Source organism: Peromyscus maniculatus, chromosome 16 (genome assembly GCF_049852395.1).
Source record: "Peromyscus maniculatus bairdii isolate BWxNUB_F1_BW_parent chromosome 16, HU_Pman_BW_mat_3.1, whole genome shotgun sequence".
In the NCBI taxonomy this organism is placed as follows: Eukaryota; Metazoa; Chordata; class Mammalia; order Rodentia; family Cricetidae; genus Peromyscus; species Peromyscus maniculatus.
The window spans coordinates 51,723,628-51,867,806 of record NC_134867.1 but is presented as its reverse complement, the minus strand read 5'-3'; the positions used below and the strand labels follow the sequence as shown (position 1 = coordinate 51,867,806).

General features: G+C 44.9%; 1 protein-coding gene and 1 non-coding gene across 2 annotated transcripts; both read right to left on the bottom strand.

Moving 5' to 3' along the window:
• Positions 1–25,295: 25,295 nt before the first annotated feature.
• Positions 25,296–121,095, bottom strand: Ppp1r14c (protein phosphatase 1 regulatory inhibitor subunit 14C). The gene is made up of 4 exons (XM_006978099.4): positions 120,487–121,095; positions 61,764–61,847; positions 59,956–59,988; positions 25,296–26,854 (listed from the first exon to the last, which is right to left on the bottom strand). Exons 1-4 carry the CDS (start codon positions 120,787–120,789, stop codon positions 26,780–26,782), a joined length of 495 nt encoding a protein of 164 aa, XP_006978161.1. The 5' UTR covers positions 120,790–121,095; the 3' UTR covers positions 25,296–26,779.
• Trnas-aga (transfer RNA serine (anticodon AGA)) lies at positions 103,521–103,593 on the bottom strand. The gene has a single exon. It is a non-coding gene; the product is annotated as a tRNA-Ser (tRNA).
• Positions 121,096–144,179: the final 23,084 nt, after the last annotated feature.

Genomic DNA, 144,179 nt, shown 5'->3' with positions numbered 1-144,179 from the left:
CAAGACCTGCCTGACTCTGCCTCCTCAGCACTGGGATTATACGTCTCTAGACCACCACACCCAGAATTGGCATGTGGGTTCTGGGGACCAAACTCAGGTCTGCCAACTGAGCCATTCTCCCCAACCCCAGGAGAGAGCATTTGAAATTAGGACTAATGCCCACAGATGCTGCCCTTCACGTTTGTGCGGGATAAGGGGCAGGCACTAGATAACGAAGGGAAGATAATGGAGAGGTGGAACAGAGACAGCGATGGTGTGGTGCGACTCCAGTGTACACGGGACACCTCAGAGAATGTTCTGGTGACACACCCCGTCTGCTCCGAGTCTTCCTCTCTTCTGTGCCTCTTCCTCTGCCCTATGGTTGCTTCATAGCCTTTTCCCTACAACTGAAGGTGTGATCCTCATGGGTAGTTTTTGATTAATGAAAGAGCCAATCAATCAATCAATCAATCAATCAATCAATCAATCCAGGGGGAAGGTCAAAGGGGAGCAGGGCACTGAGATTCACATAATTCAAAACGTGCTCCCGTTGTCCTGATGGGGTCTGGAGCTACTCTCTCAATGGCTTCGCCTTCAGCTTGCAGCCCTATCCATTCCCTCCACTGTGCTTTTGGGGTTTTTAAAAGCTTGACCTGATGGGGAGGAACTAAAAAAGTCGAGGTTGGAAAACACAAAAATTATTACACCATGAACCTATCTGCTAGTCTTTTCTTCAACTACCAGATTTGGGGAGAAAGTATCTTCCGTCCACTGACTATTGAGTGAGCTGAGGGTACAACACCCTTGTACACGTACATTTTTAATTAAACTCAAGCAACCGCCGTTGGCTGACATCACTCCACAAGCCGTAGAGGGCTGGAGAGCTGCTAGAGCCTCTAGCACTATTCTGTTCCTGGACCCCGACTCACAGGACTTTCTCTCCGCCCTTTCTTCCTTTCAGAGTTAACTTCCTTCAGCCCGGCTGTGTTTCCTTGGTACTTCTGACTTGTCAATGGTCAAAAGAGCAAAGCACAGGGCAACACAGTTCGGCAAGAGGAAAATACATGGGGGATGCTCAGAGCCCAGGGTGCCCTTCCCCATCAGCCCAGTAGGTTCAGGTCAGGCTGTGCTGACCAGTGTGGTGGAAAGAGCCACAAAGCTCCTTTGTTACACAGTGCTTTTACTCGTGGGGACTCGGGCAGCTCCAGGTCAGGGGATGAAAGGATTTGCCCCCAGAGGGGCCTTTTTTTCTGTTTTTCTAATAAAGGGCTGCCTATGCTTTGATGCTTTCTTACAGTGACTGTGGGAGATATGTGGGAGCCTCAGATGCAGGCCCATGTGGTCTTCCGACAGTGGAATCGGCCAGTAGACCTCCTTGCCCTCACAAACAACGTGTCAGGCTGACCCAGACCTGCTGGGAGTCCCACAAGGACAGTGATACCTCTCTCTAATACTCCATCTTCCAGAAGGAGAGCAGCAGCAGATGAGACAGACAAGCTGGGTCCGTCCTTCTCCATTGGGAGAGTCAGGAGTGGCCATATGCCAACTCCCAGGTACTTAACCAAAAATGTCAAAATGTGCGTGAGGGGAACCTGTGGAAAAGCATGACCTTCATCCACATACTCTTCTGAGAACAAAAAGCCTGTATGGACTCAATGTACTCCCTCAGACCGGCCTCCCCCAAGATGCTAAGCAACATTATTGTCTGAAGGAGGTTCAAGGCCTTTCCACAATCTTCCAGCCATGAAAGTCTGAATGAGCAATTGACTAAGGACGTGGATTCATCGGACACAATGGTGGCAGGACCACCAGTAAAATAGTCTTCAATTCAACCGCTGACAGTTTTGTTAAGTTAGCTATATGAAAAAAATGAGCTTTCCAGGGATTTGGGAGATGGTGTGGCAGGCGAGGAAGCTTGCTGACAATTCTGATGGCTTGAATTTGATCTGCAAGATCTACATGGTGGAAGGAGAGAACCAACTGTATGTTTTCCTCTGACCTCCCAAGCACTTACACACACACACACACACACACACACACACACACACACACACACACACCTCAGCATAAATAAAATATAATACAAAACATCCTTCGAAATTGCAGTGACACTGAGCACAGACTAGAGTGAGGAAGAGGGGACGTGCTCAGACTTTTCTAGGTGAATATGTCATGCCATTTATGTTCAAAACTGAAAAGCAGTAAGAATTGTCTCTTGCCAATCCTCAGTACTGATTTTTCAGGTCATATACGGAACACAGGAGTATTCAGACTTCTGTTCATTACAGAAGACATTCGCCACAGACACTACCACGGCTCTTTAATCTACTCCATTCTTCTTCTAGGTCCCTCATTATTTTGTAAATTGAATATCACAGCCACTTGCAGCTGAAATTTCCTGTGTGGTTGAGAATAACCATCCAAACTCACTCATCTGTATAGAGTGGAACCAGGAGCTGAGTTAGTGGAGAGGGAGACGTGGCTCATAGGTGGGTTTGTAGCCCACAGATTTGATTGAGCTTTTGGTCTTTAAATTCAGCTGGGGTGATGTATTTCTGGAACCAATGTTGACAGTGGCTGCTTCCTGATCCTTGGAGTATTGATGAGGGTGGGACCCTCTACTCTTCAGTTGGTACAGGGGCTTGCTGGTTGCTTAGATCCATGAATCTCCTGTCTATCACCCCGCTGGGAAAGCAACCCTACCTCTCCTTCTACTGGTCTTCAAAAAAATTAAATAATTTTTGGAACAAAATGGGCTTTGCTGGACTTTGTAATAATAGTATGTGACCCATAATATTTGCTTTACAATGTTTAACCCATTCAATCAACATCATTCATTTATCTGAATGTTTCCAGGACAGAAACTTAATCTATTCTCAGACTGAACAAATATTGCAGATCTCTGCATTTTCCTCTATAGAGTAATGTATTGACCAACCAAAAAACCTGTCACAGCCAACCTGCCTTTTACGAATGAGAACAACCATCCAACTAGTCCTAGGAGACAATGCTGAATGAAGCTATCTGCCTGTATTTGGGACTTGTGAGGCCTTGCTTTTTACCCAGACCCTCTTCTTGCATACCTGTCAGGTCCTCCAGGAATCTTCTTAGACATCGCTTACACATCTCAATGTTCCCAAATCAGGACTCGGGTACTCTGGGAAGGCTTCTGAAATCCAAGGTTCTGGGCATTCCTTTAGCACATTCTGATGACTGCCACCTCCATAGCAGAAGAACATAGAGCTGTCTGGGTGCTAATGGTGATGTCTGGCTTATCCCCACAGGCATATTTAGGCCTCATCCATGGCAACCTCCAAATTCCCAACATGCCACCTCTCACACAGTACCCAACAATCCCTGTGGAGTTCTCACAGCCACCGTAAGAATATATTGTTCCTCGATTTCCCTGTGATAGGAAAAACCAAATGAGGGCAAAATCTGATTACAGAACCTAAATCCAGAATGAAACATCTTAGCCCAGGTCAGCCTCCAGTGGGGTCAGAATCATTCTGTGGTCCTTCTTCCTTCAGGACAAGGTCCTGGCTGCTTTACATCAAGATGAAGCCATTCCTGACCAACCCATCACTGGGTTCCTTCTCTTCCCTGTTCTTCCCTGCGGGATCCAAAGCTGCAAAACTCACCTGGCCATTCTCCAGCCTTCAATCCTCTATTTGGCCACCCTCCACCCCTGCATCCTCACTGTTCTGTGTGTCGGTCAGTCTTTCCATAGCTTTCTGCCCTGCTTACTGTGTGTCCCCTGCCAGGTGCTGAGGGCACACCAATAAACAGGAAGGCCTGGTGCTGGTACCCAGAGCATAGGGTCCAGTAAGGCAGGGAAGGGATGTGATTACAAAGGCACTGGGAAGATTCTGTGATGGCCAGTGTAGGGGAATAAGAACAGGGTGTGTCAAGCGTGACTAAGTCAGAGGTTCTCCAGAGAAACAGAACCAATAATGTGTCTGTGTGCACACATACAAAGGGAACCAATAATGTGTCTATGTACACACATACAAAGGGAACCAATAATGTGTCTGTGTACACACAAAGAGAACCAATAATGTATCTGTGTGCACATATACAAAGAGACATATTATAAGGAACTGGTCCATGCATTGATGAAGGTGGTCAAGTCCCATAATCTGCAGGGCGAGAAGGTAACTGGGCACCAGAAAGAACAAGTGTTTTACTTCCAGTACAAGGACAGGATATAGCTGAGGCCCCTGTGTGGAAGTCCTCAGAAATAAAATAAAATAAAAAATAAAGAGGGCTTCTCTCTTACTCCCAGGTCAGTCCGCTTTTTGTTCCATTCTGGTCCTCAGCTGTTTGGAGGAGGCCCATCAATAATAATAATAAAAATAATTGACCAAATATCTGGGGATCCTGGGGCCCAGTAAAGTCTACACATTATTAACTACCAAGGGTATCAGAGAGACACCTTGATAAAACCCCAGTCCTGTAAATACTTCATGAGCATCTTGTATTCTCAGGATTCTACTCAGCATCTTTCTCACTGTCATATGGCCCTCATCACAGTTCATATCTGGTCATGTGAAGCCATAATTCCCTTTGGTGTTATGTTATCTTCCATTAGACTAGTCACCTGATGTCTGGGGTGGCTATGCTTGGTTGTCAATTGAACTACATCTGGAATTAACTGAAACCCAAGCTGATGGGTACATATATGAGAAATTTTTCTTATTGGATCATTTGCAATGGGAAGACACCCTAAATCTGGATCATTTGAGGTGGTATGATGCACCTCTAATCTGGACCACACTTTCTGGTGGCAGTATATATAAAGGGCATGGAAAAAGGAAGCTCTTACTCTTTGTCTGCTTGCCCTCGGACTCTTACTGACAAGTTCATGCCTTCACTGATATTAGAGCCTACTTCTTTGGGATTCCGGCATATACCAAAGACCAGCTGAGATACCCAGTCTCATGAACAGAGCAACCATTGGTATCTTAGGATTTCTATTGGAAGACAGACTTCGTTGGAATAATTGAGCCACCGTCTTTAAGCCATTCTCTCTATATATTTAGAATACATGTATCTATCATTTCTGTTTCTCTAGAGAGCCCTGTTGACTAATGCAATATCTTTACAGAGCTCTTAGGACCATCCTGTAGGTAGGGTCAGACCAACTGGGTCCATTGCCAGCTCTCCCACTTTCAGCTGGACATTAGAGGGGCTTTCTTAATGACCTTGAGGATCACTTTGCTGTATAAAAGCAAAGTCGTAGTATCTCCTAACCTCATAGGAATGTCACCAGGATTAGAGTCAAGCTCAGTGCTGGGCTGGCTTCTTGTCCATCTGTCTTAGTTAGGGTTTCTATTGCTGTGTAGAGACACCATGACCATGGCAACTCTTACAAAGGAAAACATTTGATTGGGGGTGACTTACAGTTTCAGAAGTTTAGTTCATTACCATCATGGAGGGAAGCATGGTGGCATGCAGGCTAACATGGTACTGGAGAGGTACCTGAGAGTTCAATGCCTGGATTTTCAGGCAGCAGAAAGAACAATCGCACTTCCTCCAGCAAGGCCACACCTCACAATAGTGTCACTCCCTATGGACCCATGGGGGCCATTTTTATTCAAACCACCACACCATCCTCAGCTAACAGTGGCACTCCAGACTCCACACTCTTTCATGCAACACAGGCTCTAGATTGATCCATAGGCCACCTCCAAGACTCTCCATTTCTTTTCTGCCATCAACAAAACATATCTGTGTCCAGAAGTGACTGGGAACTCATTCTTCCAGAACCTGTGAGCACTACAGAGTTCCCTGTGAATGGCTTTATGGAAAGGGAAAGTGTTTGATCACGCCTGCAGGAAGAGGATGACAGGATGGGCAGCGGTCTGTAGAAGCAGTAGTGACCCAGAACATCTGGGGAACACTGCCAACAGCACTCAGCACTTGTTTTCAGCGACCCATCTAGTCTGGCTCCTTCTTCAGCTAACGGCAAGAGTGACTTCAGTCAGGCAATTGCTTCTTGGCAAATCATTTTCAAACAGAGGAGACCCAGGGACTATTAATTATCCACCAGTTAATTTCAGCTTCAGAGAGAGACAAGAAAACTCCCAACAGGGTCAGTCTTCTATTTTTCCACGCCCACGGATGTTTCTGGGTCATGGGAGGTGTGGAACACATTCATATCTCAGAGACGCACAGTCCTGAAGGGCTTTATTGTTCTCCAACCATGATCTTCTGCTGAGGTATGGAACAAATTTCAGGACGGGAGCTCATCTCCATCACCTCTGCGTCTCAGTTACAGCACCTGCTTGAGACAGGAACAGCCAGCTGCCCGTGTTACTTCAGGGTAATAGCACACAGACAGACACCTATATGGAACAGGTCATGCTCATGATGATGTGGGGGAGGTATGCTGCACCACACAGGTTCAGAGCAGCAGCTGCCAAGGCAGGCAATAATCCGGAAGACCTTGCAGAACCCAACCTCCTCTCAACACGGAAACCAATGTGGAGTGCGGCAAACAATGTCTCACTGTAGTGACATTCTTTGTAACGTATTTTGTCATTGTATCGCTTCCTTCTCTTGTCACTATGACCAAGCACCTGACAGGAAGCAATTTAAAGGCAAAAGGATGCATTCTGACTCATCGTTTGAAGGATACAGTCCATCATGGCAGGGAAGGCGTGGAGGTATGTAGGTCTGTGGTACCTGCATAAGACAGCTTGTTTACATCTCCGGGTCATGAAGCAGAGAGCTCAGACCAGAACTAGGGGTGGGCTATAAACTATATGGCCTACTTCCCAGCAACCCACTTCCTTCAGCTGGGCCCTGCCTCCTAAATGCTTCACAAGCTTCCAAAACAGCACCACCAGCCAGGGACCAAGTGTCCAAATATACGTAACTGGGACGGACAGTTTGCATTCAAGTCATGACATGTATCAGCTCAATTTCTTGACCTGTCTCTGGTCTAAAGTTCACAGTATGTCAGTCCCACTGTTTGGAGTTCATCAGAACTTTTGATTTCTAATTTTCATTCCAACCTCTCGCCCTGCACCTTTGTAAACGCGAGCACTACTGATGAAGTGAATGTTTATTGTAAAACACACACACACACACACACACATACAGATGTTGTAATACAGCCATTAATGTTAACAGAACCACACACAATCCCCATGCAACTGCCTAGGGCAGAACCGCAGTGTATTAATTACTTTTCTGTTGTGATAACACACCATGATAAAAAGCAACTTATAAATGAAAGAGTTCATTTGGGCTTACACTTCCAGAGGGTTAGAGTTCATGATGGTGGGGCAAAGGCAAGCTGAGGGCTAACATCCGGAGCCACAAGTCTGAAACTGAGAGAACAAACTAGAATTAGGTGAGGATTTTTACTCTGTAATCCAGAGATACTTTCTCCTGCCAGGCTATCCCTCCCAAGCCTTTCCAAACAATGCCACCAACTAGGGACCCAGTATTCAAATGCCTGAAACCATGGGGGGGGGCATCTTATTCAAACCGCCATAGTGTGGCTGGAAGTCTAAAACCATTACTCATCAACGAAAGGGTACTGGCCTGGGGCCAGAGCATAAGCGCAGCTTAGAATTCAGTGGGCCCAGTGTGAAAGCTAAAAGATGCCGAAGTTCTACCCCAGCACCTGCGACTATGACCTTATGTGGAAACACTGGCTTCAGATGATCAGTAGAGTGGGTGCCAAACTGACATGACTAGTGTTCTCCTAAGAAGGAATTGGGTGATAGACAGGGAAGAGCACCATCCATAAGCTAGGGAGCACTAACATGCTGCCCAGATTTGAGGGAGCACCATGGCTCTTCTGAAGGAGCTGACCCAGAAACACCATGGTCTTAGCCTCTGACTTTCTAAACTTCGAGACTACAAGTTTCCATTGTTTCAGCCATCAGGCAGGTGGACTTCTTTAAGGCCCAAACCACTCGAGACTGTTGTAACTGGGATTCTGTCCCCTATGGCAATCTCCTCAGTCAGTTGAATGTTATTCTACAATGTGCATAATTCATTTTGATCATCTCAGAATCTAGGGTATTTGGGGGAAGAGGCATCTGCAGGAGGGCAGACTTCCCTCAAGGGATGAAGGGGAGGATCCATAAGAAAGCACTGAGGATGTGTGGGGAAAACAGAAATAGTATCTAGAATTTTTATGTACTAACAATCACACACCTTTACTCAGTTAATGTAACATGGTAGACACAATTGTCATCTTCACATTGAATGATGAAAACGGAGCACAGGGAAGTTTGGTTGCTTGCTGTCTTAGTTAGGGTTCCTATTGCTGTGAAGAGACACTATGACCACGACAACTCTTATAAAGGAAAACATTCAATGGAGGTGGCTGCTTACAGAGGTGTAGTCATTATCATCATGGCAGGAAACATGGTGGTATGCAGGTAGCTGAGAGTTCTTACATCTTGATCTGTAGGCAATAGAAGGAGACTTTAGCCATACTGGGTGTAGCTTGAGCATATGAGACCCCAAATCCCACCCCCACAGTGAAACACATCCTCCAACAAGGCCATGCTTCCTAATAGTGCCACTCCCTATGGGCCAAGCATTTCAACACAAGAGTCTATGGGGGCAGACTTGCCCAACACAATAAAAATGAAAATGAACATGCTACAGTTTGAGCCTAGACCACCAAATGGCTGGAAGAGCCCAGAAATGCCTGGTTTTATAAGTTATGGCTAATTTGGTGATCATCATCTGCGAAGTGATGAAGAAGATTTATATGACTCTATATAGAGTTACTATGACTGACCATAGCCAGGCATTGTGCTGAGCATGGAGGAACCACAGCAAAGAGATTAACTTTGCTCTTCAGGCTGGCTTTGCTCACTCTGTTGAAGGCTGTAAGAATAAAAATGGAAACTTCCCAGAGAAAAAAAATTGCTTTCCCTAGACACTGAAATTTCTGCCCAGGTCCCCAGAACTTGCCATCTCTCACCATCCCATAAGCCAAATTCATAAAATAATAAATTGTGTGTTTATGTCCGTATACCTACACACAGACACACATATGTGTGTTTACACGGATACAAGTATGCATTAACATGCAAATGTGCTTGTGTGTATGGTATGAGTGTGTTTTTCCACATGTGCGTGTAATTGTCTATGTCCTGCTAATTACTTCTTTAGAGACTGCTGACGTAATCAATATTTGGTTGAAAAGAGACCACAGATTTGAGTGTGGAAGACTTTCGCATGTTAGCTCTAGGCTCTTCAGAAAGTTCTGGAAGGGGTTCCGATCAGAACTTCCAATGAGTGCATCAGTCAACCCTCATCAGAGAAGCTTCTTGCAGTAGATGGTGATCCGCACAGAGACCCTCCACTGGTCAACTTCCAGAGACCGAGAGAGTTTGGAGTGCTCAGCCCTGAATGGGATGTCTGTATCACACCCCTCCCCTCAAGGCTCAGGGGTGAAGGCAAAAGAGGAGGCCAGAGGATTGTAAAGGTCTGAGGTGGTGGATCACTTCAAGGATACAGTGTTTTTTATCCACCACAGGGTTGATGCACATGTGAATTCACAGAGACTGTGGCAGCACACAGAAGACAAAATCCCAACACACAAGAGATGTGGACAGGAAGTCCCACTTCTCAAAAGGAAGCTAGTCACAACTGATAGCTCCTGGGAGAGGGAAATTTGTTTTTGTTTTTTGTTTGTTTGTTTGTTTTTCCCCAATGGAATGACCCTAGGATATCAATCATATTGATATGCTCAGGAACAGAAAGCCAACACAATTTGAACTCCATGTTTTGTTTTGTTTTTCTTTTCTCTTCCTTTCTTTTTTTTAGAGGTAAATAGCATCAAGCTGGGTAGGTAGGTGAGGAGGATTTGGGAGGAGCTGTGGGGTGAGGGAGAATATGATCAAAATATACTGTTTGAAATTTTCAAAAGAATACATAAAAACACTATTTAAAAATAAAGTTCTGGAGGGCCTGAACCCTGCTTCAGACACTATAATTTTAAATCCCCACATATAAATTGACAGCGGAAGCATTTTTAAATGGTAATTTTTTTTAACCTCATCTTCATGGAGTCAATGTGAACAGCAGGTGGCCGAGGTCAAAATACTTTTTAAACAGTTTTAAAATGTCATTCTAATGTCAGCTATTAAATGCTGAGGGTGTACTTCTTACAGATAATAGCAACCATTTCTTTGTTAACTCGGGGTTTATAAAATTGGTCTTCAAGTATGACAGTGAAGAGTTGATACTCAGTTTCAGATGGAGAGAATGCATACCGTGCTGGGCTCAGGGTCCCCATGAGTGGGTTCAGGAGGTCAACAAGAAATACATTGCCCTTCTGAACTGCCACTGCCCCAGACAAAGACTATGGAAGGCAGTCCGCTGCATGGAGACAAAAAGAGACAAGGAACTTCCCGTGTGTCCTGCAGTCTCCAGAGGAGAAGATGTGTGACCAGGCATGAGCAGTGTGGCTACTCCTCAGCTTTGTGAATTAAATTAATGTTCCCATACACCTGTGTCTGGGCCTGAGTCAAAACATTGTCTGAGAAGGTCACCCTGCCACAGGGGTAAGAGAGGCATGGAGGGCCATGGGGATGAGAGAGTCATGGAAGGATGCCTCTGACCTACTCAGGCCTCAGAGGTGCTCACACTAAGGAGGGGCAGTGTCAGCTGGGAGCAGCTGCATCTACCTGGTGCCTCCTTGTTTATAAGCAGACATGGGAAAGGAGGTGTGGTGCTTTGAATGAGAATGGCCCCCCAAAGGCCCATGTATTTGAAAGTTTGGTCCCCTGTTAGTGGAACTGTTTGGGAAGGATTAGGAGGTGTGGCCTTGTTGAAGGAGGTTTGTCACCAAAATGGACTTTGAGGTTTAAAAGCCCATGCTATTCCTGGGTACAGCATGCATGCCAGTACCCAGCTCACTTTCCCCACAACTTCATAGTCCAGGACCAAACCCAGGGAACGGTGTTACCCATAGCAATTAGCTCGTCCCACCTTGATCAATAATCAAGACACCCCGCCCCCTGCAGGCCAGCCCCATCTAGGTAATCCCTCATTTCATCCTAGTCACTGTATAGTGAGTGTCCATCATACCTAGATCATTTTATATGCCATCCTGCTCCACCAACAGACTCATGATTAGGAAATCCCATGACAATGAAGAAATGCTATGGCACAAAGATGAAATGATGCAATATACAGGCTACATGGCAGGGCAGGGGAATCAGATCATCAAAAAGGACAGCGACGTGACAGATTTTGTGCCTATTATCATCTCAGGACACTTGACACTGATCGTGATTTTAGAAACATAAAGAGCACCAGTGCAGACACTCCAAGAGCAGGGGCAGACCATCTTGCCAAAGGCTGGGTCTGCAGTCGGCTTCTCAGGTGTGATTCTTGAGCTGAAATGGCTTTTTGTATCTTTACATGTCTGTGAAGACGAGGGAGGGGCAGTGATGGAGCCCACACGTGACTTGCCAAGAAGAAACCACATATGACCTAGCTATTAGTAAAAAATGTGTTCTGGAGCATCTGGAGTCTCCCTGTAGGGACTGTCACTCTCAGAGATGCTTATGGGGAGATCTGAGGCAAACTGGGCCCGGAGGTCTGTATTTTCAACAATGCCCTCGGGGTCCCAGGATTGGGCAGTTTGAGAAGTACTGGCCAAAGCAGACTGTCATTTCTGTGAGCACATAGGAGCCTAGGAGTGTTGTGGGATTTCACTCCAATGATCTTAGAGTATCTGGCCCAATAGAGGTGTTTTTTTTTTTTTGTTTTTTTTTTGTTTTTTTTTTTTTCTTAGTATGTGTCTGCTTAAAACCTGAGGAGAGGGCTCGAAACCAGATGGCTGGTTCCACTCAACACCCCCCTCCCAGGCGCAGAAAGGAGGATGACAACGGCTGTTTACTTTGTTCTGTAACATGAGTCTATTTCTCCCCATTTTATATCTTAATAAATCCTTGATACCCTTTAACAGACTCTCATGGATTCATTTAACATAGAAGACCATCAGAGCAGTGTGCTGAATCACTGAAAGTCTGGGCTTGTGAGAACTTCCAAGCAGGAAGGAGATGGCATGTCCTTTAGAGTCAATGGGGAGGTCCTAATTACGGACACCAAATCTCCCTGCAGAAAAAGCATGCTGCAGATACATCATTGAAGTCTGATAATGTGGGAGGAAATTCTTATTATATACATGTGGAACCTGCACAAATCAAAATACAAGCATAGAAAAAAGCAAATAGCCACACGAAGGTAGTAGTTACCTCTGTGGAAGGACAGGAAAGAGCCAGGGAGGAGTCCATAGACGACTTCCATTTTATCCTTAATGTTCCATTTCCTAGTGTAACGTCAGGCGGACATAGTAGGGTCATGTTACTCAGAAGACTCCAGACAGAGACAGCTTGATGGAGAGGGTTTGGTTTGGCTCACAGTTCAGGACAGTACAGTCCTCACAGGGCCGGAAGTCTGGTGGAGTCCACGATGATGAATGTGAAGCCGGGACTCCTCGGATCTCATTAGATTAGTAAGCAGAGAGGTTGGGCTAGCACCAGAATCTGGCTATACCATGAGGCCCACCTCTAGTGACCTACTTCCTCTGGCCAGGCCCCACCTCCTAAAGATGCTACAACTCACCAAATCAGAACTACCAACTCATGCTTTCAAACACATGAAGCTGTGTGGGACATTTCATATTCAAACTGAAATAAGCCGGGCGGTGGTGGTGCACGCCTTTAATCCCAGCACTCGGGAGGCAGAGGCAGGCGGATCTCTGAGAGTTCGAGGCCAGCCTGGGCTACAAAGTAAGTTCCAGGAAAGGCGCAAAGCTACACAAAGAAACCCTGTCTCAAAAAAAAAAAAAAAAAAACCAACAACAACAACAACAAAAAAAAAACCCCAAAAAACAAAAACAACTCCCTAGGGCTTTTCTATATCCAGAAATATTTTAGGCAGGCCTTTAAGTAGCCACTGCTGGGGTGACGGCTCCGTCGGTAACCGCTTGCTGAGAAAGCATAAGGACCTGCAGTCAATCCCCAGCACACATGAAAAGGCCGAGTATGGCTGCTCACTTGTAGTCCCAGCACTCAGGTGAACGAGATAGGCACGATCCTTGCCTAGTGGATGATTTCTAGGTCAATGAGAGCTCTTGTCGCCAAAAAAAAAAAAAAAAAAAAAGAAAGGACAGCTTCCTGAGGAACGGCACCTGAGTTTGTCCATGGCTTCTACATGTGTACACACACACACCACTGCAAAATGATGGCTATTTTTAATTTCAGAAAACCTAACTTCGGGGTTTTCTTATATTGGCCACGGGAAAGGTGCTCTAATTCCTGGTGCCATTTAAGTGGTTATTGAAGGGCAAAATCTTTTTAAGAATCCACTGACTTTTTCCAGTCCCTTTGAGGGGCAAAGCCCACAAAGAGATCCTTCCCCTAGGAGGCCTTTTGTGTTTCAGTTCTTCTAGCTGAAGGATGAAACTCTTCCAGAAGCTTCTCTCCAGAAGCAGCATGTATGGTTTGGATCTTAAAATGCCTTCCAACAGCCGTTTATTAAAGGCTTGGTCTCCATCCTGTGGCACCCCTGGGAGGGGGTGGGGGGAGACTCTCCAGGAGGTGAGGCCCAATGAAAGGAAGTTAAATCATGGGGAGATGTTGAATACCTGCTCTCTCTCTCTCTCTCTCTCTCTCTCTCTCTCTCTCTCTCTCTCTCTCTCTCTCTCTCTCTCTCTCCTCCCCCTCACTCCCCTCTCCCCTCTCTTCCCTGCCCCACCAAGAACAAGTTTTCCCACACTATGCACTCTTGCTTCCAGGAACAGGCCCAAAGCTACCCCCGAGTCAAGTGACTCACCCCCAAAATCTTTGAGCCCAAACAAGTCATTCCTTGTTTTTCAGCCGACTTTCCTTAAAATGACAGAAAGCTGATTAACATCTTTACTGAAATGTCCTGGACAGACAAAGGTATGGCCGTGCTGGGCAGAGTGTAGCAATTTAAAGACAGAGGGCAGCCCTCAGCAGGGCTCTCAAAAAAAAAAAAAAAGAAAAAAGAAAAATGCATCAGGGAAAAGAGTGAATGTGACCTAAGACAACAGAGAAACTGCCTAAAGGATGCTTCCAGGGACAGTCAAACGGATTATAGCTACAGAGAATGGACAGAGCTGTAAGTAAAGCCTGAGGCCAGGGGGAAGGATGCTGCTAATTGGAGTATGTGATTGCAAAGGTGAGACCACAGCAGGGAGCCGCAGAGGGACCATGGCAGGTTTAATTAAAGACGATTATCTGTAACCTTGTCCTTGATCTAAAACCGTGGCCCCCAGAAATGCCTGTGAGACCCGAGCTGGTTAGATTGATCTCCTGTTCTTTGAGTGTAGACAGGGTGTGCTGTGTTCCCACCTCTGCTTTTTCCAGTTGTGATTTAGGATTCCTGTTCTCTAACTGCCTCCGCCCTGGCTAAACACGACACTGAGATGGAGGAATAAGATGAACATATTACAATATTGAAAAGGATGAAGTGATGCACACAGACAATATATATATATATATATATATATATATATATATATATATATATAACTATATAACTATATATATATATATATATATAGTCCTTAAAAGTTGATTTGGGTTTCCTTCCAGGTCATCCAAATCTCCAACTATGGAGTTTAGGAGCTAGAGAGTTGAAGGGTAAGGTCCCTGATCCTGGGGGGCAGGTGCTCCACACTGCTTCTCAGGAGGTCGTTCATAGCCTGGCAGAAGTAACGTGAGATGTCAGCCTCACTGGGGTCCCCGGGCTTAATGCCTGTTGCTAAGCAGCATCAGCTAAGTGATGGACACACAGCCTGGAGAAGAGGAGAAAACAAAGGCTTTAGAACAGTGGCAACCGCTTTCAAAGTTGAAAATGAGTGAGACTATTCTATGTGTACATGCAGGCTCTTCCACCCACAGAACAGTAGTAAAGTGCTTTTTGTATGCATAAATATATATACACACACTTCTATATAAATATATACGCTTACATAGGCAGGCCCTGACTTATGACAGAACAGTGTCTGATTTTCCCAGGTTTGTTTTTTTTTTTTGTTTTTTGTTTTTTTTTTTTACTTTTTGTGGTGAGCATTCAGTAGCCATCAGACTTTGAATTTAGAATTCCCCCCCCCAGGCTAGCAGCATGTGGTCCAACCTTCATTCCCCGTTGGACAGAAGCCCCAGCTAGCGGCTAGTCAGTAACGCAGTCGTGAGGAGGAACCATGCTCCAGTGTCTCAGGAGATGGGCGGCCAGCACTTTCTAAGCTCCAACGTTGTAAGCTCACCACAAGCTACACATGGTTTAGCAGAATTAGCTACATACCTCGGTCATCAGTCTTGGGATCAAAGCTCTGTCGCCGGCTGATTGTATGAGCTCAGAACATGGGTGGCTGTCTGCATCTGTGGGTTCTATTCTCACAGACCCAACTAACTGTGGGGTCAGAAGGGCTTTCTAAAAATTGGTTTCTAAGATGTATATGGATAGCTATCTTTGACATCATTCCTTAAACAATAATACTTTATAATAAATAATTCTACAGCATTTCCATTGTTAGTGACCTTAATTACTGAGAGATGATCTGACAAGAGCTTGGGAGGATGGATGCAGGTTGTGTGAAAATCCTGCTGCTTCATTTGCTAGACTTGAGTGTATTGGGTTTTGTTGTTCTGGGAGGGTTCTTGGAGGCGAGGCCTCAAGGATGGCAAGAGATGAGCATGGCTTTCGTATCTATGTGAGTGAGAATAACAACAGCAGGTCTTTGACTACAGGATTCTGTGGACCAGGCACCCAAGTTCACAGTAGCTGGTACTGTGAGTACTCTGTAGCAGGCAGCTGGGCGTCACTTGCTTGCTTTGGTGATGGCAGGTATTTTATGCTGGTGGGGTTGTCAGAGCTAAGATAAAAGAGGGACCAAGCCTTTACCCTGGAATGTTCTATGAGTGCTTCAGATCATCTGGATAAAATAAATACGTTAGCCCCCTTGGCCAGTGTCACTGGTGGAGGTACGCTCAGCCCAGCCGCTAAATCTTCAAAGCATCTTCATGGATAGTCTCGCCATGTCTCAGTGGGCATCCTCACCGTCTGTGGATCAGGGGAAGGACTCTGGTGAGCAAGGCCTCTGGTTACTTCTGCTCCTCAGGGCTCACCGGAAGTATTTAACGTGAGCACAGGCAAATGGGGCCAGATGCACCTACAGTCCTTGCTGACCACTGTTAGCGTGGGCAGGAGAGTCTCACACGTGAGTCAATAGCACCGCCCATTAGCTCTGTGACTTTTGGCAAAGGTGTCATATTTTCAAATTTTGCTGTTTATGAGATCCTCTCCTGAAATTTCCTGCTCCCTCTTAGTCACAGCTGAAGCTGAGTCTACACAATTCTCTCCTGGTGGGCATGACTTGCTCCCCATTCTCACTATAAATAAAGAACCATACATGTATTTGCACACACCTTAGGCGTATTTGTGGAAGTGGAACTTGTGGGTTGGATGGTATTCACACATAAGATGTTTTTAAAGATTTATTTGTATTATTTTTAGATACATGCATATGTGTGAGGATGTGCTTGTGAGGTCAGGTGCCCATCAGAAGAAGGCAGCATCCAATCCCCTGAAGCTGCAGCTACCGGAGGCTGTGAGCCCCTTCTATGAGGTGCTAGGGATCGAGCCCAGGTCCTCTGCAAGAACAACATGCCGAGCCATCTCTCCAGCCCCTGCATGTTCTGTTTCATAGCTATTTCCAAATTGCTTTCCAAAATTATGTCCCATTAGTAGCACCCCCCCATCAGCACCCCTCCCCTGATCCATCAGTTCCCCTCCCCTGCTCCATCAGCACCCCTCCCCTGCTCCATCAGCACCCCTCCCCTGCTCCATCAGCACCCCTCCCCTGCTCCATCAGTACCCCTCCCCTGTTCCATCAGTACCCCTCCCCTGATCCATCAGTACCCCTCCCCTGATCCATCAGTACCCCTCCCCTGCTCCATCAGCACCCCTCCCCCGCTCCATCAGCACCCCTCCCCTGCTCCATCAGTGGGCAGCACGGTCCTGAATGTAGGCATGGTATTGCTCACACTATAAGGCTGTAGAATGGCTTACTCTGTAAACTGCCTAATGATATCCAAGTGACAGTTGTAATGTCTCCCCTCCCCTTCCCTATTCTCTACGAGTCTCTCACAGGCCTCACATCCAGACATCTCCCTCAATAAGAAACTTGACAGAAGCAGAAGTGATGGATGCTGAAGCCTCACAGCAGGAGTCCGTGACTGTGCCCTAGATAGAGAGGAAATGCTGATTATGTGACCACAGAAGTGGATGTGGTGGGGGCAGTGAGGCAACCAGGCCTCCCTTCGGCCTCCGAAACCTCTTCCTGGCAGGTGCCTGTTAGCTCCACTCTGACTAGTAACTGATGCTTGTTGCCTGTGGATTCTCTCTTCTAAGATCTGTGGCATTAGAGCTTGGCCTCAGAACCACAAACCGAAATGTGGTAGTGGGGGAAGACACCGGCTATGGCCGGGTTATCTTGAAAAGCCAAAGCACCGAGGAGTGGGCAGGCTCCACCCATTTCCTTACAGGGACTTCCGTGTGATACACTACGGTCCTTTAAAAGCTTCCGTGAAGCCTTGGTGAGCAGACTACGAGAACTTCAACTTCGGGCAGCTCAATATGAGCATCTAGCCAGCCAGTTACAACTCACCCTTTCCACTCTACAGCAAACACTACTTTCCCAATTACCAATGAATGACCCCAACGGCTTTCCAGTAGTGCTCTGTCAATGGAAAAAAACATTTGCCTCTTGGTCACGAAGTGAGTACCCATGGGAGGTTGGATCAGTGGTCATGAGTTTAAAACCCCTTGGTTTCTGTCTGGCTTTCCCTGGATAATGCTCACTGAGTGAGTATTGTCTGATTTTTGTTCTTGGCAACAAAATGAGGATATCAGCTCTTACATGTTTTCTGCCTTCGGGCTCTGGTGTTCATTAGAAATGTGGCTTTGTCTTGTTCACCCCACTGTGAGTTATTCTTGATTACTGGTGATGGACAGCTGAGTACACACTTAAGCCAGGGTGGTTTCTGTTCCTAGCATTGAATATATGATAGGCTTTCTCCAGATAAAAACCACAAATTAAGAAGCAGTGTCTTAAATTAAATGAAAGTCTCGATAAAGCATCAGTGCAAATAGAGCAATTAAGAGTGTACCCTGGAAGGTATGCAGTGTTTTATGGAATTAAAATTCCCAGCAAGGTATAATGCAATGGCTTTACAGGGCCACAAAACAAAAGGATACATGAAAATGGGCTTCGTCAGGACACAGCACTGTTACTATTCTCCTCCTCAATTATTTTTCCAGGGACAAGGTCACAATATGTAGACTTTTCCTGTGTCTGTCACTCTGTATTGTACACTGTTGTTCGTGTTGTTGTCATCTTAATTTGCTTGTTTGATGAGCTAGACAGGACGCTGGGCAGGGGAAGGGCATGGCAGGGGGGCAGAGGGCTCACTGCTGAAACCGACATGAAAGGGGAATCTCCACCGGAGAACCTGTGGGGAGAAGGTATCCAGGAAAATGGGAGACTCAGTACTCACCCTGGTAGGAGCCCTGACATGCCTTTCAAAGCCTGGTGGATGGGGAGCCTGGCCAGGCCTTCCTTTGGGCAGCATCCCAGAGTGAGGCTGTGAGCACAGAAGGAATGTAACAAAGTGGAGCATCTCAGGATGGGGAAGGAAGAAAGGAAGAGACTGAGGGAGGGAGGGAAGGAGGAAGGGAGGGAGGAAGGAAGAAAGGAAGGAAGGAAGGAAGGAAGGAAGGAAGGAAGGAAGGAAGGAAGGAAGGAAGGAAGGAAGGAAGGAAGGAGAGCAGGAAATCCAATCAAGTTGAGGTCTGGGCCTTGGAACAGGCCTCAGAACTCCACACCAGGTGTTACCGAGATAATGGGCCTGGATCTCAGTTTCCGGTATGGATCTGGGCTCCAAGGTTCTTCGCATGCATTAGCTGTGGATATTCTCAGCATATGAAGGCAGTGTGTGTCCCTCCTCCCCAGACATTCACACACCTCTGAAGGCTTTGTTGCTTTTCTTTTGGCTCACAATCTCTGCTGTTTTCTCTCCCTCCTTCTCTCGTTCCCTCCCTCCCTCCCTCTTCCCTTTCTCCCTCCCCCTCCCTTTTCTTTTCTATGACTATAATGTATTTTTCTCACAGTTTCAGTTGCTCGAGGACCCTATAGATCTACACGAATTATATCTTTAAAAACTTCTACTGACAGCTTTTAATTCTCTTGAAATATGTTAAGCTCTTTAAAATTGGGGCTAAGTGGATTAAAGTATTTTTTAAAGATTTATCTTAAAAAAGAATCTTCCAGTGAAATGACATGGCTGAACTGAGTTTTCAGCTCTAAAGGAAACACATGCTTGGAACAGAAATTAAGATTCAAGGGAGAAAAAAAAATCTGTTTGAAGGGTTTCTTCTAATGTCATTTACAAAGCGAGGCAATTGGCTAAGTCTTTGGGACAGTCTTGGGTGAAGAGACAAACAGATAGTACAGATTGTGCATGTTGGTCACTGCATTCAGATTACAGCCTTGGTGGTCGAGACACTGTCCATAGTGTCTAGATGATGAAGAGTCCTGCCTGCCATTTGTCAGAGAGCTATCCGCAGGGACGTTTGAGTGCTAGCACTCTTCTAAAAACTGTGCTGGGCACCAAAGGGACAATTTGCCGCTACAAACCCACAGGAAAAAACAAACAGTAAGTCGCTTACCTGCCAGCAAAGTGTGACCAAGAAGGTGTCGGTTTGCCTACCATAACCAGTCACTTAGGGACCCCACAAGGATGGATCTGGTGGCACCAGGTTTTTTTCCCCTTAGCTCATCTCTAATTGGGTTTTAATAACCCTTTGGTGAACTGTGATGCAGCAAATGAATTCAGCTCACTAATGTCTTCCTGGGTTTACCTTTTCACAAACAGCAAGTGGAGACAAACTATTTATACTAATTGGGCACGTGTGCTTTTATAAATATGTGCTACCTATACAACCTGACAGGGTTCCTTCGGAACGATATGTCCAAACATGCCTCGAGCACACACCCATCGACTCCAAACCACATCGGTCTTGCCAACCTCTGTTCTTCCTGATTGACCTTTTCAGTTTCTACACGTGTGAGGAGCTTGTGGTCTCACCTTCCTGTGCCTGGTTTGCGTCGGTATAACGTAAAACATCATCCATTTCCATCCGTTTTGCTGCAAATGGCAAGATCTCATTGCTCCTCCTGGCTAACGGATACTCCTGTTGCTTGGTGGTGGACCTAGGCTATTCGTATCTTAGCCATTGTGAGTAGTGCTGACCAGTGCCTTTCGATACAGTGAGTCAGCTGGATCATAAGGTAAATAAATTTTTAGCTTTTTTTTTTATTTTAAAGAGAAAGATTCATAGCAAAACTGCTCCATGCTGTCTTCCCTAACTATTTGAAAGACTCAGCTTGCTCTAAATTCATAAGATGCAGGGCCTGCCTCCCTTCCACCAGGCAGCGTTCCTTTCAAGTTGTCTAGAAGGAAGGGTGTAACATGGCTTCCGTGAAAGTAAGTCCTGGCCACAGAACAACCATTCCCAGGTGTGAAGCCCCTGTAAAGAAAAAAGCCTGACTTTATGTAGTTAAAAAGATTAACAAAGAGTCTAAATACAGGAAAATTTCATTATAAGATCAATATACCCTAACTAGCAAGGCTGAGGCAAGGGGATTGTAAATTTAAGGCTAGGCCGGGCGGTGGTGGCGCACGCCTTTAATCCCAGCACTCGGGAGGCAGAGCCAGGCGGATCTCTGTGAGTTCGAGGCCAGCCTGGGCTACCAAGTGAGCTCCAGGAAAGGCGCAAAGCTACGCAGAGAAACCCTGTCTCGAAAAAACAAAACAAAACAAAACAAAAAAAAAAAAAATTTAAGGCTAGCTTGGACTACACAGTGAGACTCTGTCAAAAGAAAAAAAAGAAAGAAAGAAAAGAAAAAAGAACGGGAGGGAGAGAGGGAAAGAGAGAAAGGGGGAAAGAGAAAGATACAAGTGGCTTTGCAGAGCACAGAAGGCCGACCAGGGTCGGGCTTGAGGAGCGTCTGAGCGCTCGCCCTCCCATGAGCTCAGGAGTCAACTTGCCACTGTTTATGGATGTTTACAGAAGACTAATAAACCTCCTCAAGAAGGAAATTTATTACTCAGCAATTAGCAGCAGCAGCAGCATGTGCGTGTGCCTGTGCATGCATGCGTGTGCGTGTGCGTGTGTGTGTGTGTGTGTGTGTGTGTGCGTGTGTGTGTGTGTGTGTGTGTGTGTGTGTGTGTGTGTGTGTGTTGATTTTTTTAGTGTGAAATTTTTAGAAGTGCTATAACTGTGTTACTTGTGATGAGTTACAATCCAGGACAAAATCCTCTGAACGTAGGAAACCCAAACCTTTTATAACAGGCAGTAGGTACACACTTTGCTCTCGAGGGCGGCAACTCTAACTTCCAAGGCTGTTTGCCGCACTCCAAATGTTCTTGAAGAGGTAGGCCAGCCAGAACGGAGGTGAACTCTGCTGGGACAAGAGGGACCCCTGTGGAACTGTATCCTGACATCTGCACGGGGGAATTAAAAACAAGTATATAAATGAGATTGGGTCTTCGCAGCAACTCTGTTGAAAGCAAACCGGTCTTTCCTGCTTGCCAGGACCATCCACTTCTAGAATCTACTGGAACAAGATGAAGCCAAAGAAAGTTGACCAACCAACTTTATTTACTACTTCCCCAAGGAGCCTGAACATGACGAGAACATGTCCCAGAGTCAAACCTAGCCTTGTTTCCAAAGTTGAACCAGTACCAGAAAAGCAGGTTTTGAGGGCCTTATCTGCAACTCTTTTGAGACATCTGGTTTGGTGTGCTGTGGTGTGCTGTGCTGGTGTGGTGTGAGAAGATAGAGTGAAGGGAGATGGAAAGCAACAGGTTTTATAAAGCAATTCATCCCTAGGCAAAAAAACACACCAGAAACAAGAGAGAACCAGTGAGATCTATCAGAGCATCACCATGGTTCTTCAAGGAGAAGCGTCCGTTATGTTCTTGAGGCTGGGGTGAAAGGGAGCTCGAAGGGCCTGGGCAGCTGGGTCTCTGAGGCTGAGAAAATGCTCTATTTTTTTTTTTTTTTAACAAGCAATTTGTAAACACACAGGAAGTTACTCTCCAAACTCCCAAGGAAATGGAGCTAGTTTTCAACAATAACTCTACAGCCTTACTTAGGATAAAAGGAATTCAAGTAAAATAAGTAAATAAATAAAACTAGGGGAAAATACTGATATACTTGTGTCCAATATGAAAGTGGCTTCCAGAAGGCTCTAGCTGTTTTAAGTATGCTTGTTTTCAGAAAGACCACAGACGAGAGCTCCTGCTCCCCACAGCATTTCTTTCTGCACCTTCCTACATTTGACAGCACCATTAAAAGGTCATGAGCCTTGCACCCAAAGACAAGAGTCAAAGAAAGACAGGGAGGTAGGGAAGCACCCCCCAAAATCGACAGATTCCAGGGCAGATATCAAGATGGAGTCCCGATGATAGTAGACCCAGATGTAAAATTATGACCCACAGCCCTGGAACCCATTGCTAAACTGGAATCACATGGACAGAGGCTCATGTTCTCAGCCATTGAGCTTTCTTGGAAAGATCTGGAAGTAAACATACTTCCGCTACTATTGCTAAGCTTATTTTTTCAGCCTTTCAAGGAAACTTTGGGAGGTAAGTAAAAAGGCAATATCTTATGTGTTCCAAACACCTTCCCCTCAGCTGGGTTTTCTTGTCTTCCCAGCAAATGGCTATGTGGCTACTCCACGCTCGGCTGATAGGCCAAGTCCAGGGACTTCGTGTTGGGTCAAGGGGTGAGGGAAGGAGTGTAAGAATTCTGAAACAGAGGGGCAGCACCAGGGTCAGGATGCTGAGCAGGGGACCTCCTGTCCTTGTGTGTGAGAAAGAGCTCAGGTGGTTAAAATCTCTCCATCATCCAAGCCTGCATCCCAACACCACAGCTCAGACATCTGGATCAGCTGCAGCTCTTCGATCTCACTCCTATGAGTGGTACTGACAGTGATGTCCACAAGAGGCAGAAAGTCCAGCCGTCATGAGCCATAGGGAATAGTGGAGTTAAGCTGGCTGTAAGACAAACTGCTAAACAGTCTTATTAATGAAAAACCCGGAACCAGATATTGGGGTGAATTCTGAAAGATCAGAGAATCAGAGCAAGCCGCAGCCATCCTCACCTCGACAACTCCTCATCCGATCCTGTTTCCACGAATCCTCAGACTGAAAGCCTCTGAGTTCTCACCCTGAAGAGATCTCAGCTGAACTGCTGCTAAAAACCTAAAAGCTTAAAAGCCTCTAGTTCCTGGTCCTCACATCGTATATTCCTTTCTGCTTCCTGCCATCACTTCCTGGGATTAAAGGTGTGTGTCTTTCTCAAGAAAAGACATGAGATCTCAAGTGCTGGGATTAAAGGTGTGTGTCACCATTCTTGGCTATTTCCTGTGTGGCCTTGAACTCACAGCTTTCCGGATGGATCTCAGTCTCCAGAATGCTAGGATTAAGGGTGTGTGTGCCACCACTGTCTGGCCTCTATGTCTAATCTAGTGGCTGCTCTGTTCTCTAACCCCAGGTAAGTTTTATTAGGGTACACAATATATTGGGGGACATAATATGTCACCAGAGCTGGCTCCTGTTTGAGTCTGAGCCCTAGGGTCTAATTATCACCTTAGGTAGGCTGCCAAATGTCCTGAGTTTATTTTCTCAAATATACAATGATGATGATAGGGCTTGCTTCATGAGATTAAAGCCAGAATTAAATAAGGCACAAAGGTGTTTAGCTCAGTAATAATGCTTATACATGGAAGCACATCATAAAGTTTAATTTACATTTCCCAGTGTTCCGTGGAACCGGAAGTTGAAGTCATCCTGCAGTGACATGCACCTGTGTGATGAAGAGCCAGCATGTCCAGGTGCCAACTGCCTCCTGCAGTAATTGCATAAATTATGGAGACCGACCTCAAGCCAGCACACTGTATCAATCAGCTAGTGGGGCCCGCTGTGGGGACCTGGAAAAGCGAGCCCTGTGGACTTAGGGAATGTAATGGGTCAGAGCTGACTGAGGTCTATGCTTTTCTAAAGTTCCTCAAGTAATTCAAATATCCGCTCCGATCCCCGAACCACCACCCTAGCTGAGGAGAGACGTGTTCAGGAAGAATCTTTAACACTTTGCTGACTTCTTTGATAAGCCAGGCATAGGACTGGATGCTGAGTTACGTTCTATTCCCCAGAACGACAATCCCAGGGCCTCACCCAAGAGATTCACATGTGGGCAAGCAGTCATAACATTGCAGATGTGTGCTGTGATGGACCACATGCCAAGCTCTGGGTGAACACCTTGGAGGACTGGGGAAATCTGTTCCAGTCCTCTCAACAGAGCCTGCTGGTGGAGAGGATGTTCTAGGCTGAGGCAAAAATATTTTACAAACCCCTGATGAGAAAACTACATGGGAGATTCTAGAAACCCCAAGGATTCCACGGCACTGAACAGAACCAAACACTGAAGCAAGGAGGCAAGGGCCAGTTCCTCTGAAGGTGTGATGAGGGGTCAGTTTTTAAGAAAAGAGTGAAGTGATTGGATCATTCTAACTACTGAGTAGAAACAGCAGAAAGAGATAAGACTAGACACGGAAAAGCCATTTCTAATATGGCTGCGACAATCTAAGGGGGCTCAAGAGGGACAGACTTAAAAGGTATTAGGTAAGCATCTAGCAGGATCACCCAGGAAATCTGGGGGTGCCATTGAGCTAGGGTGAGAAGGAAGGTCAGCGTGTGCACAGGTTGGATGGGAGACTTTGGGAGGAAACTGGACTCCTGCTTCATCTGCTGCACATAACTTGGGCTGGTCAAGCCTGGTAGAAATCTTGCACATATCACATTTTCTTGACTCCTAATGTGCATGACATTCTGTTAATAACTGGAATGCTTTATTAATTTTAAATCCTTATAGGTTTCTCTCAGATGGGAAAAGAGGAGTTTTAATGAAATGAATCGGGCACAGCCCGGGGGAGCCCTGGGACAGGAGCCAGCAGGGCTGAGCACACATTGCTAGTCTTGTTTCTTTCTCAGGCCAGGAATATGGTGGGTTCTCAGCTGAAGACACCAAGAAGAATGTCAGGATTAAATGCTTGCACATATTTGGAAAATGAGAGGTTAGATCTATGGGCATTTGGCACCTTTATCTTCAGAGAACACAGCAAAGTGAACACTACCTTGTATATTCTACAGTCATACACACAGACAAGCTTGTAAGCAGCTCCCTTTATTTGAGTAAATAGCTTGTAAATAAACCATTGGTAAACATTACAAAATTAAATACATTTTCAAAAGCTTGCCAGTATACGGAAAATTCACAAACATAGTTCTTTTAAAAAATAAAATATGTTCAAAGCACCCTTGATATAAAATGCCTGATCCCTGTCTTCAGACAGGGCCACCTGGAGACTTCTTACAGCAGGCAGGGTTTCCAGGGGGAGGCAGCAGGGGCTTCCTGGAAGGAAGGAAGGGTTTCCACTTACTTTTCACCCTGCCTACATCCCATATGGATTTTAATTCTTTTCTAAAGAGCTGGTATATCACTGAGTGGTTAGGGTAGGCACTCAGGCCTAGCTCCCACCATGGACATCAAGGTCACAGTTAGGACCATGAACCACTGAGAAAAACCAGAGATGAAGCCACACATCTAAACCAACAAGAGCTGTGAGGGGCCTTCCCATCTCTACATTTTCTCAAAACTCAGTTTACACCTCTGGACTGAGGGTACCCAGGCACAGAAAGGGCCAGAATCTAACCTCTAAGAAGGAAGAGGCTCAATCTGCTGGTTTCCCTTTGACCTGCTTTCATGGACAGAGATAATACATAGTATTGTGTGGAAAGCAGAGAATCCGCTGCTACACAGGGCGTCCTTTCTCTGTTGCAAAACTCTCCTCAGGAAGTGTGGGCATTTCTTTAGAAATCAGGTTGGTTCTTGAAATTAAGAGTTCATAAAACTTTAAAAGACCACAATGAGGCAATAAGAACATGACCTGGCGAAGCATCTCAACCAATGAAATAAAGAAAGTCCATAAATTAAGCCCTTGACCAGCTCAGCATGTGTATCGTATGGCTCATTGGAATAATGGACACACCTAATTCTTTCACTTTGGCGCAGAAAGTGGATACTGGAGGTGGACCACATTTGTATGAAGAATGCCTGGAGGCATCTTGAAAACACATGTTCTGTGACCTCTTCGAACACGACAAGCACAGGTTTGTTCCATCAACATGAGATAAAGCTCACATTTCTATTTTTAACTTAGTGTTTGTAGATATATACAAGCATGAGATATTTTTGACATCTTAGTCAAATGTATAACTTAAAAGATGTCTTACCAAACTCACCATAGAAAGCCATCTTCCCTGTACAGTAAGATCCTAATTTCGGCTGAGTCCTTACAGAAAACACTGACTGGCCTCACCCATCCTTGAGGATACATCTGTTTTGACAGTCCTTGCTTGGGCTACAGTCCAAGTTGTGATAGCTTTGCCATTAAAATATTACAGTAACGAAAACTCTTTAAAAATAACAAAAGAAGGAACACTTTTGAATAAATGTCTAACCCCCCATACACACACACACCAAAAAATGTTGTTTGTAAAAGACAACTATGGTTATTTAATAAAAGTATTCATGAAGTCCAAATCCCAGGTCACTTTCTTCATCTCCAAGAGAATTCTACCCTGTTCCAAAATTATATGCTCTTCTTCTGCGGAGGGCTCAGCTTCCTCATGCCTCTTATCCGGGACAGCAGCTCTCTGATAAATTCCTAAAAGACATCAAGGAAGTTAATACAAAGAGACCACGTTATTAAAACCTGTGCCTAGGGTCACTGATGTCAGCTGCAGTGAATGAATCTGCTCAGAGGGGTTAAAACTCCAATGTAAAATAACAAAGGAAGTTTTAGGAAACTGGAAGGTTTTCAAATTTCACAGCACAACCTTTTTGATCTATTCTCTATAGAGAATAAGCTAGGTGATGTCACTGACAGACATCACCCATACGAATTCTACAGGAATGTGTGACTTCTAAGTTTAGCAATGTGTATGCACATACCTGGACATCTTGTGATCCCTACTGTGTAGGGCCAGGTTAAGGCTTAAGATTCTATCCTTTCCAACTGGGTTGCAGACGTCTCTAGACTGCAGCTGGATCAGCAAAGCTGGGCCACTGGGTCTCATAGCTGAACATCCATTTACCCAGGGGATTTAGTCACAGGCTGCTGAGCCCACCCACCTCAGGGCATCTGGCTTAGTACATGAATATGGAAAGTGACAGGGTGCCTTTTTGGCAAGTTCCACAATGAGACTGATGCTGCTGAAAACCAGTCTCTCCAGCTGCTTAAACTGTAGATAGTGACCTCACGTGGGTGAGGTCATGCAACCAAGACTAGCAATCATGGAATATTTGTCAACAGTGCAAGGTTTTTGCGCACATACAACACCCAGGATTAATGCAGAGTCATGTGTGGAATAAATCCAAGGCATTCCTAGTGGCAACTGATGCATTTAATGTTTTCACTACCCATCCCAAGTTTTCTGACATTATACAAACATAATGGTTTAATTATGGGAAAAAGGACTTTTGATAATTTCTGCTGTCCATCATAGAAATATCAAATTAGTATATCCTTGTACTGTATCCTGTTGGAAGCTTTGAACTTTAAAAAATTGCTGCTTGGGTTGCTTACTTGAGTTGATATCTCTCTCTCTCTCTCTCTCTCTCTCTCTCTCTCTCTATATATATATATATATATATATATATATATATATATATATATATTCGTACAGAATTTCCAGAATTTTTTTTCCAGAATTTCCAGAATTTCCAGTAAGTAAATATACTTCTGCTATTTTGTACTAAATATTTCTGTGAAGTGTCTTGTGTTTTCAGTATTGATCATATCGGTGGTTCTCAACCTGTGGGCCATGACCCCTCCAAGGGTAGAATGACCCTTTCACAGGGGCTATCAGAAAACACAGATTATTTATATTATAATTCATAACAGTAGCAAAATTACAGTTATGAAAATAATGTTGTGGTTGGGGTCACCACAACATGAGGAACTGTCTTAAAGAATCCCAGTGTTAGGAAGGTTGAGAGCCACTGGGTCATATCAGCCAACTCTGGAAAAAAAAAATACTGAAATGCTCCACCCTCTGAAGTTTCAAAGAGTCAATCATGTTTATCTCTTTATGTAAAAATAAATAAGTACATTGTTAGAATAAAAATTGTTTTTGTTTTAATAAATGACAAAACTATATGTGTAACAAAGAATTATTTTAAAATGAATTTCTTTATAATTTATAAATGTCCCTATAATTTATTGTGAGGGTTTTGTTTTTATTTCCTGATTTAAATACCTATATGCCGGAGTTGTATAACTTTTTCTAAGGCAAATACATTGTGTGCATGTATGAAGTTATCAAAGAATAAATACAAACATTATACTAATTACAGAGAAATTCTTGTGTGAAAAGGTACTGCTGATAAAGTTCTAGAAGCCCTGCTCTAGAGCATACCAAGAATCTTTGCGTTTTTTTTTTCTGTAAACCATACAAACAAATATAACTGAAATCGCATTTGCTGTTAGAGTTCAGTACCTACACACACATACCTCCATTTAAACTCACAGAATAAATTCCTGCCATGCATACTCTTCTGTCCCCTGTTCTAGTCTAAATTTATTCACACAGAAATGCTGGGGAGACTCACTGAAATGGTTTCTTGATCTCTAGTCACTGCTTCCATGACTGACATGTGCAGAGTTGGGATGAAACCCAGGTCTTTGTGCATATTAGGCAAGTACTCCACGGAGTTATACCCCCAGTCCTAGTGACTTCCTGTGGACCAGAACCAAAGACTGAGCATCGACCTGCAATTCCTATCTTGTACTATTAGGAAGCTATCATTTCGCCTTGTGTTGTTTTTTTTTTTTTGTTGTTGTTGTTGTTTTTGTTGTTTTTTGTTTTTCGAGACAGGGTTTCTCTGTGTAGCTTTGCACCTTTCCTGGAGCTCACTTGGTAGCCCAGGCTGGCCTCGAACTCACAGAGATCCGCCTGGCTCTGCCTCCCGAGTGCTGGGATTAAAGGTGTGCGCCACCACCGCCCGGCTCGCCTTGTGTTTTTTAATGCTCAGCTTCCATTAAAGTAGCATGTATTAAGTAATAATTGCTTCCTTTTCCTATTTTGTATTTGTAAACACTAAGTCGATAGCCAGCTGGATTTTCTGGCCAGTGAGGAAAAATAGAATTAAGAGTTATACCAGGGCCATCGCAGAACAGACATAGATAAACTAATCTTACAGAAGTATCATGGTTTAATTATGTGGAGACTTTCCAAAAACTGGCCCTCTGGCAGTCTTTCCCTGACAGCTACACCCTGCAGTCATTAATACCCAGGCTCTGTGAGAGGGCCCTGCACTGTTCTCTGCCCCAACCCATAATAAGCTTTAACATGTGATACTTTGCGTACCACCACCAAAATCTGATTTTTAATAGTCTTTGCTAGTATAAAACTAATATGTGCTTTTGCTTAAGTGTTTGGAAAACACAAACCAACAACGGTTTGTATTATAGAATTAATCACACTTAACAGATTTGCTGCCAGGAACATTGATTTTAGCTACTTAGATCACACTGTGTGATCCTTGTTGTCTACTTGACATTATGTCAAGCTTTCCCTCACTACATGAAAATCTTCCTAAAAGCAAATGTTCATGGCGACACAGTCCTTTTATGGGAAGTATCACTACTAAATTCCCCAGCACTAGATTCTCGGATGCTTCTGGCTTTTCCAAATTATAAACAATGGTACGACTGAAATCTGTATGCTTCAATGATTGTCCTCAGTCTGGTCCCACGAGCTGGCCAGAGAACTCACATATTTAATTCCCACCGTCCCAAACAGGGTACAGCAGAGGAGTAAGATGGAAGCCCTATTTTTAATTTTCCATATACACCTATCTAATTTAAAGAATGTTCAGGATGAAATAGCATCACTTTTTCCCATTTATAATTAAATTTTCATTTTGAAAAGCGAAGTTTCTCATTGCCACTTGACACAGTGATCTAAGCAGACGATTGCATTTGGCACATTCAGTTTTCGTCTCATTGTTTTGAGACTGCTATGCAAATAATCGTCATGTATATGAATGTTATGCAAATGAGGGGCAGGGGTCAAGTACTCCACTATGCATTTCCTCTTCTGATAAAACCCAAGGTCAGAATCACAAACCCCGTCACTTATTTCATGAATAACTCTGGTCATTTTCTACTGTTTTAATGAGATTTCCACAAAGTGAAGATAAAAATCACGAGGAAAAGCACATCCTAAACTGAAGGCCTTTTCCCCTAAGACAAAAGTGACTTTATAATTTAAATCAAATTCAAATTCCACAAAATAATGTAGGTGAATCTCAGAGATTAAAATGTTTCAATAATATAATTTGTGTTTATAATTAATTAACTGTGTGTGTGTGTAGGTGTGTGCTATACCATGGCAAACCAATGTAGGCCAGAGGGACAGCCTTGGGCCATGGTTCTTTCCTTCCACTAAGGGGTCCCAGAGATCAAACCCAGATAGTCAATCTGAGCGTCAAGTGCCTTTATCCTCTGAACCATCTTGCTGACTCCTCATTTTGATTTTATAGAAACATGGCTTTAGTATGCTTAATATACTGAATATACTGTCTAATCTTGGTGGTCAGTATGGCTACATCTGGAATCAACTAAAACCCAAGTTGCTGGGCAACAACTCTGAGGGATTTTTTTAAATCAGATTGTGTGAGGTGGGAAGACCCACCCTAAATCTGAGCTACACTTTCTAGTGCAGGCCCCATAAAAGACCATGGGAGAAGGAAACCTTTGCTTTTTGCCTGCTTGCCTTCACTCTTGCTGGTAAGCTCATCTCCCCTCTTGCTGCAGCAGGAATTCAATACAACTTCCTCAGTAATCCAATGTAGACCGAAAACCATTAGCTCTCCAGGAACCCTCTGGGACTCCAGCACTGGATAGGGACTGCTGAGACATCCAGCCTTGTTGACTGAACAGTTACTGAATTCTCTGGCCATCCCATTGGGACAGCCACCCTTTCACTAACCAGACTGTATCCTGTAGGTCATTCTAATAACACTCCTTTTTAATATGCATGCTATCAGTTCTGTTCCTTAAGAGAACCCTGACCAATACAAATGTATACATGCCTGTTTAAATTATTCATTAAATTTGCACATTTGGCTGCTCAGTTGAGTATGTGAAAAGCAACAAGACCAATATGTATTCCCCATACAGAAATGTGACCGTGGCAGTTGCCCAGAAGAATTCAGTTTATTTTTCAGATGATTCTCCAGGAAGACTCAATGATTTCTAATCAAGAATACCTTGATGGCTCTAGGTCTGTATCTCAATTGTACTTTCAGCCAGTGACAACATATTCCATTTATCTCCAAAATTCGGCCTTGGACTGAAGATACAGATTTAGTCGGGGATGGGGAGGTGGGGGGTTGGGGGTGGGGGGATGTTGTCCTTTTTCGGAAGTGACCTCTGAACTGAAACCTGAATTAATTGGTGTGGTAGTCTGAAATAAAATGGCTCCCAAAGGGAGTGGCACTATTAGGAGGTGTGGCCTTGTTGGAGGAAGTGTGTCACTGTGGAGGCAGGGCCTTGAGGTCTCATATATTCTTAAGCCATACCCAGTGATTCAGACCATTCCCTGTTGCCTGTGAGTCAAGACGTAAGAACTCTCATCTCCTTCTCTAGCACCATGTCTGCCTGCATGCTGCCTTGCTTCCCACCATGATGATAATGGACTAAACCTCTGAACCGTAATTGAACCACCACAGTTAAATATTTTTCTGTATAAGAGTTGCCATGGTCATGTGTCTCTTCACAGCAGTAGAAACCCTAACTAAGAAAATCAGCCAGCTTAGAGGAGGCTTGGAGAGGCTTGTTAACAGTACAAGCTCAGAGACCTTAGACTTCAAATGAATAAGGCAGGAGATGGGTGTCCCCAGCACAGAATGCCAGAATGAGTAGGTAGGAAAATACTGGGGGTCACAGGGACAGACTGACAGGGTCTATTAAGCCACATGGCAGAGATTTGTCTTTGCCATGGAAAGCCACGGGAAGCCTTGATGCATAGAGCACTGTGATTTGATTTAGGTTTCTAAAATAGCCTTTTGGAAGCTGTGTAATGAATGGCTTTTGAAGACATGAATGGAAGGAAGGCGCATCAGTTTGGATTTATGGCAGGGAACCAGGCAATCAATGCCACTGTGGACACTGATGGAAACAAGAGTATACATTTTGCACGCATTTCAGAGGCAGAGCCACCAGACCTTCCAGCTAGACGGAACATGGCTGGAGGATGTGGAGGGGGGAAGAGGCAGAGAGAAAGCCACACCATTCCTCAGCAAAAAAGGCAACTCTAGTGGCTGGGATGAGGACAGCGGAGCGACAGTAGCAGGTTTGCAGTGAGATGACAGACAAGATAAATGTGATGACTGTGGCCCTCCCTAGCATCCATCCCTATCCGTGGCCTTCAACGTCAATACAAAGCAAATGGCTTTTATTGAGCCATGGAGACAAGAGACTAAAGCAAAGTTTCATGGAAGAAGTGCAACCTTTGCCATCCCATTTTGAACAGACCCAGGTCAAGACCAGCTAATAGGTTCACACAGAGGGTTTGTGAACAAAATAACTTAGACTCACACTATTCAGTACTGTGGCCACTGAGTGCACGCGGCCATTGAAATTAGTTATAATAAGTAAAATGTAAAATCCTTTTTGTTAGTCACCCTGGCCACATTTTAGGCAACCCATACTCATATGGGTACCAGACAACGCAATGTAGTCAGCTAGGTAATATTTACATTATACCAGAAAATTCTATGGGTCAGTGCAGAGGATGACGCCTTAAGATGCAGGGCAGGATGAGGAAACCTTGGGGGTGAGGGTGAGCACAGGTAGGCAGACAGAAGAACAAAGCTGCAGGCTGTGGGCTAAATGAGGACGGGTGGAAGACAGGGGACCACAGTGGTAGGAAGGGGAAGCAGACAGAAAGTGGTCAAGGAGCCCAGAGAAGAATATGTTTCTAGAAGGCAGAAGTGCTAGTAAAGTCCTATGCTAAAATAATAATAATAGTAGTAGTAATAATAATAATAAAATTAAATTAAACCAATAAAAATGTTGGGTAAATGAAAGACAGAGACAGAGACAAATGCTGTGGGATGTCTTCCTGTACGCTGTGAAGATGTGTTGCTCTCATTGGTTGATAAATAAAGCTGTTTGGCCAATGACAAGGTGGAATAAAGTTGGGCAGGACATTTGAACTGAAGACGGAGATGAAGAAGGGTGGAGTCATGGCAGATGCTGTAAGCCGCCACCAGGAGAAGCAAGATGTGAGAGGACAGGTAATGCCATGAAGCCACGTGGCAAAACATAGATTAATAGGAATGGGTTGAGTTCAGTTGAAAGAGTTAGTTAGTAATGAGCCTAAGCCATAGGCCATATAGTTGGTAATCAAGCCTCTGAGTGATTATTTTATAAGTGGCTGCAGGACTATGGGTGGAAGAGATTCATTTGGAGAAACTTCTGGCTGCAAACAAAGCCTCTGGGTTGGATAAGGAAGGGTCAATGTGTCCTGGAACAGAGAAACTTTAACATAATGGTTAGAAAAGGAGCTCCATCCCTAAGAGGTCTCCAGGGATTTCTTTAAAAATAGAAAACAACAAAACAAAAACAAATAAAACAAAACAAAACAAAATCCAATCCAGCTTTACTAAGGTTTAACCAACAAGCTACAAGCTAAATAAATTAAGGTGTACAACTACCACAAGCATGCTATCTAGTCCAGAGGTTTTCACTCAACCTGTGGGTCATGACCCCTTTGGCAAACCTCTGTCTCCAAAACACATTTGCATTACAATTCATAATAGTAGCAAAATTATAATTATGAAGCAGCAACAAAAATAATTTTATGGTTGGGGTCACCACAACATGAGGAACTTTATTAAGAGGTTACAGTATTAGGAAGGTTGAGAATCGCTGCTCTAGACAATCAATGTAACAGACATACCCAGCTTCAGAAATTTCTTCTCTAGAATTCCTCCCTTCTGTCATCCCCAGGGAAACACAGCTTTGTTTTCTGACTATATGTTAGTTTTCATTTGCTAGAATATCATAGGAGTGGAATCCTAACACTGTATTGTAGTGATATATTATGCAGCCCAATAAAACTTATCTGGGGATCAGAGGACAGAGCCAGCCACTAGATTAGACACAGGGGCCAGGCAGTGGTGGCACACACCTTTAATCATATCACTAGGTAGACAGAGATCTGTCTGGATCTCTGTGAGTTCAAGGCCACACTGGGAACAGAGTCAGGCATGGTGGCACACACCTTTAATCCCAGAACTTGAGATCTCACGTCTTTGCTTGCCTTTAATCCCATGAAGTGATGTCTAGGCAGAGAAAAGTATATAATGTATGAGGAAACAGTAACTCACTCTCTTGAGGCTGAGAATTTCATAGAGGTAAGAACATGGGTGGCTTGTTCTGTTTCTCTGATCTTTCAGCTTTTACCCCAATATTTGGTTCTGTTTTTTTTTTATTAACAAGACCTTTTCAGATTTGTATTGCACTGTATACTCTTTAACTTCTTTCAGTCAGCCTATTTTGAGATCTAGCTATATTGTGGTGTATTTTAAGAGTTCCTTCCTTTTGATTGCCAAGCAGTATTCCATTTCATAGATGTACCACAACTGGTTTATCCATTCACCCACTGATGAAAATCTATGTTGTTTCTGGCATTAGACTGTTATAAATAAGATTGCTTAAAACATGTATATAAGTCTTTGAATGAAATATGCTTCCACTTCTTTGGCATAAGTTAGGTATGGAAGCGCTACTATTTATTTATCTTTATAACAATAGCACACTGTCTCTGCAAATACAAAAACTGTAAGTCCTGGTGATATTAGGTAATATCATTCTGCCAATTTTGATGACTTTTCTCCAAATGGTTTTGGTCATTATAGGTCCTATGAATTCCCTTAAGAATTTTAGAATAAACTTACAAATTTATACTCAGCTCACACTGTTCCAGAAAGTCCCAGCTTCTCCACTCCCACAGTTTTTTTCTAATAGCATGCCAGTCTATGCCACACACTCATGTTTTGTTTCCTACAACACCATGGCTCTCTTGTTCTGCCACCATGAAGCTTAAAAGAACCCACACCCACCACTTAGTGTGACTCTACGTAGAGGATGACACCCCATTTCCATGCCTCTGTCAACTTCTACAACCGCACAGAGATTTCATTTTGTGGCTTCACACTGGACACCCAGGGGCACCTTTGTTCCTGTTTCCCAGGCAGGCGTGAAACACAGAGACTTCCCATTAACGTTCATCACATTTAATTCCCAAACGGATGCATCACCATTACTTTGCAATTTGGAAGATTAACAACAAAAATCAGGGAGGAAAAAAAGAGTATGTATGTTTATTTTCTATGCCTGGGTGACAGTGGGTGGAATGTGTGGTCTCCTGCTTTCCCAAGGGAGTGATGCTGGCTTTTGAAGGGTGACCGCTGTGTCCAAATACTTGCTAATCTGGGGCATCTGTGACCACAGGGGTCTGGGTTCTGCTGTCCCCTTACTGTCGGACACAGCTCTCCCTACTTCTTAACTCATTTCTTGTTTTTTTAAAAAGGCAAACAAACAATAGCTACATTAAAACATAGGTCCTTCTACCTGGTTTCTGGCACACCTTCTCTACTAATCAATTCTTTCAAGGCTGCATCCATCCATCCAGGGACTAGATGAGATAAGCTTAGAGAAAATTGTAATAGGTATTAATTAATTGATTTAATTTTGATTTTTTTGTTTTGTTTTTTTTGAGGCGGGGTCTTTTTTATCAAACTTACCGTGTAGCTGAGGATGACCTTGAACTTGGGACCCTCCTGCTTGCTTTCACATCCCTAGTGCTGAGATGATAGCACACCCAGTTTCTGTGGTATTTGGGATTAAACCCAGGACTTCGTGCATGCTAGACAAGTCCTCAGCCAACTGAGCCACAACTTCAGACTGACTTAAGACATGCTCTAGCAGGGACATTTCATGATATTTATTCCCCTCTAGGCATGGCTTGAAGAGCACTTTGAGACAATGGGCTTTCATTTTCATACAGTTCAAAATATCTTCTCATTTCCCTCTTATTTGGGGTGTGAGTTATTTAGAAATGTGCCCTTTGGTTCCCCTCTGTTGGAGGGCTTTTCAAGGTCTTTCCACTACCGACTTATAACTAACCCCACTGTTGCCGAGGAATATATTTATATGACTTGAATCGCTGCCGGTGTAAAATTTGCTTTATGGTTCAGAACATTTCTATACTGGCTGGTGTTCTGTGCACCTTTTTATTTAAAAACACAGGCTGCTTCCAAGGCCGGCAATTTACCACTGCCTTTATATGGCTTCCTCTCTCCTCTAAGCCCCATGCATTGAACGAGCTGAGAGAAAGGATGCATGGAAGTTGATTCCCACTGCAAGCCGCAGGATTCCCACAGGAAAGTGAAAAGCCATTCAAGGCAAAGCCCTACCCACAAAGGACGTGACTTTTGCAATACTCAAAGGGGGCAAGGCATTCTTTTGGGGACTTTCATTCCCTGGTAGCATGGATGAGTGATGATGGATGAGATGTTTCCTGGTGGGTGTGGAATCTGTACTAGGACCTGGCCCTGGGTGGGCTGGACACAAGAAAGAAGAAAACTAACAGTGATTGGTATTCTACTCCAGTACAAGTTACCCATCTGAAGTCATAAGGCAAATATTTGAATGCAGGACTGTTAATGCCATCTGAATTGGATAAATAAAGTGGGCTGTGTGGTAGATTCTGTCCTAAGTACTGAGCTATACAGTAGAAGTGCCTGGAAATCCTGTATTCCAGGGGCTCCTAGGCCAGCTGGGGAGGAAGATACAGAAATAGGTCCATCAAACAAGACATGAGGCACAGTGCTCAGTGTGTCAGAGGGACAGCTCATGCCAGCCAGCCCCTGGATCTTCTCCTTGGACTCTCTCTGGTGACAGGGACAAAGAGGGTCACGGTCCCAAGAGTTCCTGAAAGAGGAGATGCTTGGTGAGTTTAAAGGTTACAGAATCAAGAACGACTACTCTTGGGGCATGGTGGTGCAAGCCTTTGACCTCAGCACTTGGGAGACAGAGGGAGGTGGAGTTGTATGAATTCCACAAGAGCCTGGTCTACATAATGAGTTCCAGTCAGCCAGGCTACAATGTGAGACCCTGTTTCAAAATATTAAAAAAAAAAAAAAAAAAAAGAGGCAAGAAAGAGTAGAAAAACGGAGGAGGGAGGAGAGAGGGAGACGGGAGGGAAGGAGACATTGCTTTGGACTAAGATTTTGTTCTCTGCCCACTCCCCGCTTCTTTCTCTAAGAAACTTGTATTATCCAGTCAGTGGTGGCGCATGCCTTTAATCCCAGCACTCAGGAGGCAGAGGCAAGCGGATCTCTGTGAGTGTGAGGCCAGCCTGGGCTACAGAGTGAGTTCCTGTACAAGCTCCACAGCTACACAGAGAAACCCTGTCTTGAAAAACCAAAAAAAGAAAGAAAGAAACTTGTACTAGCAAGCCATCTCCGGGTAGTTTTTAAGATCTGGCCATTCTGGTTTCCTAGCCATTGAAAGACTGTTTAGGTTAACTGACACAATTTTTATAAAGGCAAACAAACATTTTCTCTGAGCCCCATTTCAAGATGAACTGTGTGTTTTATTTCTAGCTGCTTCAGCAGGTTTTGCTCAAACGTTCCCAAAGTACCACCTAAGAGATGCCTGGCACCACCTCAGAATCACCCTCCAGCTGTTCCCTGTGTAGACGGGCCAACTGGAGAGGGCGGGCGGGCAAACTACAGCTGACAGAGACACCTTTTTGCTGCTTTTAACGAAGTGGGAGCCTGAGGTGCTGAAGGTTGGAAAGTGAGTTGAGGCCTAAGAAGCAGAGAACAGAAGATAAAGACTCCTAGCTGTGTACCGGGGGCCCTTTGAAGTAAATGCCTTGGAAAGCCATAGTGGGTTTATTCTAGAAGAAAGGAGTTTCTCTGTACACACTCAGCAATAAATGGCGCAACTGCATGGCCAGGGGAGGTGATTCTGATCCGGGAATCGCTGGGTTCAAAGGTTGTGCACTCTTGTGTAGCTGAGTCCCCTCCAGCTTGGAACATCCCCTCTTGAAGGGACCAGAGGACCCCGTGTATACTACCGAGTTCCAGAAGAAGTCCCCACATTCCCAAGATCCGAGATTATATAGGTGGTGACGGTAGCTGGAGAGGGAAGACATGCCCACCAGCCAGCTGCCTCTGAGCTATGCTGGGCACTCCAGGTTGCAGCTCTCCTGGGTGGTCACTGTTAAGGGGGATTTCAATGACACAGTTTCCTTTGAGTCCTGTAAGCAACCTGATAAAGTCACAGCTTCCCTGTGCTGGGTGTGGGAGACTTTGCTTTGCTGTTCCTGGTGCCCTATTTGGGGTGAATAGACATTTGTTTGTCACCCCAGGAGAAGTCACACGACAAACACTCAGTGTCCCTCTCCTGTAAGTGGGAGAGATGTTGGTGGAACTGCCCTCGAGTTCACTGGAAGGGATTAGCAAATTCACATGTGAAATGTGCTTAGGAGAAGCCAGATCATAGCTAAGTGCTGTGCAAATGCTCACCCTTGTCATGGTTTGGCTAGGAAGGAAGTGTTCCCCCGAAGGTTCTTATGTCGAAAGCATGTGCCCAGCCAGTGGGACTATTTTGGGAGGTGCTAGAGACTTTAGGAGGTGGAGTCTCACTGCAAGAATTACTCATAGGGTATCTTGTTCTTGGTACCCTCCTTCCCTGGTAGTCATAACATGCAGGAGTTTCTCTGCAACACACTCCTACTGCTAGAATGGTGTATCAAGAAGGGCACAAGGCTCAGTGCTTGGGGACGGAGGCCTCTAAAAATATGAGTAAATAAACCACCATGCCCTGAGGTCCAGGTAATACCACCATCTTGATCAACACTTCTATACCAGACTATGTCCAGTCTGCTCTGGTTTTAATGAGTCCTACTAAATTCATCTTGAATTTTAATGACTATTATTATAACAGTATTAAGAGAAATGGCCCAGAAGAGGTGAGTGGGCTGTGAGGTTCTCAGAGTGGAATAATGACATCATCCTAAGAGTGGATTAGTTATCCTATAAGTGGATTACTCATCCTGAGTTATCCCGAGAATGGGCTGTCGTAAAAGAGAGGCTGACCCCCACCCCCTCGCCTCCATCCTTCTCCTGTGCTCTCTTATTCTTCTGAGCTGTATCGACACAGCAAAGAGACCCTGAGTCCTACTTGAGGCAAGCCCGTGCTCTTAGATGGCCCACTCTTGAGACATCAGGACTACATTTGCTTTCTTAAGTATTCTGACGAAACAGCATCGTATGGACCATGCTACAGTCTATACAAATTCCCACAGAGGGCATGTTACACTAAGAAAATGCTGCTCGTCTCCCCACAGCCCTGAGTGTAAGGATTGTGATGAAGGTAAATAAATATATGATGGCACCCAAGAGGGACCCAGGATAGAACACATGCACAAGGGCTTTTTCCTAGCAATCCACAAGTGACCACGGCTGAGGAAATAAATGTTCCTCTCAGTAGACACAGAAGCTGCCCTTGTGAGAAGACCCACACTAGCCTCTCTCAGCACCTCCAAACAGAAGGCCATCGTTCCTCAGGCTCCTGCTTTTTTCCCTCTCCTATAATCTGAAGGACAGTGACTAATAATCAGCCACTCCAAGCCACTTGGGTTAAGTAACTTTCCCTCTCGAGGGGTTATAAGTGAGTGTGTTTGCGAGTTTTCATGGGGAGCTTGAAGTGAATGTGGAAACATTCCTCAGAAGCATTTCTCAACAGCCACCACCCCACTACAATCCACACCACACACAGACATAGGCATGTGTCACAGACATGTGTCACATGCATGCACTTACACATACACCGCCCCTTCCCCCCACAGCTGCACCATCACCACCACCATTTCCCACCTCCAGCTCTTCCTTTTGAATCTTAGCCTGGGAATGCCACACTATGCCAGACTGCCTTCTTTTAAAACAACCAAAAAACTTTTCATCTCCAGTGAACACTTTTCTAAATGACCTTTGGGCCCACCTGCCTTTCCCGCCCAGTGCTAGTGACTGCCTTTGTATCTAAGAATGCCTCACATTTAGTCTTTATTTACTTTAGTTTGGTGTGTGCGCTTTGCTTGGCATCATACCACGTTCCTCTGGCACTCAGCACCCGCCTAAGGTTCAGATTCGGATCCCAACTCACTGGGCACCTTCCAGGTCAATGCTTCTTGAACTGTGTGCTACAGTCCCTTGTGAGGGTCACTTCAATGAATGTGGGCCTTGTGAAAGGTGAGTAACATTAAAAACGTTTCTGAGCTCACAGTGACCAAAACTTAATGAACTGTCAACACGTAATGAAGCCGAGGGATTCCTGGCAGTGTTTGCCTGTGTTTTATACCACTACTCCACCAGACCTTGGTTATGACCAGCCTTGGTTATGACCAAAAAACATTCACATTTTGCACTGTGCATATAGGTGTTCTCACACCACACAATGCCAACAAATGCTCCCTGAAGCACCTTGGCATATACATATATATATATATATATATATATATATATATATATATATATACATATACATATACATATATAAAATCTTGAGATAGGGTATTCCCAGGTAGCCTTGGTGGGCTTCTTGGCTCAGATTTGAGGCTGCTTTCTGTTATGAACTTCACTGGTTTCACTGCACACAGGGGTTTGCTCCTGGAGAACACAATGGTTTAATTATGGAAAACAAAGACTTTTCATGTTTCCCCTACTGTCGTTCTTCAGGGTGAAAGCATCAGATGAATCTTCGGATTGGGTTGTGTTAGACAAAAGGCACGTGGATCTCATTCATATGCAAATTCCTCGAATCATTTACAAATGCTAAGTTATATGTGTAATGATTATTTTAAAATAAATTTCTGACTTATTATTAGTAAGTCATATTAATAATGGGTGTGTAAAAATGTCTCAGGTTAAAGGGGTTACAAGTAGAAAAAGCTTAAGAATTTTCTGGTCCTCGTGCCAGGCTCACCAGGCATTTCATTTACTGTCTGATTTAATCAGTACCAATGTCTTAGAAAACAGGATGTCAATTTAGAGCACCATATCTTAACCTGTGGGTCTCAACCACTGGGGAGGTCAAAAGACCCTTTCGCAGAGATTGCATATCAAATATCCTGCGTATCAGATATTTATATTACCATTGACAACAGTAGCAAAATTACAGTTATGAAGTAGCTATGAAATAATTTTATGGTTGGGGGTCACCACAGCATGAGGAACTGTATTGAAGGGTGGCAGCATTAGGAAGGTTGAGAGGCACAGCTCTAGAGGCTTTCCTGAGGTCAGGTAGCTACTGAGTCATCAGACCAGGATTCAAATGCTGTGCTGATATAAAGGAGCCTGGAATCACCACCTGGTGGTTGGCTGGGGTAACCCTGTCTCTGTGCCAGGATGCATAGGATGAGAAATTCCTTTTATTAAGCCACCAAGTTAGATGATTTCAGTCTACTTACAAGCAAAACTACTTAAAATACACATGCCACAAAGAGCAGTCTGTTCACTTTCAGGTGTGGCAGAAAAAGGCTGAGAGATATGCAAAATATGCTGTCCCCAGGGAGACTCTGCATTTTATGCTCAGAATATGAACCTGTCTTCCAGGTTTGCCCATTGCCTCTTCCCAGCAGCAGGCAGCCCAAAGTGGGTCCTATGTGTGGGGAAACGTGGTGTCCTACAGAAAGGCATTACAGAACAGCGGGGGTTAGGCACAGCATGGGATAATACAGCAAGACGTCAAATTAGATCAAATTATAGCAAGATATCAAGTTAGATCTCTACCTCACAATCTACAGGTAGATGAACTGAAGGGGGTTTTGAATGCTTGGTTAAAGTTAATACATAAAAAGTTAATGCTTAAATGAAATTCAATAAGACTGTGTTTAAAACAGTCAAGGCAGTAAACAATTTTATTTAAAAATATTTTATATTTATTATTTTTAATCGTGTATGGCGGAGTGTGGGCATGTGAGTACAGGTGTCCATGGAGGCCAGATCCCCTTAAGCTGGAGTTACAGGCAGTTGTGTGCTGCCCTGCATGGATGCTGAGAACTGAACTCAGGGTCCTCGGCAAGAGCAGGAAATGTACTTAATCACTGGGCCATCTCTACAGCCTCATAAACAACTTCTTAAACAAACTAAAAAAATTAATCATAAAAGATGTCATTGATGAACTTGACATTAAAACTTAAAATTTCTGTAGATGAAAGGCATTACAAGTTGAAATAAACCCTAATCTGAATTGTCTTCCTGGATTTTCACATATATAAAGAATTCTTTGAAAATCGATAACAAAAATGCCAACACTTAAAAGAAACACAGACAACAAGAACTTCAAAATGGAAATTTCTAAAGAAACACACACAAATGCACACACATGCAATGCTAATTAAGCACCCCCCCTCCACACACACACACATACACAAAAGCTCAGTCTTAATAGCTAGCAATCATGAAAGATCTACTGAAACAATGAGATCTCATCAGATTGGCAAAATCTTAAAAGTTTAATAATTTCAAGTATTGAAATAATGAGGGTGAAGGAAATCCTCACACTTATTGGTGTGGACCACGGAGCCAGCTCAGCCACCAAGAGGAAGGCCAGCTCCTCTTATATTCCTTGAAGACATTCTTGTACACTAGCCAATAGGTCAATAGTAATATTACTGCTTTCAATAATTAAAGGCTGAACACAACACATGCAATTACCAGTAGAAGAGTGGCTAACTACAGTCGTGGCAGACAGAGAAAAGTGACTTTGGAAGCTTTCCTCTGACCTCCCCATGAACACGGGGTACACACATAGGCACACAGAGTCAATAAATGAGAAAAAGAATGCCATACACGGCCGGCCCGATGTCTTGGCAGATAAAAGCATTTTGCTGAGCAAGGCTGTGGCCCGAGTTTGAGCCCCAGAATCTCCACGTAGAAAAGCTGGATACAGTGGTGTTAATCTGTGGTCCTGGCACTCTCTCAGTGAAATGAGAGGCAAAGACAGGAGAAATAGCCAGACGCTTGCAGGCTAGCCGGTTGAAAACATGCAACATGTCAGAAGCAAGAGAAACCTTGCCTCAACAAGGTGGAGGGAGAGAACCAACTCCTGAAAACTTGTCCTCTGACTTCCACATGAGTGTCCTGGCACACATGTGTACCCCCCCAATAATAACAAATAGAAATATTTTTGAAAAGTTTTATATATATATATATATATATATATATGTTTTATATATATACATATATATATATATAGAGAGAATATGTTATATAGTAAAAGAAGATAAAGAAGAATGAACAAATTATACAACCCATTGTTTTAATAATTAATACAATTCCTAAAACCATTGTTAGTCAAAATAAGCAAGGTTAAAAAAAAAGAGAGAACTTGCAATATTATTATAAACTGAAAAAGAACACAAATGATCTATGTGTATCCTTGCCACCCCCGTGTGGTCACAACAGCCTGGTTCCCCTTTGCTGTTTGGTCAAGACAAGATATTAGGAAAAGCCCAGCAAAGATAGGCAAAGAATTACTTGCAGGAATGAGTGAATGCATACAGTCATGACATAGAAGTAAACCAAGGAGAGTATGAGGAGCTAGAGACATGGCTCTGCAGTTAGGAGTGCTTATTGCTATTGCAGAGGACCCAGGCTTGGCTCCCAGCACCCACATGTCAGTTCACAACTGCCTCTGTGTAACTCCATTTCCAGGGAATCTGCCACCCTCTTCTGGCCTCCATAGGTACCAGGCATGCATGTGGTACACAGACACACAAGCAAGCAAAACACACACACACACACACACACACACACACACACACACACACACACACACACACACACACCGAAAATACATAGATTTTTTGGGAGGGGGTGGGCAGCACTAATGTCTTTGATATCCATTAGGGAAAAAGCCATTGTCCCAAGGAACTCTGAAGGCTCCCAGGGGTATTTCTTTAAGCTTAGATAAGTAATGAGTCTGGGAGGGTAAGGAAAGAGCGGAACTCAGGGTGTTCTTTCTATAATGAGAGAAAAAAGGGAGGGAAGAGTAGAGAAGAAGACAGGATGGTAGAGGAGATGAAGGGAGGGGAGGAGAGGGGAGAGGAGGGTATGACATGATAGGGCAGGGATGGGGAATCAACACAGCCATGGAAAGCCTAGCTTTCCCAGGAGCTTGGAAAGTTAACTCCCAAAGCATGAAGTCACCAGCTCTCTAGATGCTGAAAATGAAGTCAAGGCAGGTTCTGAGGGACCCTGGCAGCAGCCCTGAGAACAGAAGGCTCTTTCTAGCTCCAGCGTTTGTACCATGTCTACGCTGAGACCTTATTCCCCGGATCCCTTCTGGGCCCTTTGGCTATCATCAGCCGCCCCCACTCCCACATACACGCTTGCCCCAGCCTGTGCCAGAGGCAGCAGATGGACACATGCTTTGTAATTATCACCATAGCCAGGTGTCCGGGGGCCTTCCCTGGTCATTCAAAGTAATTAATCTGTTTCACTCATCGGTGACAGCATGCTGCTTCGAAGAAGATGGGTCCCTGGAATATAGGAAAATAACAAATCTCTGCTCTGTAGATAAAACTACACTTAGGTCATCCTTTCCAGCATTCTGAGCCACTTAGAAAGAAGATGAATAGATACGAAACAGTAACTCTTTAATTAGAGGTATTTCCCAATATAAGGACTCTAAAAAGTCACTCCCCGGAGAATGGTGTCACCAGCCACAGTGGCTGTGCCAGGGAGGCAAGCTCTAACAAAGTGTACCTGGAGGAACAATGGATGTTCAACCTGTTTTTCTAGAAAATGCTACCTACTCCTGAAGCAGACTGAAGGACCGAGAGTAGAGATGGAGAACAGAGGAGAATTCTTAAGGGTGAGATGCACAGGGGGTACCCATCCTGCCCACGTCCACATGGCTCTGTGCCCTCCCCGCTCTGCTCCAAGAATAGTCCCTGCCCTAAAACTGCATACTGGCAGGAGCCACCCGCCCCTGGCCCAGGCTCACTGCCGACTTACTGGAAGTCTAAAGGATTCCTTGGGGCTCTGTTAGTTTGCCATTGTTTGCTTTGCTCTGTTTGTTTTGTGAGCCACGGTCTTGCTATGTAGCTCAGGCTATACTTAAATTCAGCCATCTCCTGCCTTAGTCTCTCAATCTCACTGGGATTCCAGGTGTTCACCACGGTTGGCTTCAAGTACAAGTTTGTACTAATGAGCTTTTCGTCAACTGGGTGGAAACTAGAGTTGTCTGGAAAGTTAGAACCTCAACGGAAAAATGTTTCCATCAGATTGTTCCATAGGTAAGACCTTGGGTCTTGACAAATGGTTGACGTGGTCATACTGGTTTTGGTCATGATGTTTATCACAACCACAGAAAATTAACTAAAACATTAGCTGAGTTAAGAATCAGGCAAAGTGCAAACAGGGTGGAGGGCAGAAGAACTTCCCAGTTCACTAAAGTTTAGGTGAGTGAGAAGAATGGGAAGCTGGGTCGCGCCTCTTTGGACAGGTGATGGCAACACCAGGAAACTGTTCAAAGTAACAAAACCTTGTCATAGAGAACCAGCTAGACATTATCAAAAAATCGCTTCAAAAGTTTACTACCTTGACCATGTGAGTTGCCCAGGATACCAGGCAGGAGACAGCGAATCGCCATGGAAGAACCCTGATGTCCTCAGCCCAGGGGATGCTGGGATATGCTCCCAACCATCACAGCCCTGCAGCAAGCTCCCTTCCTTCCTTACTCATCACTGAAACAATGAGTATTCACTTCCTCTGGGGGCCAGGGGAGGATGATTATTCTATCCCCATGCTGGCAGGCATGCCAGAATTGATCGATCCTACTTTTCATTATCTAAAAAGAGGCTTAAGGAATCTGCTCCAGGTAAGATCTGTGGCGGCTGCTATCACAGTGGCTTCTGCCAACCTAAACTCCCGAAGGCCTTAACCACACTTCTGATGCCCCCCCTCCCCTTAACTTGAAGCCACAGACACCACGTTATCTACTTGATTTCTGGACTATCTGCCTTGAGAACTTAATTCATTTTGCTGTGAGTGCAGTCCCCTTAATCTCAGAGATTCAACCACTGCTCCTGGATGATTTTTTTTTTAACCCCAAGTCCACCTGTGTTTGCATGCAGCAAACGAGCTCACTGGTACTCCACATTTTCAACCTTAGGATGTGTAACTCTTTCTTCGCTGACTAGTGGGGTGCTTGGAATCTTTGCATTCACAATTCAAGCAACACGAAGTAAATCCGCAGAAATATTCTAGCCATGGAAAGAGATCGACAGGACAGAAAAAAAAAAGGAAATTATAATCTCCCACTTTCTAATTACTAAAGAGACTAAAGTAATTTCACCACAGGAATGTTTACCATGTCTCAATATTTGATCAGGTGGTCTGTAAAACAAACAGGCACTTATTTGGGGTCCCAGAACTGCAATTTAGGAAGCACAGATTCCCATGGAAACCAGAATGTGGCGCCTTAGGGAGGGTTAGAGATTCCTTTCAGGGTAAAAATGAAGGGGTGTAAGTGGCTTACACGGGCTGCTTATCCAGGACAATGATCAGAGGATAAGTCTGCTTCTGCAGCTCAGGGTCCAGTACAAATCCTATAGGGCCATACCACTGTTCTAAGAAAGGGTTCAGTGTACACAATCCTCAGGATTTTTCCTCTCCTAAGATGGCTCTCTTCTGATGTGTCAACAACTCCAGACTAATCACCATGGCACGGGAGGTAGTCTAGGTCACAAAATGAAGTCAGTGTTGTAACTTTATGTCGTGGCTCCAAATACCTCTTTTCTTTTTATCGTGAACCTCTTTGCCAAAGATACAGAAATCTCAAATGCCACGTGTTCAATAGTCTTTGATTCCTATTTCTTTGTGTCCATGTAATTCTAAACACAGAGAGAAGTGGGGCTGTGTTTAAGGTAAGAGTGATCATCTTGAATTTACTAATAAGAAGTGGCTGCAAAATCACCACCAATCACTAGAAAATGTCACCCGGGCCCAGCGCTCTTTACAGGCTGTGCTTTAGGGGTGGAGACACGGCTCAGTGGTAGAGTGCTAGCCTCACACTAGCAAGGTCCCCAGTTCCACTCCCAGCACAAAGAAAATAAAGTCTGTGTTTTATAAAAATAACGTGAGCTGGGGGTGGCCCGTATCCCAAAGCAAGATGTGGGTGGCTCTTCCCGTGAAGACATCTGCTCCTTCCTTTTGCTACTGTTGTTATCATAGTCATGGTCGTCATCCTCATCCTCATCATCACCACCATCATCACCCGTCACTTCTCTGTGCTCACCTGGTGTCTTAGTACGGGTTTCTATTGTTGTGAAGAGACACCATGACCACAGCAATTCTTATAAAGGAAAACACTTAATTGGGGGCTGGCTTACAGGTTCATAGATTTAATCCATCAGCATCATGGCCGGGAGCATGGTGGCATGCAGGCAGACGTGGTGCTGGAGAAGGAGCTGCTCCATGTTGACAGGCGGGCAAGAGGAAACAGACTGTGATAGTGGTGTGGCTTGAGCATGTGTGAGACCTCAAAGCCCACCCCTACAGTGACACACTTCCTCCAACAAGGTCATAGCTACTGTGACAAGGCCACACCTCCTAATAGGGCCCCTCCCTTTGGGGGGGCATTTTCTTTTAAACCACCACACCTGGGATCTAAGAATATGTGGCAAAGGATAGTTCTGCCCTCTGCCCTTGCCTCCTGAAAGGTCACCTTCCTTATATGTCTTCCTCAATAGTCTTTTTATTTACTTTGGGCCAAAATGGTCTAATAAGGTGATTTCTTTCTTTTTTCTTTTCTTTTCTTTTTTTTTTTTTTGTGACAGGGTTTTTCTGTGTAGTTTTGGTGCCTGTCCTGGATCTCGCTCTGTAGACCAGGCTGGCTTCGAACTCACAGAGATCCGCCAGGCTCTGCCTCCCAAGTGCTGAGATTAAAGTGTGCACCACCGCCACCACCACCACTGCCCAGGTAATAAGGTGATTTCAAGTGGGGATTTGGGTCCCAGAGTCTCACCTGGGGACCGAGGTCAGCTATGTGGGTGGTCAATCATGTCAATATATTCCATCCCCCAGACAAACTCTGGACACCAACGCTCAGAAAGGCCTCTCATGTTGCTTCTCTGCGCATGTTGTCACGCACCACTGATGAGAAAATGAACTGTTCCACTGGGGGCAGAGAACTAGAAGAGAAGCAGTATGTCCAGAATGTTCCAGACTTGACTCCCTGTATCTCTTCCCTTCTGTGAGTTTAATCTGTTGTCTTGACCAGATGAATCAGAACAATTAAATATAACAGATCTCAGTGATTCTGTGGTCTCCTCTAGTGAATCAATCCACAAACCCAAAGCTGGCCCGAATCACCCCTAAACCTGCAACTGGTTTTGCAGTGAGGACAGTCTTGTGAACAGTTCTCTAACTTTGTAGAGTGCTGAATCTTTACTAAACAGGAAATAAACACAGGCTTGTGTCCCATGACTCCATGTCAGGGAACACTTCTGGGTTGGTTTTTTTTTCTTCCATAAGGTCAATCTTAATGGGCTTTCTAGATATCCCAGCAGGGAGCTGATGTTCACTTTGTAGGAGCACAGAGAAAAGCAGCGAGGAGGTGAGAAGGCATGGTGTTTGTTTTAAATGCAGTCCAAATGCCAGCACACACTGGGGAGGGAGGCCTGCATACAGAGTAGGAGGGATCTGGGGACGCACAACACTTGCCTCGCAAGCTTGAGACCTAGGTTCAATCCCCAGCATCACACAAGCCCAGCATGGTGCATCCATATAACCCTAGCACTCTGCAGGTGGAAGAGGGAGAATCAGAACTTCAAGGTCATGCTCAGCAATGTAGTGACTTGAAGGCTAGCCTGGGCTATATAAAAATCTCAGAACAAAACACCACAAAAGGCTTGGAATGAAAATGTGCAGTTAACAGTTAGGGGACTCAGGGACGGAGATCCTTTAGGCTACCTAATAAAGCCTCATGTGTATCTCACTACTAAGCCAACCCTTTAGGATTCACTGCCCTGTTATGCTACAGTGCTTCTGGACTGCCACATCAATGGCTACAGCACTGAATGTAGTTCCGTACCACAATAGCTTGTCTTTGAACATGTCCAGTTCTGTCTCTATTCAAAAACATCTTTCTGAGAGTGGCAGCTTTTCTTTTCTTTTTTTATTAAATTCTTTTTAAAATTTTATTTATTTATTTATTTATTTTAGGTATGAATGCTCTGTCTGCATGTATGCCTGAATGCCAGAAGAGGGTATCAGATCCCATTATAGATGGTTATGAGCCACCATGTAGTTGCTGGGAATTGAACTCAAGACCTTTGGAAGAGCAGTCCATGTTCTTAACCACTGAGTCATCTCTCCAGCTCGTGTGGCAGCCTTTCTTTCTTTCTTTCTTTCTTTCTTTCTTTCTTTCTTTCTTTCTTTCTTTCTTTCTTTCTTTCTTCCTTCCTTCCTTCCTTCCTTCCTTCCTTCCTTCCTTCCTTCCTTCCTTCCTTCCTTCCTTCCTTTCTTTCTTTCTTTCTTTCTTTCTTTCTTTCTTTCTTTCTTGTCTTTTTGGTAAACCCATGCTTATGGTGACTTTGTCTTTCAGTAGCATCATTTTATTAACTAGGAATAGACAAGAAGTTATCAGGGCATCTTTTTGAGGGGTGTGGAGTGATACCCTTTGAAGGGCAAGTTTCCAACGCATTAGTCTCTTATTTAACAAAGCTCTGTCCCTCTTGCACCCCAAGACTGATGTCTCTTTAGAAGTCTCATAGGGAGCTAGATGGGGAGGGCCTAACAGGGGCAGAACACAGGGTTTCCTGCCTGAGAACTCAGAGCGGTTAAGCTGAGCAGTGAGTGTGGCTGCCCCTGCCCCCTCCCCGTGTTGGAGCTGTTCCTCTAAGCCACACCCTGGCAACCACTTTGGTTTCCGTAAACATTTGTTGAGCAAATGAATAGCAAGGTTGTGGTAAAGCAATAGCTGTGCCTCTTCTAGACACCCACACAGCTTCTCTGTGCTGTCAATACTCTGTTCAATCCTCTCCACCCTAGCCTGCTCAAGGAAGACTGCACAGGTCAGTCCACATCAGCATAATCTAGATAACAACTTACAAGACAGATTAACAGGATGCTGCACAGACAGCGTTCTGACACACGCAGGATGAGCTAACCATGGCCACCACCCAAGCCCCTCAGAAAAGCGGCATGCACCAGGCTTGAACAAGGAGAGTCTGCCTTCTTAACTGCCAGCAAGAAGAGAACAACAGGGCAGGCTGTCTCTCAGAAAATACCAGTCAGTTTCTGTTTATAAACCACAGCATGCTTACCACGGCCCAGCCCTGACATTTCGCTGACCCCACAGATGACTAGAACCTGGAAATGCTTCTCACCACCACTGCCTTTCAGGCTGAATCATCCCCATCCCCGGGGACCTCCGGCTGCATGGCAGCTGACAGGCTTTGATTGTTCAAAGGTGAGCTTGTAGTACAGCCACTGGGAGAGCCAAGGGCACCAAGGCACTGAAAGGAAAGCCTGGTGTTTATACCGTGAGCAGCCAGCGGGGCATCTTTGCTAGAAGTGAACGCTTCTCAGAACGGCCCACCCTTGGCCTTGCTGAGCCCTGCAGTCCAGGTGTGTGTGGGGGCGGAACGACCCCTCCTGCATGTACAAACACATCCTCTGTGCATTACCCCAATATAACGGAGGCACACTTATGTGATCCTAGGATTTGAAACTCACACAAAACAGTGAGAATTAAGGAAAGAGGCTCGACTTGGCTTGATAGTAGCTGCCCAAACCTTCCCTTGGTCCCAGCAACTCCAGCAGGCATACTGACTCCTCAACCCCGAGTAACCCAAAACAGAATCACCCCTGTCCTACTGTGTAACGCTGTGTAACAATGTCCTCCTTCCTTGCTTACTTAAACCAGACCTGTTTTTATATCAACTACATCCCAGATGACATTTACTCATGGGGAAAAACTCAAAACAACACTCTCTGTTTTTTAAATCTCTCTCTCCTCCTCCCTCTCTCTCCCTCCCTCCCTCCCTCCCTCCTTCCCTCCTTCCCTCCCTCCCTCCCTCCCTCCCTCCCTCCCTCCCTCCCTCCCAGTCTCTCGGTGCATTTCTATGTGTGAATATGGCCACAGCTGTGCCATGACACACGTGTAAAGATCACAAAGCAACCTTGTGCCAGCCTTCACCCTCTCCCTTTAAAACACGGACCTTACCATCCACTCACTATACAGTGAGCTGGCCCCAGTTACATTATGAGTTTGGGTGTGCTAAGTCAGGAAAGGTATGTACGTCAAGAGGCCATAGTTTGGATAGAAATCAAAGTGAAGAAATGCAAGTCTTTTCAGTAGTCTGTGGCATACAGAGGAGGAAACCACAGCTGAAAAGATATGACAGAGGGTGACATGCCCAAAGCAATACACTTCTGAGAAATTAGTAGATTTGAAAATCATTTTTTTTTTTGACATTACCAACTGAAGAATGTAATGAGTGAATTGGGACAATTTGCATGCTTGCATGTAAGTGGGATGTTACTTTATATAGATTCAAATTCAGCAAGCGGGTTATAGCCCTCTGGTGCACTAAGCTTTAAGACCTTATGGGTTTTTATACTCTAACCTGTCCACAGACAAGCTTGGGACCTTTGGCAGCCTTTCTACGTATCAGATTCCTTAACTGGTAACAGTAGAGTCCATCTCCTAGCTATGTTGTCAAGATGAAATATGCCTTCCTGCTTCCAGTCCGATATTGAGAGGCATCCACACAGCCACTCCTTCCTACAAAGAAGTGAAAAGCCAGCAGTCGAGTGGAAGATCAGCAACCCCTTTTTAGGTCTGTAAGAGAGGCAAGGCCATAGGAAAACCAACAGCATGAACAGAGAGACTAGTGGGTGTATCTAGAGTTTTCCTGCCTTACCCACAGTCAGGACAAATCTTTGTCACCTGCCAGTCCCACAGCCGCTCAGACCCAACCAAGTAAACACAGAGACTTACATTGCTTACAAACTGTATGGCCGTGGCAGGCTTCTTGCTAACTGTTCTTAGATCTTAAATTAATCCATTTCTATAAATCTATACCTTGCCATGTGGATTGTGGCTTACCGGCGTCTTCACATGCTTCTTGTCATGGTGGCGGCTGGCAGTGTCTCTCTGCCTCAGCCTTCTGCTTCCCAGAAGTGGGCAAATATACAGAATTACAACTTGGAGTAGAAAACTACAGGCAGCAGTCTCTGTGGGAATCAACGCCCAGGGAGGAGACCCAACCACAAATGACAAGTTATTGGAGAGATAAAAAACCCAAGAGGGACTCGGGTCTGGGTGTGCCATCATTTTGTGAATTCTGCCAAGCCCTCACATTGAACATCAGAGGAAAATCCTTTGTGTTTCTAGAATCAAAGGAAAAAAAACCCAACTCTAGCTGACTCTATATATTTGGGAGTGAGGGGTTGGAAGGCTAGAGCAAGGTGCAGTAGGGGGCTAATGTGGAGACTAAGAGGACCTGGTGAACTCTACAATCTAGGGACAAGAGCTCACCAAAAGTCTGAGACTGTGTCTATAGGCTGCAGAAGGCTTTCCCTCCGCAGCCAGACCTATATTCCCAATGACAACTTATAGCAGTCTCTTGTACCCAACTCATCAAGAAAAAAAATACAAGACAACAAAAAGGTCCAAGGCCACAATTTAAAGAAACAGCAACCATCATAATCAGATTCTGATATGACAGGAAACTTCACAGACTAAGAATCTAGAACAATTATGGTCCCGTACCAAAGGCTCTGGGTTAGGCAGACAGCGCACAAAGAAAGTAATAAAATACAGGGAGGAAGTCCCGGTGATGAAAAACACGCTCACAGAAATGTAGGCCACCTTTGGTGGCTCAAGAGTAGATTGGACACAGTTAAGGAAAGAATCCCTAAGCTTGAGGTTCTAGCAATAAAAACAAGACAACAGGCCTGATGGTTGGTGCCAGTTGTCAACTTGGTAGGATCTAGAATCATCAAGGAGACAAGTCTATGAGCACACCGGTGAGGGACTCTCTAGGTTAGGTTAGCCTCAGGACATGCTTGCGGGAGATTATCTTGGATTAAGTGTGGTGTGAAGGCTTTCCCACTGTGGGTGGTTCTATGCCCTGGGTAGGGTCCTGGAACATACAAAAACAGAGAGGGAGATCTGAGCACTGACAGTCACCTTGCTCTCTGCTTTTGATATGGGTGTGACATAACCAGCCTCTTCCAGCTCCTGCTGTCTCGACGTCCCCTCCATAATGGACTGCATCTCGAATTGTGAACCAAGATAAACCCTTCTGGTCTGAATTTGTTTTGGTCAGGGTATTTTATCACAGCAATAGGGTTTGAAGAAACTAAGACAGGGAGGGATTCCAAGTCTATTGGTGAGAAGACGCACTGTCGTCAAAATGTCCTTTCTTCCCGACTTGACCTACAGACTGAATGCAATCCCACTCAGAACTCCCCGTAAGTCCAATATTTGTGGTTATTGCTAGCTGATTCCAAAGTGCAGGGCCACATGACTGACAGCAGTTATCACAACATCAATAGAAGAATGCCACTAGACAACTGATGCTATCTACCTTCAAGGCTTACTATAAGGCACAAGTAATTGAGACTGTGTGGTATTGTGAAAAGAAGAAAAACCCATCTATGGCACAGAATAGATAGCCCAGAAATAGACCCATAGAAATATAGTCAACTAATCTTTGATAACGGATCCAAAGCAATAGAGTGAAACAAGAATAAACTTTTCAACAAAGGGTGCTGAGACAACTGGACATGCACATTCAAGATAAAAGCAAATAATGTAGACACAACTTTTCTCTCTCTTCAAATATTAACTCAGATAAACCAAGCATAGGCCTAAAGTGTAAAACAAGAGCACTCCTCTAAGATATCTCGGGGCGGGGGGGGGGTGCGGGGGGACGACAACAATGGTTATCCATGGTGATGAGTGTTAGCATCAACAAAGGCAAAATCCATGATAAGCTGGGCTTCCTTAAAATAAACCATTCTTGTCTGTAAAAGACACTGTAAAGAGAATGGAAAGAGAAGCCACAGAGTGGGATAAAAGACCTTCAAACAACATACCAGTTAGTAGTAAAAGCCTGGAGGCCAAACTCATCAATCTGCTTCCTACTCTTCCCCCTTTGTGTATGATACACAGCTATTCTGCCATCAATCTATATCGCCAGTCACAAAAAATTTTTAAAAAGTCAATGACAGGAGCTGGAGAGACAGCTCCGTGGTTCAGAGCACTCGCTGCTCTTACAGGAGACCTGGGTTTGGTTTCCATCACTGCACATGGTGGCTCACAGCTCCCTGGAACTCCATTTCCAGGGACTCTAATGTCCTATTTAAAACTCTGTAGGCGCAGCATGCTTGTGACACACTTAAACACACTTATACACATAGACAACATATTCATGCACATAAAATAAAAGCAAAGTAAATACATCTTTAAGTTCAACAACAGCAAACACAACAACAACAACAACAACAACAAAAAAAAAAAACCCCAGTTTAAATAAAATGAACCAGAGACCTCACTAGATATTTCTCCTCCAAGGAAATACATCAGTAACAAATGAATATACAAATAGGTGCTCTAGATTACATGTCCTGGGGAAATTTAGATTAAAACAATGAAACATCACTACACACACCTCTCAGAATGGCTGAAAATCCAGAGCACCAACAACACCAAATGTTGGGGAGGATTTGGTACAGGAGGAACATTCATTCCTGATGAGAATGAAAAACCATCTAGCTACCTTGAAAGGGTCTGATAGTTTCCCACAAACTCAAATATAGTCTTAAGATACAATACAGCAATCACGTTCCTTGGAATTTACCTACCCCAAAGACATAGAAACTTATCATTACAAAATGTGCACAAGAAATTCAGAACAGCATTGTTAACACTTGAAGGCAAAGAAGACGTCCTTCAATAGGTGAGCAGAATGTTGAGACCAGGGGTTATCATCTAAAACTAAAAGTGAGCAAGCTACCAAGCCATGGAAAGACACGGAGGAGACTGAAATGGATGGGTAAGAAGCAGCCAGTCTGTTGAGGGAGACATTGTAAGACTCTACCTGGATGACAAGTTGAGAAAACTATGGAGATAGTAAAGAAAGCAGTGTTGGGTTCCAGGAAGGAGGAAGGGATGGGGAGGCAGAATGCAGGGTAGTGGAGCTATTCTGTAAGACACTGTGATGATGAACACAGGCCAAAAACTCCTCAAAACTCACAGTAGGGAGAACAAGTGTGAACCAAGGTGTAGACTATGGACTTGGGTGATTACCATGTGTCAATGCACATTCACAAATGTGCCACTCTGGTGGTGATGTTGATAAAGGAGGAGGTTCAGGGTGTAGGCAGGAAATCTTTATATCCTTTGATCTATTACACTGTGAATCTAAACTGCTCTGAAAAATCTAAGTCTTGGGTTGGGGATTTAGCTTGCTAGGCAAGCGCAAGGCCCTGGGTTCGGTCCTCACCTCTGGAAAAAAAAAATCTAAGTCTAGGTAAAATAGTAAGCCATGAATGATTTAATAAATGTTTAAATTATTCATAAAGAAATAGTCAATACATGAGATGTGATTAGATTGATGCCCAGTTTATTAATCAATTAGCTATTCTTGTTGTTACAGCTATTAAAAGTATCACTGCAAGTAAGCCTTACTAAAATGCAGGGGGACAGTTACGGTACTTCCATTTACAGGAGCCTCTATGACATGAGGAAATGGAAGCTCAGAGAGGTTGAGAGCATGACATAAGCTTACCCAGCACTAGCTGGTTCTACCCTGAAGACTCAACTCAAAACCCACTCTTCTTTTCCCCACTCATCCTCTCTCAGCAGCAAGAGGCTGTACACAAATCTATCTCCATCAGCAAAGACGCCTTGTTTACAATTCAGACTTCCAAGTGACATGATTGGATATCAAGTAACTTTGATCAAATCCAGCACCTCCAGAGATGGCTGCTTTAAAAGAGGAGGGGGTGCTTAAATTATTCAGCGTCTAGTCCAGATTGGATAACACCCTTTTAAGGTATGAATCTCTTGCTCAGGCATGGCACTTATAAGGACCGGCAGGATGGGATGACAGGGCTCAAGACCCAGTGTGAGACCTCAGGGTTAAGTTCTGGCTCCCTGGCTGACTGCTCTGGTACTGTAGACAAATTACCCAAACCCTCTGTACTCTAACTGATGGCTGTGCAGATTAAACATGACAGTGTAGGTTGATACACGGTGAGCTACTTAACTCTGAAAAAATAGAAGCCAGTAAGTAGCTTCTCTCATAGTCCAGGTGTTACAAACTGTGGCATATGAGCATACACTAAAAGGCAAAGCCCTCCACCTTTCTCAGAGTGAATGAACAGAATCCCTCACTCGGCACCATTTCTATTCCTCGAAACCGTGAGCTAAAAAAAGAATCCAGGGATGTTCGCTTGCGAGCTCTAGCTCATTTCCCTCCTTTCGGAGTAGTCAAAGGCTGCATTTTTTTTCATCTTCTAAGCCTCCATATCAAGAGCAGGGGTTGAGGCAAAGGAGATAACTCAGTTGGCAAAGTGCTTGCTATGGAGGAGCATGAGGAGCCACACCAAAAGGCGGAGGGAAGAATGAGTTTTGTTGCAGGAACAGGACCCTCCACGTTCATTTATATGCACAGCTGTGAACCACTGTAGGATTTTGATCTCTAGACACAGCAAAAAAGCAGGGGACACAAAGAGGGTTGTTTGGGGGTGTTGTTGATGGGGCTGATCAAAATAAAATCTGCCAGTCCGTGCCTTCTCATTTAAATAGCTATCCAGCTAAGAGGGGAACAGAACAAAAAGAGAGTGAGGGCCTGAGAAGGGACATCCTGCACCTACCAATCCCGTTCTTCTCAGCAGCAACCAGTACCTCTCCACACTGCAGGTTACCCATCTGCATGACACTTTTTACCTCAGCACTGGGACTAGAACCCACGGCCCTGCACATGCCACACTGAGCTACGTGTCCAGTCCTCATTTCTTTTCTCAGCTACATCGCTAGCAGCCTTGTCTAACCTGCCAGCTTTAAACTCTACACCGAATATCAAATTCTTGTAATTCATATTCATTCCCCAACACTCTGTAGAGAAGCTCTATTCCCCAAGCAGCTATGGAGGGAGGTTCTCCTGCTTCCTCCTGCTTCCAGAAAACCTGAAGTCAAGATGGCAACCTTTCAGCAGGTAGTATTAGACCAACCAATTTGACAAAACTTGAATCTCCCTGGGGTTGGAAAAGACACCCAAGTAATCGTGTACCACTTAAAGTGGGGGATCCATTCTCAGGAAAGTGTGAGATTTGTGTTGTATAAACACTGTATTCATGGCAACAATAGTGACGGCTCTCTATAATGTAATTTTAAGGGACCAACATTACCAACATTATTATGCCCCTCACGATTATATTGACCTTCTCTCATTCCACATCAAACAGCATGAAAAGTCTGACTGGCAGCCTGCTCACCCCATAGTAAGACCCATTAATAAGCAGAATTAAAACTAAGACACCCGATTAAAATCCTCACAGGAAAAGGGGGGAAGGGTGAGAGTGAAGCACTGGGCATTTGGAAAACATCACCTGACAGACAAACACAGTGGGGTGTCCACAGAGGCAGCAGCAGGGGCCAGACTAAGTCAAAGGCCAGGGAGTTATCAACTCCAGGAAAGACAAAGACGAAGACACACACACACACACACACACACACACACACACCACACAGACACACACCACACACACACACACATAGACACACACACACAGACACACTCACGCACATATAGACATGCACAAAGACACACACACACAAACACACACACATACTCACACAGACACACAGACATACTCACACACACAGACACACACACTCACACACATACACACACACTCACACACATACAGACACACACACACATACACACACACTCACACACATACACACACACTCACACACATACTCACAGACACACACATACACATACACACACACACTCACACACATACACACACACACTCACATACATACTCACACACACACAGACACACTCACACACACATAGACACACAGAGACATATACATGCATGTACCCACATGCATATACGCATACACACACATGTACACAGAAACACACATAGACACACACGCATATACACACACAGACACACACACACACACACACACACACACACACACACACACACACACACGTATACGCAGGCACGAACACAGGCACAAAAGGAGCCATGGTCCCGGCGTACTGTCGGATTAGTAGTGAAAACACTTGTTTAAGTAATTACATTGCAGACTTCAACTATTGATCTAATAAAATTCTGCTGTATAACTTTATTGAGGGGATGAATGGAAAGGAATTATGTCAATAGTAAGAGAACTATCATTTTCTCCCTCAAGTCAATAAATGACAAATGAAAGCAAGAAATACATATTTAGAAGTATAACAGTAAATGGAAGGAACTAGACGAATGTGTTGTGTATGAATGTAGAATATCTGCCTCTAGAGAGACAAGGGGCGGGGATGAGGGGAGTCAACCTTTGCTTTCTCAGCGTTACAATATTTGGAGGTTTTCAAAAGTAGGAATGTGTGTTATATTCACCAAAAGTACACTTTTAATAGACAAAATCAAACTTTTAAATTTCCAGAGGATGTGATCAAAACTGGAGACTTTAAATAGTTAGCTCAAACTGATCTCTATCCTTAAACTAAATGATCACAAAACACCTCAGACTCAAATGTACACACCCCTAAAAACACAATTTCTCCATAACTTACTACTTCAAAAATCAAAAGGGTTACAAACACCGCTTTGATGTAAAATGACCCAAGCACCCGATGGGTCTTCTAATTTCTCTGATCTACCATAAGAACAAATTGAAAGTGTTTGGTTGGGGGAGGCTAATCATTTTATAACTGATCAAATCCTTAATATCTATCCTATTTTTGCTTTTAATCATTTAGATTCTACATCAAATACTTTGGTCTAATCAGCAATATCCATTGTTTTTTATGTCAATGTATATCACTTGAGAAATAACCAGACAAAGCATAACATTTTTTTTCTCCTAATAAAGGTAATTTACGGGTGTGCTTTTGCCTGCATGTATGTATGTATACTGTGTACATGCCTAGTACCCACAGGTGTTAGAACAGGGCACTGGATCCCTTAGAACTGGAGTTGCAGATGACTGTGAGCTGCCATGTAGCTGCAGGGAACTGAACCCAGGTCCTCTGGAAAAGCAGCCAGTGCTCTTAACTGCTGAGCCATCTCTCCAGCCCTGGTTTTAAGCATTTTTTTTTTAAATGCTTACCCATTAAAGTCATAAGCTATGTTCCCCTCTATAATGACTCTGCACCGCCTCACAATTTTCTGTGAAGGGAAGATTTTCTCTAACATCTAAGCACACCCTGTTCCATTAATATCTTCCTGAACTGAGCAGGTTTAGGCTGAGACATAATGAAGCTAGCACTGTGAGAACACAGGCATTCATGGGTGGGAACTGGTAATTTGTATTCACTTCTTATAGCTTAGCTTTCAAAACAGACAAATTGATTTGACAAAAAAAAACGATTCTAACACAGCACTTAGGTAGAGTAAATTGCTTACCTCTGTTGGTTTATAGCAGTCTACGAGAGCTTCCTGGAATTAAATACACGGAAAGTCAGTTTTTATTTTTAAATCTATCATCTGCAAAGTGAAATCAAAAGTCATTTCTTCTTAATTTATCTTAAATTGTGTGCATGGGTATGTCTATGGAGTATGTACCCATGAGTGCAGTATCCATGAAGACCACAGAAGATGTTGGACATCCATGGAGCTGGAGTTACAGGTGGTGGTGAGCCACTGGACATGGGAGCTGGGAACTGAATTCTAGTCCTCTGGGAGAGCGGCAAATGCTGTTAATGGCCGAACCTTCTCTCCAGCCTCCTCATCTCATCTTTATTATTTTACAACGCTCTGTCAAGACTTTCTATTGACTACCCACAGTCACATTTTATTTCAGTACCACTTGGTCAGCTAAGATATAAAAATATCATTCATATACAGTCATGTTTTGTCCTTGGTGTGGGTGCATATGTACATATATACTGCATAGAGTTTTTGATTTACAAAAGACTTATTTTTTGGGGGGGGATATCACATTTTTGAAAATCAAATATAACCCTCACTAGATTATAAATGTCTCACTGAGCAGAGCTTGCTTTAAAGGATGTTTTTTTTTTTTTTTAACTTCTTTCTGCGCGCGCGTGTGCGCGCGCGCGCACACACACACACACACACACACACACACACACACACACACACCCTTCCCTTTGGACTCCCTACCTGGTTAATATTAAACTGGACATACTTAAAAGCTGAGACCCTGCCTATGCAAGATGGTGGCAACCACTGGGGACACGGGGAGAGGGCTCTGGCCATGATTCAGCCATTGATGGTCTTAGGTTCTGTCCTCACTCATCTGGGAAGCAAGCAGGAAAGGGGGACCAGAGGCCAGCTAAAAAAAAAAGCCCCTTTCAAGTTCTTAGCCTATTTTGTATGTCATTCTATTTTTTCTGGAATGGATGTCTACTTTATCTTTTTAAAAAACTATTGTCTCCAAATGAAATCTACACACAAGGAATAATCACTGGAACAGAGGCTGCCCGCCACTCCCAGGGCACTAGTAATTATGATCACATTAATCACATCAATGAAGTAAAATGTGCACTTTGACTGGCTCCAGTCACCACAGGCCCCTGGGGACAGCCAACAGCCACTAACAGTAATTACCAATGGACGTTAAGAACAATGGCAGGTCACAGGTTAATTAGTTTTAGAAACTGCCCAGTGCAGATTGAGAAGTGGTAGACCTGGCCTCCCACGGGAAGAGCTGTGGTTTATTGCTTTCTGCTAAGGAACACGAGGCACTTCCATCCCCACTGTTCCGGGGAAACACAATCAGGTGAGCACCTAATAAAAAGATACTTTACTAAACAGAATTGCATTCCAAGCCATCGAATTCTAAAAATGGTTTTCATGAATGATTTAATCCACAGATGCAAGAGCAGAGCCCAGGGCTTGGATATTTATTTCCCCGATCTGGCGCAGTCTCTTTCCTCCTCACCTGCCTGCATGGCACTTCTACCTTCCCTGGAGATTGGCTTTCCAAGGTAGAGCCAACTCTCTCTCCCAAGAGAATACGCCTCCTCGGGAGTACTGCCCCGGAAGGTCCCTGGAAAACTGTCTGCTGTCAACAGCTGGTTTGTTATCAGACATGCAGTAGAAGGTGAAGAGCCAGCACCAATGCTCTTTCTTTGTCGTGCAAAACGCCATTGTTCAAATGCAGGGGACTGTGTCCCCACCAGGTTTTGGAACCCAAGTAGACCCAAACATCCATGATCAGAAAATTCTATATACTGAAAGCTCTTCACCTGTAGTTTTGAAGCCCGTTCTTCCTCGCTGTCAGCATCAAGAAGATCATCGATGTCGATTTCAACATCTGGCATTTCTTCTTCCTGGTGGGAGCAAACGGGAGGGCTTTAGTTCAGGGAGAAACTCTGTAGTACACACCGAGGAAGGACTCCATCATCCAACCAGAAGGGGTGATGGGTAGAAGGGGAAAACAGGAGTAGAGGAGCGGCTGGGGTGGAGAAGGGGGATGAAGAAAAGGAGGTGGAAACAAAGGGTGGGAAAGGAAGGGAAGGGAGAAAAAAGAGGAGGAACAAAGGAGCACTTGGCGTCACATTCTGCTCCTAGCAGTAAATCACACCTATGAGTGGAACATAGACTGGCAGAGCACAGGGAAGGTGAGAATTACAGCTTCTGATCGACCACACCAGTCTTTATTGTGGGCCCCCGCTCCCCTCCCAGCTCCCTACCTCTCCTCCCAGCTCCCCACCTCCCCTCCCAGCTGTAGAAAACCCAATGCCACCACAGGCTTTTTGTTCAGAAGCTTCACCTAGTCAGGTACTGATTCACCAAGGATGTATAATCCCAGGTCCAAAAGGGTTCTGAGAAAGGTGCTCTTCCCACAAGAGAACACCTCATTCCCTCCGGACAAGTTCAGGCCCAGGAAGCGTGGAGCCCTGGACATTGTTGGTAGCCTCTTGCTGCCATGAGAGGGGCCAAGTTTAGGACAAGGTTGACACAGAGTGGGGAGAGCTGGGAAGACCAAGACAGTGACAGCAGGATAGTCTCTTTTAAAATAATAATAATAATAATAATAATAATAATAATAATAATAATAATAATAATAAGACAAGAAGGGTGGGCCTGGGAGGAGAGGGGAGTAAAGATGATTAAGGTATGTTGTAGGAAATTCTCTAAGAAATAATAAAAATATTTTTAAAGCAGTTTCTAGGTAAAACCACTAAGCCACCAGGCCAAAGCATGTCTGAGCAGATGCCTTATATCGTTCAAGCCGATTTGAGCTGAGCAATCGCAGACATCCAGTCCAGAAAAGGGGGTGGGAAGGGTGAGAGCCTTCACTGGTTTGGAAGCGGAGTATCCAGCACTCGGTGACCTCTGTTCCCTGGCCCCTATTCTGCCACTTGAGCCTTCCCTTTGCTTTCAGAGTAACACATTCCGACGTGAAAATAAGGCAGGCTGCGACCTACACCTAACTGCCTCCTCCTGCGCAAGCGCAATCGCCTGCTGCCTGACTGTTCAGCCACTGCAGTGAGAGCTGAAGGGAGTCAGCGGTGGCTGAAGAGAAAGCCACACATGCGCACAGCTGGGGTCACCTGGCCTTGGCTGCTCCGTGTAAATAAACTACCTGGTCTTGACTTCCAGGCCAGGCTCACATTCTGAACCTCGCCAACAATCTGATTCTGTATTCATCTGAAGTCATGGCAAAAAGGAACACTGGCAGGGGGAGATATGGGGCGACCAGGGGGCCCTAAACAGATGAGCAGATGTGTAGACAGATTCTCCACAAGGAAAAGACCAATGAGGAGGCAAACACCAACAGCGACACTCCACTGGCTTGCAAAACATCTGGAGGAATACAGCGGGGTGTGTGTGTGTGTGTGTGTGTGTGTGTGTGTGTGTGTGTGTGTGTGCGTGCGCGCGCGCTCATGCAGGATGCTATGGGAGGCCATGGGCTGGTGATTCATCCATAGGTGGCGCCAAGCAGGGCATTTACCCCTTAGGCATCCGCAGGCCAATGGATGAATGAGCCCTTATGATGAGCCCCAGTATGTATGTCTCCAAAAGTGAAGCTGGAGAATTCAGCTCCACCCTCTGCTCACCCACAGCCCATCACAGCTTCCATTGGTACCTTGTAAGGCAAGAACACCTTTGCAGGTCTCAGCTGGCCCCATTCAAGGAAAGCTATGCAAAATAGACCCCCAAGTTTCCATCTAAGCCGCAGGTGATGCTGCTTCCCTTGTATCTTGTCCCGCTCCTCCCTAGAATAGATCTCCAGGTTCAGTATTTATCCCCTGCAGACATCGAACATTTATGTCATGGCTTTGTGAAATCCAGCAGAGGTACCTGGTATAGACCCTGCTCAAGAAATGGGAGCCGTGGGCAGCTTGGGGTCTTCTGTTGTAGGAGACAAGGGCACGGTCAATAATGACTACCCCCTCAGAACAGTACAGCAGCAGGGTGGTCCCCCCCCAAAAAAAAGAATCACAGGAATAGCTTTGATGCTGAGCCAAGCTTTATCAAACCAGCTTAGACTTGAGTGATGCTGTTTGCTCCAGGCAAGGCCACCTCAGCCAGATGTCCTCTCATTAAGAGTGCACAGGGCTGTGACTTTCTGTTAGCTACTGTGCTTAACCCATTTCCCTAGTCCTGGAGAGCTAGGTTGTCTAATGTGGTCACCACGAGTGGTATTTAAATTCCTCACAATGGGAGCCAGACATGGATTATGTTTCTCATTCACACCAACCACATTTCAAGTGCTCAAGTGTGCATGCCTTCTGTACTAGATTTAGAACATTTCATCATTACAAAGTGTCCCGAGGGGCAACATGACCATGGAGCCTCTAGCCCTCTGGACCAGAGTCAGGAAACAAAGTTTCAATCTTAAGAAGCCTTATATCAAATGAGATTAAGAGGTGCGGAGGAAATACTGAGTTTTAAGGTCACTCCCAGGTCACTCCTGAGAACGGAGATCACGTGGTTGGAAAACTCGGAGCTCCTTTGTAAGAGACAATGCTGACACATGGTAAGGACTGACTGAGTAATAACCATAGGCACCTCAGGTAGTCACAGAGTCTCTGTCTGACCACATGCCTCAGAGGCCTGGGGCAGCCAAGCACACAGAACAGAAACTTTCAAAGGCTGGTGATTCTACATGCATGGAGGTTCTTCTTGGCTCTGGACTCTGGTTGTTGATCCTAGAACAATGTCAGACCCACTTATGCACAGGGCAGCAAAGACTCCCGTAGTCTACAGTAGCCTACCCAGAGTTTGGCTGCCTTTGGGTATTTGCCGCATATTAAAGCTGTGTCCACACAGAAGCTCTGCTGTCAGGAAGTGAAGCAATGGCCTTTGGAGTGTTAGAGAATATTATGAGCCCTGCCTCCACGTTTCTTAGGCAAGAAGTCTACTGGTACTGTGACCCTAGCCAATGTCCTGGGAGAGAAGTGATTCTGAGAGATACCTGTGTTCTCCCTTCAGCTATCAGGATATCACTTTTTTATTCTCAAATGTAAAATTGGTGCATTTAACAGACATTCAAGAGTAAAAACTGAACCTGGATCTCCAAAGGAAATATACCAAAGGCTTCCACTCACCACCTATCAGAGGACCACAGAACAAAACCCCAAATGGATGGTTTGGTTTTGGGGGTTTCTGTGGGTATATTCCACCACCCACAAAAACCCCAAAGATGCCTCTCTTTTAAAAATTAGACATCTTTAAAATATCCCGTATACTTTCTCAGTTTAGACTCCAATAAAAACAATCTCTGTAACAGAGAAAGGAGGCCACTTGGGGCCCAGATCCTTTCCCCAGAGTGAAAAACAAACAAAAGACCACTTAGCCTGTCCAAGAGTTAAACTTAAGTACGTTCCAGCCTTTGTCAGCTGGTTTTCCATAAACTGGAGGATGGCGAGTCACAGAGTGGGTGAGAATTAGCTGCCCCCACCTCCCCCAAGTGGGCCAAACTGTAATCCTTAACATAAAAAACAAACGAATAGCTCAGTTTTTAAAAACTCGCCAGGAAGTAGGAGTGGGAGAAATGAACTTGGACAGTCACAAGCAGAAGTCCCCTTGCTGAGAACATGGCCACTGAAGGCCCCTGAGCAAGGGCGGGAAAGGACCAAAGAAAGAGCTGGGTCAGTAAGAGGCCCAGGCTGACGGGGAAGTTGGGAGGCTGTGTGGACAGGGCTATTCTCATGCAGGTGTGAGGCAACTGGACTGGAATGGGAGTCCTCAAGAACGGAAGAAAGAATCAAAAAGTGTGAACACCAGGGAAGGAGAACAGAGGGAAGTCAGGGATGAACTGGATGCTGGAGAAGGAAGAAGGGAAGAGCAGACCCAGGTTCTGAGCTGTTCTAGAGATGTTCTAGAAAAAGAGGTCAATAACAGGGGCACTGGGGCCATCAAGACTTTCACAACCTCCCTAGCAGCTGTGAGGTCAGTATGACCAGCCTCCCCCCAGCCTTGAAGCAGAAACAGGATACCCACTGTGCAATGCTCAGGGCCACACTGTAGTACTGAGTGACAACATGTGGTCCTGATAGGCAGCCACAGTAGCCAGGAGCTCAACACAGGCTCTGACATCAGTATACAGTGATGCACCTGAGGCAGACGATGGAGTCAAGCCCACCTGTAGTAATGACATATGCATTCACATACATACCACCTTGGACACTCATGAGTGTATATCTACACCACCATACTACATACACGTATCCCATGCACCACCATGAATACTGTTCCACACTACCACACACCACACTATGTATACTTTCTTTCACACGCACTCTCACATACACGCATATTTGCACGCCAACTACCTTGACTACAGTCTCACTGCCAGACACCACACCACACCATGTATATTCTCTCTCTCCCTCTCCTCTCCTGACAGTTCCCTTTCCTCCCCCCTACTCCCCCTCCCATATATACATATTTCTAACTAGCCAGAAGGTGCACATTGAACTCTACGAGTGGTCAAGTAAGCTGTTACAAAATGCAAACGCCACCTTGCCCCAGAAGTGCGAGGCCAGCAGGAATGCTCAAGCTAAATCTAAATGTGAAAAAAGATGATGGTTTTGAGCTCTACACAACACGGTGGTTTTCAGCAGTTTCCACCCCAAAGCAGGTACAGCAGGACACAGTGGCAGGAAGTACTATGCACGCTGTGGCATCTCCAGAGAAACAGGGGAGCAGTGGGCGGGGGGAGGGGGGAGCCAGGAAGCTGGTAAACCCAGCTATTATGGGCTGTCCACACATTCATGAGAAAACCAGCCAACTAGCTGATGTCTCGCCTTTGTATGAGCCTATGTGGAGCAGGGGTGATTGACACCGGAGATACAAGATAAGAACAGAACCCTTAGGGTTATGTGAGCTCTCTATGAAAACATTTATACTTCATGTTTTCCTTCTAATAACAATCCCCCAAACTTCCTGTAAACAAGCAAATTCTTGGAATGATCACCTATGACCATGCCATGCTTGGCCGACTGCATTTACACATTGCACCAAACGGGATTTACATTGGTTGCCATGAACTAATGAGACAAAGGTCAGAGGGTGGTCTCAATATATATAAATTCAGCAATAGGAATAACTCGTTCTCACCGAGTGATGCTAGGAGTTATCATCCAAACAACACTGAGCCACAGCCGGCTACTGAAAAAATGTAGTCAGCCATCACAGTATGTAAATGGTGTACATTAAGATGGTTGTGCTTATGTTTAATTTGCCATTCTGGTATAATTTCATAATTGGAAGAACCATAAGCATCAGGAGTTTATATCTGTTTTAAGTGATACATATGTACATGATATTATAATATTAAATATTTAAATTAGCAAGCTGCAAGAAATCATTCCCACAGAACAAAATATCAGAACATTGGGAGTTAAAGGCAGACCTCAGAGGCTTGCAAGAGGAAGCAGGTTGCACACATTAGGTTAGAGAACCAAGGCCAGCAGGCTTCCCAACAGAATCCCTGAGTGCTTGAAGCCAGGAGCAAGCCTGTTCTGTGTAGCTGTAACACCAAGTCTTAAGCTAGAAGATTTACAAAGAAAAGAGATTTATTCAGCTCAATATTCTGGAAGTTCAAGAGCATGACATCAGCATCTGAGGGCATCATAGTGGCATCACACAGTAGGATACATGCAAGAAGTCGGATGAGAGGCAGGAAGAGAGGTGAGGGAGGGGCCAGGGTCACTCCTTAATGACAGGCAACTCATTTTGAAACTGACCCATGCCTGTGAGACCCCGCCCACTCCGCTCTGTGATGCCGACACTGACCTCTTCCTAAGGGCAGAGTCCCCATCATCTAAAAACCTTCCCCCTCTTAAAGATTCTACCAGTTCAACACCACCACCCTGGGGACCAGGCTCGGAGCGCATGAGCCTTCAGAAGAAACCACATCCAAAGCAGAGCAAGCAGGGACTCTAGAGTCTCAAGGAGAGATGGTTTCTAACTTTGATGCCTATCTCCTCCCCAGTCAGTCAAGAGTGACAGAAAAAACCACAGGCATTTTGACAGTCGGGTCTTATATCTCAACATTTTCACCTCCTGCATGGAAAGAAGCACTCTGGAGAAGCAAAGACCTCAACTGAGGAAGGAGACTCCTGGAGTGCTAGTTGACGTAGCTCAGAGGGGGCAAAATAAAACCATGACTGAGGGGGGCACAAGCAGGCAGGGGCTTAAAGAGTCACAGCTGAGCCAGCAGTGTGTCTGGGAGCCTAACTACCAACACACACCATACACACACACACACACACCACACACGCGCGCCTGACCACAGATGACTCTACCGTAAAAGGATGTTTCACATTCTATTCCTAGGAATTATTGTTCTGGTCTCTCACGGCAGCAAGGCTTAGCACACCCTTGTCGCACAGCCCCATCACTTATGTTCTTTTCTGAGGCACTCCGGCAGAACAAGTGATAACTGCTGCAGATGGGAGCAGGGCCACCGCACGTGCCATCCCAACCCCCGAACATTCTGTCGCCCTCGCTTCCGGCTGGAGGAAACACACAGGATACAACGGACGGAGAGTGGCGTTATTTTACAAACACCTTGGAATGTGTTTGAATCTTTGACAGCTCACAGGCTCCCTTCAGCACTTCCAGTTTTCTTGACAAAGGTCTTGTGACACACCGGCATGTCGCGGCAGCCCAAATCTCAGGGCTGTCTCAACACAGCAACAGCATCAATCAAACAAACACTGCCTGCTAGACGGAAGATTGACACGCCTGGTGATGTTAGATTATTCTAGAACAGTGGTTCTCAACCCCATGGGTTGCGACCCCTCGGGAGTCGAATAACCATTTCACAGAGGTTGAATATCAGATATCCTGCATATCAGATGTTTAAATTACAATTGATTCATAACAGTAGCAAAAATAAAGTTGTGAAGTAGCAACAAAAATAATTTGATGGTTAGGGAGTCACCACAACATGAGCAATTATATTAAAAGGTTGCAGTATTAGGAAGGCTGAGAACCACTGTTCTAGAAGAAGGCACGACTACAGTTAGGATCTCAGGACTGCAGGAGAGTCCAGACAGTGCCTTATCCCTTGCCAGGGACAAGAAATGACCCACCGGCAAGCATGCTTGTTCCTTAGGGGAAGAGAGATGATGAGCACATTGGTGCAGGGTGGGTATCTTTACCCAAGATGCATGGGACCACAGATGATCAGCTGTTAGGTTTTGGAGTATCAGCAAAGACTGTAAGGTTGACCATCCCTAATCTGAAAACCTAATGTCCAAAACTCCCTGTTTTCAAAAAACATTTTATTTGACTTATGATCACTGTATATGGGGGTGTGTACATGTGCATGCACACACACATGTGTGAGTATGCCATGATGGGTATGTGAAAGTCAGAGGACAACTTGTGAGAGTCGGTTCTCTCCTTCCCCCGTGTGGATTTGGGGGATGGAACTTAGGTCCTCTGGTCTGAGTGACAAGGGACTGGCACACTGTATTAGTGACACATCTGTTGCTGGGACTAAAACAATAAATCCAAGGCCACTCGATGGGAGAGTTCATTTCAGTTACTGATTCCAGAGGGTAGGAGTCCATCATGGCCGGGAGCCGTGGCAGCAAGTGGCCGATGTGGTAATGGGAGCAAGAAGCTCAGGACTCACGGCTTCTTGATTAGGAAGCAGTGAGCGAACAGTGATTGGTTCCAGGATTAAGCTTTCAAAGCTCACCTCCAGTGACCCACTTCCTCCTAAACCTCTCCGAACAGCACCACCAACTCAGGATCAAGTGTTCAAATAGCTGAGCCTATGGGGGACATTCTTCCTCAAACCATGACACACCTGTGAGACAGATGCTCGGACGTGCTACATCCGAGCCCCCTCAAGCCAATGCTTTTTGAGTGTTATCACGACACTCAGAAGTTACGGATTTGGGAGTATTTTTGATGGCAGTATTTCAGATGAGGGCTCCTCAGACTGCCTAACATATAGTGTGGTAAGCGGTGACAAGCATTTCAGGAGGAAAAAAGTCTCGGAAGGGGAGAAGGAAGGAGAGCGTCGGGGTTGGGGTGTTAACAGGGTAGTGTTCCATGAGACATATTTCATTAAAAAACCTCGAGAGGAAAGAGAGACAGTCACTGTTTGGGGGAAGAACAGGCCCCAAGCTGTAGCTAAAGAGCTGCGGGTGGCAGGGGCATGGGGTCCCCGGTGGTGCTAAGGCCAGTGAGGAGGGGGCCACCTGCTGAGAACCACAGGACCCTGTAAAGCATCTAGCATGTGCCAGAAGCAGGAACCACGGCTGTTGGGTCTGCGCTGAGGGATGGCATGACCCGGTTTACCTTTCAAAGTTTTCGCCCCTGCTGCTTGCTGAAGAATGGGCTTTGGGGGAGGGAGAACATACGCAGAGACCACTTACACAGTCCCAGAAATAACTGATAAAAAAACAAAACCAAAAACACGGGCTCAGAGCAGAGCAATCACGTGACACGTACTCTGCTCTTACGACTAGGCTCTTATGTGGGTCACTGCCGATCCAAATTTCACAGCTAATGTGCCTGTCTGCCGGAGACTGAAGTGGGTGAAGGTAGAAGTCTTTAAACGGAGCCGAATATCCAGTGGGCAGTGACCAAAGAGAGCAGCAGACTGTGAGATGGCCCCGCTGATCAAGGGGTGAGAAGGGGTGAGAGAGGGCACTGGATGAGGGGACGCCTACTCTTAGAAGGCAACAGGACCACTCAACATCGCCTGAGCAGCGAGCAACCAAGCTAAGCAGAGGTCCCTAGACTGCCACCACTGACCATGTAGCTTTTGCTCCCCTACCCACCAGGTAGGTGGCTCTTCCTCCTCAGACCTAAACAGGCATCACTGCATCCCACGAGCTCCATCTTCCACCCTCAGAACTCTCCTTACCCTGTAGCAATTCATTTTAAAAACATATCTGAAGAACTCCTTAGAGTCTCCAAACATGACTCAATAAAATCCTTCAAAAGGTTCCAAGAGGGCTGGGGAGACAACTCAGTTGGCAGAGCACTTGCCTTGCAAGCGTGAGGACATGAGTTCAAGTCCCAGGACCCTCATTAAAAAAAAAACAAGGCCGGGCGTTGGTGGCACACGCCTTTAATCCCAGCACTCGGGAGGCAGAGCCAGGCGGATCTCTGTGAGTTCGAGGCCAGCCTGGGCTACCAAGTGAGCTCCAGGAAAGGCGCAAAGCTACACAGAGAAACCCTGTCTCAAAAAAACCAAAAAAAAAAAAAAAACAAAAAAAAAAAAAAAAAAAAAAAAAAAAAACAAAAAAACAAAAAAAAAAAAAAAAAACCTAAGTATGGGTATACATGCTTATAATCCCAGCAGAGTGCCAAGTAGATACCTGAGCTTCTCCTGCCAGACTAACTGACTTGGAAAATTCCAAGCCAATGAGACGCTGTCTCCATTGTCACAGAAACTCTAGATGGAAGACACCTGAGGAATGACAGCTGAGGGTGTCCTCTGGTCTACACACACACACACACACACACACACACACACACACACTCACACACTCATACACACACACACACACACTCACACACTCATACACACACACACTCACATACTCATACACACATACACTCACACTCACACACTCATACACACACACACTCACACACTCATACACACACACTCACACACTCATACACACACACTCACACACTCATACACACACACACACTCACACTCATACACTCACACTCACACACTCATACACACACACTCATACACACACACTCACACTCACACACTCATACACACACACACACACACACTCACACACACACACTCATACAATGCAGAATCAGGCAAAGGTGATGGATACACTCATCTGTGGTCTCAAATGTCTCTTGATGTCCCTTCCTTATGGAGTACAGGAAAGTCAGAGAGCCTGGGTGACAAAGTTCAGAATGGGAGTCAAAGAGCCTGAACCTCACTTTCCTGCATCTGCTCTGGCTGCCCTGCTGCTCAGCAGTGAGACTGAGGTCAGAGCCAGGTGGTGAGGGTAAGAAGAGAGATCGGCCTGTGGAGTCTGTGGGTGCTGGGGCAAGGTGGCTCTATCTCCCTCTATTTCCCACCCTGTCACCCAGGGCTACTGTCTGAGTCTCAGGGCCCGATGAAAAATGGCCATGATCAGACCCAGGCATGTGGGGCAAGCCTACTACATAGCAATGGGACCAGAGTGGACAGGAAGTGATCGTCATATACAATCAGCCAATTCCTCTTTCAAACTTATATATCAATTCTTAATGTGAACGTCTCTTCCGGGGAATTTTTCATTGCTGATGTCTGAGAAAGCACAAATGAAGGCCTAACACACTATGAATCTGCTCAAAACCACAAGGATTAAAAAGGGGAGAAAAGAAAAGAGAAAAGGTAAGCAAAAATCCCAAGTCGCAGTGCCAGGAAAAGAGCCAGCATTGTCCAGAAAGGAACTTCCACTCAGTGCTGAGAGAAACCAGGGCCACAGCTGATAGACAGCATCCTGGCCACACTTCAAAACAGATAAGGGTCCCAGTGAAAATAGCCAGGGAGGCCAAGCCCAGCACAGAAAGCCTGGAGCAGGGTACTGTGAGCACAATCTAGAGGTTGCAGCTGGGTCATGACATTTCCACAGTACCCAGCCTGCATGGTGGTTGAGGCCTGGGGCAGGGCCTGAGAGAGACTCGGACTCCATGCTGGCAAGCCTGAGCTGTTCTGCTGGAACTTGTTGGAAAGTTCCTTTCTTCACTTCCCTCACAGCACGGAGAGGAGAGGATCTCCCATTGGGCATACCAGGGTCAGAGGGTAGGTACATTTTGCCCACCTGCCTTTGGGCAAATTCCAGTCTTAGAGGGGCCAGTCATAAAACAAGCCAGTTACTACCAGAGCTTGCCTATGAAGGAGCAGACCGAAGGGCAGGCTCCTTTGTAAACAATTAATGTTTATGTAAAATTATGTATGTATGTATGTATGTAATGTTTATGTAAAATTAATCCTTTATGTTTCCTGGATGTGTTCTGTGTAGGCAGAGTGACTATTCATAGGACCTTGCCTAGACCCTCCTCTTCCTAACCCACCATGTAGCTCTCCACGATGACCGGCTGCTCTATGCCCCAAGTGTCCCTGGATCTGCACTTTTTATCAGTGAGTTTACCGCCTCCTGGCTAAGCTACTGTGGGACACTTCGAGCTGGCTTCCAAGCATACCTTCTCACCCTCATTCAACACCCCACTTGTTACTGTCTCTTGGAGCATGCTCACCTGGGCTTCCACAGGCTAAGTTGCCGGGGACCAGCCTCAGCAGTTTTGGGGGTCCAAAGGAAGGGATACCTGGAAGACGCAGTAACAACTCACAGACAGTGCTCCTGCAAGCTGACAGGTCACTTCGGGCTTCTGCAGTTGCAAACACCAAGCCCCATGACTGGTGGGCCACAATGACCTCAGACAAGAAATCTGTCCCTGCAAGTCAGCAACTTTTGTCCCTCTTATCCCAACAATTCCAAAGAAGACCTGATCCAATTTTTTAGAGCTTCCATGAAAGGAAACTCACCTTTCCTGGCAGCTCTTTTCAATCTAGGAACCCAATAAAACTTGCAGCAATCACTTCAACCATTGCCACATTGTCTCCACACTCCTCCAGAAGGAATTAAAATATCTCGATTAAAGTTGCCAGCAGAGATTGGAGAAAAGGGGACCCGAGATTGTGGACTATCAACCCTCCGTGTGTAGCTAGAGTTTTCTGGCCCCACGTTGGGCGCCAGATATAGATGTAACCAACCGTCTTATTAAATAAGAAACACAGAAACAATGCAAAAGAGAAAGCCGAGAGGTCAGAGCTCAGAGCTAAAATCTCACCCTTCCGCCTGCGGTGTCCCAGCTTCCCGAATGAGGCTTCTTCTTCCTGTCTGTTCGTCTATTTAAAGTATTTTGTTCTGCCTTCTCATTGGTTGTAAACCCAAACACGTGACTGCCTCGTCACTGTCTGAATGTACAGCCCCCTAGGTCTTAAAGGCATATGTCTCAAATGCTGGCTATATCCCTGAACACACAGATATCTATGGGATTAAAGGCGTGTGCCACCACCGCCACACTCTTGCTATGGCTCTAATAGCTCTGACCCCCAGGCAACTTTATTTATTAACATACAATCAAAATCACATTTCAGTACAATTAGATTACCACCACACTCCGTGCATTCCCATCCGGATCTTCTGCTTAGCATGCCTCTAGAGGGTCAAGGCAGAAATGCCTACATGTCCCAAGGTCATGCTTTATAGCATGCACATGTCATGTTCTCCTCCGTATAATCACTTCTTGTAATGCAGGTCTTTTTCTTCTATCTGATCTTCATGTTCTGTGTTCCTAGATCAATGGTGATTTCTGTGATACAGGAAAGGAGTGAAATAAATTTCACGGGACATTATACAGAGATGATCACCCAGGCTGGGGTTAAGGCAGTTATGCAGGTCATGGGGAAAAAAAAAAACCCTGCAGCCCAGGGAAGCTTTCCAGGCTTGTATAAACTGTACAGGTGCACTTTGTCTGTAGACCTGGGGAGCAAGCACAGGGTTCAGTAAAGACTGCAAGGAGGGGAAGAGGGTAACTCTTCCTGGAGGCACATAATGAATGTCCTGACACTGTGAGGGGTAGCTAAGACAGTTGCCAGTGTCTGGGAGCTAAAATCAAGTCCATTTAAGACTGGAAGTCTTGGAAACATATGTAGTTATATTTGAATATCTAGTAGTAAATTATTTTTTGGTTTCCTATAAAAGTACTATGTCAAGTAGTTTCAACTATGTCGCTGAAACAAATAATAAATGGTGGTACATGCCTTTAATCCCAGTGCTCGGGAGGCAGAGGCAGGTGGATCTCTGAGTTCGAGTCCAGCCTGGTCTACAGAGTGTTCTGGGATAGTAAAGGCTACACAGAGAAATCCTGTCTTGGGAAACCAGTAGTAATAATAATGATAAATAAATAAATTCAAAATAATTGCAAAGTTTTCCTAGAGCAGTGGCTCTCAATTTCTACTGCTGTGACCCTTTAACACAGTTCCTCATGTTGCAGTGACCCCCAACCATAAAATTACTTTAGTTGCTACTTCATAACTGCCATTTTGTTGCTGTTATGAATCATAATGTAAATATCTGTGTTTTTCTGATGGTTTTAGGCAACCCCTGTGAAAGGGTCCTCTGACACTCCCCCCCAGGTCTTGCCGCCCACAGATTGAAAACTGATGACCTAAAGATTAAGTGAGAAGTCACAAAAGTAAACTTGTGGGATGACTCATCCCTAACAGGCTTGAGGGCCAACCGGCCCAAACAAATAAAAAAGATACTTTCTGAGAGCCAGCCTGGGTCTGCCTAAGGGCCTTAGCAACAGCAGCTGAGACATGAGCTGGAGATGACCTGGACCAATGAGAGACAGCCATGTCACACCAGCAGATGCACATTCATTAGATCTTCCCCCAGGGTGGGGAGGAGGGTATATAAGGCTTGCCTCTTCCTGAATAAACTGAGCTTGTTGTTTTGACACTTCTCCCAGAGTCTGTGTCGTTGACTCTGGGCCTTGGTCCCCTCCCCCAAAGGGAACAACAGCAAGGACCCTGCTATATAAACAAAGTGTGAAAAAAAAAATCCAACCCAGGTCTAAAATAAAGTATTGGAAATGAATCAAGATTTGTGATAGTCTGAATGTAATTGGTCCCTATAAGCTCACAGGGAGTGGCACTCTTAGGAGGTGTGGCTTTGTTGGAGTAGGTGTGGCCTTGTTGGAGGAAGTATGTCACTGTGGGGATGGATTTTGAGGTCTCATAGATGCTCAAGACATACCCAGTGTTTCAGTTCACTTTCTGTTACCTGTAGAGTGAGATGTAGGACTCTTAGCCTGCATGTAGCCATGATGATAATGGACTAAACCTCTGGACTGTAAACCACACCAATTAAATGTTTTCCTTTATATGAATTGCTGAGTTGTCATGGTGTCTCTCCACAGCAATAGAAACCCTAAGACAAGGTCCCATTTTTATTGTTAATTCCCAGCTTGGAAAATGTCTTTCCAGAGCACATCTAAGTCTTAGTCTGTTTGTGCTACTACTACAAAAACAAACAAACAAACAAAAATCTAATACCACAGAAGGACTCCTTCACTTTGAATGGGAATTCATTCTCATGGTTCTAGAAGCCTGGAAATCCAAGGTCAAGAAGCCAGCAGGTTTGGTGTCTGCTGAGAGTATCTCCATCTACAATTCTGAGATAGTGCCTTGTTACTCTGCTCACTTGAAGGGAGGTTGCATTCTCACCTCACATGGTAAAAGGCAGAAGCAAAAGTGGGCTGAACACTTTAACACCAAATACAGCCCATTCCCATGGGAGGCCTCCTTGTAGCTGAACCATCTTGTAAAGATCCACTTCTTAATAGTATCATATTGGCCATTCAGTTTCAACATGTGACTTCTGAAGGCACATTTCCAAACTGTACAGCCCTTCATGCGAAAACCTAAAGAATAGTTTCCAAGTCACGACTCAGGAGTACCCACTCAGAGTCTCCTGTGGACTCATAAAAATGGCCGATTCCTAGAGACTCCCATCAACACCAACCAAACCAGTGTCTAAGTGAGGGCCCAGCGGGCCCCACAGGGAAGAACAATGGGTACTACTGTGGAGGTTTTGAGTTCCTTTTAAATAAGGGAAGCCATTCATTGAAAATGATGACAAGAAGAAACAAGGAGAGAGAGAGAGAGAGAGAGAGAGAGAGAGAGAGAGAGAGAGAGAGAGAGAGAGAGAGAGAAGGAAAGCCAGCTACAGTGGAGGAGGGCTGATTTTTTTTTTAATATACTTTTGGAGAAAACCACAGTTTCTACTCTATTTGCTGACTGCACACTGTGTTTCGGGCATCATTCAGAGATCAGGAAGCTCTAAGAGCCACATCTACAGTTTGGGGCAGCAGGGCAAGAAGAGTTAAAACAAATCAGGACGGAGGAAGCAGATGGCTGCGACGTGAGATGCTCTTCCCCTTGGCATGCAGGTCACACTCAGTAGCCTGAGGTTGCTATCGGGGTGTGTTGTTCTGCCACTGATGATCTTGGCTTCTTCAGAGACCCTCTGAGCACAGACGGTTCTGATATGGCCACCTCAGTACTTCTTAGAACCTGCTGGCACCTCCATTTGGAAAGAGAGCCAGCCGAGGAAATCATCTTCTACTGCTTCTGTAAGTACATATGTGGGTCTTCCCCCCCAGGACAAAGGGATGTCAGTGACAAGTTGGGGAGAGGCTGTTCTGGGTGTGTGTGGGGGAGGGGGAGGTGGTGGTGGGGTACTGCTCAGCCATTCATACTTGCCTCATGGGAAGTTGTCCATTCACACTTGCCTTGGTGGGAAGCTGTCCATCCTCCGAGGAAGAAGAACTGCTGATACCCACAGAGCTGGAGCACAAGGATGCAAAGCCAGGCAGTCCTGTGCCCTCCTCCTCCACTGAGCAGGCAGGGGACAGGTGTCACAGCAGATTGCCTCCACACTGGAAACAGGACCACCTTTTTCTCCACCCAACTTCAATAACATGGATGCCCACCCCAGGCATCCTGTGACAGTCGGGAAATCCATTTTGCCACTCTGTGAAACAGCCTGTCAGCTTTGGGCCATCTGTTCCCTCCTCCCTAACCTCAAAGACCCCAGGCGAACAGTGAACACGCAATCTAGTTCAAACACTTATTGCCAAGCCATGCAAGACAAGTGGCCTGGATCTAGAGTCAGCTTCTACCAGTAACTGTTGGGGATAAGATTTAGGTAAGACGCACCCTGATTAACTCTCTAGAGAAAGGTCAAGAGCCACAGTCGGGTTGCTCACAAGCGTTGGGCCTGAGGCAAGTGTAATCTAACTTTAGGAGAGCTGAGCCTGTGCCTCATTTCTTCCCATCTTTTTTGCCCCCATAAAGAGTTGGACTGAGGATATGGCTCAGTGGTAGAGTGTTTGTCTAGCATATGAGAAGCCTTGGGTTCAATCCTAGAGGGCAGGGAGATGAGGAGAGAGGGGGAGAAGGAGGAAGGGAGGGAAGGAGGGAGAGAAGGGGAGAGGAGGAGAGAGGGAGAGAAGAAGAAAAGAACAGAGGGAGAGGGAGGGGGGCAGTAGGGAGCTTTGCCCTATACTTCATGCCTGGGTGAGGACGGCCAACAGTCCCTGCAAGCCTTCTACTAGTCTTCCGCTGTGATTGTGTGTCCCCCAGGGTTCCACGGCAGGAGGCAGCCATTCAAGTCAGCAAGATGGCTCAGAGAGTGGAAGCCCTTCTATACAAGCCTGATGGCCAGTGTGTAGAGACTGGAATGACATGTCTCTCACGATCTGGCATTTAAATACTCATTGCCAGTAAATGGAGCTGTGTGGGAGGTTTACCCGGCGTGGCCTTGTTGGAGAAGGTATGTCACTGAGGGTGGGCTTTGAGGTTTCAAAAGCCAGCTGTATTCCCAGTCAGCTATCTCCGTTCCCTGCTTACAGTCTGAGATGTGTGTCCTCAGCTGCTGCAACCACAAAGTAATGGTGATGGACTTTATCCCTCTAGATCCGTAAGTCTCAAATAAACATCTAAAAGTTGCCCTGGTCACAGTGCTTTATCACAGCAATAGGAGAATATCTAACACACTGAGTTGACCCCCTGAGGCCTGACGGGGAAGACAGATGCCACAAAATTGTCCCCTGACTTCTACACGCACAAAACTGGCTTATGTGCTAACCTGACTCCCAATAATAATCAATAATCAATACATTTTTAAACTTCAAGGTTTAGATTATGGAGAGTGGCTACTGTCCACAGGGGAAAGCAAGAGATTCTGGATCCTTCCTGGTCCAGGGAAAGTCTTGCTTTTCCTCCCCAGATGCTGCCAGCCTGGTTAGGACACGTTCGCCTTTATAACGCCACTTTGGTGTTTATACTCATACTTGAGGCAAGCGGCTTCTAATCACATTCCACTTCAGGGGCCCTCGTTTTGTTATTATGACTCAGTAGCAAAGCAAGTTCCAGCTCCTCCCTCCCCCTGCATCTGTCCCTCTCACTACTACAACACGCTCTGATTAGAGATTTAGACACACGCATCAGCTGAGGGAAGACGTGCCAAGCTTCAGTTACACCATGGGAACCAATTGGACCGTGTGCTTATTTTACAAAGAAAAGAAAGATGACAGAAAGTAAGGGCAGGATCATTATGATAATCTTTGTTTTTATTCCCAGGAAGAGGTGTTAAATGCTTAAAATCTTTCCATGGCACTTCATTTTCGCACTGCACAGGTTAGATTTGGAATTGAACGCAACGGATGCAACCAAGTGGATTAAGGGGCAGGGGGTGGAGCTTGAAACAAAAATAAGATTTGAGAGTCTAATGCCTTGGTCTGACTCCAGCTAAATATTAATAGAAAAGGAAGGGCAACAGGACACCTCATACCTAGTGGGTGTCCCATAATCATTTGCTGCCAAGCGACAACTGTGTGAGTTGATCTGAGTCCCAGGGGCTCTAGGGAGCTCTCCCAGTTGTCACGAAGGCAAGCATGGCTCACAATTTATGGTTGCTCAGCTGCCCTTGATGACCATAAAACCTTGCTTGCTTCTAGGCTGTTCAGGGTGGCTCAGCTAATGGTTGAGTGGACATAACAAGAGTATATTGTGATGGTTCACTTAAGGTGAAGGCTCTTACTGAGAAAGGGGAGGGGTTAAACAGGACCATGGTCCTTGGTCTTGTGTGTCCCAGGAAACGAACATGCTGGTTCTCCACTCATGGTAACACACTCTTCAGTTCAGACAAGGGCAAAACTCAAGAGTCTTGGGTCTTTGGCCTTTGGTCTCCTGTGCACATTGGAGGTGGAGTAAAGGTCATTCAAGCTGGGCACTGACATTTGTCTGACACAGCACAGGACTTTCCTGTCCTCTGCTACCATACCTCTATGGCCACTCGTATGTTAAAATCCTTCATGAGTGGACCCAGCGTGCCTGTTTGGGGAAGTGAGAAAATCTGGAGATGGATAATGGGGAGGGTTGTACAATAATGTGAAGTTCTCAGTGCCATTGAACAGAATGCTTAAAAATGGTTAAAGTGTCGAATTTTGAGTTGTGTGTATTCTACCACAATAAAATCAAAACAGAACATCAAGATGGGCATCCATTGCCTCCGCCTGCAAACTGAGCTCCTTGAGGACAGGACCACAACCTACTCATTTCTGTCACCCATAGACACAGCATGGTATCCACACTCAGGCCCAAGCTGTACAATTTTTACTGAATGGTAAAAATTGATAAATATACTGAATGATAGACAAATAGAAAATGATAAATAAACTGAAGTTATTCCCAATAAGATGCTGGAGCCTAAAACCATCATTTAGTATATTTTCTAATGTTCAAGTTAATAAAAGCAACACCTTTGATCCCAGCACTAGGGAGGCAGAGGCAGGTAGATCTCTGTGAGTTTTAGGCCAGCCTGGTCTACAGAGTGAGTTCCAGGACAGCCAGGACTACACAGAGAAACCCTGTCTTGGAAAACCAAAAACAAACAAAACAAAACAAAAAAACAACAAACAAAAACTCAAGGGCACTTAACTTCCTTTTCAAACTGACCCAAATTTGCAGAGAAGATCATGAGAGCCATATTTTTAACTGTAAGAGAGTAACTATAGTTATATATATACTATAGTTATAAGTACAAACTGCTAAGTCAAAAAATACAAAGGGAAAGTAGACATGTATTATGGGTTTTTTTTTTCAGTTCTTGTCTTTTTTTTTTCCCAATTCATCCTAGACAGAGTGCCTGTTGAATCAAATGTTTTGTTTATGAGTGGGTTTAGCCTCGCCTTTAAATAGGAGCCAGTAACTAAAGGAGCATGTCGAAGCAGCAGACTTTGTATTCAATGAGATACTGAGAAATAGCAAACATCTCTGAGCAGGTGGTTCAGACTCAGACAGAGTGGATCTTAAACCCTGTAACAAATTACAGAACCTCTTACCGTTTACTGCAGTCAGGCAAGGCATTTTATTGGGCTAACAAAAGGCAGAATTGCTTGTACTAAAGGGAGAGCAGTAGATGATTAAATAAGGTGTAAAATCTTTTAAATGCAACACTACTTAATCATTTTGAAGATACATTTTAAGAACACCCTGGGACAATAAACCATTACTTCATAAATAGAGTTCTTCCTTTCATGAATGTAAAAAAAAAGTCTTTTATGATTGACATATAAATCATGGTAGAACATAATTCACTTCTCTTGATGAAATTATGCACACCACTTCAAATCCTGCTTATGGTATCACTTTGTACATGCTTCCCAGAAAGTAAATTAGAGTTCCCAATACAAAGAGAATTCTTGGCTCACCCTGATCAAATTCTCAGAAGGGTTTTGAATTCACTAAGTGATCGTTTCTTGGGCTAAGAGAAAGGTGACAGAAATAGAAGAAAAGATTTGAGGAAAAAGAGATAAAGAGGGTGAAGAAAAGCGCGCCCACCTCAGGCATTCGATAAGCATCTGCGGAAGAAATGCCCATGAACCAGAGTTGAACCCAGATACGTGTCAGAGGGAGTAAACAGGGACTAAGCTGTAACCGGGAAGGGTTGTCCGCGATCACCAGAGCATTCCAGATGTGAGGGATCCAGATGCGAGTGACCCAGCAGAGGCTGAAGGAATGCCTCGTGCTCCCTCCTCATTCATCATCCAGTCCTCTCTTCCCACCACACCCATGGTCCTACTTCATGTCTCAACACCCTCCCCCTCATCCTAACCGCCTACTCATTTCTGGGAATTCTCTAGAAAACGGAAACCGATGGAGACAGTCATCCACACCAACCGGGGTAAAGCAAATGGACTTTTCGTAGTTGTTGTTTATTGGTCACGTTTTCCCTGGTATTGGGGAGTCCCGACACAGGCAAGGCTCTGCCTGGCGCAGCCGTCTCTGAGATTCCCCCACATTCTGAGACATAGCCGCCACCACCACCTCCTCCTCCTCTTCCTTTTTAATATGGATTCTTGGACCCATTCCATGGAGATGCTCATTAAATAAGACCTGGATGATTTTGCAAGCCTCCCTTACCCCGAGCGATTCTCACAGTTTTCAGTCCTGAGAAAGCCTGAGTAACCTCTGACCTCCTTTCTCTTTGTGAATCTCTGCCTGGGCTAGCCTACCAAAACGGCACTTGCTTTACAGTTAAACAGAGGTTTAAAAAGACTAAAAGTATAAAGCAGAACTGATCATCAGAACAGTCCAGGGGCAGTCCCCCTACACACACACACACACACACACACACACACACACACACACAGGCCAAGTGTGTGACTGTGCCCATATCAACTCTAACATTCTCAAGTGCAGAGGGAATAACCTAGACTGGTTCATACAGACAATGAAAAAAAAAAAAACCCCACAGAGAATGGCCAGGATCCAAGTCCATGCACACAATTAATGTGCAAAGCCAAAATGAGCCAGTCGAAATCTGCATCCATTCACACCTCAGTCATGGAATTTCTGAGCTTCGTGAGGCCCTTGAGAACATAGAGAAGACTCCAGCACAGAAGACAGAAACCAACAGAACCAAAGCATTCACTGCCCACACTCCCTGAAAGCTCAGTCACCACGGGCCTGCTCACATGCGTTCCTCCACAACTGGAACGTTCTGTCCTCCTGTCTACACCTCAATCCCCAGCTCAGAAGCTAATCTGTAGCCAAGATCCATTTCCTTCTTTGATACTCAAGAGGGACAGGCCTTTCAAGTCTTTCCTTCCCATCCTCCATCAATAACTGTATGCCACATGTATACATACTCTACCATGTGACCTTCCCTCTTTACTGAGATGCTTGATAAGGCAATAATCTGCCACCGAGAAATTTAATAAACAAAATGGATCTGGGGACTTAGGTCATAAAAGGAGGTACCATCACTTGTCTTTGCTGTCTCATGGTTGTGAGCTCTATGAGCTTTACACCCACCTGGCTGTTTCTTCCATCCCTTCTAATGCTGAGCATCATTCTCAGCACATGGCACACAAGGACAAACGTTTGGTGGACATGTCCAGTGTCTACAGCACACCAGAAATTGTTCTTGGTGCCAGGGAGAGTGTGGGTGATGGTTGATCTGAATCCTCAACTTGATGGACTTTAGAATCACCGGAGAGACACATCTCTGGGTGTGTCTGTGAGGACATTTCTGGAAAGGTTTAACTAAAGAGGGAAGCCCCATCCTGAATGTGGACACCCATCTCATGGGCTTGCTGACTGTGGACACAGTGTGACCAGGTGGTCACACTCTTGCTGCCCTGCCTTCCTAACCATGATGGCTGTCTTGTCTTCCAAGCCATAATGCATTCTAGCTCTTAAAATCATGGGCTTAAAAATAACTCCTTCCTTTGGTTGCTAGCGTTGGGTACTCTGTCACAGCAAATGAGAGAGGTAACTAATACAGAATGAAAGACCATCTAGACAGAATCCTTGTCCTTTAGGCACTTTCTGAAATGCAGATGCTCCACCAAGAGAAGAGCAAATGGGGAAAAAAGAAAGTAGCAAAGGGACAAAAGGAAGGGTCCTGGCAGCAAGCACACACTGTGCTGAGTCCACGGACATTGATCTGTGAGCAGAGTCATAAAGGTCATTAGGGAAAGAGCCCCTTGGAAATCTCGAGGGAGAACCTTTACAAAATAACCCAAGCAAAAGAAGTTGGTCATAAAGGACCAGGGGAGGGGTTGCACTTTGGGTGTATTTTGAGGGGACTTGCTAAATGACTGAGCAAAGAATGCAAAGTCAAGGATGGTTCTAAGACTGTTCTATGTGTCAGTTAGTGTGGCACTCCATTCAATAAGCAAGAGGGGCAGGAAAAATGGCTGGTGAAGGAATGAGAATTCAGTTCAGCTTCAGATGAACATAGGATTTCCATGTGAACTTCCTGCTACCATGGAGATGTTGGAGGGGCAGTGGATAAGCAAGAATAGAGTCTGATAAAGGGGTTGGGCTAGAGATGCTAACCTGGGATACACCAGCATATTATTATCATTGAATCCCCAAAGATAAAATATGTCGAGAAGAGCAGCAACTGGAAAACTGTGCTTGTACCAGCAACAGGGCTCTGTGGTGATATATTGTGTCCCCCAATATAATGTGCATCCTAATAAACTTATCTGGGGTCAGAGGACAGAACAGCCACTAGACAGGCATCGAGGCCAGAAAAATGGTAGCACACACACCTTTAATCCTATCACTTAGGAGGCAGAAATCCATCTGGATCTCTGTGAGTTCAAAGCCACACTGGAAGTAGCCAGGCATAGTGACTCATGCCTTTAATCCCAGGAAGTGATGGCAGAAAGCAGAAAGGTATATAAGTTGTGAAAACCAGGAACTAAAGCTGGTTAAGCTTTAAGTCTTTTGAGCAGCAGTTCAGCTGAGATTCGTTCTGGATGAGGACTCAGAGGCTTCCAGTCTGAGGAAACAGGATCAGCTGAGGAAATGGCGAGGTGAGGTGGCTGTGGCTTGTTCTGCTTCTCTGATCTTCCAGCATTCACCCCAATAACTGGCGCTGGGTTTGTTTTTATTAATAAGACCTGTTAAGATTCGTGTTACAGGGCTCAGATGGTCTGATGCCTGGGCAGTCAGATGAAGCAGAGCAGTCTGGGGGAAGGTTGAGTTACAACCCTGCCTGAGAGATATGGATGGTGAGTAGACAGATTGAAGAGCATGGACGCCATTGGCTCCCTAACACAGCAGCTGTCACATGATGTAGGTACAAAACCCAGTTAGTTCAGAAGACACGAGAGAGCTGAGGCCGGGTTTGGAGCGCAGTCTGGCTAGCTCTAAATAGAAGCAGGGCAATGCCCACTCCTGCCCCTTGCTGTTGGAGTCACACTGAACTATTTGGGGTTATAACTTCCTCTCCCCACAAAACCTTTATCCACACAGACTACTTCCAGGAACCCACAAAAATGCCAAGGCGAGGATTGGTATGGCTCTGCAAGGCTTCTGGGTTCTTAGCTTCACTCTGACCCCCACTTGCAGGTTTTAAAAAAAAATCACCCAGTAGTTTTGGGCCACCTAATGCCACTGCTCCTCCTCCACCCCCACTCCCACCCCACTCCAGCTGCCTGACCAGGACAAATCGTGTCTCTTCTCCATGTCTTCCTCGTGTGTAACCATAGCACCCATTACTGAGCTCGTGCTGGTGTGAGCAGCAATACATTGTGAGAGCCGTCAGAAGAACCATGCTTGGTCCAGAGCTCTGGGTGAATAATAGCTATTACTATTTTGAAAAGAGGACATTGTCTGTTTCATATTTGTTACAAGACTGAGGATATCAGCATGTTGCTGAGAGAAAAATAAGCATACAGCCTCTAAGGCACAGATTTATGGCTGAGGAACTCATCTTTTATTATTAATCAATGAATGAAACAGTCGCTAAGTGTCACTGACCCTCACAAGTGCAAATCTGTCCCCACTGGGCAGGCTTTTGGACAGAGGCCAGAAACAGAAAAATGGCCTACTGAAATATGGCTTAAGATTTAAAGGAAACATCACCCAGAATGCTGAAGACTTGGAATCCATGTGGATCTCCTGTCACTGGTCACTTTTGTAGCCAGAGGGATGTTGTCATTCGGAAACACACTGCCTCAGGCAGGTACTCTAACTACTTATTCCTGCTTTATACGTTCAGTGGGCTCTTTGCACAGATAGTGAATGCTGGAGCTGGGACCAAAATCTTGGTCTGCTTAGCTCTACAGCCTGTGCTTTCCTGCTGTCTAATTCCCATCACCTCCACCTTTGGATGAAGTCTGCACACTGCAGGCTGTGACCTCCACTCGAGTTTTACAGGTGCTATTATTGCACACCAGGCATCCCGCATTGATCTGAGAAACGCTCTCAAAGGTTCCAAGTGTGGACACTTACAGAAGATAAGGTCAGAAAAGGTTCCCACCGAGAGGAAATGCAAGACAACCTCTAGTGGAAGGATGAGATTAGCTGTCACAAGAAATCCCTGCCACATGAAAGAGAGTAGAATGACATCCTGTACCGGAGACGAATGCTTCCCCAGTCACCCACACGGAGAGAGGAATGTCCCCCAAACTCACTCAAGGCCACATCAGCATTGTCATCATATCCAATCAAGAGACCAGTCTCCCTCATATCCAGTAAGAGTGGCCATGGATAATAGAATCAATTATGTATCAGGTCATCAAATAATGCTGAAATAGAGCCAGGTATGGTGGCTTGTACCTATAATGCCATCACTTGAGAGGCTGAGATAAAAGATTGCTGTGAAGCTGAGGCCAGTCTAGGCTACATAGTGTGTTCCAGGTATGCTTGACCTACAGGATGAGAACTTGTCACAAAAATAAAATAGTAATAGAAACAATAAAATCCTCCTGGAACACAAATGCGCGCGCGCACACACACACACACACACACATACACACACTTTGTTCTGAAGGAAAGGAATGGATCATAAGACCTTTAAGAACTGACTTCAGCGACCTGCAAGAAAATAGAACTTATAGAAAGGGAGAATTGAACACCTAAACAACCGTCAACTAGAATGCCCCATCAGGAAGGAATGTCCTGTTGTTCTGTGCTCATGCCAACCAATCAGTGTCTCCTTCTCATTTCTCAATCAGACCTGTGCTCCAGCACAAGATGGCCAGTGACCTGAGCACATGACCACCATATCCAGCCCCTGTATCCTGTCTCCCCCCATCATTACAGCCACAGTCTTTTTAATGAGGCCTTGTCTCTCTTAAGCTTCAGAATTGCCTACTCCATCTCATCTCCTGAAGGTAAAATGTTCTCTTGAAAATTCTAATCCCCTGAAACCACTTAGGACCAAAATCTTTGGTTTTAGAATGTGTCATGTAAATATTTGTTCAACCGTCTAATTAAGCTATTAGCAAAAGAGTCATACAAACAGACTCATCACCATAAAACCAGAAATATTAATTTGCTCTAAATTAGAAACTCCAATGCTTTAAGTACATAACCACACGGTCCAGTTTTGTCAAAATAACCAATCACAACATTCGCCTGGTGAAATAAGAAACCTTGATAATTTAACCTCCCCCAAGAGGTTAAAACCATGTTACAATATAACTTTCCACTTTTTTTTTTCATTTTTCAAGACAGGATTTCTTTGTGTAGTTTTGGTGCCTGTCCTGGATCTTGCTCTGTAGACCAGGTTGGTCTTGAACTCAAAAAGATCCGCCTGCCTCAGCCTCCCAAGTGCCGGGATTAAAGGCATGCATATATTCTTGAATGGTTTAGGTAAATGAAAAATACTAGAAAGATTTAGCATTAAAGGCAATATGCTTATTCTGTGTAAAAATTAAATTTGGACTTAACACAAATAGTATAGAAAGCAATTAGTTGTGGAAATATAAATTATGATAATGATTAAGGCAAGTATAAAATGAAAATGGTAAGTCTGAGTTAAAATAGAAATTTAAGCTGTACCACCATCAACCCTCCATTGATGGCTTCCTCGTATACCTAAAATTCTGACCATTTACTTGGCTCATGGAGTTCTCAAGATGGGACACAGCCAACTTTCCCAGCCTCACCTCATGCAATGGATCTCATGCATCCAAAATTTAAAAAGTATAATGAACTGAAGAGGCCAGCACTGAATCACACAGAACCTCTTAGCTGGTGGCATCATCTCTTCAAAATAGATGGGACACTGTACCTAAGGGCTTTGGGATTGTTCTGGTTCACTTTCTGCTTCTGCAATAAAAACAAACAAAACCACACTGACTGAAGGTTTAAAAGAGGAGAGGATTTATGTGACGTACACTTCTAGGTCACAATCTATCATGGAGTCAGGGCAAGAGCTCAGGCAGGAACTGAGGTGGAAGCCACAGAGGATTCTACCTACTCGTCCACTCACATACAGGCGCGTGCTCAGCTAGCCTTCTTATTCTGCCCAGAATCAGGCATAGTGCTGTGGGCAGGCACAGTGGACATGGTCTCTTACATCAATTAACAATCAAGACAAATCCCCCACAGACATGGCCACAGATCAATCTGATTTAGGCAATGCTTCTATCAGTTCATGTCAGGTGACACCAGGCTGTGTCAAGTTGACAATTAAAGTTAGGGACCTTCCACAAAGAAAAACCATAACTGATTCATCTTCAAAAGCCAAAAGAATCACTCGCCCTGTTACCAAAAGGAACAACTCAAACACTGAGAGATGTGTGAACTACCCCAAACAAGCACTGTACCCAACTTATCTCAACTATTGGTTTTAAATTTTGAGAGTGTGTGTGGTGTGCATGTGATGTGTGATGTGTGTATGTCGTGTGTGTGCTATGTGTGTAGTGGGGGTATGTGTATGTGTAGTATGCATGCATGTGTACTGTGTGTTGTGTATATAGTGTGTGGGGTGCAGTATGTGTGTAGTGGTGTGTGTGTGTGTGTGTAGTGGTGTGTGTGTGTGTGTGTGTGTGTGTGTGTGTGTGCCTGAGTGTGTATGTGGTGTGTGTGTTGGGCTGGGAATATGGTTAAGTAGTTAAGTGTTTTCTTAACTCAAGTGTAAGGACCAGGGTTCAGATCCCCAGAACTCACGTAAATATCAGGATAATTCCAGTCTCTAAAGACAGAGATAGGGAACCCCCAGAGCAAGCTGGCTATTGAGACTACTCATATTGGTAATCTCTGGGTTTGCCTGGGAGACCCTGACTCAATGAATGAGATGGATGAGTGACAGGGAGTGATAAACACCACCGACCTTGAGTCTCCACATGTATGGACACACACACATTCATTGTGTACACACACACACACACACATACACACACACATGCATACCACATACGCACATTAAAAATGGAAAATACAGATGTTGTCCAATGCTATGTATATCATTGTGGTCCTGTTTCATTTACTCATTTTAAGAAATGTCCAGAGTTTATAATTTAGAGCAGGTTTGTGATGACTATGAAGTATAACTTTTGGAAGAACAGTTTTGAACACTAACCCCCCCCCCCAATGCCTAAAGGAAAAGACATTTCTTATTCTACTTATTTTCTGTAGAGATAGAAAAATAAAACTGAATTTATAAACTATTTTCACCGACTCCTTCCTTTTTTACATCTCAGTGCAAACGGTATTACATACAGCAAGTTCAACTGAAGTTTATGGCTAACATCAGCCAGAATTACCTGATAATAGTCCAAGATGAGTCATTTAGACAAAAACAGTCCATCTTTCCCCAATGTGGAAGTCTAGTGTACCGCAGTAACGATGAAAGATATAATATGAAAACCACTGAATACTTATTATATTCATCAATTTCTATAACATATGCATATTGGTGGTGTCAGGCATGATCTCTCATCCGTACACATATTATTTAAGCCCAATAGCAGCCCTCTCAAATCTGTCTATGCCCTGATTCTCCTTGCTTTACAGCTTATAAGCAGACAATGCTACAGAATACAAGTGCATGTGCACCAACGTGATTACGTTGATCTCCTAGACTCGACTTAGTGTTGTTAGGAGACGTGATCTTTGGGAGGTAATTCAGTCATGGGGGTGGGCCCCTCATATGTGAGATTAGTGCCCTCATAAGAAGAGGCTGTGAGAGACTGAACTTGTGCATTATATGAAGACAAAGGGAGATGTTGGCTCTCTGCATCCCAGGAAAGAGCTTCCTGGGACAGCAAATCTCCTGGCACCTTGGCCTTGAGCCTTCCAGCCTCCAGGTATAAAGACAAGCAGCTGCTGGTTAAGTTTCATCATCTATAGTATTCTCTTATTAGCAGCATGAGCAGGTGAAGACAGAGAGACCGAATAATTTGCCTCAAGGTCTACAACTTGGAAACAGGAGCCATGTAAAATCTGGTAGGCCCTGATGTTATAGAATCTGTGTATCTAAATGCTTCACTAACTAAAGTGTTGTATCTGACTTCCACTACTGGAAGGTAACAAACATCGTTTGGTAAAAAATGCCTGAATTTAGTCAAGTGATAAGAGTGAGTCTAACTTTTATTTAATATCTTTTACACCCACGCTAGTTAGCTACGTTGCCAATTTGACACTCAGGATTTGGGGAAAGAGAAAAAAAAGCCCTAATTCTTATTCCACCCCTGAATCCCATTTCCCACTTCAACAAGCAACTGCTAGGGAAGAGAAGGACGCAAACAAACACAGTGAAAAGCGTTTACTGCAGAAAGCAATTCTATTTCAAGACGAATTAGAGCAGCAACGAGAAGGAAAACCTGCCACCACTCTAAATCCTAAATAAACCAAGTTACAGTTAATGGAAGATCTCGGCAAGCGTGCATAGAATGTGTGCCATGTTTGTTAGAAAGACGGCTCGCACAGACTGAACAAAGCCAGACGCTTAGCTCTCCGGTAAGGTGCAACTACCGCAGGGGTAGGGGATTCATGTTAGGTCTGGAAACAAGGCTAAGATCATATAGGACATTTTTCCTCATTCAGACACATAAGAAAAAGAACAGAAACATAGGTAATGAGCATTTAAATGGAGAACTGGATGGCCTGAGGTCAAGGTGATGTTTCTAAATGCCCTGCCATATTATTAATATGTCTCAGGTTGGGGGTGTAACGCAATGATACCTAGCATGTGGGACTCCCTGAGTTTATCCCCAGAGCCACAGCTAATTAATTAATCAGCCAATAATTGAGTGTCCCCTAAAGACAACCTGAATCCAAGAACAGAAAGAGAAAATATCCAACAGGTCATCCCAGGCCCCCAAAGCAGGCATTAAATGATAACCTCCAGGGGGCTCTATGCCAAGCAGTTGTTACCAATTGCCTACCTTGCAGAAACTCAGTAGCACCTGCGGTCACATGGTTTAAAGGGGGGTAACCACTGTACTTCTCAAGAGAGCACCTCAGAATTTCACAAATAAGAAAAAAGATAATTTTGTCAACTGCTACTAAATGCAAACATGCCCTTCAGTTCCTTAGGGGCCATGTCCTTCCACTTTCCCACACACCTCAGCTGTGACTTTTGCCTTCATGAATGTGGACACCGATTCTAGTGATGCTGTAGATTTGTCCCAGTCATGTCTCATTCCATCCAGATGCCCTCTAGGACCCACTCGTATGGCCCAGGGTTGTCACTCAGCTCTGAGGACATCACTCAAAAAACTTAGCAGCCAGACTGGCTTCCATCTCATCCAACCCGAGAGTCTCACTCCTCACTCACCATACCCTGGTCACACACGGTCCTAAACCATCACACACTCCCTTTGTCCTCTCAGTGCGGCTTTTAATCTCACATTACAAATTTTCCAGGGACTTACGTTGGGGTAGGGTGTCCGTGCCACCCACTGATATGACCCTGGTACATCTTTTAGACACATTAGAATATCCACAGTCAAGAGGAGAGAGAGAGGGCAAACAGAGGCACAGACTGTACCATACACACTCATGCAGAGACGCAGACCCTCATTTTACAGATCGGAAAATCAAAGACCAAAGGTTGACTCATTCTCCAAGGTGACAGTCATTAAGTATGTGGCAGAGCTGTGACTGAAGCTCTTGTCTTTCTCATTATGCAATGGGTGGATAGTGTTTCTCAGTTTCATCACAGCCATAACATTTTTTTCCAAGTTGTTTCATTTCACATATACAACAGACTCAACGTGTATATGATTAGTTTTTTTCTGACTGCCCGGGAGACCAGCAGCACAGGCTTACCGTGAGACTTGATGCCAGGACTTAGATTCTATGAAAGGACGACTCTGCATAGCTGGTTTTCCATTTTAAAAGGTACACACAGAACCTCCACCCCTGGCCAGGTCTGGATATTACCTGAGTATCCTGCCTCTCCACGTGTGGGTCACCATGGCTATGGCCCTCCTTGTGAAGATGAAGACTCCTCACAGGCAGGCTGACTCTCTACTCCATGTGCCTTCCCCAAACCTCCCCACCCAGTTCTGATCTGAGGTCAGGGAGACACCACAGACCTCTGCTCATCCCCAGAGGAAGTCGATTATGAGGTATTTTAGGAAGTGGAGCAGAGCTTTGAAAAGGATTCCCTAGAGAGCTTGCCTTGCCTCCAGCATCTACACACTCCGTGGGTTCCCCAACAGCTCCCTGTGTCTTTTTCCTGTGCTTTCCTGTGGATGAGACTTGTCATCTATGAGACATGTCCATCTCCTTGTCAGAGAGAGCCCATAGGTGCTTCAGTGTCTCCTCAACCCACTCTTCACTCTACTTTGTTGTTGTTGTTGTTATTGTTGTTGTTTTCTACTCTTTGGGGCCTATTCCACTCCCAAATTAATACACAGAGACTTATTCTTACTTATGAATGCCTAGCCTTAGCTTGGCTTGTTTATAGCAAGCTTTTCTTAAATTACCCATCTACCTTTTGACTCTGGGCTTTTGCCTTTCTCTATTCTATATTCCTTTCTTTCCTTCTTATTCCATAGCTGGCCATGTGGCTGGGTAACTGGTCCCTGGCATCCTCTTCTCTTTTCTCCCTTTCTCCCTCCTGCCTCCTCTTCTTCTCTTCCTATTTATTCTCTCTGCCTGCCAGCCCCGCCTATTTCTCTCTCCTGCCTCACTATTGGCCATTCAGCTCCTTATTAGACCAATCAGATGTTTTAGACAGGCAAAGCAGCACAGCTTCACAGAGTTAAACAGATGCAACACAAAGGAATGCAACACGTCTTTGCATCATTAAACAAATGTTCCACAGCACAAACGAATGTAACAGATCTTAAATATTCCACAACATTACTTACCATTGCTGTGACAGTACCAAAAAATAGCCAATGACCCGATGACCCTGTCTTTCAATTACATTACTTTGAATCTCACAATCATGTTGAAAGTCAAGAGCAATTATATCCTACATGATCCCATGAAAAGGAAAGAGGAGACAAAGCAGCAACAGCAATGTCTATGACTGTGTTTAGGTTAGAGCAACAGTCAGGCCTTTGTCTGAGATGTTCATGGTAAATCAATCCTATCGGCTTAGCTTAGGCTGGAGAATCGAACTCCAATGTCTGGTCCTGCCAAGCAGCAGCCATTATTCTCCACCCTCAGTCACCTTTTCTCTCTCAGACCAACCCCAGGGTCTCCTAAAGATATCAAAGCTCATCATACTCCCCTGTAAGCCACAGAAGCAGACTTTGCTGCCTGCATTTGGGGTTCCCTCCAGCCTCCGACATGACTAGCCCAGCTGGTACCCAGACCTCTTGATGCAGCTTCTGGGCAGAGCCAAGAAAGAGGAAAACAAAGCCTGTGGGGGACATGGATAGCGAGCAAATGTCAAGCAGAAACATGGTCGACACTGGTGGAAATGTGCAAGCTTTCTAAGAGACAGACCACATCCCAGGGCCGAGTGGGAAAAACACATTCACGAGTAAGTGGCATTAGCCACTGGGTGGCTCCACAGCCTTTGTGTCAGCAGAAGGGCAAAATATTCATGAATGAGGCAAGAAAGATAAACCAAAGGCTACGGAAAGTCAAGACGGGGCTTCTCTGATGAGTCTGTCCCCAACCTCATGGTTGGTGGGTTGGGCTCCAGGAATCCAGCTGTAGGTCTGACTGACCAGGTTAAAATAGACCTCCCATTTCTCTTTCTCCTTGTCGAGTGTCCTGAGTTGAACCCAGAGCACCAGGCCAAACTAATCTCCAAGCAGAATACCGGATCACGGGATGGGAGGGGCCAGGTTGTGAAGGAGGGAGAGGAAACTGTGACTTGGCCCTGCTCCTGGACATGCACCCCACAGCCCTACTGGGAAGAGATGGAGAGGGATGAGAAGGGAGTGGGGTGCTGGCATGGCTACAGTGATAACACTGGACCCTTCCAGAAGCTACAGCCCCAGGATTCCACACATGACCCCTTGCCTGTTCCCTTGGCTGTCAACACGTTCCAGCCTTCAGGCACACTGGCAAGAATTCCCACTTATCTACCAAGATAGTTCCCTTCCCGATATAATCCTGTCCCTAAGCTGCCATGAAATGTGACTGTGTATGGCCACAGATGATCTCTATTTTCCCTGTCTTTTCTCCCCACATCCTTTCACACATACAGCAACCACCACTGAGGAAATGGCATGTCCTCACTCCTTTGGACTTATTGAGAAAATTTCTCCTTTCAGATGGGTGGGCAGTGTAGGGAAGACCTGCCTTGTCTTCTGAGTGTGCGCGGCTGGCTCAGTCCTGCTTAGAGGGCAGTTCAGTGTCACACAAGGACATCTATAGCAAGTCACCCAGCAGGGAGCCTCCGAGAGCAAAGCCTCAGGCTGCAGGCTAGTACATATGGACCTTAAGATTTGTGGTAAAGGGGGACAGCAAACAGGATGAGCAGTCAGGAGCACAGGAAGCCAGAAGGTAGAGACACTGGTGAACCAGCACACAGGGAAGGCCAGATCACTTGGCCGTCAGACCAAAGAGGATTAGCCACTGCTGGTACTCATCCACCCCACTTCCCTGAGTGGGATAAAGGCCACTGCTTTGCCTCAGTATCCCCACACCACCACGACTCTCCTGATTTAAGCCACTCTTTCCAGTCCTCTGCAAAGGCAACCACCTGCGGCAAGGATGGGGCTCTGTGTGTACACAGGCCTCCCTTCTAGAAACGGCCTAAGAGAAGCTCATTGACAAGATCCAAGAGAGGGTTAGACTACAGACTACCTTAGACAAGACTCCTATCCCCAGAGACATCCAACCGAGTAAGCCTTTAAAATATCAGTAGAAAAGCATGGGTCATTAATTGGACTAAGAATATTTCCCTCAAATAGCCTAAGGAGGGCCTCACATTTCCTGAGGTCTGAACTCTCTCCGCATTTCAGCTAAAATGGCATAGTTGGAAGCAGAGCTGTTTCCCAGTGTCTCTGTGGCCTGAGACAGTCAGGCCAGGGAACAGTGGAATTGAATCTGAAAGACTCTGTTGCCTTGAAGGAGGAAACGAGACAAGAGACGGTTGCCAAGGAAGTCAGACACACATTGCACATGGCATCCTGCCTCATTTCATTTTTAGAAGCCAGTTCCAGGCTTGAGAACTCTGGCAGGCCCTGGGCACCCCTGGAGAAGGAGAATAGAAGCCTGCCAAGCTTGGGCCACCCAGACTGGCCAGCTAGGCTGGTTGCCCATATCGCCTGGGATTTACCCCATACTCCATACCCTGACCTCACAGGGCCTACAGGGTCCCTCCTGTCCATTCTAGTCTTAAGACTCCACCTCCCCACAAAAGAGGTACTCAGGTAGGATGCCCCACAAAGGGAAAATAGGACCAAACCTCAGGAAGTGTGTTTTAAATGCTCTGGTGGAGTTTTAGATCTTTCTTTACTGAAGTAACTTATGACTTGGGTAACACGTTTAAAGATCTGGTCACACAGAGAGAATCTCAGGAATTTCTAAGGACCCACCATAACAAAGAAATCTTTCCAACCAAGAAGTTCTTTGAAGCAACACAGATATGCTGCACCTATGGTTCAAACTGCATTTTTGAGCCTGACATTCAGGTTCAACTGAGCTGGCTGAAAGAAAAAACAGCAACCCTAAGTGTAGCATCAAGAGTGTGTGTTAGGTTACCCAGTAACACGGTTAGATGATGTGAGAGGAGCATGTGTTTGCCCAGGGAAAGTACACAAATCCAGAGTCCTAGCAACTACCCCTACACACATATACCCAGATACACACATATACACACAGACATAGATACAGACAGACAGACACACACATACACATACACATACACACACAGATACAGATACACACAGACACACACATACATCCAGACACACACATACACACACAGACATAGATACACACAGACACACACAGACACACACACACACACACACACACACACACACACACACACACACACACAGTAGCCAAACCACTACTAGAGAAAAGTCAGGGGATCCATGTACTCAGGAGCTTGTTTTTATTGGGTCTTTCTATTACTGAAGTGATTCTAAAAATTGAAACCTAAACAATCATAAGGAGAAAGGACTTTACAGAGTCATTGTATCAACAAACTTTCTTTCCCCAAAATATATTGAATATATCCAAATTATATATCTTTAGTGAATAATTGCTATCACCTAACCAAAAAAAAAAAAAAAAAAAAAAAAGGTACATTCTGGGTCCATTGGCAAAGACCCAATCACCACAGATCCAGAACCTAGCCTACAAGAGAAGCCCTTGTGTATCTATCATCTCCTGTGTGGTTCTGAGTTAGTGACTAAACCTTCCCTACCTGAGTTCCATCCTTTGAAACCAGACTAATAGTAAAGTAGACTCCTTTCTCCATAGGGTTACACTCTCTGCAGGGTTACAATCTAACTCCTTGAGTGGATGAAGAAATCATACATCCTACGGAACCCTATGCACACTTTTTCTGAGACCATTGCTAACTCCTCAGGGGCGTGCACAAGCTTATACAAAGTGTTGACAGTTGAGGAAGTTGAGCAAAGTGTGCATTGGGAGACTCTGTGCTACCTTTGTGTATCTAAAATGTCTTTTAAAAACAAAGACAAAGACCCTCCAGGCCTTTTCCTATGACTCAACACATCATGGATGAAAAGGGAGGCCAGGGCAAGCTCCAGCTTGGAACAGAAGTGATGAGTTGATTGAGGAAATTGACGAAGCAATACAGGGAGACTAAGTAGATAGATACCCACACCATTGTGGAATCCAGCCATGTGACTAATATGCACAGATATGGCTTTTTAGGGATATGGGTTGGCTGACTGTTGTCTCGAGTTTCCAGATTCACATCCTCTGTCGCTGGGCACACTGGGCACACTGGGCATACTCCCTAAACTGTGCACAGCTCGGTGTGGTAACTGCCCACCAGGAGAGGGGCCAGGCAGCATTTCCAAACACCTTCATCTCCAGGTGAAAAGCTTCTATTTTAAGGAGCATAATAAACAAAGAATGAAAAAAAAAATCCATCAGCTCTGAACAGTCTAAATGAAGAATAATCGCATACCTTGCAAGCAACTGAACTGTAATTTTGACTCAGCTCTGCCTTACCCTTTATGTTTTCCGTACTACCATGGGGCCTCAAACAGCAAGCCAAATAAAATCAAGGGTGCACGTATGCACACACACACACACACACACACACACACACACACACACTAAAAGGGCTTCATCTCTCTGTGAAAACACTAACACTGGGAGTTAAAGAGATCTTCCAAAAAGCTGCCTGATCTAACTGAACTGAGGAAATCAGATATTTCCTTCAGATGGCAATTTGAGCCATTAGTCCTAAATGTAAAAGCAATATATGTATTATATATATATATATATATATATATATATATATATATATATATATATATATATACATACATATAACATGTGTGTCTCTCTAATTTATTTGCTTTTATCTGTTATACACACATGTATACTATAACCTATTTCCTCATGATTAAAAAAACCCAAATATAGCCGGGCGGTGGTGGCGCACGCCTTTAATCCCAGCACTCGGGAGGCAGAGACAGGCGGATCTCGGTGAGTTCGAGGCCAGCCTGGGCTACCAAGTGAGCTCCAGGAAAGGCGCAAAGCTACACAGAGAAACCCTGTCTCGAAAAAAACCAAAAAAAAAAAAAAAAACCCAAATATGTAATAAGCTCTAGTAGATGTTCACTGACTATTTTATTGCATGATTTTGTGGTCTTTGAAGTAATCCCCACTTTAATGAAATATGTCTTGGGCTAATTATAAAATCAGGAATGGGATTGTTTACGTGAGACTAAACTTAGGAAAGAACAGGAGAAAGGGATTGAATTGCAACCCTGGTCAGTACTTAAGAAGGCCCACTACATTTCAAATGTGTGTGCCAATCACAGATTCTGGGCGGGACATGAGAAATCTGAGCCATGGCAGCCTTGGGAGATCTTTTTACTGGACTACAGATGGAATCAATGTGTCAATCAGAGAGGTTAGAAGCAACTGTCTCCAGCATCTCAGCACCTCTGTGGGCTCCTGGGATTTTCTTATGGGTTTAGAGTGTCATTAGGGTCAAGCAAAATAACAAGGTGTTCCTCAGCTATGAGGTATTTAGTGTGCAGGGGTATGCCCATGCTGGCTTTACCAGTTCAGGACAGACAGCTATATTTTTAGAAACTTCACAATACAACTGTTAAACACAGTAGGCAGAGGATTTTCAGAGCAGTGAAACTATTCTGAATGATGCTATACTACCAGGCACATGTCATTATATGTTTGTTGACATCCACAGGAAGTACCACAGAGAGAGAACAATAATATAAATGATGCACCTTGGGTAACAATGAGTGTCAATGTAAGTCCATTGACTATAACAAATGTGCTGCTCTGGTTTGGGGTGTTGGCAGTCGGGGAGGCTATATATGTGTGCAGGCAAGAAGTATATAGGAGCCAGGTGGTGATAGCACAAGCTTTTAACCCCAGCACTGCGGAAGCAGAGGCAGGCAAATCTCTGAGTTTGAAGCCAGCCTGGTCTACAGAGTGAATTCCAGGACAGCCAGGGCTACACAGAGAAACCCTGTCTCAAAAAAAAAAAAAAAAAAAAAAAAAAAAAAAAAAAAAAAAAAAAAAAAAAAAACCAAAAAAAAAGGAGAAAAGGGAGGAAGAGGAGAAGGAGAAGGGAACTTAACCTTCCCCTTAGTTTTGATGTATATCTAATCTAAACACAAATTTTAAAGTTTTAATGTGCTTTGAAAAATTTTGCTAAGTAGAGAAGTTTTATAGTAATAAAATTTAATAAGATCATGTAACTTCCATTCATGAAGGCTATTCTACCTAATAACACATTTCAAATTTGTTCCTTATTTCAAATTTCTAATTCTTTAGTAGGCAAAAGGCAAGCCTTACCGTGACCTCCCAGGCTGTCTGTAGACCCTCCTCTCTATCACTCCTGTCCTCCTTTGTTTCATTGAAGAGGAAAGGAAGGCGGTAATTTTCATCTCCTTTGTTTCCTTCGGCATCACAGGCATGCCCAAGGGCTCCAGCACACGAGAGTCCACTGAATGTTTTATTTCCCTTCTCATCACTGTGTCTTATTCCTCTTGTGGCTCCCTGCATTTCCCAACTGGAGCTTCAACCACAGTTTTCATTCTAGCTCTGCATTCTCACTCAGTGGCTTGGCTCGACTCTCCTCCCATCAGAAAGGGAGAGCCACATCTCCCTTCCTAGGAATCTGGGTGGATTGGGGACTAGAACCAAAGGGACGCTATTGTGACTTTCAAGGTGACATCATTAAAACCAGAAAAACCTCTCCCTTGCTTTCTTGAAATGTTTCCTAAAAACCAGTCACCAGACTGCAAAGAAACTGAACAGTGTGTGGAAACCTGATGTGCGGAAGAATTGGTACAATGGCTCACAACCCCAATTGCTCCCTGAACCCCATCATTAAGCTAGCCCCCCAACCAATTCCTCACAGAGCAGAGAAGAGTCACCCCCACAAAATGCTCAAATTACAGCATGGTAAACAGAAGGTTTTGTCACTAAGATTTGATGAGGTCTGTCACCTGTCATGGGTCAACCTGGGTGGGTTTTGCTTCCAGTATCTCTTCACACACAGTTCTTGTCACTTTCAGTTTCTAAGTTTCTCACCCAGAGCTCATCCTGTGTCCTCACTGTCTGCACATCTTTGGTCTATGCAGCATCTTCTCTTTCCATCAGAGATGGGGTTTAGCTCGTATAAACCATAGCAATTGTTTAGCTGGGCATGAGCACACATACTTATAGCCTCAGCACTGGGGAGTCAGAGGCAGGAGCTCAAGGTCGTCTTCACTACATAAGCAATGTGGCTCCAGCCTGGGCTATATTGAGCCCCCCCCCCCCCCGCCGCCGCCGCCCAAATAAAATGAAACAAAATTCCTAACAGCAGCTATGGAAACAAGATTTTTTTCTTGCCCTTAACAGAGAAGTCCAGGGTAAACTGACTATTGACAGGGGTTCAATAGTTCAAAGATGCCAAGGTGACCTCTTTTTGTTTTGTTTTTACTCATTGTTTCTTTCTTCTTCTGCTTACACTCAAAGAATCCTGGGATAGGACAAAAGTTCTATGCCAATAAAAAAAAAACCCATCAAAATGTCATTAAACACTCCATACAGTGAACTCCATCTTCATCCCATTGATCCAAAATTCAAAAGATCCCCCCTAAGTCCACTACAAAATTATATATTTTAAAGAGAATAAAAACTCTTATTAATAATTTCATATTGACTATATGCTAACCATTTTGGATATATTGAGTTAAATAAGGTATTTTAGAAATCTGGGGCCCACAAAATAATTCAGTAGATAAAGATAATTGCAACCAAGCCTAAAGACCTGAATTAGACCCCTAACCCCCAACATGATGGAAAAGAGAGAACCAACTCCTGGAAGCTGTCTTCTGACTTCCACATGCAAGCCATGGAATGCACACATGTATTCACACTCATATGTGCACACACATGCACAATAACTAAACGTTAAATAATAATTAATTACATTATGTAAACATGCACATGAATTAATTATATCAAAACAAAGAAACTAACTATTCATTTTCAAGTTATCATACTTTTGTATGATCTATGCTGTTGGGGTTACTTAAGTCCACGGCATTTGTGTTCTCCGGGCGGCACCCAGTTTTGTTGTGAAAGCCAGGGAAGAGGATGCTCCTCACCCCAAGGAAACTGCAGCATGTTATCAATGTGGGGCCTCTCTTCCTGGGAACCAGCTGTTAAACATTTACCAGCAGCCCACTGGATAGAGGTAAAACTCCAAGACAGGGGAAATAGAGAAGAGGATTGTGTGGGATGGGGGAGGGGCACAGGTTGAGAGGTGGGGGAGACCCAGGAGAAGACAGCAGCAGCGCAATTATGAGGAGAACAGTCAGGAGTGGAGAGGAAATGAAGAAAGGCGGGAAAAAGAAAAAAGAGCCCAAGTTGGAGCACGGAGAGAGGAAGGGAGACCACCCCCAAAAAGAACGATTTGTCTTATTTACTATTCTGAGGAAGATGTTGGTTACATGTAAGTAGATGGTTTGAAATAATGAACATGAGCCCTTTTTTCCTGCAGGTCTTTAATGCATGGCTCATGTGCTGTCTTTCGGTGACAGAGAACTCCAATATAACTGAGCTTCCTAAATGGCTCAGGCTTCCCGTCATCAAATGTCCTACTGCACTGCCCTGTGGCAGCACCCTCCAGGCTCCTGACACACCAAGGGAGCTCTCTTGTCTCAAATAAAAATGGACCCAGTCTTCAAGCTTTTTTTTTGGATGCTGTCTCCTCCTCTTGGCCATCAGGCTGTCAGCTATCACCCCCTCACCCCCCCCCACAGCATTTCCATCTAGCAATCGTATTTACTGCTTCCAAACCAAGTTGCCAGAAGAATGAACTTGTTAGGATTATGTCTAAAATGAGCAAGTTCTGCCTGACCACCAAGGCTCTCTCCAGTTAAGAATGGACACAAGACCAGGATTTCACTGGGTCACCTAAGTCACTCCTGTTTTTTTTTGTTTTTTGTTTTTTTTTTTTTTTTTAGGTTCTCCAAGAGCCCCAAGTGGTGGATACTATAAAGTTTAGCTTCTGGGTAGGTGAGGCTTCATGAACTATATAAAACATTCAACGGAAAGAAACTAGAAAGGAAAGAAAATGGAGAAGTATTAATTAAACAAGAGTTTAAGTTCCATCATGTCAGACGTGGTGAATGAAAGCCCTAGATGCCCTGGTCCTTTAGAAGGGCATTTCCTTTTCCTAGGGTAGACCCAGGTCCATGGTTCCCTCTCCTCTTGTCCACAAAGGCTTTGAGGTAGTGGAGAGGCAATCAGTCACAGTCAGGGGTAGACAAGAAATGCTGATGGAGGCAGCCACACCCTCCAACAGCCAGCACATGGGAGATGACCCAGCTCCCTTCCCACTCCCTGACACTCCTCACTGTTGTGGAATAACCTTTTTCTACACTGTGAAGATGTGTCTCTGCCAAGGCACTTTCTGATTGGTTTAATAAAGAGCTGAATGGCCAATAGCCAGGCAGGAGAGAATAGGTGGAACTTCCACGGAGAGAGAGGAACTCTGGGAAGAATCCGAAGTGTGTGGAATTCACAAGATGTGGAGGGAGTCGGATGTACAGTATGGAGGAGAGGTAACGAGCCATGTGGCAGAATGTAGATTAATTATAAACAGGTTAATTTAAGTTATATGAGCTAGTTGGGAACAAGCTTAAGCTAAGGCTTAGCTTTCATATTTAATAAGAAATCTCCATGTCATTATTTTGGAGCTGGCAGTCCAAAGAAAGTCCAGCTATACTTCACTCACATTACTCCAGAGAGAAAGAAGATAGGCTTTTGAACATGAATCCAAGCCCTAGGGCAATGGTTTTCAACCCACCTAATGCTGCAGCCCTTTAATACAATTCCTTGTGTTGTGGTAACCACAACCATAAAATTATTATCATTGCTACTTCATAACTGTGATTTTGCTACTGTTATGAATAGTAATGTATTTTCTGATGGTCTTAGGCGAGGTCTGGGAAAGGGTCAGTCCACTCCCCATGGAGTCACCACCCACAGGTTGAGAACCACTGCCATCAGGTAACTGAGTTAGTACCAGAGGAGCGGTGCCTAGGTCTCTTTGACTCTGTGTGGGCTGGGAGCAACAGCAGCATGGGTCCCCTGCAATGGGGGATATACCTGATGTAATGACTCTGATGGGTATAATCTGAGTCCACACTAACCTCCTGAAAATGCATTTCTCAGCTACTCTGTACTGAGCCATGGGTCACAGCACAACATTTTGAAAAGCATATTTTACTGAATTCACTATATAAAACACTGTGCATTAAAAAAAAAAAAAACCCTTTCATTTCCTGGAGTTTATTTGTTTTAGAATGTGGTCTGATAGCAGCATAAAGGCTCTAATTCTTCGGCTAACTGCATGTTTGCCCAGACTGTCACCCAGAGAAAAATAATTTAAATAACTATGATACACAAAGCTATCCCAGAAATAAAATTTCCAAAATTACCTTCTCTGGGCTGAGCATTTAACTTGTAAAGAAAGACTCAACAAATGTTCTAAAAGTAAAAATAGAAATTCTGGAAAGGGTTCCCATTATTCCACTCCACTTTCTGCCTAGCACCAAATAGGGCAACAGGAAGGCCGGCTGGCCTTCTCAAGGAATCTGGTGGACAGGGCTGGTCAAAAGCCACATTTGGGTTTCTTGGGAAAAATATGTACATATACATACACATAACTGCTCTAGTTAATTCTTCTCTAGAACAAAAATTGAATATCTTGTCTTTGAGACTAAAACTTCTGGAAAAAGATTTGTATGCTAAGGGAAACTTCAGGCTAATTTATCAACCAACTGATATTTATTGACTACTTTTGGTACAAGGGTCTTGGTACCATAGAGATGAAAGATAGGAAGCCCCCATCCAACATTAAAACCTACATACCAAACTCTATCTCATGGTTCTCAACCTGTGGGTCCCAACTCTTTTGGGGGTTGACTGTCCCTGTCACAGGGGTTGCTTAAGACCATCAGAAAACACAGACACTTACATTACAGTTTCCTTTCTTTCTTTCTTTTTTTCTTTCTTTCTTTCTTCCTTTTTTTTTTTTTTTTTTTTTTTTTTTTTTTTTTTTGGAGCTGAGGATCGAACCCAGGGCCTTGTGCTTTCTAGGCAAGTGCTCTACCACTGAGCTAAATCCCCAACCCCTACATTACAGTTAATGAACTGTATTAAAGGGTTGCAGCATTTGGAGGGTTACTAACCACTGCTCTATCTAGAGACACATACGCAAAGCCCTCTGTTTGGGTCAGTTTGGGGATGCTATAACAATAGGATAGGCTAAAAATGCTTAATAAGAGAAATATTTATCATGGCTCTGGAGGCTGAAAACTGCAAGATCAAGGTGCCAACAGATACCTTGTCCAGTGAACACCAACTTTCAAATTCCTACAGGGGCGCCTTCTCCTTGGGTCCTCCTTGATCCCTGGTAGAGAGCAGAGAAGGAGATGCTCTCTCATGTCTTATGAGGACACTATCCTCTTCCAGGAATCCTACCCTCATGACATACTCTTCACCGGTACTATCTCTGAATACCATCATGTGCTATTCATGGGACTGAGGAAGGCAGCACACTAACCAGGTAGCACAAACATTCAGTCCTCTGCGGACACTACACTGTCCTCTGACATATGGCTACAGCAGAGGGAGAGCATGATCTTTTTCAATGGGTCAATGAATGTCCAAGTAGGAAACATTAAATCTTAATCTATATATCGCATCACACACAAAACCATTGCCCGGTGGACGACAGATCTAAATGTAGAAAGCAAACCCCTGAGACACAGAAGAGAGAGCATCCGTGACTTGGAACAAAGGATGTCTGAAAAAGGATGTCGAATGAATGGGCCAACTGAAAGGAAAATGGACAGGCCAGGAACTAGTAAGATAAAGAGCTCTGTTCATCACAACACACCAGGGTAGGAGGACACACTCCCCATGCTTATTTCTGACAAGTGGCTCCTCCAAGGTCTGTTGTGTACAGGTAAGTCAGAATCCATTAGACAAACAGCGCAACTCCCCAAAAGGGCTTTTGCTGTTATTTCATTTTTGTTTTCTTTAAACAGACACTTTATGAAGAGGATTTTCAAAAGGCCTAAGTGTGCCCTTGTAAGCCCACTTTGAGGAGGAGGGAGGGTCAGTCTCCCATTCACAAGTGGAGGGTGATCTGCCTGCCCTCTGTCTTTCCATACCCCCAAACATCCTACAGTGTTTTAGGTGCCCATCTGAAAATACAAAGTATCTGATGTGAATAAATAGGCTAGCTTGTTTTTTGTAAGTATTTATTTACAATTAAAATTTTTTATCATCCCCCTTCCTCAAAACAGAGAAGATGCCAAAATACAGTGCCCCCAGGTTTGCTTGCCCCAGCCTTGAGCTGTTCTAAAACCATGTGGTAGCTATGATTCTGAAGCCCCTCCAGCACTCCTGCCGAATTCAACTACCTTTGTGGCTGGGTTATAAAGCAGAACCTCGGAGGGCCGGTGAGATCATGAAGGTTCTGTCTTCACCAATGCTATTACTGCAGGAAAGGGCTGGTTATATGGAAAGTCTGATAGAAAGGTTGCTTGGATCAATCTCTCTCTGTCTCTGTCTCTGTCTCTGTCTCGTCTCTCTCTCCCTCCCCCTCCCCCTACCTCTCGCATGTTCACTCTCCCTTCCATCATATTATCCAGCATTTCTAAGACTTTCACCAGCACCACACCCTTGGACCCTCAACCTCCAGAATGTGAGCCAAATAACCTTCTATTGTTTGCAAAGTACCCAGTCTTTGATATTCTGTTATGGTGTCAGAGAACAGACCCAAAGCATGCTCTTTTCTTACCTATGACTACAAAAAGTGTGGGATATGCAGGCCACCCCCTTTTTCAAAACAACCTTCAAGTTCCTCCCTTGTAAATGAGATACACATATTTATCACATAAAACATAAACAAAATTAAAATTATCCTTCCAGCTACTAAAAAAAAGCCTATAATGTTTTTATATGTTGCTCCAGTATCTATTCTAGACATGCATAAAGCATACCCAAGTCATTTGTGACTCTCATATAGAAATGCTTTGAAAAGGTAATTCCTTGAAGGAACACAATGAGGATTTTTCATTTTGACATACTGATTATGCTCTATGTTCCTAAACTCAGTGTATGGTCCAAAAATGTCAAAACAAAACAACACAGAAAGACTTCATAAGCCTCTGCTTCCTCATTGGTCAAATAATACAACTTTAATTTAAATGCATATTTGAACAAAACAGAATTAGGTGTGATAAACAGCAGTAGATGCTGCTGATGGTGATTTCATTTATGCCCTGGGCTTTTCTTGGGAAGGTTTTGAATATTTATTTTATTTTGTAGTAATCTCTGAGAAGACCAGAGCATCGAAAGGAAAAGGGCAAGGAGAGGGATTTGTAGCCCCTCAAGAAGTGAAGGTGGATGGGGGTGGGTGGGCCAGTCCATCTTAAAAAGGCAAAGCTTCCTCAAGGGTCACATAAGGCTGTGATGGTGACCAACAGGGGGCTTGGAATAGAACACCCTGTCCCACCATATATTGAGGAACTTTTCAGTCCGATGTTAGGAAGCTGGGCCAGAGGGAGGCAGCTGTGACCTAGATAGAGGTCCGAGGAGGAAGACTGGGGTGCACACATGGCCCACCTCCCTAAGCCTTGCACCCCTGATATGCAGCTAGAAATGTGGCAATGGCATTGTGCAATGACTAACATGAGAATTTCTGACTCACCATTCAGGGCATCTTAGGTACCCTGTATCTCTTCTCCCTCTCTGCCTCCCTTCACAGTTTACAGCATATTAGCAGCAATAAAGCAGTTCCTCACTTGTTCGGTTCTAACTCAACTTCAGGATGGCTCACTCATTGGCTACAGCCCACCATTCATCCATCTCAAGGTTTAACATGGACGTGTTTCAGAGCATCGACAAGGTACCGTTTTCAAAGTCTCAGGCTAGATTAGGTGATGGATTGTTTATCCAAAAACAGACAGGTTGCATTCACTAAACATCTGACTATGCAAACTGCTTCCGGTACGAGATTGCTAAGTTCTTAGCCTCCTGGAGTCTGATGAAGACATGGAATATTTTAGCTGAACAAAAGGCACTTGTCTACCAGAGACACTCCATGCTGTTCTTGGAGCTGTGCTATTTGTAGGGTTCTTTCATTGTAGCAAGCATAGTCGTGTTTTAGCACCAAATCAATGACTCATTTGCTTTTGACTTGTCAGGCAACTGCCACACCCAGTACAAACACAAGAATTCAGCCGACTAATTAGAATTGTAGAGTATTTGCTCATGGGAACTTGGCAGAAAAGCCTTTTTTTTTTTAGTCTGAAGACTCTGCACCTTACCTTGCTTTAAACAGATTTAATTCTGTTAATATGAGCAGAAACTATAGAGAAAGTAACTATACCAGTTACACCAGTTACACTTGCATATAAAATTTAAGAGAAAGAAATGAACAGATCATTGGCCACAGATACTGAGGGACCTAAACAAAAGTGTCTACTAATATCAGCAAGCAGTTTAAGGAGTTTTCGCACTTCATTTCTGTCCATCAAAGATAATATCTTGTACTTTCAGATATGAAGGAGAAAATACATGCTGTAACCTAGGGCTTAATCATAGTAAGTTTCCAGGGTGTTGAGGATGTAGTTCAGTGGCAAAGCATACAAGTAGCATGTGAATGGTCTTGATTTGGTCCCCAACACTGCAAAATAATAATAATAATAATAATAATAATAATAATAATAATAATAATGACTAAAGTGAGCTTCTAGCTGTTAACCACAAACTAGACTGAGCCTATAGCCAATTCTGTCTAACTAGATGGAAAGCATGGGATCTATTATTGCTAACTACTGATGCAAACTGGTAATCAGAGAAATAAGCAGTTTTCTCATTGTGATGTATATTTCAGAGCAAACAAATTCAGATTTTTTTTCCCCTAAAGAAATTGTTGAAATGGCTCATCTAAGAAATTACAGAATCCCGCCGGGCGGTGGTGGCGCACGCCTTTAATCCCAGCACTCGGGAGGCAGAGCCAGGCGGATCTCTGTGAGTTCGAGGCCAGCCTGGGCTACCAAGTGAGCTCCAGGAAAGGCGCAAAGCTACACAAGAGAAACCCTGTCTCGAAAAACCAAAAAAAAAAAAAAAAAAAAAAAAAAAAAAAAAAAAAAAAAAAAAAAAAAAGAAATTACAGAATCCCATCAATCAACCAAGACAGAGTCCTTTGGAAAATGTATCAGACATATAGCAGAAAAACGTGCCTGGCGGAAGGGTCAAACATGCTAGAATTCGTGGCCATATCAGAGGCAGGAGAGTAAGGCTGAGGTCCACAGTGGCTGCACTTGCCCTTTCCTCACACTTTCCTTGGATCGATTAAGCTTGTACACGCCATGAAGGCCCTTTGAACTTTATTTTCTCATCTTAAAAATATGCTAACTATTTATATCCCAAAGTTTTAGTGGGGTTTGGGTGATATTATCTGATGATACTTTAGGATCCCATCATTAAGCAAAACAAATACACAGTATAAAGAGTAACAAATTCTGCTTCCCACATCCTACCAGAACTATCTTACTTAGGGTTTCTATTGCTGTGAAGAGACACCATGACCATGGCAACTCTTATAAAGGAAAAATATTGAATTAGGGCTGGCTAACAGATTCAGAGGTTTAGCCCATTATCATCATGGCGGGAAACATGATGGCATGCAGACAGACATGGTGCTGGAGAGGTAGCCCAGTTCTATATCCGGATGGCAGGCAGTAGGAAGAGAGAGAGACAATGGGCCTGGCTTGAGCACTTGAAACCCCAAAACCCATCCCTAGTGACACACTTCCTCCAACAAGGCCACACCTACTCCAACAAGGTCACGTTTCCTAATAGTACCACTCCATAGAGACCAAGCATTCAAACCTATGAGTCTATGGGGGCCATTCTTTTTCAAACCACCATAATAACCACAATAAAGCCTAATTTCTTTGTATTACCCTGTCATGTTAATTCTAAAACTAACTATAAAATTCCCCAGCACAAATTAATTTGCTTAATCTGAATTTTTTCATATTCCTATTCAAACCAATTTGTACATTTTACCTTTTGAATTTTTATTCCTTAAGTTTTTTTGTGTGTGTGATTTTCTTTCTCTGATACTCATTTTATATCTTAACTCAAACTTCCCTCAAGTTAAAACAAATGCCACCATTACCTCATTGTGAGCTGACAAGGTAAAGGACAAATACAGAGAAGGCCACCACTGACAGCCAGTATTGTATGTTATATGCCTAAAAATGTTTAAGTCAAATATGTCGCTCTTCTTAAAGGTTAACCCAATTAAATTCAAGGAAAAAAAAGTAGCAAGGATGATGCTAAGTCTCTGTACTGTCAGATTTCAAATTTAACTCAAAAGCTGATCATTGGGGGCTGTTTTAGGGAGAAAGAAAAACCATTTTTAAATGGTTTTCAATGGGTCTGGGGCGATAACTCAGAAAGTCATGCCATGCAAGCATAAGGTTCTGGTTTGAGCCTCAGAACCCTTGTAAAAAGCTAGATGTGGTGGGGTATGTTTGTATATTCCCCCCACGGGGCAGATGAAAAGTGGTGATTCTCTAGGGCTCAATGGCCAACTGGTGTCCCTAACAGGTGACTCTGTCTCAAAAAACATGGTGGGTGGTCCCTGAGACACTGTAGGTGAAACTGACCTTTATGTGAGGCTGTCACTCACTCTCTGTGTCTCTGTTTCTGTCTCTTTGTCTCTGTCTTTGTCTCTCTCTCTCTCTCTCTCTCTCTCTCTCTCTCTCTCTCTCTCTCTCACACACACACACACACACACACACACACACACACACAAAATCTCATCCTTACATTCACATCCTAATTTGAGGCACCATGCCCAGGACAGGACAGCTCTGTTCCTACTATGACTAGAGGCTGCATCTCTTGACTGGCTGTTTGGTGAACTACTTTGCCAGAGTCTCTGCTTCTCATTTTTGGAATCACCATTCCAGCAATAAATCCCCCCCCCCCCGCCCCCCATGCACAGCCAGGTTTCTGGGAAAATCTCTAAAGGTCGGAACTGCAAAGACACAGGCCTCCCTCTTTTTTACTTTTTTGGTTTTTGTTTTTTAATTTTCACATGAGGAAAGAAAATCTGAAAATAAAACCTAATGGCGAAAATGATTTCCCAAGGGTGTAAGCTGATAAACAACAGCCTGGCTAGAAGAGAATTCAGGTGTCCAGGGCCCTTCCCACTGCACCATGGGAAAATGAGAAAGCCTGATTTGATGTCAGAGAGGCCAGGGAGCTTTCCACTGCCCACGAGTAACACATCCTGCCCTGCAGCACTCATCTCCCAAATTCACGTGCTCACGCTTCACCTTCCCTTCCCTGAGACCTGACATTCCCCACTAAGATGAAAGATAATTAAATCAGTTCAGGTTATTTGCATTATAACTTCAACGAATTTGTCATATCCTCCCTGGAAAACTGGCTGGGGCTAAAGGAAGAAGTTACTAACAGATACAATGATTTGAATAAATGTATTAACAAATTCATCGCCACACAGGGAGCAAGACATGGGTCCTGATGTCATACACTTTCAACGGTGTAGAATTCCTTCCTTCTTCTACAATGGCTTCCTGACAACCTCCTCTTCCCCCTTGCGTGTCTGAGAAGGATGATGTCTTCTCATTCCCTGTGTGGTTTGGACGTGAAATGTCCCTCAGAGGCTGCCATGTTCAAGCACTGGGTCCCAGGCTGGTGGTGCTATTTTGGAAGGTTTCAGAACCTTTTGGGAGGGGGAGCCTTATGGGAGGAAGTAAGTCACTGAAGGGTGGGCTTTGAGGTTGTACAGGCTGGCTCCACTTCCTGTCTACTCTCTGCTTCCTGTTCTAAGACCTGAGATTTTCTAGCTGCATACTCCTGCCACCCACGGAGCCACCTGCTGACATCCCTTCCCCTCCGTGATGGACTGTATCTCTTAAACTGCAAGCCTCCCTTCCTTAAGATGCTGCTTCTCAGTTATCTGGTCAAAGGAACAAGAAACGTAATGAATCCATCCCTCTCCTTTGATCTATATAAGGTAACTGCTGAATGAAGAGAGGAAGGCAGGGAGGTAGGAAGGCAAGGAGGGACCTCTACAGTTCATCCCATATTTACCTTAAGAGAGTCTTTCAAAAAAGAAAAGCCCCTTGCCGGGCGGTGGTGGCGCACACCTTTAATCCCATCACTCAGGAGGCAGAGCCAGGTGGATCTCTGTGAGTTCGAGGCCAGCCTGGTCTACAGAGTGAAATCCAGGAAAGGCGCAAAGCTACACAGAGAAACCCTGTCTCGAAAAACCAAAAAAAAAAAAAAAAGAAAAGCCCCATTTTTACCGTTTCCCCCTTCCATCATGAAAACAATGTTTTAGAGACTAAAACAACACTGTTGTCTCCCTGGAACAGGTTTCCGAAAAGCATCAATGCTGACTAAGAAAAATGCAGTGAGAGTTTATTGGCCTGAACTTTTTGGCAGAGACAGAAACTGGGGCTTTCATTCCTTGCTCTATGGAGAACCAAGTGAGCCCCTGTTACTCGGAATCCTCCTTAGAGATGGGAGGCACTCACCCCATCAGAGCACGAGCAATCATTAGCATTCCAGTGCAATAGGGCAGCTCCTCAGGCATACCAAGAGCTTCCAATGACAGAGGAGAGAGTGCTAACCTGTGATTGCCTCCTCTGAAGACTTTCATCCTCCATGCATCTGTCCTTTATTCATGGCAACTTCCTCCAGCTCCCAGGTTCAAAGGAACACACAATTATCATTTACAGCCACACAAAAGAACCGTAACTTCAAGTCAACAATGAAAGAGCAGGTTTCCCAGTGGGCACAGCAATGTGATATCAATGAAGTTAATTTAAGATATGAACTAAGCCCAAAAATGCCACCGCTGCTCTGAAGGGCCAGTTTAGACCTCTCTCACTCCACTGTCAGATATGGGACATTTGGGGACCTGTTCTGACTACCACAACACAGTGCCACAGACTAGAACTAAATGGCAGCCATTTACCTCTCACACTGTTGGAAGCTAGAAGTCTAAGAGAGAGTGTCAGCATGCCAGCTTCCCGCTGAGAGCCCTCTGCTAGGACAGAGCAAGGAGGTACTGGTGAACTAGAAGAGGGCAGAAAGAGAGCTCTGATCTCTCCATCCCCCTCTAGGAGCACTAAGACCACCAAAGGGGCTGTGTGTGCTCTCATGATCTTATGGAACACAGTCATCTCCCTAAAGCCCCATGTCCAAATACCATCAATGTAGAAGTAAACATGTCACCCTAGCAATTAATGGCAAGGAGGCACCGTTACTCCATAGCAGGGACACCCAGGAGCAGCCAGGAGAGTGAATGATGGGAGCAGCAGAAGGCACAAGAACCCACCCTCACAAAGGTGTAGCAGAGCAGGAGATGGGTAGTCAAAAGGGATGCCTAGAAAGGCCTAGGATGGGACAGTAGAGAGGACTGCCTAGAAAGGCCTATGATGGGACAGTAGAGAGGACTGCCTAGAAAGGCCTAGGATGGGACAGTGGAGAGGACTGTGGTGAGGGGTGCTGATGGTGGCAGTGGCATTGGTAAATTTAAGGGAAACAAGTGGCCCTTGCTGTAAAGCAAGTGACAAACGAGAAAATGCTGGACCGCGGTGGTAGCTGGGAGAAGTCAACAAACTAGACAAGAACAATCTCAGCAACAAGCACCAACAAGACGTTGGGACTACTGGGTGTGTCAGGCTGGGGAGGCACAAGAGATAAGGATGCCACGTATTTTCCTGGAACAGCGATGAAGACACAGAGGGAGCTGAGGAAGAAGAGCAAATTTGTAGAAGAACGGAAAAAACGCCCTCACAGACAGCTGGCCACGAGCCTCCCTTGAGGCATCTGGGGAAGATGTCCGTTTAAAAGTGCCTCGAAGATGCCTGGAATTCAGGCTAAAAAAGACAGATTTAGAAGTTGTCAACAGATGGATGTCAACTGGAGGCACTGGTAGGGAGAGTCACACCACCCAGAAAGACTACACACGAATGAAAAGGCAGAGAAAGAGGTGAGTGGGGGATGGAGATGGGCGACAAGGGGTGTCATTGTGGAGGCAGACACAGTGCAGACTCAGAAAGGCTCTGGGAATGGGGAAATCAATACAAGTGCAAGGATGAAAGCAGGGACAGACCTGCCTGAAGACACTCGGGGACAAGAGAGAACTTCAGAAGGAAATGATGAGCTGTCTATCCTGCCAAAGGTCAAATCAAAGTCCCGGGCCCAAGCAAAGCCAGATCGACTGAGACACAAGGCGGTCCTCAGGCCAGCTGTAGTGGGAGCTGACATCAGATATTACTGTGGCTGAAAGAAGTAAGTGTCATGGGTGGAGAAAGACCTGGAAAAAAAAATAGAAAGGGAAAGAAAAAGACAGGATACATGGCGGAAAAAGAGAAGCTTTGGTTGGTAGGAAAAAAAAATGGAGGTAGCTACTTTAAACAGAGGAGAAAGATTTCAATTTCCAAGCTAGTTAGATTGCAAGTGTGGGTGGAAAAAGGAGCTGACCATACAGACACAAAGTATGGTCAGTGGAGAGATGTGCCAGGAGCAGCCTCCCGGGACACCAGCTAAGAAGACATCAGTGGAGAAAGGAGGAGATAACAAGAGCCTAAAAAAGAAATACCCACGTGCAGGAAATGAGAGACAGAGGAATTAAAATGAAACCGTGCAGAGAAAGCACAGACAATAAAATTCAAAATCATTGAGTACCCACTCCTCCGGTCCAGGGCTAGGCCAGGCTGTGTGCAAACTGAGAAGAAGAGGCTAGAAGACATCAGAAGCAGACACGGAGGTGGGCCTGGCAGAGCAGCATGGCTGGGTCCCCAAGGGCAGCCTGGAGACCCGTGGAAGGTTGACTTTCTTAACGCAGTCCCTCAGTTTAAGTGTACAAGGCCATGAGGCACTACTGCCACCTTGACATAACCGTTTGGAGCCATGAAGTGTGTGTGTGTATGTGCGCGTGTGTGTGTGCGTGCGTGTGCGCGTGCGTATCTCCAATGCCAAAATACAACAGTAAGGATGCAAGATGAGATATGAGTTACAGTAACAAAACAATAAATGGACTTTTCTTTACAATAAAGAAACATTGCTAGCTAATTCTAATACTAAGACACCATGACTTTGTTTTAGGTAGGGTTTGTATTGCTGAGACAAAACACCATGACCAAAAAGCAAGTTGGGGAGGAAAGGGTTTATTTGGTTTACACTTCCACATTGCTGTTCATTACTGAAGGAAGTCAGGACAGGAACTCAAACAGGGCAGCCTCCTGGAGGCAGGATCTGGTGCAGAGGCCATGGAGGGGTGCTGCTTACTGCTCACTGGTCTGTTTTCTAATAGAACCTGGGGACCACCAGTCCAGGGGTGGCACCACCCACCTTGGGCTGGGTCCTCCCCCACTGATCACTAATTGAGAAAATGCCTTACAGCTGGATCTCAGGGAGGCATTTCCCCAACTGAGGCTCCTTCCTCTCTGATGACTCTAGCTTGTGTCAAGTTGACACACAAAACCAGCCAGTACACTTTCTAAATACTTTCTGAAGGTCAGTTAGTCCTTTCTCTTTCATCCAAACAAATCCTTAAAAGTTAAGGGATTGTGTCTTACTAGAGACAAACAATGAAAATTAACATGGTTCTTGCTTTCAAGTAGTTAAATCACCAAAATGTTTAAGATCAGGAAGGCTCTAGAACATGTTTGCTTATGTTCAGGTTAAAATACGCACAACCCTGTCTACAGTGGGCGCGTACATGCTTCCCCTAAGCTTAGCATTTAATTGACATCAACACCTTGTTTCTTGCCTCCTAGTTCTCTTTCCCCATATCACAGAGTGTCACCCACAGTTAGTGGCCAGTTATAAAGCCAATGACAACAGCAGACACACACCAATTACTATACTATACTTGCTATTTTGCCGGCCAGGCCTCCACCAAGTACGAACCCTACAACACAGAGAAAGAAAGGGGTAAAAAAAAAGGGGGGGGGCTCAAGAGATCAAAGGAATTGTCTAATCTCATTGACCTGCTAAATGAGGGGCAACGGTGTGAACACAAGTTAATTGAGCCACAGAGCATAAGTTCCTAACCTGGGTTCCACCCATTCCTCACACCTCTAAAGGGAGGCGTGATTGCTACTTTTCCCACGACTGTGACAAAATATTTGACTAGAAGCAACTTAAGGAAGGGTGGGCTTATCCTGGCTCACAATTTGAGGAGGCACAGTCCATTGTGGTGGGAATATGGAGTGACTAGTCTCACTGCCGTTGAGTTAGGGAGTAGAGAAAAATGAATGCTGCTATTACACTTGCTTTCTGCTTTTTATTCATCCCAGGACCCCGGATGTCCAGGTTCAGATTGAGTCTTCCCACTATCCACTGAATCTCCCTGGAAACACCCTCATAAGACACTCTTCATGAGTTTGTCTCCAATTCTAAATCTTGGCAGACTGATCATCAATATCAACTATCACACAGGCTAAGGGTGGTTTTCTTTCCTTACTTTGGAAATTAAGAGTTCTTTTATCCATAGTTTTGGTTTTGCTTAGTTTGTTTTTGTTTTTGTTTTCTTTTGTTTTTGCCTGTTTAATTTGTTCCTTAGTATAGGGGGCCTGGAGGACTCTGTTCTCACAGACATGCACTAGGGGATCCTGGAATGTTAGGCACACGGGGTTGTTCCTTCAAGGGAAGGAAATGAAAAACCCATTTTCCACAGGGAACGTTGGAGTGGACATTCTTTCTAGCCCGATGATGTGTGCGATGTCTGTGTGGCTGGAGCTAACACCATATCCTCCTCCAGATGCTTATCATAAATCTGTCTTTCCGCAATCAATCAATAGAACCTGTCTTTATGGACTTTACAAAGAGTTTCAACATAGCCATGTCTTATCTGTATTTAGCTTACTTTGTTCCTCGAGGAGATTTATATATGTTTTGTTGTGCACACAAAATTAATCATCACCAGAATAATTTTCACCAAATTGATCTGTGCTTAATTATGCCCAAAATAAGCCACTTGGGGTCAGACTCTCAGAGTTTGATCCAGCACCAGCTATCCAGTCCTGCTGAACTGAACTGCCTCCCTGCCTCCCTGGGCTCTCTCTGCTACCTGTGAAGGTCACAGAGATCTCCACACTTGAGTACTCTCTGTAGGTTGCATTTGTGGTGATTAAAAAATAATAACAAAGCAGTAAAGTCCATTCCTAAATCCCCGGACAAAGGAGGATTCAGCGTGTGCCCCACAGACTCAGGCCTAGGCAGCAGCTCTGTCTTCCGGCTGAGATGCCCGTGGTGCAGCAAGGCAGGCTAGTTTGATGCTGGCGAGGAGAGCGGTGTGCTCAGAACAAGGACTCAGGCTGAAAATGACAGGTCTCTCCTGAACGTGAGCGCGAACGCACTGACACAGCTGCACCCTGCGGGCCACACGGGGCCACGAGACACCATCAACACAAACACGGAAAGGTCACAGTGGAACATGCTAATCTGTACATTTGACACGTCTGTGTGATGGTAATGATTTCTCTTAATTTTTAAAAATAATAGCCAGCTTGCTGGCTCGTGGGGTGGAAGTGCTTGTGGTGTAAGCCTGAGAGCTCAGGCTCAATTCCCAGAACCCACGGTGGAAGAAGAAAACGGATTCCTGCCTGTTGTCCACTGACCTTCATAGGGGTGCCATAACACATGGGATGCACCTGCTCTGTCTCTCTCTCTCTCTCTCTCTCTCTCTCTCTCTCTCTCTCTCTCTCTCTCTCTCTCTCACACACACACACACACACACACACACACACACACAAATAGTAATAACAAATTAAGTCAAGAAAAACGATAGTATGATCTTGGATTACTACTAATCATCACAGGTCAATCAACCCAAAAACTAAAGACTTGGAGGTTGAGGAGTTGGCTCACTTGCTGCTCAGTATGCATGAAGACCTGATTTCAAATTCCCAGCACCCAGGGGAAAAGGTGGGTGTGGTTATACATGCCTGGAACACCAGCTTTGGAGGGGCCAATAAGTCAGAAGACTGCTTTTAAAAGAGCAGAAAGACCTCAAATGTGGAGGACAAGCCAGCATTGGAGAATGTTCATGGCTAGGGTACTCTGCCATCCCAGTGATTAGTGCTTAGCAACAGATTTTAATTTTCAAAGCAAACCAAATTGTAAAACTGGAAATGCAGATGTTACCTTGAGGCTGGGCAAGATTGGAAGAAAATGACATGATTTACCCAGTAAACCGTCATGCAACACTTGTCAGGGTAGACAGTGTGCCAGATTTCAAATGCTCTTAAAAAAACAGTTGGGAAGATAACAGAAATGCCTTAAAACAGAATTCCTTACATATGGATGCAGATTGAACCTAACAGTTCTGTTACAATCAAATTCCTAGCTCAAAATTCACTGTGTAAGCTTTCCCACAAGATAAAAAAGGAGCTATGAGCACATAACCAATCATTGCAGGATTTAATGGCCATATTTATCTGTGAACACAAAAGACTCTTGGACTGGGTGAGAGGGTCATAGCCTTGGGCTCCACTCCTGCAGGGCCACCTCCCTGAAGACTCTCTGGAACCAAATGGACCTCCACATGGTTTCAGCTTATGCCCCATATGTCCGGAATTCCTTCATCAATTGTCAAGAAGCTTTCAGAACAAGAACAAGCTCCTTCTAGATGGGCATAAGCCAGAGGCATGGGCATCGGAAGGAAAAAAGATGTATACAAAGCCTGGACCGTGGACTGATGAGATGGTAAAGACACTCAAGGTCAAATCTGAGTCCCCAGAATCTATATGTTGGAAGAAAAGTCTAGCAATACATGTGGCCAAATGCCCTCCACCAGCTAGGACTGTGCTGGGGGGGAGGGGCAGTGCACACCAAAAGAGAAGACACCCAGTCCTGGAGATGATTTTCTCAAGTCCATTCCAGCTCAGAGCTCTGGGGCATGTGAAAACTCAAAATTCACACTTAGCCTTGCAATTCACTAAAAGGATGTGGTTGTCAAAGTATATGGGTAGAACACATTTATAGCCACACCTATTAGCTTAATGCATAGTTTCCAATATTGAGACATAACCTCTGTGAGTCCTTTGTTCTGTACAGAGTTACAGGTGGCCCTGGAGGTACATGGTAGTCTCAGAGTCACACTGCCCCAGCTCATGCACCTTACCCCAAGCCACTCCCACCGACGTGAGCTTGTCCAAGCCTCTTAGCCTTCTGAGTTTGCTTCCTTATTTGTAGAAACACTGACAGCAAGAGCCCTCTCATCTTAGGAGTGCCGTGAACGGAAACGAATCAGTGCATGCCAAGTGCCTAAAACAGCACCGGGGACCGAACAAGGGCTCTCCAAATGTCCACTCCATTATTCTCCAAACAAAGTTGATGGGCTCCTGCAAATTTCTCCATCCAAATCTAAGCCAGGTCTATGTGTCTTCTCCCTTCCTTTCTAACTTTAAATGTCCTGCAAAAGGAAATTATTTTCTATCCTCAAAAAGACAGCTCGTCTAACTGCTGATCTGTCTGGGTACAAGTCCTTCTAAAATTAAATATGTGTTCTTTACTATCCAACTCAGCAGATAACACGGGCCTCTCACTGGTATGGAGCTTGAAGTCTAGCCAATTGGCTTGCTGTGCCAGTAAACATGTGAAAGATATGACCAGCTTCCAATTATAAATATTAAAAGAATACTTCCCAGCCTTCATAATCATATGGTTCAAAGCTACAAGCCAGGGTAGGTTCCTCTCATTCATGAACCCAAGGCTGAGCTACTTGAAGTGGTGAGCAAGAAAATGCACTCAGAAGAGAGAAGCTAGCCCCCTGAGTAGAGAAATGGGTGGGAAGAGGCCATCCATGGCTGTGTAGTACTCCACATGTTTCTTTCTTTCTTTCTTTCTTTCTTTCTTTCTTTCTTTCTTTCTTTCTTTCTTTCTTTCTTTCTTTCTTTCTTTCTTTTGTTTGTTTTTCGAGACAGGGTTTCTCTGTGTAGCTGTGCGCCTTTCCTGGAACTTACTTGGTAGCCCAGGCTGGCGTCGAACTCACAAAGATCCACCTGCCTCTGCCTCCCAAGTGCTGGGATTAAAGGCATGCGCCACCACCGCCTGGCCACATGTTTCTTTATTAGCTGGCAGGGTTGCCATCATTAGAGGTTCCTGCTAATTGCTAACACTCTCTGATTGACTTCTGTCCCTCCAGCCTCCAATGACTGACAGAGCCGAAGGGAAATACTGACACGATGTAATGTATGCAGAACATCTTATATAATTCCATAAACATTTTATTTGTTTGTTATGGACGACGGCCTAAAAGATTCCAAAGAAAAAAGATTCAAAGTCATATTTACCCTTTGAAATGGGGGGTCTAAACTACACATTCAATGCAATGAACATCAAACTTTCACCACCACCCACCACCAATTACTCTAAAGAATATGCAGAATATATCATTTGTCGGGTTAAGCAGGTAGACCTCGCTCTGCTTTCCCAAGGTTCCTCTAATGAAGCATTGTCAATTTCAACAATAGTTCCTCTAGGAACTCAGGTCTTCTCCAAACCCAAAATGGAGTATAAAGGCCAACAGGAAATAAAAGAAAATTAATTGTATTCTACAGAGGCACAACTGAACACATCTATTCATCCAACAGGAATTCCATCTCAATCAAATACATTGTTGCTTTAAAGAATTTCACCAACTTCCTATTCTTAAAACCCATGATCATGTCTAATTTTGCCAGTTTTTACTTAAGCTACTAAATGGGCTTTTTGTGAGAGGGAGGCCAGAAAAGCAAATTTTTTTTACAAGCTTATTGCTTATACAGTCAAACTTTATTATATCGCAATCATTCATCGGCAGCCAGGATGGAGAATGCTGTTGTCTTGCGCAATATGAATGCTAAAGAAAATATGTCTTCACAATAGGCCATAAAATATGTGAAAACAGGATGGCCCACATGGATTGGTACCAGCGAGTTCATCTGGCTTTCATTTTTTGCCGAATAGCCTATCAGTTGCAAGAACGCAAATCTAGCTTTAACTTGGAAACCACATTCTTAATTATTAATCTCCTCCATGCTTTCACTCCTTCCAAACTCCACTCGGCTAACTGAAGTAGAACACTTCATTGAGAATCCGTGTTGCTAAAGACTCTCAGGAAATCATTTGGCCTTGGTTATTTTTTTTTCTCTCTCTACATCACATGTATGTGGGTCAGATCTGTGCATAACCTCACATCCTGAACTGTGGGGAACCCCGTGCTGTTGAGGAGAGCTTGGGTACCCGGAGCAGGCAGACCTGAGACATCCTGCAAGCCACCTGCCTAGGCACTCTTCGGGCTTTTCTTGGGAGCCCATAGACCGGGGTAACTGAACTTGGGAAGGCAAAGCAACCGAAACAAAGCTCCATATGAGCACCTTGGGGAAGAGCTGTGAGGACTCGCATGGAGGGTGACTGAAAAAGAGGGAACATTGGTCTTGCGGTTGTGATGGACAATTTAAGGAGCTGTGGGGGACTCTGAGATCCCCACAACCTGTCCTCTCCCTGAGCATATTAAGGTCCTTCTGCTTCATCGCCACAGAAATCCAGGATACCTCGGATCAGGACACTCATTAAGCCTCTCCTTTCCCCAGCCTCTACTAGGGCGCAGGCAAGGCGAGCCACTCCGAGTCCCACTGGGTGTAGTTAGGGTTGCGCAGACAAGCTCCAAGAACTCGGAAGAAAGCACTGAGCTTCTCCAGACCCAACCCTCTTCCCACGCTATCAAGGGAGCCCTCAGCTCTCTGGGTACTAGGCAGCTGAACCCAAGTAGAGGCGTCCCAAGCGCTGCGCCCCAGCGCCAGAGGGCACCCAGGGGAGAGATCACGCAGAGACACGCTCTGGGGTTGGGTCCCCAAGAGCAAAGGCAACGCACACTCGGCAGCCAGATCCACGGAAAATTCCCGGGTGGGAACTGAGGGGCGAAAGAGGTCCCGACTGTCCCCCCACCAGTGCCCGCGTACCTCGCAGCCATACAGCTGACCCAGCTGCTCCACGATCCATTCCTCCAGCACCAATCGTTTCCGAAGCTCCTTGCGGTCGTATTTCACTGTCACTTTGCCCTGCTGGTGGCGTCGCTGCTGCTGTTGCACCTGCCCGGCAGCGGCCACCGTGGCCACCGGCGCCGAATCCTCCCTTGAGGACCCCGAGCCGCTGCTGGATCCCGGGCTGCCGCCTGTGCCACCGCGGGGACTCTGGAAGAAGACGCGCGCGCCGCCGCCGCCGGCCCCGCCGGCCGCCTCGCCGCCGCCAGTCACCACCGACATGTCCTCGCGTGCCGGAGCCCGAGAGTGGCCCGGAGAAGGGGCGGGCGAGCGCCCCGCGCCGCTACCACCGCGGCCCCGGCAGCCGCATACGAGGGCCCGCACCTGCTCCGCGAGCCTGGCCGCTGGATCCTCGCGGAGGGAGGAGGGAGGAGGGCGGGCGGGCGATGAGGGCGGGGACCGCAGCCTTAAAGACGCCTCCAAGGACCCTGGTGCTCTAGCCCTGGAGACCGCCCCCGGCTTGAGAGTCGTCGGAGGTGGAGAATCTGTGCCCGAGGGACAGGCCGGTGTTGGGCTGAGCAGCCCAGAGAGAGGTGGCGTGGATCGATCACTGGCGTGGATCGATCACTAGCGTGGATCGTCTGGGTGGCAGGGGAGAGGAGGTCTTCTACAAGCGTGTCCTCGTCTCTTGCCCTGCAGACTCGAACTGTGTGCTTCTTTCGCAGTCCTGGGGCGCACGAAATCTGCGGGCTCCCTCAGTCTGGGTCAGCTCTTTCCCACTGGGTAAAGGTCGTGGGAAATGACCGCGCTGCGGGGTCCTCTCGCCCGTCTCGCCCGTGGGTCTCCCAGGATGGCGGGGAGAGTCTCCTCCCCTCTCCCTCAGCCGGCCCCACCGGGCGGTTCCAAACACACATTCCTATTCACGCCATGACCACCACGGATGCCACTTCCTCTGTCGGATTGGTAAGAAAATTGATGAGGCGATGTTTGTGCAATCAGGCAATCGTCGTGCTTGAGAAATTACTCCCAGACCGGTTTTTCGTTTTCTTAACGAAGCGCCTGTTTCACCCTAAGCTGGGCATCATCGGAGGCTTGAGCAGTCCAGAGGGTGAGGGACTAGAGCCATCGAGACCCTGAGCATTTCAGGGTTAGCTGGGCTTAAAATCTACTGTTGTGTTCCCAGCTCAGCCAGCTTTCCTCCCAGGACCCTTGCTAAACAACCTCTCTTTTTTACCCAGGAAGGCAGCCGCATTGACTAGCTTACTTGAAAAACATCATGCAAGCAAGTAGAATTACGAATGAATGAGCTTATTATAAGGTTGAGGGCGAGGAGGTGGGATGCAGAATTATAAACAGAAAAGTGTGTGTGTGTGTGTGTGTGTGTGTGTGTGTGTGTGTGTGTGTGTGTGTGTGTGTAAAATTACAGGGAGACACTAACATATTCCTGTTGTACATAACAACTCATTTCTGTTCAGGCGACTGAAAGAAACCACAAAGGCATTCAGAGAGAAGTAACCAACGTTTAAGATTGTTAAAACAAACTGGTGAAGGTTCCCAGAAGCTCTCAGAGGAAAAGAAACCATCACGTCAGCTTCCCCTGAGCATTTTCTGCTGTGGGGAGACTGTCTAGGTGGGATTCTCCACTCTAAGATGGGAAAACCAAGCCGTAGTGAGCAGGTCAGCCTGCATATATAACCCACTGACACTTCAGTTCTACCCAGGTTCTTAGATGCCTCTGTTCCTTCAATGTGGGTTTTCCAGCAAGAATGTGCGGGGATTTTCCCAGGGTTCTCTGCCTGCAGTTTATTGAGAGGACACTATCAGGCCTTGAAAATTACAAAGGGGGGACCTTAGAGAGGGTGTCCTGTACTAGGCTTTTTCTTTTGGGCTACCAACCAGCTCCCAAATCATGACAAGGAGACTTGGTATTAGTTTTGAATACTCGGCCTAGCTTAGGCACGTTTCTGGCCAGCTCTCTTTAATTTAAATTAACCTCTTTCTCTTTCTCTACCTTTTGCCTTGGGGCTTATTACCTTTCTTACTTCTGTATATCTTCCTTTCACTGCGTCTGTGGCTGGCTTCTTGCCCAGGTATGCCGCTCATTCCCTCCATCTTCTCTCGTTCTTCTTTTCTTGTTCCTTCCTTCTCTCAAGCCTAGATTTTTTTCTTCCCTCCTATTTGTTCTCTGTACCTGGCAGCCGCCCCTATCCCTCTTCTGCCTGGGTATTGGCTGTTCAGCTCTTTATTAAACCAATCAGGTGCCTTAGGCAGGCAAGGCGAAACAAATGTAACACATCTCTACACAATTAAACACACATCCTTACATCACTAAACAAATGCAGCATAAACAAAAGGAACACACCTTTACACAGTTAAAGTAACATTCTGCAACATCAACAAATATAACACCTCCTTGCCTGGTTAAACAAAGATTCCTCAGACAGTGTCCCACAATAGGGTGGTTAAGGTAGGCCTTGAACTCCTGTCAGAAGAGAGTCAAAACGAAAAGACAAGATCTCTGGAGAAAGGAGGCCAGCTGAGCACGAGGTGAGTTTTTCCTGCAAACCTTTCAGAGATGAAGGCAATGAATTACCATGGTGAGCCCCTGGAGACAACAGCCATTCCGTACATCATCCACCCATGGCTGTCTTGTGGGGTATTTCTGACCATCTTAAACACTGACGCCAAAGCCAAGCGGTGAGTGTCTTCACAAAATCAAACTGTCTGCAAGGAGGAAGAGGAGAGGGCGCAGCAGTCAACAGTGACCGCCCCTCCCCATGAGCTTGTCTCCTGCCAGCCAGCCAGTTCCATGCCAAGTTCTCAAGACCAGCTGTAGCCAACTGCACTAACCAGAATTTAAATCAAAACAGAAGCCACTGAAATGTCAGTGAAGTGGGAGAAACTATACAAGCCCTGGTCTGGAGCCGAGACCCTACAATACTCATTATTTGGGAAACTGTTGTGATCCTAAAGTATGACCAAGAGTGGGAAATTCCCTAGCCCTGCTCTGAACCTTTGGACAATGAAGTCAGTCATTCAAGAAAGGCTTCAAAGAAATCATGAAATTTCACAAAGTTCTTTCTGAGGAATTCTTAAGTCAATTCTTTCTCGTTGCATAGGATGTTTTTGTCCTGGGTGCTTAAAACTCAGTTTTTGCTTGTGATTTCAAAAGTGACCAAAGATATAGATGCCATGCACCAGACCTTGTAGAAAAAAAAATCACCAGTAAGTAGATGGGCTCTTGGCACAGCCGTCAGCCCCCTAGTGATTCACTCTTAAATACAAGTGAGAATTGAACTAATACAGATCCCCTCTCTCTCCAAGCACATTTTCTCTAACCAGTACATAACTGACATGGGAAGCGAACCCCACCACCCTAGACCCCCAAACCACAAGCTTCCTTCCATGCTTGAAAACACAAACCTCCACACCCGGATCTCTGCAGACACTTCATATACTGCTTTATATATTTCCAAAGGCAAAGTGTTTGGGCCTAAAGTAGTTCTTTTCAGGCCGGGTCCTTTGGTTATGGTGACTAGTTAAACTAGCAGGATTCAGCCTTCAAGAGCTCTTTCTTGCCTCACCCAGCAAGGTCCTGGACCCCATCTCCACACAAAAAGGAAGCAAAAATGATAGGAAACCCAGAAAAACTGAGCTTTGTTCTCATCTATATTATATACACATTCATAATATTATACATGTATACATACACAGAGGGGCATTTTTTTTTTATTCTGGTGAATCACAAATGAACAGGGTTGTTTGTTTGATTGTGTTTGCTTTTGCTGAATGCAATGGGGGTTTTTAGAATGCAAGAGATGAGCTTTCCCCACAGGCAATTACTTCCTCCTGCGAGATCAGCCTAAGAAGGGGCACTTGTCAGTCGCCTCTCTCCATAGCTTTGTTTTCTTATTTTGGCTGTGTCCTCCCCCACGCCCCCACCCTGATATTTGATTTGGGTGGAGGTGTTTTTGTTTTCTGGAGTTATATAGGTCTTTTATCTGAATACGATCTTTATGTCTGAAGTTAGAATTATTTAATAAGCGGTTCTGGTCACTCTTCGACCTCCCAGTGAAACAGATGCTATATTAATGTTTATGCTCAGATGAACATTTCCTTGCCCTGTAAAGACCAGATATCATCATAATTACAGGACACCTGGTGATCTCCCTTGGGGATATTATAATTACAGCCTAAGGCCACAAACTTAAACACCGTGTTCCTAGCTAGAGTAATAAGGCCAGTAATAAGATGTTTAAATCCTTGGGCTGGCAAGATTGCTCAGTGGGTAGAGACACTGCCAAGGCAAGCTGTCCTCTATCCTACACACAAGACACACACACACACACACACACACATAATTCTTTCAGGGGTATGTTAAGACAGACAATTAAACAGCGGTTTAAAGTCTGGTTTTTCACCTTAAACAAGGAAGAAATCAAATATGCACCTTGGGAATCTATCCATTGTGCACAATATTTCTGGCTGTCAGACTAAAGTTAATAGAACAGTGTTCTTCCCAGTCTGTCAGCTGCAGTCTTCCTTTTGATCTTTGTGTCGTCTGTTTTGAGCTGCTTCTCACTCTAGGCCTTTGATTCTCTAATTTAGTCAGAGCTCCAAAATGAATCCACCTATTATTACTTGCATAAATATCAGCAGTTATTAATCACAAATCTAAAGTTTTGTCTCCACAAAAATTCTCCCCTGACTATCCATAGAAGATAAAAGTGGTGGCATGGGGTGAGGTAGGGTGGGGTGGGGTGGGGTGGGGGGGGAGTCACAACTTTAACAAAGTTTAACTATTCTTCCTATTCTGGTGATTCTAACTTATAGACTATCTTGACTCTGTAAAACAAGGTTCAAGTTTGTTTCTAGAGGACGTTATCCTCTAGAAACTAGTCTGGTCAAGGGCTCTTGTCTCCTCCCCTTTTTGTGCTGGAAGAGTTGTCCTTTCTCCCATGTCTCTGTCTCCTCCACTGGAAGTGTCCTCAGCAAGGTCACCAGCCAACTCCTGTCACAAGAGTCCTTGGTAGCATTTCACCATTTACATAACTTGACCTGAAGATCATTTGATGATCTTGATCTCCAAGCCCCCTCCTCTGAGGTCTCCATCCCAACATCCTCCTGGTTCTGGGCTGCCTACCTATTGAAGGCTGGCAGTGAGTCTTGTGAGCTCTTTTCCCCTTCAAGGTAGGCAATTTCCAGATCGACTCATAACCCGTTTCTTGCTCATTATTTATGTCAACTTACCCAACAAATAGATCCTTCAGAGATAATGCATTTATCTGGAGTAGCAGTGAATGGAAAATACATGGGGGCAGGCTCAACGGGATTGAAATAAGGGGGAATTCCAAAGGCATGATGAGAAATATTGCACAAGCTGTTTTGTAGAAATAATCCTTGGGCACGGGAACCAACAGCCAGGGTGATGACAATCCCAGCCAGGGAGGGAGATACCGTTGCAGAGATGGGTTTTGGTGAAGGTTGCCACGATCCTTGTGCAAGGCTGTCATTTTGCTTGAACTGCAGATTCCTGCAGTTTTTATTGTCACCTCCCTGCCACAGACATCCCACAGGAAGACCGAGTTGGTCACAGGTCTCGGCTTCAGATGGACAGTGCAGGCATTCATGCTGAGGCACTGGGCCATCGTGATCACAGGAAACAAGTACACACTTTTATGGATTCATTAGAGGAAAAACAAACTGTATAGTGGATATTTGGGGCCACACATGCTCTGCCATGTAAAATGTGTTCCAACCCAGTGTTTTTAAAATATTTTTAACCACAGTTACAATAAGCAATATACTTTGTCATGACCCAAATATGTACACACATATACAATTCCTCATATTGCATGGGTCCACTTGGACACTCCAGAGTCTATAATCTCTCCTGCTCCATTAAGTTTAAAGAATGATGGTCACAACGTACTAAACTGATTCGCAAGTCCACTACAGACTTCAGCATGCCCAGCACTGCTGTTGGCAGAGGGTGCCTGTAAGGTCCAGGCCCGTTCACCTTCCTCTTGATGGTGGTCCAGGCTGGTTATTGATTCACTTGACATTTTCTTCCACCAATATTAAACATCCTAGCAAGCAACTTTGACCGCCAAGTAACTGACACAGATCACATGCAAGATCCTTCCAGACAGAGGTGCCACAAAAGAACCAGAGAGGGGCCGTCGTGTGTATCTCAGTGGTCTAGTACTTACCCAGCATGCAGAAGACCCTGGGCTCAAACCCGGGTTCGTGTAAATGAACCCTAATGATTCTGTGATTTGCCTCTATCTCAGCTCTGTCCCCTTTCTCCCAGAATCCTCCTCTTTCTGTTCTGTCTCTGGGTCCTTCTGTTCTGAATGCCTTCCTTCCATTCCTGCTGCTGCCAAATGCAAATATGACCATATCATGATGACTGAAATGTGCTTACAATGCCTCCCATAGTTTCCATTCCCTTCAGGCTAGAGTCCAAAACAGCCTGGCCTTGTGCACAGGCTTGTCTTGAGCTGGCCCTTGCTCTGTGTTTTAGTGTCACCTCAAACATTCCCTACCCTGTTCTCAACAGGAAGCACTCTCAGCCTTCTTTTTCCTGTGTCCCCAACCTGCCTCTTCCCCAGGTTCCCTGGTGTCAGGCCGGCCTTCGTTCCGCCTCAGCACTAGGTCTGCACTCATGCCTTTGACAAAGTCCTTCCTGACTACCCTAGTCTGGGGGAGATTCTGCTTTCGTACTTGCTCGTGGCCACCATGCCTATCTATCTCATGTCACCTGGGAAGCCTTCACCCTCTGCTCGGATGTCATTTCCCCAGACAGGCCTTGCCTCTGTACTCTCTGGCCCTGGCCCTCCATCTCTTTCTTCCTCTTTCTTTTGTCTGCTTGGAAGTTGTATATGTATGTGTTCATTCGCACATTGTCCCAGCAGAACATATATTCATAGGGACAAAGACTTTGGAGCTCGCATTGATGTTTATACTTCCTGCAACTGTGAGACGAACAATGACCCCTATATCTCATTCATGACAAGGTTTAGTGGTCGTCTGCCCCCACCCCCACTAAACTGAAAGCTCTTGGAGATAATGACACAGCTAACTGTTGTGTGTACCTTCAAGAACAAGAACAATACTCGACACACGATAGATGCCACTAACCAGCGAGGGAGTGGGCCTGTCTATACACACCATTTCTTCTAATTCTCCAACACAGACGTAGAAAAGCTCAGGTCTAAGGCTGGGGATTTAGCTCAGAGGGAGAGCACTTGCCAAGCATGCACAAGGTTCTAGGTTCAATCTCTGGTACCAAGATGTGAAGAAAGGGAGAAGAGGAGAAGGGAGGGGAGAGTAAGAGAGGAGGAGATGTGGGGAGGGCAGAAGAAAGAAGGGGAAAAAAGGAACTGAAGGGAGGGGAGGGAGGAGGGAAGAGGATGGGAGGAGAGGAAAGTTTGGGTTTTTTTTTCAAGTGCCCCAGCACAGGCCCCAACAGAGCGGCAATGGTTTCAGGTCCTAGGAAGCAATGCTTCTCGCTCCAGAGAGACACGCCCCTGAGTTTTATTATATTTCCATAACGAACAAAGACACAACTGTCTCCCAGTCCTCCCAAGGTCCTACCCATGAGTGGAATCTGTCCTCTCCCTTTCTTCAGGCATTCGTTCACCTTAGCTCTCTAATACACCGCTGTGAGCGAGGGGCAGAGGGAGCAGGGGGAAAGACAGCTTGTAACTGCCTCTGTGACCTCCCCTAGGAGCTCCATGGGCTGTTTCTCTTGCCACAGTTGCTTAGGTGGGAATAATCTCAAAGCTGCCCCTAAGGCCGTGGAGCCCCTGTTTTGTTTTTTCCAGGTTCCCGGTAGAGCAATGTGTGGTCTTGTAGTTAAGTTATAGCTAACATATAGCTTATGTCGCTGTGAGTCACTGTATATGGCAGCATTCTGACTAGCTTGGACCCTGTTCTATTCCTGTTCTCCATGTGTAGTGACCCAGCCAAACGCCTCAAAACCCATAAGCATCTATTCCCCTTTCGATACTCACGTCACCATGGACCAATAGCAAACTACTCAGAACCAGTTTGGGAGCCACGCCCTGAAACACATTGTCCTGGTCTCATTTTGCAATTATAAATGGCTTATAAATTTTAATAACTATAATAATAGCAATAGGAATTGAGCATTGCCCTCCAGCCTAAGAGAATGAAACACTGGTTTTAATTTCTTGTTTGAAGATCTTTCATTAAAATGCCAGTGATCCTAGTGACCCAAAAAGATGTGAACCTTCCCACTGAGATCACATGGTTGTCATATGCCATGGAGGACAGTGTGGATTCCTTGTTTTAGAAATCAACACCGCTATGTGGATCTTTAACTGTTAGAATCATTGCATGCTACTGAATGCTATGACAGGGCACACAACCGTAGAGGGGTTCTGGGTACTTGAAAAGACCTGGTACACCTAGTATCAGTTACCAGAGAACTGGGGTGCTCCTCTAGAAGGCAGAAGTCCACAGCTATTGCCAATGAAGGTAGAAGTGCTTTTGCTATGGCCTTATGTTTAGATTCCGGAGATTTCTAGACCTCTCTATAGTGTACATACTCACCTCAAGGAGATGGGCCACTGTTCAGAATAGGCAGGGCCTGTGCTGGTCTAATATGTGCTCAGGTGACCTAAGTTTGTAATAGTTTGGGTCTAATGATACCACAAGCTATGCATCACCGGCACCTATCATGTTTTAGGCACCCTATTATAATGTTATCTTATAAAAAGTTTTCAACAACCCTGCAAGACAGTTACCTTAGCTCATTCCCCCCACCCCCACTGCTGTGACAAAAGTTTATTCCACTCACATTCTGGAGGCTGGGAAGTTCAGGAGCATTTGGTGAAGGCCCCTTCACTGCATGATAACACACAGAGATCCTCACATAGTAAGACTGAGCAAGCAACCAGAGCAAGCTCGCTTTTACAACAAAGCCATGCCTCTGGTAAACCAGGAACCCATTAGTCTCTGAGTACATTAGCCCAGTCAGGATCACAGAACCTTCTTGACCCAGTCACCTCCCAAAGGTCCCACTTCTCAACACTCCTGCCCTGGGGATCCAGTTTCCAACACATTCAGATGTTACACCTTGGGATGCACACATCTACCCTCAAGGCTGGTTGTGTAGCCCTGTGGTAGAGCTCCTGCTTAGTTATTGCAAGGCCCTGGGTTTGAGCCTCAGAGAAGAAGAGGTACTAAGGAGGAAGGGAAGGAGGAGGGAGGGAGGGAGGGAGGGAGGGAGGGAGGGAGGGAGGGAGAAAGGAAGAGTGGGAAAGGAGGAAGGAGAAAGGGAGGACAAGAGCAAAAGAAATAGAGAATTAATTTGTTTGGTGCTGGAAATGTAGCTTAGTAATAGAGAACTTACTTGTCTGTCATGTGCTAGGTCCCAGGTTCAACCCTTACTTAATACACCCCTTTCCCCTGCCAAGGGACAAACATCTTGCCTATAATCTATAATGCCAGGGGTACATAGTAAGGCTGTATATTGAGAGAGGGGACAAGAAGCCAGGAGTGAAAGCAGCTACCAGTTGCCAGAAGTTAAGAAATCGCCTGCACTGAGTGAGGTTTAGTTGGGATCATATTTTTCATCTGCTGATGCTATAATCAGTAAGATCCTACTGGAATGATTCCACTCCCTCTCAGTTGCAGGTCTTTAGGGCAATGTTGTATGTTAGGCTAGAATCTCAGAGTTATGGCCACACAAAGCCACTTTTCTCTGATTCTAGAAAAAAGTGTCAAACCCTCAGTCTTCCTGAGAAAAATCTTTGAGGGACAACCAGCGTCAGAGAAACACACACCCAACCCTATCAGAGCTCCAAATGTGGAGTCACCAATTGTCCTTAATGAAAGCGGGCTTCTTTTCCCCCTTCTCCATGTTCTGAATGGCTACATTCTTAACTTACGTCAGCTAACCAGCAGCCGCACGCTCCTTGATGAATGGAATACAAATCTGATGTTGGACCCAGTCCAGACAGACAAGACAAAGTCTCTGGTGTTTAGTCTCGGCACCAGTTTCATTTGAAAATCCTCAGATTATTCTACTGTGCACCTAGGATTGAGAACCAGTGACCTAGACCACTAGGGACCATCTTTTGGGTGACAACTACGTTATCCAAATATTACTCTCATTTCTCAGCCTTCCTCCCTCCCTTCTCCTCAACACTCTCTCCTCTGTGTCTTTGCTCCCCAGAAAACTGAATCAGTGTCACCGGCACCACCCCCATCTCCCCATAAGCCTTTATCCAGTTGTGCCCATGGGTAAGCATGCCACAGCATGCATGAGGAGGGCAGAGGGCAACTTGCAGGAGTTGGTTCTCACCTTCCCCCTTGTGAACAGGGTTTTTCTGGTTCCAGCTGCTGTACTGTGTCCTCTAGGCTAAATGGCCCTAGAGCTTCCCTGTGGTTTTTCTATCTGTGTCCCCCAAGCTACCAGCGGAGCGCTGGGATTACAGGTGTACGCCATAAATCTGCTCTTTACATGGGTTTCAGTGGGCAAACCCTGGTGGTCAAGATTGAAAAACTAATACCTTTCCCCACTGAGACACCTCTCCAGCCCCATGAGTGAATTTTATGGAAAGGTAAAAACACCTGGATTATCAGTCAGTTAAGTATTCAGTGATAGCCGTAGCTTAAAAAAAATCAAACAGTGGCTGGCCCTGGTGACACACACCTTTAATCCCAGCACTCAGGAGGCAGAGGCAGGCAGATCTCTGAATTCGAAGCCAGCCTGGTCTACAGAGTGAGTTCCAGGACAGCCAAGGGTACCCAGAGAAACTCTGCCTCAAAACGAACAAACAAACAAACAGAGCACAGCTAAGGAGCTATTGGCAAATGATGGCTACTGAAGAAAAGGTCAGTTTTTGTTTTTGTTTTTCAGAAATATGATCCCTGAGAGTCTATCTATGGTCCAGTAGGTGGTCCTATACCCATGTACATCTAGGCAGCATTAAGTGGAGTTAGTGGATTGACGGGGTAGGGGTGTAGAATTTTGGAGGGAAAAGTGAACTTTGAACTATGAACTCTGGAGGGAAAAGTGAACTTTGAACTATCAATTCTGGAGGGAAAAGTGGTGGAATAAGGGAGGAGCTGGAGCTGGGTGGGAGGGCATAGGAGGTGGATTTGATCAAAATGCATTGTATGCATGACTGGAATTCTCAAACAATTTTTAAGCTTAAGAATATGGTCTGTCATAACCTTGCATAGAGAATTACATTGATATTAGAAATCACAATATGTTAAAAAAATAAATAACGGTGCTTCTGTTTTTTATGCTTGAGGTAACAAAAAAAACTACTGCAATATGTCAAATATATGCTTGAAAAACAGAACAGATAAGATTGGTGTCATAATACAGCACAATGAAACAGTCTAGACAATGAAGCAAATAATAAGTGTGCAGAGTTTAAATGGGGTAGAGTGCGAGGCAATGAGCTGGGGAATGTGGCAGTGGCCTCCTCGGCCCTGACAGCCCAACCCACAGAAAGAGAAAATTGTAAAATATTCCACAGATGCCCTTTGGCTGTCTGAGCACTTACAAACAGAGATGGGGTGGGGGTGGGGGGTTAGATGGAAAAACCCAGAAATGCACTAGAGCGTGATGAATGAGGATGAGCCTCAAGGTTCTTCCAAATGGTCCCTCGTACATGTCAGAGCTACAATGGGAATAACTGCCATCAAGTCCAGAAAGAAAAACTCTAGTAAACTCATGATTCTCCTGAGCCAAGAAATTTCAGACTTTCTGGGAGACTCTAAGGAGTTTATTTACGTATTGTGCAGTATCCTCTGGTTTGCCCTTTCAAGTCAGGCAGGCAGGCACGGGAGAAGCCAAATGCCATACAGGTTTGATAAGCCAGGCCAACTGCAATTGCTGAACCTGGAAAACAGTTCTAGGCAGGCTGGTGTCCCAGGGCTAATTTGTGTATGAGGGAAGTGGGTCCCTCTTTGGACCTTCAGGCAACCCCTGTTCACAGGTTCATGATCCAAGTGTCCCATCCTCCAATGCTGCTCTTTCTGGCAGTTTTTTTCACAAGCCTGGCCTTGCCACATCTGCTTTTTGCTTGATCCTTCCAAGGCTGGCAATCTTTCCTATCTCCTAGGACAGTAGCAGCTTCCAACTGGTATAAACCACTAAGAGATAATAACAAGGGCAAAAGGCCTAGTCTGGGCTGCAATGCACCTATGTGTACACACACACACACACACACACACACACACACACACACACACACACATACACGCACACACAGACACACACAAACATATAACCGTCTAAAGACACTTTGATTACTTCCAGGGCTACTTAGCTCTCCGTGTGGTAAGGGCTCTGGGGCCCTGTCCAGGCCCATTGAGGAATCACAAACTGTGGGCATCAACATCTGTCAGCCATGGTTCCTGGTGAGAAAGCAGCAGGCCAGTCCCATCCTGCCAGCCGCACTGAAATGCTTCCCAAGGCCAAGGGCATCACATTTTGGTGGATGACTTCCACTTTACACTTCATGAGGAATGAAAGAAACGGATACACAATCACGCACTTAGAATTAGGAATCATCTTTTACAAATGCCAGTCGTCTAAAAGTCTTTAAAAACGATGAATTTTTGCACAGATGCAGAGAATGGCAGCCATAATTAAGAGAAACTGAACCCAAGACCTCGTGAGTACATCAGCAGAGGTCAGGAAGAGTCCAGAAAGAAAGGACAAGCTTGGAGAGGGTACTAGAAACTGGGTGAGTGCATTAGTTACATGTATGGAAATGCTGTAATGGAACCCAATATTTTGGAGAACTAACATATGTTACTAAAAAAAAGTTCCTGGGCCAGTGAGTAGTCCCTTAGTGCTCAAGCCTAAGGGCCTGAGTTCAATCCCCGGGACCTCATGGTGGAAGGAGAGGACTGACCCTTGGTAGTTGTTCTCTGAACTTAATATATGTACTATGGTATAAGTGTCCCCTCAACACACTGTGCGCGCATGTGCGCGCACGCACGCGCACAGACACACACACACACACACACACACACACAAACACTGAAATAAACACTGTAATGCTGTGGATATCACTCTATATAAATAAAACATTGATTGGCCAGTGACCAGGCAGGAAGTATAGGCAGAACAAGGAGAGAGGAGAATTGAGGGGACAGGAAGAAGGAGGAGGAGACACTGCCAGCCACCGCCAGGACAAGCAGCATGTAAAGATGCCGGTAAGCCACGAGCCACGTGGCAAGATATAGATTTATAAAAATGGGTTAATTTAAGATATAAGAACAGTTAGCAAGAAGCCTGCCACGGCCATACAGTTTATAAGTAATATAAGTGTCTGAGTGATTATTTTATACGTGGGTTGTAGGACTGTGGGGCTTGGTGGGACCTGGAGAGAAGCCCTCCAGCAACACTGTAATGATATTTTAAATGTCCTTAAGGGATGTCCAAACTTTTGACATCACCACACCAAGGTATTGTCTATAATCGTGTTGGAATATATTCCTAGCTATGCTGAAACATATGTGGGCCTCAGGCTGCAGGTTAGACAGGTCTAAACCAGCCTGTCAACGCTTGGAGATTTAAAATATAAAACCAAAGTGATCTCTGAAAAAAAATGTGTGGAGCTAGAGAAAGAGATTAATTTTAACACAGACTTTAGATCATAAGATCCCAGAAGGGGGAAAAAAATGAGGAATAGATTTGCTTATTGTATTAGAGTGGAATTCCCAGTGCTTAGCATGGCATTTGGCAAGCAGCGGGTATAATGAATAAATTCATGACCATATATGCTAATCTAAAAAATGAAGACATTTAAACACCAAGTGCTGTTTGGACCAAAAGATATTATCTTTATAGGCTATAATGGTTTCATATTCTTTTTCCTGTTCAGTTTATTAAGAGAAAGACATTAAGAATCACTTCACTATCCTAGAAGTCAATATTTAAGGGAAATATTAATACTACTACTGTAGTAATGATGGAAACCCTCACATAACCCTTGCTAAATGCTAGCCACTGTCCCAAGGGCTTTATTTATAGCTGCTGCTTCATCCTTGAATTACCCTGCAGAGAGGCAGTGGGAGTGTGTAAGGCCACCTGTTCCTACTGTCAGCTTGACACATGCGGAGTCGTCCAAGAGGAAGAACCCATGAGGAAAGTATTGCCTCTTTCCATTGACCTAGAGCCACGTCCGTGAGAGACTGTCCTGATTGATGATGGATATGGAAGAGTCCAACCTACCATAGATAGCACTATCCATAAGCAGTTGAGTCTAAGCTGTGTAAGAAAGTTAGCTGAGCATAAGCCAGTGAGTGAACTAGTGAGCAGCATTCTTCCATGGTTTCTGCCTCTGAGTTGCGCTCTAGCTTCCTTCAGTGATGGACTGTGACCTGGAAGCTTAAGCCGGGTGAACTCTTTCCCAGGTTTTAATGGAAAGGAAACCAGAACACCTGCCAAATGGCACTTGTAAAGGCAGTCAGCCACCGCCGCCATGTGTCAATGTGACATCTCATCCATACAATTCTCAACAAATGTGCACAAAGTGCCCCCTGTGCGCAAACATGATGCATGCCCATTACATACAGACGACCAGGAAGTTCCAATGCACCTCTCCAGACCAGATTCCTTTTGTCATGGTCACTCACGTTCCTCCAAACCCAGGTTCTGTTCCCGAAACAGCCTCCTTCACAAATTGGATTTTTCGGACCAAGGCACCATGCCGCACACCTGTAATCCAAGCACTTGAGAGGCTGAGGCAGGAGAATCTGAACTTCAAGGCTAGCCTGGGCTTCCCTAAGCACAGACCAATGTGAGCTATCGTAGGAGACCCTGTTTCAGAAACAAAGCAATTCTGATTCCAGTCTCAACAAGCTCTTGCTTACTGAGCCAGGCAGGAACCAGAAGTCCTTCACCATCGTACTGCATACAAGGTGTGAATCTTGATGTAACAGAAAAGAACAGAGAATTCAAGCTTGCCTTCCTGGGAGGTACGGTGAGTGTTTGTAGCAAATTCATGGAGCTTCCTTGAAAAGCTGAAGCGTTGGTCTGCTGCAGTAGCTATCTATTGAGATGTTGCCTTTCCCCTCAGCACTGAACATCCAGAAAAAAGTTTGAAACAGGCATGTAAGAGGACAGGCAGGAAGGGTTCGTTTGCAGAATCAAGACTAGTGGCTTCCTTTTACCAAACCTCCCCAAGGTCTTAATAAATTTTCTGCATGTACATAAGAAATGAGGATGGTAGCTAGGGAGCTTAGCTAATGGGGACCATTAACAAACCTGATCTGGTAATATAATATATGAATCATGTTTATGTATTGACTCTAAGCTGTGAAGCTCTCCCCAGCCCCCCCCCCCCAGACACCTGCCAGGCTGTAATTAGTTAGCTGGCACTTATTGACATTAAGTCATAATTCAGAAAACCTTGAATAAATACATTTGTTTTCTGGGAAGTAAGTCACAGCATCAGCAGGCCGTGCCTGAGTTTCCTGGAGCACGCATCTCCATCTGGCCTGGGTGTCTCACGCTCTGCTCCTGCACCTGCTGCTCTATCAGTAACACAGTGTGTGCTCATTAGAGCAAGCTAAGTGGTGCAGCAGATGTCCGAAATATATAACAGGTCCACCACGGTGGGCCTCCGTTCCGTGCTCACCTATTAATTCCAGAGAGGTGAACAGACCCCATCCATTTAAAAGGCCATTTCTGGAAGCTCTGTATCTTCAAGTTGAAGGTCGTATCACTTCAAGGTCATACTGGGTGCTGAAGTCAAGCCGCCAGGAGAGGTAAGCCTGAGAGATAGCATGGGTAAGGTTTCCATGGGCCAGGGAGGAGACAACATGCATTCATTCTGCCCAATACTGTTGGGTAGAAGGACCCAGGACACAGGTTCAGCTATGTGTCCAGGGAGGAAGAGGAAAAGCAATCTCAGATTTTGGATGAGTGCTTAGGAGTCTCCACCCTGTGATAAATTATGGAAGTGAAACCTGAGTTTTGTTTCCTATACTCAATAAAGAGGCAACAATATCAACTGCAAGACACATTTACATATTTTGATGAATATTTCCAAGTTCTGTTTCGGGGGCTTCTCTTGGCATATATAAAAATAGCTATGAAAAGAAAAACAAAACAACAAAACAAAAAACAAACAAAAAAACCAATCAACTAATAAAGTAATCTCTTTTAGGCCAGGCAGCCAGGTAGACCTAGATTTGAATCTGGGGTCTATCACTGTGCAGAGCTGGTTGATGTGGGGATGATGTTAATTTTCCCCAGTCTCAGTCTCCTTACACAAATACCGGTGTAAGTATAGCATCTCACAGTGGTGTTGGAAAGATTCGATGAGATCATGAATATGAGTCTGTATCATGGGGCCCAGCACATAGAAATCAAAGCACATTTCACTGTGGTTCCCAGTGGTAAGCAATGGTGTTGCTGTAGTTTTTCTGGTCCTGCTTGGTCCATGGTCAGGACAAATCTCTCTCACCTGCCAGTCCCCCAGTCGCTCAGATCCAACCAAGTAAACACACAGAGACTTATATTGCTTACAAACTGTATGGCCGTGGCAGGCTTCTTGTTCTCTACTTCGTCTATCTTAAATTAACCCATTTCTATTAATCTATGCTTTGCCACATGGCTCGTGGCTTACCGGTACCTTACATCTTCCTTGTCCTGGCAGCTGCTGGCAGTGTCTCTCTGCCTCAGCCTTCCACTTCCCAGAATTCTCTTCTCTGTTTTTCCCGCCTATACTTCCTGCCTGTCTACTGGCCAATCAGTGTTTTATTTATTAACCAATCAGAGCAACACATTTAACATACAGAACATCCCACAGCACAATGGCACCTCTGTCTTAATTAGGGTTTCTATTTCTGAGACAAAACATCATGACCAAAAAGCAAGTTGGGGAGGAAAGGGTTTATTTGGCTTATACTTCAACAATGCTGTTCATCACTGAGGAAGTTAGGACAGGAACTCAAACAGGGCAGCATCCTGGAGGCAGAAGTGGATACAGTGGTCATGGACAGATGACCTTGCTTCCCTTGGCCTGCTCAGCCTGCTTTCTTATAGAACCCAGGACCACCAGCTAAGGGATGGCGGCACCACCACCATGGGCTGGGCCCTCCCGCATTGATCACTAATTGAGAAAATGCCTTACAGCTGGATGTCATGGAGGCATTTCCTCAGCTGAGGCTCCTTCCTTTCTGATGACTCTAGCTTGTGTCAAGTTGACACACAAAACCCCCCAGTACACCTTCTAAACTAAAATATATAATCAGTGTGTAGAACTCATTAAAAGTGAGGTGAAAGAGTCAAGGAATTCTCAAAACTGTCTTTCACATTAAGAGGATGAGTTGTTGGGGGCGGGTTGCAGCTGGAGTGATGGCTCAGTAGTTCAAGAATACCATGGGCTGCTTTTGCAGAGAACCCAGCACCTACATGACACCTGACAACAATCTATAGCTCAGAGCATCTGATGCCCTCTTCTGGTCTCTTGGGGCACTGCACATACATGGTATATATACACACATACAGGCATGTGCACATACTCACAAAATAAAAATAAATAAATCTTTAAAATAAGGAGATTATGAGTTGGAAGGAATTCAGGGTCTGCTGTTGAGACCCCATTCCACTCCCCTGGGGCAGGTTTTCCAGGTGCTTGACAGTTGCATCCATAGTGGGGGTGGGGGATGTCCACAGCAATGCATAAGCAGATTAATAGAAGGCTTAAAGGTAAAATATGAGGCTCTACTAAAAGGAAGCATAGGGGCATCGGGATATTTATCCAGACAATAACGTTTTGAATATCACCATCCCCCTCCAAAACACAGGCAACAAAAGCAAAAACAGACAATTGGATTCATTAAACTAACAATCTGCCTTGCAAAGGAATTATTCACTAGCTATGCATATGCTAAGGGGTTAATGTTGAAAAGGATACAGGGAACTCAATGGACGAGCACATAGCTCAGTAAAACATGGGCAAAGTACTAACTAGACATTCTGCAGAAGACATACAAATGGTTCAACACCACTAATCGTCAGAAAAATGCAAATCAGAACCTGGAATGCAAACCATACCTGTTAGAATGGTTATCTAAGTAACGAAGGGAACTAGGCATGGTGCCAGACTCCTGTAATCCCAGGATTACTGTATTATGGAGGCCAGACGGAGCTATGTGTTGAGACCTTTTCTCGGAAAACAAAAAGATAAAAGGTACATTTCTGGAAAGCTTGTAGAATAAAGGGGAATCACACCACATTGTTGATGGGAATGTAAATTAGAGCAGCCATTATGAAAAGCACTATGAAGTTTCCTTAAGAAAATTCAAATTGGAAACTACCCTATGAGCCAGCAAGCTTACTCCTGGGTATGTATCTAAAAGAAGAGGAACTTCATGTTAATGCCAAGGCTATAGCTCAATGGTGAGGCATTTGCCCAGTATGTGTGATGCCCTGGGTACAATTCCCAGTGCCACAAAAAAGTATAAATGAATGTCCACAAGTCAAAGATCTGTTCTCCTGTGATAATTGTAACATTATTTACAATAGTCAAAACAAGAACTCAATCTAATTGCTTACCAATACATCAATTGATGAGAAAACACACACACACACACACACACACACACACACACACACACACACACACACACACTATTTAGGCTTTAAAAGGAAGGAAATCATATCACTAGTAAGAATAGGGGTGAAACTATAGGATATTATATTAAGTAAAATAAAACAAGTACAGAGAGACAAACACTGCCTGATTTCACTCATGCGTGAAAGCTTAAAAAATTTAAGTCATAAAAGCAGTGTAGAATATTATCAAGGCTTGAGTAGAGGCAAGTTTGAAGAGATACTAGTAAAAACACAGCATCTCAATACAGCAGAGGAATGTGCTCAAGACACCTAAGTGACTACAGGAGAAATATTGCATATTTGAAAACCACTGAGTAGATTTTTAAGTCCTCGTGTCACACGAAGACAGCTATGTCAGATAACACATAGGAAAATTATTCTGATGCAACACCTCCACATGTATACATACTTCAAAATATCACGTTGTAAACTATATGTGTGTGTGTGTGTGTATTAACCACATATATCCTTTTAAATTTATATATAATATATAAGTACATTATATATATAAATTTAAAAGCACTTAAATTTAATCTAATTGCTATCAAGACCATATGTGAATGGGAAGTTTTAGGCCCAGACTCCAGTATAATTTACTTGGAGAAATATTACATTTGCTTATTTTTATCCTCAAAGCACTTGACTGAGATCTTCTATGGCAGCCAGTTATTTAGACTGTATTTGTTTGGAAGGAAAGTAGACATCTCTTTGGGGTTATTCAGAGGTTATCCTGGCACAGTAAGGTCACAGGGAACTTCAGCTTGTGGCCCTCCTTGGCTCTGACCTGGCCACCCAACACATAAAGCTTTCTTAAGGCAGAGTTGTTAGCTTCACATTGTGTGAGGCAACAATTACTTCCTGCTCACCCAGCACTGATGGGGTTAAGTGTTTCCCACATCCTCCAGGCAGCTCTAGCACTCACTGGCTGGTTCCACCATTCCCTGAGGATCACCAATCTTCTCGGGATCCCAGGGCTATGGTGCATCTGTATTGGTTCCTTCTTCCATTGCCAACACAATTCCTGGCACAAAGCAACTTAAGGAAAGAAGAGTCTGTTTTGGCTCACTGCTCACGATGGTAGTGTCCATCGTGGTGGGGAAGTCATGGTACCAGGAGATGAGGCAAATGGATAATCACATTCACAGCTGAGGAGGGAGGGAGAGGGATGGGGGAAGAGAGAGGAGAGGGGAGGTGGGGATTGACGATGTTTAGTCCAGGTTCTCCTTTACATGCAGTCCAGGATGCCCATCCTGCAGAGTGGCACAACATACCTTAAGGGTGAGTCTTGTCATTTCAATGAACCCAGTCTAGAAAATTCCTCCCAGGCATGTCCAGACTGCCTCCTAGGTGACTATAGATCCTGTCAAGTTTTCAATCATCTCAACACCAACAGTTCAAGTTGCTTTAAAGTTTCCAGTGTCCGAACCATCTCTCCTTGGTGAGGCAGGCTGATTTGCTGAGCTCTGCCAGGACAGCTGACATCATGTGGGGAGGGTGCCCTGTTGTGCAAAATGACACCTATTGGGAAGTGATCAGTAATCTCAAGACAGCAGCCACATGTTCCTAAGACTGGCCCTGAGCTCACCCAGTCTACTTCATGCAGCCGTCCCTTACCTCTGGGGGACTTCCTGAACAATGCGGCCTTTGAGTTGCTCAGAAGTGTTTGACCTGGCTCCGCTCCAAAACTATGTTTATTGAGGTGTGGCCCTGTCACTTTCCATTCCAGATCTGGAGCCTCTAAGTGGAGAATCCTGGCTTCGGCCTTCTCAAAGCTTGTCCTGGCACCTGGCACCTCTCAGCCTGGCGGGTCTCTGTTTCTCAGCCATGTCTTCCCCGTTCATCCTGACAGGAATAAAAATACTCTAAAGAGGAACAATTGTACCCTTCCCTTTGGCTATCAGACTGTGGAAATTTCTCTGTGAATCTCACATTAGGAGAAGCAAAGGGCTGAAGCCTGGCAGTAGACAGAGGAGTAAAGAGATCTCACCGTTCTGACTTGTCAGAGAACCCTGCAGGAGACACTGGAGCCCACACAATGAGTCAGTGATGGGCTGGACCACACCGTGACTGAGCCTATTTAATGAAGCATGCCTCTGGCCCTCTATTTAAACCTAAACCTCACCAGGTCCCTGGTGATGGATTTGGGGCATGGGTGGGTGTCATGGGGTCTCTTTGATCCTCTACCTAATGAGGCCATATTGAATACACCTCCCTTCTCCACTTTTTACTGTTACCTGTCTCTTTAACTAGCCAGTTGTGGGGGCTGGAGAGATGGCTCAATGGTTGAGAATGCTTGTTGCTCAACCACGAGGACCTGAGTTTGGATCCTAGCGCCCAAATCAGACAGTTCACAACTCCCTGAAATTCCTTCTTCTGGCCTCTGCAGACACCCACATGCATGTATGTATACATTTGCACCGACACATACAAGGGACAGGAAAACACATGCACATAAATAAAATAAATTGTTTTGTTGAAGTCAGGTAGCTAAGTCTAGCTTACAAAGGCTGCCAGGGCCTAGGCTCTGATCCTACAAATTCTGGTACAAAGACTGCTGCCCCCTGGGTCCACAGCAGAGTTCAGCAAGCCATCTACATACTACACCCAGGGCCATTCAAGGTCACCCTTGATTACATAGGGTGCTTGAAGCTAGCTGAGATCGTCTCTTAAATAGAGAAAGAGAGAGAGAGAGAGAGAGAGAGAGAGAGAGAGAGAGAGAGAGAGAGAGCAAGAGAGAGAGGGAGGGAGGAAGGAAGGAAGGAAGGAAGAAAGAAAGAAAGAAAGAAAGAAAGAAAGAAAGAAAGAAAGAAAGAAAGAAAGAAAGAAAGAAAGAAAGAAAGAAGAGAAGGGGGAGGAGAGAGATCAGCAGACACACGTATGTACACCCTTTGTCTCTTCCCATGTGAACATCCCATACCTTGAGACTTTGTGGGCACCACCAGATACCGCCTCTTGCCCCTTAATCAGAACTGTGAGACAAAATAACCATCTCTCCTTCACTAAGTGCCTAGCCTCAGCATTTCGTTACGACAGCAGAAGGTGCTCTCCAGTTTCCTCCGCTGTAGCTGTGCCGTCTCGGAGTCATCCTGCCAGCCAACCTGTGAAGATGTTCCGTTTTCTAGAAGGACGATTTTCCTTTGCCTTTGAGGGGACCCAGCTGGCACCTCTCTAAGATAGACTAATGGGAGAGAGACACAGTTTTATTTACATGGACATGAGAGACCACAAGAAAGCGCAGACTTGACCCTGATAAAAAATGACTATGCCTGAGGGCTTCTGTACTGATTTCAGAATACAATTTACCTACCTAAGCGTTGGTTGAACCCAGAGTAGCAACAGTGGGGACGTACCTCACACGTATGAGGCAGCCTGCTCATGCTTATCCCAGCCCTTGGAAGGCTAAATTAAAGCAGGAGAATCACTGCGAGTTTAAGGCCAGTCTGAGCTACACAGAGTTCCAAGCCAGCCACAAAGTGAGACCCTATTTCAAAAGAAAATGAAGAAAAACAAAGGTGTATGAGGACACCGAAGAAGGTAACAGTTGTTTTAACAATGTCTGTTGATATGGATGTCGCCTCCTTAGCTCCTATCTGGTGAACAGTCTCCTTCCAGACACTCCCAAGGAGCAGAGACTGGTCCGTGGTTTGATGAGATGGCTAAGGGAGCCTCCCTTCTTGCTCTGTCTCTCCAGGGCTAGAGTCCCCAAGCATTTTCCCATCCTGGCAGCCCCAGTGAATGGCTGCCCAGCCAAGTTTGCAGGATCCGCCACTTGTGAACCCCCCCAAGAAGAGCAAACACTTGTGGAATTTGCTCATAGCTCTCATTGTGAGTTTCTGTTTGGTGAATTAACACGTTCCCAGGAAGTGCCCGCAGCGTTTCATAACACAGTAGCTCTTGTTGGGCAGTAGGAGGGGGTGCAGGTAAGGGACAACTTTGTAAAGCACAAGATTGACACTGTGAATAGGGACAGACCTTTGGGTGCCATGCCTTCTCATAACCGCATGCTAGCTGGAGCCTACCCGACTGGACCAGCCTGGAAAGCCAGGGAGAAGGCAGAGATGAGACAAGCAGCTGAGCCTGCCCCCAGGCCCATGGTGGTACATTTCCACCTAAGACCTGGGGACTTGAAGTCAGGACAAAGAAGTCCATGCCCAAGGACCAGACATTGACTCTAGTCCTCAGAGAATCTAAGCTCCTAAAACAGCTCAAAAAGAACATGATCCCTCCTTTTGTGTTTTTAGACCACAGGCTCAGATTAGTGATCAGCTTCCAAGGTTGCTGTCAACAGTCGCCCTGTCAAAGTCTATCGTTCAAAATGAGTGTGCATCAGTGGAACCCTACATGATTTAACGTGATAGTAACAGGTGATATATGTTCTCATAACTGGAGTTACTGGAAATATCCTGTTAAATATTGATCTGAGAGCCAGGTGGTGGTGGAGCATGCCTTTAATCCCAGCACTTGGGAGGCAGAGGCAGGCAGATCTCTGTGAGTTCAAGGCCAACCTGGTCTACAGAGTGAGTTCCAGGAAAGGTGCTACACAGAGAAATCCTGTCTTGAAAAACATATATATATTGATCTGAGTTGACCTGGGGAGATGGCCCAGTCAGTAAAGTGCTTACTACAGAAATAGGAAGACCTGAATTCAATCCCCAAAATCCACGAATTTCCCTCAGTGATGGACCATAACCTGGAAGTGTAAGCCAAATAAACAGCTGGGGGTCGTGGCAGCGACTTGTCATCCTGGCACTGAGAGGTGGAAACAAGCAGATACCCTGGGCTCACCGGCCAGCCCAGCCTACTCAGTGAACTCCAGCACAGTGAGGGATCCCATTTAACAACAGCAAGGTGGACAGCTCCTGACAGATGATGATACCTAAGGTCATTGTCTGCCCTCCACCCAGACACATTCACACACACGCGTACATATGTGCACCTAAGTACATAAGTGACCCTCTTTTTCTCTCTCATACACATACATACTAACACATGCATGCATAATCAATCCATTTGTGTAAAATGAGGCCAAGTAAAAAGTTGG

Excerpts from the sequence above, each read along its gene's own strand:
- Ppp1r14c (XM_006978099.4), bottom strand. The coding sequence starts at position 120,789 with ATGTCGGTGGTGACTGGCGGCGGCGAGGCGGCCGGCGGGGCCGGCGGC. Across the intron at positions 59,989-61,763 it reads AACGGGCTTCAAAACTACAG|GAAGCTCTCGTAGACTGCTA; the intron begins GTGAAGAGCTTT and ends ATTTAATTCCAG. Across the intron at positions 26,855-59,955 it reads ACTGCTATAAACCAACAGAG|GAATTTATCAGAGAGCTGCT; the intron begins GTAAGCAATTTA and ends GATGTCTTTTAG.